This window comes from Peromyscus leucopus, chromosome 3, assembly GCF_004664715.2.
Source record: "Peromyscus leucopus breed LL Stock chromosome 3, UCI_PerLeu_2.1, whole genome shotgun sequence".
Taxonomy (NCBI): Eukaryota; Metazoa; Chordata; class Mammalia; order Rodentia; family Cricetidae; genus Peromyscus; species Peromyscus leucopus.
Window position 1 is genome coordinate 76,810,692 of NC_051065.1, and position 144,179 is coordinate 76,954,870.

At 40.7% G+C, this 144,179-nt stretch overlaps 2 protein-coding genes across 2 annotated transcripts in view; one reads left to right on the top strand and one right to left on the bottom strand.

The window, feature by feature from the left end:
* The window catches only part of LOC114710935 (glycosaminoglycan xylosylkinase), a 2,602-nt gene extending 489 nt beyond the window's left edge, over positions 1-2,113 (top strand). Inside the window, exon 1 of the mRNA XM_028895252.2 lies at positions 1-2,113. This exon is cut by the window's left edge and continues 489 nt beyond it. Coding sequence (XP_028751085.1) covers positions 149-1,378 — 1,230 coding nt within the window. The 5' untranslated portion in view covers positions 1-148 and the 3' untranslated portion in view covers positions 1,379-2,113.
* A 30,298-nt stretch (positions 2,114-32,411) lies between these two features.
* On the bottom strand, positions 32,412-116,772 carry Gprin3 (GPRIN family member 3). Its single transcript, XM_028895263.2, has 2 exons — positions 116,244-116,772; positions 32,412-42,727 (listed from the first exon to the last, which is right to left on the bottom strand). The coding sequence occupies exon 2, from the start codon at positions 42,615-42,617 to the stop codon at positions 40,320-40,322; it is 2,298 nt and encodes a 765-aa protein (XP_028751096.1). The 5' UTR covers positions 42,618-42,727; positions 116,244-116,772; the 3' UTR covers positions 32,412-40,319.
* Between the last annotated feature and the right edge of the window lie 27,407 nt (positions 116,773-144,179).

Consider the following 144,179-nt stretch of genomic DNA (forward strand, 5'->3'; position numbering starts at 1 on the left):
AGAGAACAATGCCAAGTCATTGGCAGGAATTGTGGAGGCACTGCAGTGAAGACCTCGGTAATCATGGAATCGCCTTGCTGATCCTCAGCACCTGTCCGCCCCGCTGAGCTGAGAGAAAGTGGGTCGAGGAGGAGGAGGAGAGGCCACCATGAAGCTAAAGCAGCGTGTCGTGCTGTTAGCAATACTCCTCGTCATCTTCATCTTCACCAAAGTTTTCCTGATCGACAACCTAGATACATCAGCGGCCAACCGAGAGGACCAGAGGGCCTTTCACCGAATGATGACTGGCTTGCGGGTGGAGCTGCTGCCCAAGTTGGACCACACCCTGCAGTCTCCTTGGGAGATTGCGGCCCAGTGGGTGGTGCCCCGGGAAGTGTACCCTGAAGAGACACCAGAGCTGGGAGCAGTCCTGCATGCCATGGCCACCAAGAAGGTCATTAAAGCTGATGTGGGCTATAAAGGGACACAGCTAAAAGCTTTACTGATCCTTGAAGGAGGACAGAAAGTTGTCTTCAAACCTAAGCGGTACAGCAGAGACTTTGTGGTAGAAGGGGAGCCGTATGCTGGTTATGACAGACACAACGCAGAGGTGGCAGCTTTTCACCTGGACAGGATTCTGGGTTTCCGCCGAGCTCCCTTGGTGGTTGGCAGATACATTAATCTGAGGACAGAGATCAAGCCTGTGGCCACAGAGCAGCTGCTGAGCACCTTCCTAACTGTAGGGAATAACACGTGTTTCTATGGGAAGTGCTATTACTGCCGAGAAACAGAGCCAGCCTGTGCTGATGGAGACATGATGGAGGGAGCCATCACGCTTTGGCTCCCAGATGTGTGGCCTCTGCAGAAACATCGACACCCCTGGGGCAGGACCTACCGAGAAGGCAAATTGGCCAGGTGGGAATATGATGAGAGCTACTGCGATGCTGTGAAGAAAACGTCCCCTTACGACTCAGGCCCACGCCTCTTGGACATCATTGACACTGCTGTCTTCGATTACTTGATTGGCAATGCCGACCGCCACCACTATGAAAGCTTTCAAGACGATGAAGGCGCTAGCATGCTTATCCTTCTTGATAATGCCAAAAGCTTTGGGAATCCCTCGCTGGATGAGAGAAGCATCCTTGCCCCTCTCTATCAGTGCTGCATCATTCGAGTTTCAACCTGGAACAGACTGAACTACCTGAAGAATGGAGTGCTAAAGTCTGCCTTAAAATCCGCCATGGCCCACGACCCCATCTCCCCAGTGCTCTCTGATCCACACTTGGACTCTGTGGACCAGCGGCTGCTGAACGTCCTTGTCACCATCAAGCAGTGCACTGACCAGTTTGGGGTGGACACGGTGCTGGTGGAAGACAGGATGCCACTCTCCCACTTGTAACTCTGAACAGGAAACAAGTGGGACTGATTTTTACAAAGATAAACAGCACAATCAATTCCAAGTGGCATGTGACGGCCGGAAGTGGCCAGCAGCAGGTTCTGGTGTAGAAGACAGGGTGGCCCCGGGCGTGCCCAGTGTTCTCTGCAGTGTCCGCGTGGGAGCTTGTCTCTGGATTCACCTGACGGCCTCCAAGTTGCCCGTTCAAGCGGCGGGGACCAGCTCCGGTCAGTCTTGTCCCCACACCAAGGGACAAAGAGGTGTGACACTGGCTGAGGAAGTGCGTGTCTGCCGTAAACCTTGCCATCGTCACCACACCCATGGATTCTGTAGACTCACTCTGTAGTCCTTGTGTCTGCAAAAACAAAAGCAAAAACAAGAAAAGGCCGAACTAGTCAGATTGCAAATGTTCAGACAAAAGAGCACAGTGCTGGAGGAGACCCATTTCTAAGATGGAGGAAGGGAAGGCAGGAGGGTGTTGGGGCTCTTAGCTGTTGAGTGCTATGGATTTGACATCTCAGGGAAGAGAAGAGGGAAGGACTCACGCTGTAGAACCAGGAAGATGACTGACGTCCTGAAAATGAGCTTCCCCTGTATTTAGGTTCTGTTCAAATTAACCAAAACGGTCTCTAGAGGAAATACGATTACAACCCAAGCACGATCCCCTACAGACACTAATTTACCCCCTTGCCTACCTTTTGCCCAAAGTAGCAAAACAAGCTGAAATAATGTAAGTTAGGTCCCTGTGATCTCTGCCATCTTGGTCTCCCCCCCCCCTTCTCTCATTGGCATTGTTTATTCTGAGGTAAACTGTAGACTCTTACTCTAGTCCATGCTGGCCAGGAACTTAGTGTGTAACCCAGGCTGGCTTTGAACTGGCAGCAATCCTCCTGCCTCAGCCGTCCACCTGCTAGGATTATAAGTATGAGCAACCATGCCTGGCTCTCTAAGGTGTGAGGCATTTGACAGTGATGCTGCTGTCCCTGGGAGGTTGATGGCCTTGTCTGTGCCTTTCTTAGGGGAAAGCGTCTTGCTGGTAGCTGGACCCAGCTTGTGATGCGGGTCCGCAGGTAGCAGTAAGATTTAAGCCTTCTGAGCCTTGACACTGAAAAGGAGCCTTAATGCTGCGGTTTGTATCAAATCCAGATTCCCTCTGGCTTGGCGTTCTGAACCCATGGTGTAGGAGAATTCTTTCATCTCCTTGCAGCACTGTCAAGTTTAGGCTCAATTCTGTATGTTGGCAGTCACTGGACATGTAAGCAGCTGTGGTAAGTTACCGGGCTAGGGACGGTGTCCTCACTCAGCACTGTGTGATTCCTCTGCCTCTTGTCCAGTTCTGGACTTCTGTCAAGAACAGCCTTTCAGTGCTGCGCTTGACATTTAGATGCAGCTACCTTCTGAGTTTAAGACCCTAGGTTTCTCATGTTGAAACCTAGAAGAACTTTTAAAAGGCATGAAATTAGCCAAGTTTGTACATTTTATGTACATTTTGAGTTACATTAAGGAATAGGCTGAGTTTTTTTTTTTTTTCAAATTTGGGTATTGAACTTAAAGAAAACAAATATTAGCACAAAACATTGAAATAGTGTTAGTAAAAGGAGGTATTGAGTCCAGTTTTCAGGCCATGTGGTGTGTAAGTCCCAGGAAATTCACAGTTGAACTTGAGGTTAGCATGGTTAGTGCTTAGCAAAGTGGCAGCCAGCAGATGGCGGCAGCCAGCCCTCCCTCACCTCAGAGTTGACTGAGTGTGGCTGGCACTTTGGCGGACACACCTCACTTGGGATGTTGAAGGCACAAGATTCTTGTGAGGAAGAGAACAGACTGAAAAGCTGCTTTGAAAAAACGTCTTATCTTTCCTCCAGAATAGTTACAGAAAAGTCATTTCACACTTTGTTTTCACACTCACGGCTTTAGCAGGTCCTCAGGTCCACAGTGGATGAGGTTGGAATTGAGCCAGTGGAGTCCATGACACAACAATTAGAATATAAATCTGTGTTCTTAGGGGATTGGAGTGAGCTAGGAAAGGTATATTTGGGCAAATCTCAGCGTGGCAGGCAGGGGTGGAGCAGCCATAAGCTTCTAGCCCCAAATTTATAGACACAAAGTTCTGGTGGGGGAAAAATATATACTTTTTTATTTAAAAAAAAAAAAAAAAAAAAAAAAAACATTAAACCATTTTCCTACTCCAAAGCTCAAGGTCTTCTCTATTTGCTGTGGGATAATGCTCTTGTACACTGGTTTAATAAAATGCTGATTGGCCAGTAGCCAGTAGGTGGGGTGAACAGACTAGGAGAACGCTGGGAAGAGGAAGGATGGAGTCAGGAGTCACCAACGAGATGCAGAGGAAGCGATGTGAGAATGCCGAACTGAGAAAAGAAATGCCATGTGGCTAAACATAAATAACAATTATGGGTTAATTTAAGTATAATAGCTAGTCAGGAATAAGCCTGAGCTAATGGCTGAGCAGTTATAATTAATATAAACTTCTGTGTGGTATTTTGGGAAGCAGCTGCTGGGTATTTGGGAATTGTTGGCAGAACACCATCAAATGGCGCTCATACATGGTGGCAAGAGTTTCCACCTAAAACCTGAGAGAACTTAAAAAGAGATTCTAAAATGGAGCTAATAACAACTTCCTAGTTCTTGTCTCTCATTACTGGCTGTGGTGCAGAGACATATTCCCTGGTCATGGCAGGCTTCAGTGGTAGCATGGTAGATTCCTGCCTCAGTACACAGAGGTGTCTCCAAGCCATGTAAGGCACTACTTGGCAGATTTAGCTTTTGCTAGTACAGAAAAAAAGAAGGTCTCTGGACTATATGCTGCTTGATGGAGGCATAGCCCCATTGCTTCCCAGAGTTGGCAGTGAGCATGGCTCCCAGAGCTGGTGGTAAATGTACCTCCACCATGTTGAAAAGTCAAAGGGGGCAGAGATAGAAGCCAGGGCTGCCACTTCAGTCCTAGCCATGATGCAGTTTGAAGCAATAATCAAAAAAGTATTATAGACACACAATAAGACAGATTCAGATGGAAAAAACCTCTAAATGGTTTACAATGTGTGAAAATATACATAGGCTTGGAAGAGAGAGGAAAAGGAGTATAGGCAGTTATATAAAGAAATAGTTTTAAAAAATATCGTCTTTAAAGAGATAGTAAAAGTAATATAAAGTTGAGCCACATAAAAATGAAAATTACACAAAGAATCTGGATACTGCATTGTATTATATTGTCTTTGGGATTTTTAACTGCAGATAGATATTTGATTGTAACAGCTACTAAGTTAAACCAACATGTATATTTTAAAGGTATCTTAACTTCAAAATTCATATCTAATGACATGCTGCCTTGGAAAAGAGGTTCTGCTTTTCTTTCCACAGAAGATGAGAAGCTGTGGATTCCTTCCAGGTTAATATGGTTCCATCAAGGAAGACCCCCTGAGAGATGGATCTATAATCACAAACTTATGGTCATGTTAGGTATGTTTTCAAGGCCATACAGAGAGATATTTTAGATAGATAGGCAATCTTCAAACACTTCAAAAATGTACAGAATATGGCATTTAAAATGTTTTGAGAAATTAAGACTTTTCTCAAAATTGAGACATGTCTGCTTCTGACATCACTGATTACTTCAAAGAAGATGGTGGGCATTGAAGAAACTCCATGTATGTTTTCTTTATGGCAAAAGCTAGCCTGGTGGCAAAGAAAATGCCCTTGCCTTGACTGCTGACAGTATGCTGTACAAATTGGAAAAGCAGGACACAAAAGAAAGTGACTGCAGAACTTTGTCAAGACAAGGTGAGACAGTTCTTCAAAAATCCTGCTTCACAGATAAGTCTGTCAGATATGCTAGGCCTGTATGCTGAAGAGGGATACCCCAGCATTGCAGAGGAACTTTGGGTAACTGTCCAGCAGCAGCCTGATATCCCTGTCATTAGGTAACATTACATCCTTTTGGAGTCTGTTATGGAGCTGAAACTAGATAGTTATGGTTTTCTTTAATTATAATAAAAAATAAATTAGATACAAAACTTTAGACTCACCAAGACACATAATTAAGTATTTTCTCTAATTTTGTGAAATGCAAATAGATTGGATATTGTTACTGTAAATTCTTACTTAATAACTATTTTTTGTTTTACTATATTAAGGTTAAACCTTCCTTTTTAATTAAACAAAAGAGGAAATGCTGTGGGGTAATGCTCTTGTACATTGGTTTAATAAAATGCTGATTGGTCAGTAGCCAGGCAGGAAGTATAGGAGGGGTGAGCAGACTAGGAGAACGCTGGGAAGAGGAAGAATGGAGTCAGGAGTCACCAGCCACATGCAGAGGAAGTGATATGAGAAGGCTGAACTGAGAAAAGGTACCAAGCCACATGGCTAAACATAGATAAGAATTATGGGTTAATTTAAGTGTAAGAGCTGGTCAGTAATAAGCCTGAGCTAATGTCTGAGCAGTTATGATTAATATAAGCTTCTGTGTGGTAATTTGGGAATTGGCTGCTGGGTATTTGGGAGTTGTTAGCAGAACAGAAACTTCCATCAACACCTATTTCTCCATAGAACAACATGGTCAGCATCTTTAAAATAATAGCCTTCTTCCCGGTACCAACTTCTGTGTTAGGTTTCTATTTCTGTGATAAAATATCATGAGCAAAACACCCTAGAAAATAAATTGTTTAATTGTACCTATGGTTTCATAAGGTTAGAGTCTACGATGTTGGAGCAAAGGTGTTGGGAAAGGTGACTGGAGAAGAAGCTGAAAGGAGGAGGCAGACAGGCCATACTAGGAATGAGGCTGTCATTTGACCTGTAGATCCTGTCCCCAGTGACACACCTCCTCCAAAAAAGGCTACACCTCCTAATCTTTCCATCAGTTCTACCAACTGGGCACCAAGTATTGAAACATATGAGCTTATGGGGGCCATTCAAACCACCTTATCACCTCAGTTCAACCCCTATCAACTCTATTGTGTTGGATAGTTTCATATCAACTTGAAACAAGCTAAGGTCATCTAAGAGGGGGAGAATCTAAATTTAAAAAAAAAAAAAATGCCTCAATAAGACTGGGATGCAGGCAAGCCTGTAGAGCATTTTTAAATTAAGGATTTTTTTCCCATCAAAAGAATGTCTTTATAGAGAATCCCCCTCCCCCCTCTCCCTTCCTTTACCTAGAAGAAACTCCTAGAGAGTACTCAAATTACTTGTAGGAAGGAATAGTTTTTCTTCTTTAAATTGCCTTTTTTGTTGTTTTTTCCAAGTTAAATTTCAAGTCAGTCTTTGAGGGCCTGTCCCCCAGAGCCATAAGACTCACTTCCCTCATTGTCCTGAGGTTGGCCAAGGGTCCAGGGAACATGACTGGGCCTGGTCCACAAGGACTCCCACCTGTTATGGTTGCTGTTTATACCTCAGAGCCCAAACCTGAGGGCCAAGACGAAGTCTGGAAGCTCCACTTCTCCACACATTGTCTGAGAGGTGGGCATGGCTCTGCCTCGTTCCCATGCCCTTCTGCCCCTGTAGTTTCTTGTCATGTCAGCCATCTCTGGAGAGTGTTCAGTGACTTAGCAGTCCTTTTTGGGCAGGGGCAAGAAGGGGCACATGACCCAAGCTAGTGAAAATTTCCCTGTCCTCTACTTCGGTCTCCCCTCTTGAAGCTGCTTAGTGCTACTTCGCTCCTCAAATCAGACCCAGCAGGGGTCCCACAGCGAGGTCTAGCCTTCACAAACAGAAACTTGGCACTGGTTTGTCTTATAGAAGCCTTGCTGTCTGCATCCACTATGCCGATGCCTACGGAAGGGAGTGAATGTGCCTGACTCCTGGTCGCCTACTGGTAAAGAGGACAACTTAATAGGAAAGAAAGTGTGGCAACCCAGGATCAAAAAGACAAGTAGCACATGCTCTCTCTTCTATGTGGATTCTAGCTTCTGTGAGTGTGTGCGTGTGCGTGTGCGTGTGCGTGTGCGTGTGCGTGTGCGTGTGCGTGTGTGTGTGTGTGTGTGTGTAGACTGGTAAGCTAGAAGAGGGGGAAAGAGGCCTTAGGGCACAGAGAGGTAGAAGGTAATAGAACACATAAGAAATGAAAGTAGAAAAGGGAGTAGAGGGGGACGGTTAGGGGTCCGCCAAGCTATCTATGTTGGTATAAAACTGCCATAAGAAAATTGTTATTTTCTATGACAATTAATCAAATATATATGGATAGCACTAGTTAGATTCAGTGAGTTATAAGAAAAAAAAAGGGAGTAGAGGATATAAAGTTGGGAGGGGGATATCGTGGGAGAGGTCCAGCAGGAGTTGGGGGAGAAGTTGGAGGTAGATAGGCTCAAAATACATTGAATACATATGTGAAATTCTCAAAAAATCAATATGCTTAAAAGTACTTTTAAATACAAATATTCCTAAAAATAAATTAAACTAAAGCGCACATCAGTGAACATGCCACTCATTTGCCACTGTAGATGCATCTGTCCCCTTTCTTTAACAGTCCCTCCCTCTCTCCCTCCCTCCCTCCCTTTCTTTCTTCCTTCTTCCTCCCTCCCTCCCCTTCCTCCTTTTTCTCCTCTTCTTCTTAAGACAGTCCATAGTCCATTAGTCTCGCTCTTTCTCTCATTCCCCATCTCAGCTCCTACCACCTTGGAGAGGATTGTTGCTTGTCTTGAGCAGCTTCAGCAGGTCTCTGTACACAGCAAGGATGCCTAGTGAAGCCTCTAACAAATATCCTCCACCCCCACATCTTCTCTGCACTTCTGCTCACACATTCTCGGTGTTAGCCTTTACTCCCATGTCTTGCATGCCCCTCTTATGTCCCAATTATCTGTGTTCTGGGCACAATTCACCGAAATGCATTTGCTGAAGTCACTGTGACTTGTGTTGACAGTGGCTGTGAGAACACTTAATTACAGCCCTGCTAGACTGCTTCCCTGCATTTATAATTGCTGGCTAGCCACACAATCTTTCTCTTAATCTAGCCAAGAGCAAGAGGGCCCTCTTTCACAGGGGACCCCTTCCATGTTGGTGTTTCCACTGTGAGAGTGACCAGAAATTACCCCCTGCCCTGAGTTATTGCATTCAGTCTAAGTATTTTAAGTAGGTAAGCAGCTCAAAATGTTTGTCTAGACATTTACTAAATTGAATTTTCTAATGTTAAATTCACTGCTTAGGCTTTCATTTTCATGTTTAATGGTCTACTATCATCTGCACTGTTTCAGGAGCAAATTAATTATGAGAATACTCTTAGCAGCTATACACAGCAAGTTCCTAGAACCTTGTTATGATATATTCATGTTACTATTATTTCATAAATAGTATAAAGCTACATGTGTACTGGACAGTCAAAGAAAAGAGCTGAACTTTTTCTCTGAAGAGGCTTTAACTTGCCTCTGGTAAAGCTTTTCATCAAACATATTTGTAAAGCAGTCAGCGTTCTGAGGGAACACACCGTGTGACTGTGCAGGCCTTTCTCACTAATTATGGAGAAAGATGCTTTCCATGGTCAATCCATACAGATTGCATTTACCACAGACAATTAAATGATCTGTAATGTGACTCTGGCCTTCCCTCATCAAGATATTGAAGTTGTTCCTTCCCCAACTCTGAGTCTGGAAGGCCCTCTTGGCTGTGTTGGAAACAGAAGTTGGCAGAGAACTCTGCCCATCCTGTGGATGTCCCTTAACTGCCCTGCTGATGTCTGCTTCCAGCTGCCAGGCTGTGTAGGGGACTATCCATGGGAGTGCTGGTGTCAGCAGCGCTGACAGATAAAGCCAGTTTGTAAGTGGCCATTGCATGTTCAGGTCAGCCTGTCTCTAAGAACCCCAATGGCCATGGTTTCTGAGAGTTCACAAGACAGAATAACCCAGCTTACATAGTGGTAGACTCCAAACTGTGACAGATAACAATAAAACTCACTTTGAAAATCCATTAACTCTTAGAGTGGTTGATTATGACAACAGAGAGCCAGACTACTACTCAATTTCTGCCTCTATGGCACAGTCTGGCCTAAGACTCACTTTGTTCACAACCTGCTACTGATGTCCTGGGAAGGCCTGGTTCTTACCTGCTGATAGCTAAATATTATCAGCCATTGGAATGAACAACAACAAGAACAACAACAACAAATTAAGGGCTATGCATAACCAAGCTAACATGGTCAGATAAGGTTCATTTCCCACTGCTAATGTATTTAGAATTTCAAAGCTCAGAACTCAGATGGTCAGCCTATGACATGTAGTTTGTGGAGTAGATGAGCTGTGGCTTTAAATGCTCCCATAAGCTACTGGTCAAGGTCAGAAATCAGCAAGCCCATAATTTTTCTTTCTTGACATACAATGGAGACAGTAAAGAGCACCATCAACCTATGCATCCTTATCTTGCATTGCTGATTTGCTATTTCAGCCACAAGCTAGAGCAAAACAACCTTAAATGCGTCCAGGTCACTATTTCTACCCAGACTCAAACTTGGAACAGATGGCCTAATGCCATATATCCACCTGAACACTCCACAGGCATCTCAAAAGCTTTGTGTGAACAGAGCATACCATATTTCCTCCTTTAGCTACAGTCACTGCAGCCTTCCTTCTCAGTAGGTATTAATCTCTGTCCACCTGTTACCAGATTTCTCTCTCCCCCTACTCACCAAATGCATGTAATATTTGAGAACCCCTAATATGACTTTATAAACTACTTTTAGGATTCATTTCCTGATGCTGTTTCAAGATCTATTGTTAATCTCTCTTTGTTTGGCTTTCCTAATGTATCTACTTGCCTTCATTCAGATAACAGAGTGGTGAAAATCTGGCCATGCTACTTCTCTTCTGTAGGCAGACCTAACCCCTACCCACTTCTGCACTCTGCACTCACAACCTGAACCATGTCCTCTGGTCACACAGCAGTGTCTGTCTTGCTCTTTGCTTCTGTCTTTTTTGCTCAGTATCTCTATTTTATATCCTTTAACACTTTGTTCTCAACCTGGCTAGTTTCTACTCATTCTTTAGAATATTGCAGCTTTCAAAGACTCATGCCTAGGCAACACCCCAAACCAGTTACAGCAGAGTATATGTGTGCTTGGCTCCCAGGGCCAGTAATTTCAATAACTTTTAGGGGAACTTCTATAGTAGCTACACCTTCAAAATCAGTTCGTCCTTCTCTCTCCAAGGATGCCTTGCCTGGATTATCATTCTTTGTCTTTGCAGAGTTAAATGCCCTTTTATGATACCATAATGTTCTAGAACATTTCAATTATCACACACTCCCCAGTGCATTACAATGAGGCCTTTACAACTCTGTCTTCCTAAAGGATGTGTGCTCCTTTGGAGTAGGACTATAGTTTTACTGTGGGTTATATTTTCAGCATGTAGCTTAGTAGTCACTAGGTACAAATAAATGTTCAATCGCCCTTTTTTTTTTGAGAGAACGAATGAATGACAGAGTACCTGAGCTTATACTAGTAAACATTTGCACGTTATCCACTAAAAAAAAATGAAACTGTTATCCTTTCTTATCCTAGCACTATCCATTTCTTGTAAGCCCCAAAGCACATACGCAAGATTAACAGAGGATTGCAGTGAACTGTCTGCTTTAGGATTTGGTAAGAATGATAATAGCATACTTTTGAAAGCACCAGAGAGGTCTAACAGCATCTTCTCAAAATGGTACCAAGACTCCCCAAATGTGGCAAGTTTTGACATGGCAAAAGGAGGCACAGTCTGTGTTACAGAGAGAGACAGAAAAGAAAAACAGTTCAGACTCACTCATTAACTTTGTGTGTGTGTCAGGAGTGGTGCTTTTTTTCACCTTCTACTGTAGGTTGACAAGAACCTTTGATTGATTGCACCAGATAGGGCATGATTATTTGCTTTTGGGAATCCAAACAATGCAAAGAGAAAACTAATAACCTGGAGTAAAATTCCAAGTAGAGCTAGAAGCTTGGCAGATTCACAAACTCAGAAACCCACTCCCCCACTGCTCTGGCTTATATACCTGCTGTGGTGGTTTGAATGATAAATGGTCCCCATTGTCTCTGGCATTTGAGTACTTGGTCCTCCGTTAATGACTGATTGGGTAGATTTACAGTTGTGGTCTTGCCCTGTGTGTGTGTGTGTGGGGGGTGGGGCAGGGGGCTGAGGGGCAGGTGTTTAGGGCTCAAAGATTTAGGGCTCTAGTTCACTCTTTCTGCTTTGTGCTTGTGGTTCAAGGTGTGAGCTTTCAGCCTCCTGTTCCTGCCACCATGCTTCCCACTGGCTGCCATGTCACCCTGTCACAGGACAAGACAGAGCAGAGATTCTTTCATCTTATATTCTTGCTGAGACCATTGTAGGATTCACTAGAAATACTTCTTCACCTTCATGGAGACTCCCATGAAAAGTTACCCAACTTTATTCTAGGAACCTGAGGTCAAGATGCCCAGCTAACTTATCTTAGCTTCTGTTAAAAACTACTTGTTTGTGCAACCCCCAACCCCCTGCAGCTGCAGAGCAAGATACCAGCCGGTGGTTTTGCCTTAAAAGTTCCTTACTCTAAACACTTGGCTGTACCTGGAAGATTTCCTGTGTCCTGGTGGGCCGGCAGTTGGGACAAATCTCTCCTACTCTTGTCCCCCAACACACAGAAGCTTTTATTAACCTAAATCGCTTGGCCATTAGTTCAGGCCTACCACTGACTTGCTCTTACTTTCATTTAAACTCAGCCCATTTCTGTTAATCTATATGTTGTCACATGTTCCATGGCTTTACCTGTGTGCCATTACATGCTGCTCCCTGGATGGCAGGCTGGCGTCTCCTGACTCAGCCTTCCTCTTCCCAGGATTCTTTTTATCTGATTATCCCGCCTATACTTCCTGCCTGGTTACTGGCCAACCAGCATTTTATTTATCAACCAATCAGAGCAGCACATTCACAGCATACAGAACATCCCACAGCACTTGGCAATATATCTAAGTATAGTCCCAGTCAGCTGGAAAAAAAGATTTTCAGTTGGCTATAAACTGTGTCTGAGCATTCTTCTCTGGTGGGCACCCTATAGCATCCCTACCCTGATGGACTCTTATCCCTTGGGAAGTATAATAACCTTGGTTGCCTTGGTCATGGTGTTTCATCTCAGCAATTGAAAAGCAACTACTACAGCCACACAAGGCAATGATTAATATCACTCATTCACTTCAGAGCATCTGTGTCTGGAGTTTCTGGAAACTTAAACCAAAAAGTCCCTGTGCCAAGAAACCAAATGTAGCAGTGATGGTTGGGGCACAATTATGGAAATATGCTTCATATTAATCGGATGCACACCAGGCATTGTGAAAATTCCTCATCTGTATATCATTTACTTGCACAAGGATTGGGTCAACTTATTGTCTTCATTTTAGTTTAGATCAGTGGTTCTCAACCTGCCCAATGCTGTGATCCGTTAATATAGTTCTTCCTGTTTTAGTGACCTCTACCCATAAAATTATTTTTGTTACTACTTTATAATTCAATTTTGCTACTGTTATGAATATTAATGTAAATATATGATATATGGGATACCTGATATGTGACTCTTGTGAACCAGTCAGTCGACACCCAAAGGGTCATGACCCACAGGTTGAGAACCAGTGTTTTAGATGAAGAAACATGGCTAAAGAACAGTAAAACCTCTGGCCAAGGTTGACAAGATAGAATTTAAACCCGTATTTCAGACGTTAACTCATTTGCCTTCCTTACAGGTGAGACTAAGCATATACATCAGAGATAAAAGTGAGAGTATGATACATGTTACATGAAAATGAAAGGCCATGAGAGTAAATAAACTATAAAACTATCCTCTCACCATGGTGAAAGAGCTGACACCATGGGAGGGATCATACCTGACCGTGGGTGGAATATGAGGAAAAGACTTCATACTGTTTTGAGTTTAGTATTTGCTCTATAGTTTAGTTCCACTTTTAATAGTTGTATTTGTGACATGTATTGACTTTCCGGAAGAATTGTGTAGGGGTCAGGATATACCAGTTTGAGATATATTGTTGAGTTCAAGGCAATTTTTAGCAGTAGCTCTCTACTTCCTGCCATTTCCCCCAAAGTGAGACATTGGTACACAAAGACACGGCCTCCTGCCTTCTACCAAGGAAGCAAAGATTGACCACTGAAAATAGCTGTAGCTCCTAACTGGCCTGCAGTTGGTACTAGGGGATTTATTTACATGAACAAGCCTCACTAATTGTGTTTTCTGTCACTTAGTTTCCTTCCCCAAAGTTGCCACTATCAGACTCAAAACTCCTTTTCCTTTGTCTCGTCATTTCTCTGAACATCTACTATTCCTTGTTGAGGATGCTGTAGAAGATGGACTCCAAAGCTACTTGTTTGAGGATCACTCAACCTTTGGATATCTTGTATATATACTTCATGATTCTAGCAAATTTATACCTGAGTTTTATTACTGCCTTGTCTTTTATAAGAGTTCCTTCCAATTCTAAGCCAATGGAGGTTGTTACTTTCTGCCAAGCTTGCAAAGACAAGTTCTGTATATCCTTCACCCAGCTTTCTTTCCTGTTGCCCTTCCTTTATAATATGCTTGGCACAGCAATGAAAACTCAGACATTAACTCTGATAATTATACTTTGCAGTAAACTACAGATTTTGCTCAGATTTCTCCCGTATCTCTTTTGTTTGCTTATTTTTCAATATCAAAGAACTTTAATTTTACCAGATATAGATGGAAGCAGAAGATATTCCAGGAAGGGGGGGGGGTCTGAATAATGACAATATGTATGGTCCAGATTCCCTTGAGAAGAACATTTACTAAAATTCTATTACTCTATTAGAAAATTAAGAGTTCTCCAGAACTGTTTTTTGTTCACTCAGTCAGCTATTTGGTTGAATAGCTATTGATAAACAAAGATGGAGACAGCTGGTCCAGCACCTTGCTGCTCTGCTCTTTTCCTGCTGTACTGCCTGGGACATGGTTCAGTGGTGAGCTTTCAGGGCTAATGTGCTCTCCAGGACTTTTTGTTTTTTACATTTGTCCCAACGTTCTGGCTTTGGTGTAATGCCCCACAAGTCAGAGAAAAGCTTGTTGGTCTATGTATGATGTGTTTCCACATACAACACTTCCATTTGCAGTGCAAAAAGAACCCGTGATAACCTGCTCTTTGGAAAATGATGAATATAGCATTCACTTCACCCTCCATCTGCATGGCATTCAAAACAGCCCACTAAAAGTACCAAATGCACATGGACAGCACAGAACAATAATGCAATGGACATAAATGTAAGGCATATGTTTCTCCTTAAAACAATTGTATCAGAAATACTATTCTGAGTCCCTGGGAGATATTTCAATGATAGAAAAGTTCAAACATGGTTAACTGTATGGTAAGAATCAAGTGAGAATATTGGCACAATAGAAAGTACATCTCCAAGATGATGTTTGTTTGTATGGGAATTCATGCTTCTCACTTTTGCTTTCTATCTTATCCTAAAGATGAATCATCTCCATATTTTAAAAAATTAATCAGGAAAAACTCTTGATAGATTTTTTAAATTTTTTTTCCTTCTTTGTGTATGGTAAGATCTATTCTTAATAAGTTTCAATTATAAAATACAATATTTGTTGAATATGATTACTGATTTAGAACCCTAGACCTTATTCATCCCTTGACTCATAATCTCCCCACTTACCTTAACTTATCTGCTCCTTACCTCTCACCACTGGCAACTACCATTCTACTCTCAGCACCTATGAGTGTAAGATCACACAGTACATAAATGGTTGAGTTTTATAAGCAGCTACTCTCAACTTGCTTTAATGTAAAAGATAAGGACATTGTGACATAACTTAATGTAGAGCCCGGGCTAGGACAAGATGCAACATGCATCACATAGAGAGAGTAAGGCAAAGTTCACTGTCACGATTTCCTGTTGTTGATGGGACTTTAAAGTTACACAGTTTTAGTGACATTACTCATATAAGCACCATGGTTGCTTAAAATTGGTGGGGATGATAATGAGAGTAATTTGTGGGCAATTAAGTTTCTGCTTTCCACCTGACAGTTATGCAAATGAGAAGTAGATGAGCTGCATGGTCATGTGATGCTTCAATTAAGAAACGTTTCTGGGAGGACTTTGAATAATGTGGGTAGGCGATTAAAATGCTAAATTAAATATACTCTATCTTAGTTACTTTTCTATTGCTATGAAAAGACACCATGACCAAGAAAACTTGCAGAAGAGTTTATTGTGGGTTTACAGTTCAAGAAGATTTCAATCTATGACCAGCATGGTGAAGAGCATGGCAGCAGGCAGGCATGCATGGCTCTGGAGGAGTGGCTGAGAACTTACATCCTTATCCACTAGTAAGAGGCAGAGAGAGAGAGAGAGCGAGAGAGAGAGCGAGAGAGAGAGCGAGAGAGAGAGAGAGAGAGAGAGAGAGAGAGAGAGAGAGAGAGAGAGAGAGAGAGAGAGGAAATGGTGTGAGCTTTTGAAACCTGAAAGACTCCAGTGACCCATTTCATCCAACAAGACCACATCTCCTAATCCTTCCCAAATAGTTACACCAACTAGGGACCTAGTATCCAAACATATGAGTGATTCTTATTCAAACCACCACACTCTGCTTAAAAATAGTTTTATTGAGATAGACTTTCCATGCCATAAGATTTACTGTTTAAGGTGTACACTTCATTGAAAATGCAGCATACCATATCTACAGAGTTGTACAGTCATGACCATAATTTAACTGTAGAATATTTCCATCACCTTAAAAAGAACTTTGTATTTGTCCTCAGACACGCCTCCCTGCTTCCAGCAATAGGCACTCAACTGCTCCTGTATTGTCTTTCTAAGACATTTCCCACAAACAGAATCATATCATAGGTACTTTATATCTATTTTCCTTCATGCAGCAAATTATTTTGATTCTTAGATTGTCACTTAAAGTTACACATTTATGGGGAAGTTTGGTGTTCTGATATACGTGACCATTCTGTAATGTGGACATTAAGGTAAAAGAATGTACCTCTGCAAGCATTGCTTGGGCTGCTTGTGGAAGCTCATTTATGGGCAGCATCCATCAGTACTTTATTCCTTGTGCTTACTGGAGGTATCCGTTTTGTAGTTATATCACACTTTAAAACCTATTCACTAGTTGATGAATATTTGAGTTAATTCCAGTTTTCTTTATTTTAACCATGGCAGATGTTGAAGAGTAGATGTGGTGGTTTGAATAAGAGTGGCCTCCATTGTGGTGATATATTGTGTGCCCTAATGAAATTTGCCTGAAGATCAGAGAGACAAAGAACAGGCCACTATGGTGATATTTTATTTGTACTGAAATGTGATTTTATTTGTATGTTAATAAATAAAGTTGCTTGGGGGTCAGAGCTAATAGCAAGCATAGCAGAGTTGGGCATTTGTGGCGCACACCTTTAATCCCAGCACTTGGTAGAAGAGCTAGGTAGATCTCTGTATGGTCAAGGATATAGCCAGCATTGGAGACACACGCCTTTAATCTCAATATCATAGAAGACCTGGAGGGCTGTACATACAGGCAGTGGCGAGGCAGTCATGTGTTTGGGTTTACAACCAATGAGAAGGCAGAACAGAAAGTCTATATAAAGACAGACAGGACATAGCCCCCTTTTCGGAGAGGTCTCTTGGCTTAAGAGGCTAGCTGCAGCAGGTGGTAAGGCTTTTAGCTCTGATCTCTTGGCTTTCTTCTTTGCATTGGTTCTGTGTTTCTTATTTAATAGGATGGTTGGTTACATCTACAGGCCACATCTTATCTCTAGGACTCCTCAGCCTGAAAAAGCCTCTAGTTGAAAGGGACACTTCTGCTGAAAAGTCTAGCCAAAATGACTCTGTCTGAAAGGGCTTCCTCAGTCAAAAAGGCTTCTAGTTTCTGTCTTTCTTATGTGCTGGAGATGTCTTTCTGTATGTTGTAAATGTGTTGCTCTGATTGATTGATAAATAAAATGCTGATTGTCCAGTAGCCAGGCAAGAAGTATAGTATAGGTGGGATAAGAAGAGAGGAGAATTCTGGAAAGGAAAAGCTGAGTCAGGAGACGCTGCCAGCCGCTGCCACCATGAGAAGCAAGATGTAAAAGCAGAACTGGGAAAAGGTACCAAGCTACATGGCTAAACACAAATAAGAATTATGGTTTAATTTAAGTGTAAGATATAGCTAGCAAGAAGCCTGAGCCATTAGGCCAAACAGTTTTAATTAATATAAGCATCTGTGTGTTTATTTGGGTCTGAGCGGCTGTGAGCCGGGTAGGATACAAAAAAAAAAAAAAAGCTTGTGGAATCTTTATCCATGGCAAAGGAAAGCTGCTGAGGCCAGGTGTGAGCTAAGGATGTCCTTGCATAGAGGCCTATTGTATGAAGCTGTGAGGGTGAAGCCTGGATTCCCTTGGAGACCCCAAAATATTAGAGATGCCAGAGTTGTGGGATACCTGCCAAGGAGAGCTCTAACAGGGAGTGGAAACAGCTTAAGAGAGAGAAATGTGTTGCAGTCAACAAAGTTGAAAGGAGTTGGAGATCTGAAGAGTGCTTTGACATCAGACATGGAGATGCAGTTTGCAGTTTTGCCCTGTTGGTTTTAGGTCCTGCATTTAGGTGCAGTATTTCCTCACTATGTTCCCTTTCCTCCCTTTTGGAATGGTAATCTATATTTGTACACTTATATGTCGGAATATAGGATCTGGTTTTATTTTACAAGGGATTACAGTTAAGAGACTGCCTTGAGTCTCAGAAGAAATTTTGAAATTTGGGCTTTTGAACAGTATTGGGATGGTGATAGACTATGTGGACTTTTGAAGTTGGACTGAAGGCATTTTTGTATTGTGATATGGCTACAAGCCTACAGCAGCCGGAGAGTGGAATGTGGTGGTTTAAAATAGGAATGCCCCCATAGGCTTATACATTTTGATGCTTCATTATTAGGGAGTATCACTGCTTGACAGGGATTAGGAGGCCATGTTGGAGTTGGTGTGGCCTTGTTAGAGGACATGTGTCTCTAGTGGTAGGCCTGGGATTTCAAATGCTCAAGCCAGACCCAGTGTCTCTCTTCTTCCTGCTGTCTGTGAATCCAGATGTAGAAACTCTCAGCTTCTCTACCACTAAGCTTGTCTGCATGCCACCATGCTTCCTGTCATACTAATAATGGACTAAACCTCTAAACCTGTAAGCTAGCCCCAATTAAATGTTTTCCTTTATAAGAATTTCTGTAATTTGTAGGGCAAGTTTGTCCATAAAGAGAATGACCATAATACATTCTCACCAGCAATGTATGTGGTTCTGGTATTTCAACATCTTGAGTAAAACTTGTTTTAATTTTTAGATTTAATTACCAGATTAAATCTTGTATTTGGTATTAATTGTGGGGGTCCCTTTTTCTTCATGGTTCATTAGCCAACAGTAGTCCATACTGACAAAGGGGCAGAAGCACTGACAGAAAGCTTTGTATGCAGCCTGCAAACATGGTGGAGACAGCTCTCAGGGAGACAGCTTCAGTGAGTCAGCTCAACTTTATTCCAGAGTTAGGGGAGGCATGTAGGATGAGGACAGTTGTGGTGGTATTATGTTCCCCAAAATATTGTGCACCCTAATAAACTTATCTAGGGTCAGAGAACAGAACAGCCATTAGATATAGAGGCCAGAAAATGGTGGCACACATGCCTTTAATCCTATCACTTGGGAGGCAGAGATCCATCCAGATCTCTGTGAGTTTAAAGCCACACTGGAAACAGCCAGGCAGGGTGACTCACGCCATTAATCCCAGGAAGTGAGCCTTTAAGCCCAGGAAGTGATGGCAGAAAGCAGAAAGGTATATAAGGCATGAAAACCAGGAACTAGAGCTGGATAAGCTTTTAGGCTTTTGAGCAGTAGTTCAGCTGAAATCCATTTGGAGGAGGACACAGGCATCCAGTCTGAGGAAACAGGACCAGCTGAGGAATTGGCCAAGTAAGGTGGCTGTGGCTTGTTCTGTTTCTCTGATCATTCAGCATTCACCCCAATACCTGGCCCTGGGTTTGTTTTTATTTATCAGAACTTTTAAGATTCCTGCTATGGACAGTGGCTGGGGTATCACCTAATTTACATTAAACAGCATGCATCTATCATAAGGTTCCTAGTGCAAGTCTTAGTTATCATATGTGTAAGCATGGTCCTATCTTAAAGCTCCTAGCACAACGTCTAATTACCATATGGGCAGCAGAGGGGAAAGCTTCTGCATGGAACTATATCAAGCATCATACTACAGATAAGTCAGGCATATTGGCGTAGAGACAGTCTCCAAATAAGGTCAGGTAGAGAACAGGGTGAGGGTGCCTCCCATCAGGGGTGGGGGAGTCCTCCATGTTATGGAGCTTTGAGAGAGCTGCTAGGCTATGGTAGACTGCAACCTCTGATCCGCAGGGCTTCCCAGCAATGAATTACCAAATTAATTCATATATATCTCCATGTGGTTTTGATCTGCACTTTTCTATTTAATATTGAACATGTCTGTATGTGCCCTGTAGGCATCTTAGTAGTTTATTGGCACATATTCCTTCATTCAATATCTATTCACATCCTTCACCCATTTTAGATTGGGTTATTTGCTTAATGCCTGCCCTGCCACTTCCTGGACTCATCCTCCAATTTTAAAGCCATTATTTATTCCCTGCATCTAAAAATTTGCTCAGTCATATTTTCCAAAATAAAACATTTTTATATTTTGCTCCTTATAAGCTTTAAAAAATGAATTCATATGTACTCTTCACCATTAGGACATCAAATGTTCTTCTAAATTCAACTTGGCATAATCATTCATTTTCCAAAGAAGAACCAGTTATTTTCTTCAAGATGAAAGTTAACTTCAAGAAATAAAAAGAATGACGAGATACACAGCTGCTGAATCTTCTTTGGAGGCCATAAGAGTCATAGAAAGATGTCCCTGATGCTTATTAACATTAATCATTAAATTAATCTAACATGAGAATACAGAGACGTGTGTTTATGTAGTCCTATTTGGCTAGGGATTGTTTTGTTTTGTTTTCATCTTATGAGACTAATTTTTGTGGCTTTTATGTATTTTACTTTGAATCTGTTAATCACATCTCTTATTCATCTCAGTGATTTTTAAAATGCTATTTCCCACCCAACAAAAATTTGAAAACTGGTGATCTAGAATTGTGATTTAGGATTAGACTGAATAGCCTCTAATTAAGTGCCTGAGGACTCTCTCGAGGATGTGTTAATGAGTTTGAGCCAAGGGAACTGGTGACTTTTATTTTTGGTTCTTAGCTTCATGAGTAGAGATTTGGAAATTGGACTTGAAAATATACTCTTTGAACCCTTACTCTGGTCTTTTGATGGTCTAAGAACAAATCACTCCATTTAAAAATTCTCTAAGTGGGGTTAGGAATTCATTTATCACAGTATAACATAAACTATCTCTAAACCACTCAATAAATTATAAGTATTATATAAAGAAGTTCCTGGAGATAATGAGGTCATGGTCTTAGAGGAGAACCTTTTCCTACTACTTTACTAACCAAGCATAATTACTAAACGCATTCTAAATATCTATTCTCATAAACACAGATAAGTATAGATACCACTTCTCATCAAAGAAATGTCTCTTTGTAACAAATGGAGATGGGATATATCATGAATTAGTATATGTAGAAGGAAGCCTGCAAAGGAAAATGATCTTTTCCTCACTCTCTGTCTAGAGAATTAAGATAGGGTAGGTGATTGGTGAAAGGGCCTATAAAATAAGGGTTGAGAGCCTACTGCTTGGCCATGTTCTATGGGTTTGTGTGAGGTAACATAGACAGGTTTTCCTCCTTTTGTGCTTAATGCGGCTCAGCTCACGTGGAACATACCTATGGGCTTAGTCACCTCTGGATCTTGCATAAGCACCAGATTTTCCAGACTGGGAGACATCCATAGAATAAAGAGTTCTACATCACCTTACTGTCTCAGATGGCTCTGCAGATAACAGATACCATCAATGAGACAGGAGAAAGAAATCATTTCACCGATCTGTGGACATTTTTATAGCTCCTTAGAGATTTATAGGTATAATTACTACAGACAAGATTAAGATAAAAGAGGGTGACCAATCAGACAAACCTTGGTTGCAGTGAAAATGTAAGTTACTTAAACTCACAAAGGAGAAAAAACATGTTTTTTTTTTTTTTTCAAAAAAACAATATAACTAATTTTCCTAAGTATACTATTGTAGGATAGAATTAATATTTATATTAAATAATGATGAAACTACCATAATTAAATTCTTTGGAAACATATTACTTTAGCTCTATATGCACTGTCATTTCTGTGTCAGGTACTTGTGAGTCACAGCTCATCAGATTCTACCATCTCTAGGAATCAGTTCATTTCTTTCATTCAGATGTAGGTAAATGATACAAAGTGATAAAACTAGCATTTGAGATTGAGTCTGTTTTCTTATGACTGCCTTTTCTTTCTAATTATGTGCATGAGTGTGTGTGTGTATGTGTGTGTGTGTGTGTGTGTGTGTGTGTGTGTGTGTGTGTGTAGGGGTTGCATGTGAGCACAGATGTACACAGAGGCCATAGATGTCAGATCCCTGGAGATGGAGTAACAGGCATGTTGAAGTTTATGACAGGGAATTCAGGTCCTCGTCAAGAGCAGTACACACTGTCTTTACCACACAGCTATCTCTCCAGAGCCTTGGGTCTGTCTTTCTGTCTTTTTGTTGGTTCTCATTCCTTCTAATCATTTTGGGTCTCCATAGCCTGTAGCTGTCTCTATTAATATACACAAAGCAATGGGTAGACTGTAGCAGCTGGCTGAGCTGGGACCACATGTGTCCATCTCAGTTCTAAAGATGAACATTTTGTGGGATATTTCTGGGGGTGAGGGGTCCTGGGAACGAGATAATCTCAAACTTATGTCAGGATGTTTCTGTGGAGAAACAAAGATCCAAGGCTTATTCCTTGTGTCTAAGGAGTCACAGCCAGCACAGACTTGAGAGGACAGGTGCAGCCTGAGCTGAGTGAGAGCTACAGTAATGACCTAGTGAGCATCACAGGCTAGCAGGCAGAAGGCAGAGCAGAGGGGAGCTGGCTTTCGGGTCCCACCAAGGTGCCTTGGGGGCAGGCCACCTGGGCCTTTGCAGCAGAAGGCAACTGTCACTCAGTCTTCCATTTTCAGGCTAGTTCAGGCTGATGCAGTTCTAGGATCCATGGTAAGGCAGTTCCTTCTGTTGAGCAAAGAAAACTCTTTCCCAAATCATGGAGAGGCAGAAGACACTTAGTGAAGCCTCCAGTCCCAGAGAGGACCTTGGGAGAAGTGTGAGATTTTTCTTCTTCACTCAGGGCACAGAAACAAGGGCCTATCTCATAGGTTCTTTTCCTTCCCTTGTTTTGATATGTGATGGGCTGTCTCTTTAGAAAACCTGTTAGAACTCAATATGAGTCAGATGAACATTTGATTGATGTTTTGGGTTGTCTAAATATCTTAGAAGAGACAAAAAAAGATGTCTGAAGGGAGAAAGCTAAAAACAGTTTTTAAGCTGATACATAAAAAGTAAGCTTGTGTGTATTAATTCAGCATGTGTTCTGTTTCCACATATTATGTTAAACATTATTTGAGTCAAGTTAAGCATGCTTGTCACATCTAGCATTTATCATGTCTATATACTGGAAGCTTTCAAATTCCTTTCATCTGGCCACCTGAAATGTGCAGCACATTATTGTTTTCTATGGTCACTGTAGGAGCAATGCTGAATTAGAGCTCCTGTTCCTACTTAGTGACAGCATGTTGCCTGTTCACACTTCTGGGCTGGAGAGATGGCTCAGCAGTTGCTCTTGCAGGAGACCACATGATGGCTCACAACTGTTAGGTTCAAAGAGAACTCCGCTTCCCCAAACACTAAAAGACACTTCGATGAGTTCAAGCTGGACCCTGGAGGATTTCTGATGGTTAGATAAAAGCCAGCATTCCTCAGAAACCTTTGAAACTGGTTCCTCACTACTAAAAGGTGTCATGTGAGGCAGATTGGGCCTAAAGCACTGGGCCATGCCTTAAGCTAACAAAGAGCTCTGACATGCACTGTAGTATCCTGAAAGAACCCTGAAACTGGACCCTCAAGATGACCACTGTTGACCTATGACCCAGAGCCAATCAGGAAACACCACAGCAGATGGAAACAGAGCCCGCCCAAAAATACACACATAAATACCTCAGTCCTTTGTTTAATAAACTAGATTGCTTACAACCTCCCAGAGCCTATGTCTTTTGGTTCTGCATCTATTCACCTCCTGCCCCTGGGATCAGAGACAGTGGGACCCCAGCTGCAGAGCAAGCAACAGTCATGTCCCTTGCCTTCTGGCAGAAGGGACATATGGATACCTGTAGTGTCTATCAGCATATCAAAGAACATGCTGACCTCCAGGCTCCCTCAGCATCAAAGAAAGTACCTGTTATACATTTCAAAGTCCATGCTAGCATGCTAGCCCTTCTGACCTCCTTATCTACCCTAAACTCTCTCCAGTTCACAGGCTTCCTTTCCCACAGCTACTCATTCTCCTTATAACCCTGCTATTCTTTCTGTGTTTCCTTCACTCTCTCTGACCTGCTTCTGCCCCTTTCACTATGATTTTTCTGTCCTCTGCCATCCTGCTGTCTCTCACAGAGAGCCCTGGCCATGTCCAAGCAGCTGGCCATGTTCAGTCTACTTTCTCTCTGTGTTCTGGACTATTACAGATGTCTCAAGCTGTTCTCTGTCTCATATCCACAATAAAAACCTTTCCCTTAATCATAGCATGGATCAGTCATGTCATCAATTTATACAGCGACCATCTGTAACTCCAGTTACACAGGAACTCACACCCAACTTTTGGCCTCTTCCAGCATTGCATGCATGTGGTACACTGACATACATGCAGGCAACACACACACACACACACACACACACACACACACACACACACAGACAGTCTTTAAAAAACAAAACAAAACAGCACTTCCCTATCCTGATCCCCTTCACTCTACTCAGCCTCTGGTAACCACAATTGTCCAGTTAACTTCTTCTTTTTTTGTTTTTTTGAGACAGGGTTTCTCTGTGTAAGAGCCCTGGTTGTTCTGGAACATGCTTTGTAGACCAGGCTGGTCTCGAACTCAGAGTTCTGCCTGCCTCTGCCTCCTGAGTGCTAGGATTAAAGATGTACACCACCGTGCCTGGCTCCTCTTGATGTCTATGAATTCAACTTTTTTTTTTTTCTGAAGGCTTAAATGAATTTTAATAAGCTGATGCTGTCTTACTGCTCTATTTCTCAGAAAAAAAATTCAGATCTGAGGTACCAGGAACAAGTCAAACATGGTATACCAATAAAAAAACCATACACCATAACAACCTAAGGTGGGCAAGGCTAAGAGCCTCTTTTCCTTTGAATAATCTTTTTATGACATTAGCATTCTTAAGTCTTTTTGAACACTATCCCAAATATTTGCTATTTTAACCTTGTACTAAAGTTTCTGTCAGTTTTCTTTACTCCATTGTTTTCCCCAGTTGCATATTGTCAAATGGGTTGTATTTCCATTGACTTACTCTCTTTTTAATATACTCTGTGATGTGTACCTTCTGGGATACTTTTAATTTCTCTGAGCATATTTTAAATTCAAGGATTTCTGTTAATAATTTTAAATCGCTTGCATTTCTATTAGGTTTCTCTCAGAGAGAAATGGATACTTCTCTGTGTTGTCTTCAAACTCATTGAATTTCTCCCAAACAGCTGTTTTTTTTTAATGTTTTTTTTTACTTAAAATTTTTTATGTAGTGTATTTGATTATATTTTTTCTTCCTCCAACTCCTCTCAGATACCCTCCACTGAAAATAGTGTTGTCTTTTTTCAAAAAACAAACAAAACCAAAACCAAAAACCCAAAACAAGCTGAAGAAAACAAACAAATAGCACAAAACAAATAAACAAACAAAAACAAAACCGTGGAGTCTGCTTTGTGTTAGTCCACTTCTTCTGAGCATGAGACCTGCCCTAGAGTGTGGTTCATGTCCCACACAGACCTGACCATTATGAAAGCTGATTTTCCCTTTGCCATCAGGCATCAATCACAAAAGGCTTCTTGGTTAGGGGTGGGACTGTGTCCATTCCCCATTTCCAAGCTGGGTCTTTGTCTGGTTTGAACTGGCACATGTCATCTGTGTGTCACTAGTCTCTGATTTCATATGTGTATCAGCCCTGTTGTATTTCGAAAACTCTTTCCTTGGAGTCGCCTATTACCTCTGGCCAATACAAACATTTTGCCCTTTTTTCACATAAATCCCTGAGCCTGGAAGGAGTGTGATAAAGGAAATCCTATTTAGGACAGAGTGCTTCAAAGTCTCTCGTGCTCAGCATACTTGTCCAGTTGTGAACCTCTGTTAATTGCTATCTACTGGAGTAATGCTCTAATCTGTGGGTATAGCAATATGTCACTAAAAGTCATTTTATTGCTATGTTCATTTAGTAGAATAATAGTTGTGGGTTTTCCGTTAGGCCCATGACCTGTCTTGTCTTAGGTTCTTGGCCTCATTAACAGTTGCTGGTATGGGTTCCAGGTCTTTAATTTATTTACTTTTACTTTTTGTGCATTGGTGTTTTGCTGGGGGTGTTGGGTCCCCTGGAACTGGAATTACAGACAGTTGTGAGCTGCCATGTAGGTACCAGGAATTGAACCCAGGTTCTCTGGAAGAACAATCAATGCTCTTAACCACTAAGCCATCTCTCCAACCTCAGGTTCCAGTTCTTAAATCCATTAAAAAAGCAGTTGGTTACTCCTGTACATTTGTGCCTTCTCAAAATTCCAGAAGACTATAGGTTTAGGAAGGGATTGAAGACTTTTAAGTGCTGTTTCAGGGATACAGAGTCTACTTTGTGAAAACATATCTCCTTTGAAAACAAGTGCACCTAGTTTTAAAAGTGGAATGCTTATATCATTCATAAATCCATAATTGGCTTAATATCTTGACCATACATTTGTCTGGTGTTACTAGGATCAGTATCTGCAGACAAGAATTTTATCTTAAGGGGAAGGAAAAGTCAGGACAACCTTCTCTTCTTCCATTAAAAAGGCTAGTGATCTTATTAAAAATGTATACTTTCCAATCATTTTACTTTACTAATTACTTTAAAAAATGTTCAACACTTACTAATACATTTTTTGAGCTATATTTGTGAAGTTCATTAAAATTTAACTTAATAATTAATTATTGAAATAGTAGTGAGGGTAGAAAGAAATCTTATTTGCTATAGTATCATTTGCAAGAAGAGCCAAAAAATAACTTAGCTAATTTGTACAATTATATTTCAACAGTCACACAAATAAATCTCATGTTCATATTGACAACAATTAATTCCAGAACCACAAAAATAAAGAAAAATATTTACAGAAACTAAAGTCACTTTTTGGGAAAAGAATAAAGACCTGGGTTTTTGGAGGTTTTGTACGCAAATCAAAAATTCTTAGTCCTTACTGCGCTTATTTTTTTTCCCTGCCCTTAGAGACAGTAGTTAGTGGAAATGGGCTTCATTTTCTTCTAGAAATAAGTCTCTTGACTTTATTAACGACAACAAATAATTCTCTGGCAGCCCGAGTTAGTAGAACTTTATAATGGCTATTAGGAGAAAACATTAGGTAGTAAGGAAGTAACCACCATTCAAATAGCATCTGGCTTCCTGATTAGCAGTGGTTTTGACTCTCAGCCTGTACTGTAAGGTGGCCACACTGGACTAGTTGGGTAGATAACAAAGATACCAGGAGAGTCTTGGTGCATCACTAACTCTTTGTTTTCTCTGTATTTTGACTCTTTTGTGGACTAAATAAGCATGGCAATAATCATAATGATGAAGTCATAGGGCTCTTATAGTGAGCAGTAGGATAAGGAACTTCAAATAATGACTAGCATATAGTAAATAGTGACTTGTCATTGCTAATTTAATTTAGCAGTCTGGAAAAAAGCCAAAGTATATCCATTTATGAATAAGTTACCTGTAAGCAAAGAACAAATAGTATAAGGTATATATTTTTCATGAACTATCTATACATTATGGTAACTTCGTGTTTATTCCACACCAGTATTATTCTCCTTTATTGAAAATCACTATCATATAATAAAGAAAACATACCATTAAATATTTCAGTAACATAGAAGCTTCAGAATGGAGGGTCTGTGTTTCTTGATGCTGGTAGCATAGAGACAAACAGGTCCTTGAATACAAAATTGAGTTTTGGCAATTTTGAATCTCCACTTAAATGAAATGGTGCTGTGTCAGTCTTCAATTGCCATGTAATGAATGACCACAAACTGAGTAACTTAATCCAGCTCAAGATAATAGTTCTAATTTCATTTCTGTTGCTGAGGTAAAAAAAAAAAATCTTGAAAAAAGTAAGTTAGGCAAAAAGGGAGTCTATTTCTGTTTATAATTCCAGTTTATGCCTGTCATTGTGGGGAAGCCAAGGCAGGGACTCCAAATAGCTCCTCATATCGTATCTGCAGTCATACACACTTACCTTTCTGCTTGTGTTTGGCTTGACTTCTTCACTATTATACAGTTCAAGACTCTTTCCTAGTTGGGAATGGTGCCACCCACATTGGTCTGGGTCTTCCCACATCAATTAGCTTACAACAATCCCTCCCCAAGATATATCATATCCATGGGCCAACTCAGTGTAGACAGTCCCACACTGAGACTCTCTTCCCAGGTGACTATACATTGTGACAGTTAAAGATAACAACCACACTTAGAGTCTCATACTTCCTGTAGGTCACAGTGTGGCTTACTTCTTTGCTCGGGTTTTGCTAGGCAACCATCCAGGGTATGGATGATGAAAGAAGTATCTCTTGCCTGAATGTACGTGTTCTCTTTTAAGCTGACTGGTTGTTGGCAAAATTGAGTTCTATACAACTCTAGGAAGGACTAGGTGCCTTTTCCTTCCTAGCTTATCAGCTAGGGTCCCCTTTCAGCAACTAGAGCAGGGCGGCACTTCCGCAGATGGGGGCTCTGGGGCACGTGGCTTTTCCTAGAGGTCAGTTAACTGGAAATTGTTTTTCTGACGTTCCCTTCTAGAATCAATTGGAGAAAACCATTTTTAATGGCCTATGATGATAGACTTAGATAACTGCATTTTAAGGCCAACTGATTTTGGACTTGAATCACATGTAACAGTGATTCAATAACCAGAAGGCACATGAAGTGGGGGAAAGAAATCTTAGAGGCTATCCTGAGATGTTGCATAATATAGTGACCAGGAATAAAGTTGAGAATGGAGCTCAAACTAGTGCTGTGCCCTTGAACCTCCAGACAACTGGGATAGATAAATCTCTCTATAAGTAGTCTGGGTCAGGTATTTCAATAGAGCAATATAGAGATGATAAATAGCACTGTGTAGATCAAATGATTTTGACTCTTTTCTCCTCCTTTCAGAGGTTCTATTTATGACAGTCTGGGTGAAGATAAGGGAGGGAGGAGAAGAGATAATCTGGAAGGTTCATACCTCTCTGGGTGCTGCAGTATCAGAAGTGGCAGGTGCTCCCCTCTATCTGATGACAATGGCTTCAGTAGATTCTTTGGAGAATTCTTCCTCTTTAGCATCATGCAGGGACTCACACATCACCAGGCAGCTCCATTTTGTAGCTCTTTTAATAAGGTAAAGTACTTTCTCTTGACCCTTTGATGTAGACCCCTAGGTCAACCTCTAGCAACACGGAAGTTCTCACCTGTCAGCATTAAACTGTGTGGACTCAAGATCCTCTGCTCTACTGGTCTTCTTTCAAAGTGATTTGTAGATGCTTTTCCTATATTTTAGATGATAATGTCAATCATGTGACTTTTCTAGTAATTTGTATGTAGAATCTTTAAAAAATCACATCTAAAGCTTAAGTTCTCATGTTGCTAAAATTTTCCAAGTTTGTTTCTCCTTTCTCTCCTTTTTTGAACTGGTAACATTTTATATTAATATTTCATTTTAACTTATAAATCATACTTGATGTGACAAAAGTAATCAAAATCTTTTCCCATTTTTCAAAGATCTGACAACTGTAAATGGTTGAAGTATTGCCTGTCCTCATGCTTCAAACAACAAAAGGAAATAATTTAAAAGTCAAAGTTGATGTATCATAGTCATGTTTAAAACTATTTTTAGTAGTTGTCTAGATTTACAAAAAGTGTAATAGGTAGAAGAAAATGGCAAAACCCTAGGCTTTTAGCAATAGAGTGATAAAGTTCTATCTAAAGAGAAAATGAAGTTCAAAGGAGATGGGAATGGAATTGTCTTGTCTATCCAATTAAATTCCTACAGTTTTGAGAATTATTGTTATCTTCAATTTGTAAATGAATGCTCCAAGACTGAGAAAATTAAATTACTCAGCCAAGAAAGTCCAGCCTATAAATGTGAACCAGTCTGTTGATACCAAGCCTGAGTATTTACACTGCCTCCCTTCGATCATCTAATTTGTTTGAAGAATCTGCCAATGGGAAAAATACATGTTACTGAGAACTAGTGCCCATTTTTACAGAGCATCATCTGAGGTTCAGGTGTATATGGAAGTACTCAGATGAATGCTTGGTATGTAACCATTATTTTAGCTTCATGATAGACTAAAAGAATATAGTTAACAAGCAAATACTTTCCAACCCTTTATGAAGTCTACCTTCTTGTAAACACAATTTAACTGAGGTGTGTAAAGTGGGAACAAAACAGGTTTAGGGAAAATACTATTCCAGAGAAGCAATGCAAGCATGTTTAGTGTTTACCCAGATAATATGAATTTAATGGTGTTAGTTTTCCACATTATATGCAGAAAAGCTAGCTTTTGTTAATGTAGTTATTATACCTACACATTTTGAAATGCTAAAAATTAGCTCACTGATACTTTATAACAGTGTGTGTGGGGAGGGGGAAATGAACTAATGTTGGCATTTACAACATTAGTTGTAGATTAGTAAATTTCCAAGTTTATTAAAATTGTGTCTGCTGTTGCTGGAGAGATGGCTCAGTGGTTAAGAGCACTCGCTGCTTGCTCTTCTAGAGGATCTGTGTTTGATTCCCGGATCCACGGGGCAGCTCAATAACCATCTGTAACTCCAGTTCTAGTCAGTCTGCTGACTGCTTCTGGTGTCTGTGGGCACAAGCACATATAGGCAAAATACTCATGCATAGAAAACTTTTAAAAAATGAAAAAAAAATGCCGCTGCTGTGGTCTGAATGTATTTATACACCAAAAATTCACGTGGAAATCATAACTCCTGATGTGGTGGTAGGAGGCGCCATCTTTGGCAGGTGAGTAGGACAGGAGAACAGATGGAACTACTGTCACATTTATAACCACTGAGCCATCTCTCTCCTCTCATGTCACATTTACAAGAGAAGCCTTATACTCCTCACTACTTCTACTATGTGATGATATAGTGAAGTAACATTATCTTTGATCCAAATGAGCTACCCACTAGACAGCAAATCAACTTTCTTCTGACAGACTTTTTAGCCTCTGGAGCTGTGAATAATACATTTATGAGCTACCAAGTTTATGATATGTATGACATAGCTCAAATAGACCCAGATAGCATGGTACTCAGAAAGCAATCCTGCAAGGAAGGTTTGTAAAGGGATGCTCTTTTCTCACAAACAATAGCTGTTGCTTTTATTTTTAACTTTTTATTGATACTTTGTGAATTTCACATCATGCACCCCAGTCCCACTCATGTCCCCATCCTGCCACATATCCTCCTTCAAAAAAAATAAAAAATAATAAAATAAAGATTAAAAAAAATCTCACCATGGGAGCTGTAGTGTCATACAGTATACCCTTTGCCCAAACAACTTTACTTGGACAAGAGATGATTTTATTTAGTATCACTCCAGTTAAGCCAAATTATGCCCAAAATGACCTCCTGTGTGTGTTTCTCAAACATGAAAATGTAGATGGTAAGAATGGTTAGCAGAAGAGCCACATAAGAAGACAAACAATTTAGTGCAGCACCCTGGGACCACTGCCAGACAATGTCTCCCAGAATGGAGACGTTTGAGGCTTAACTGGGTCAAGATGGAATATCTTAGTATACAAGAGTTGGGTAGTAGCTGCTCCAGGCATCATTTGACATTGAAACAGCATGTGTACATGTTAGTTGGAAAGACTGTATGGCTCTAGGAAAATTTAAAGCTATCACTATTGAAAAAAATATATTTGTTTAAAGCCATAGTTCTCAATCTTCCTAATGCTGTGACCCTTTAAAACAGTTTGTGATGTTGTGGTGACCCACAACCATAAAATATTTGCATTGCTACTTCATAAGTAATTTTGCCATTATATTGTAATGTAAATATCTGACTTACAACCCTGAAAGGGGTCGTGACCCACAGGTTGAGAACCTCTGGTCTAAAGTTTATTGAAAACTTTTTGGAAAGTTTGAGTTTATAAACCTTACACTCTCCTTGAAAGTTCTTTGACAAAATGAAGTCAGATTTAAGGAAGCAAAAGGTATCAAATTATAATATTCATTTAATTAATTATCAAGACCAAATCAAGGACAAGGCTGGACTTCCTTTTGCCTTCTGGGAATCAAGACGGCAGGCTCCAATAACCTACTGAGGAGCCAACAGAGGTTGGAAGTGCACACCGATAATCTTTGAGGAAAGGCAGCAGAGTGTGGATATGAGGCAATCTAGGTGCCCTTTTCCACCACCGTACATACACTTCCAGCAGCACTAAGCTGTTATATCTCTCCATACAGGCTTGTGCATGTGCGCACACATACATGCACACATGTAAGATAAATGTGCATAAACACACAGACATATTCTTTCTCCCCACTGCCTTACTCTATCAAGTGCAGGAGAACTTGTGCTTATGATAATCAGGAGGCATTGTTGACCTAATAAGAACTCTATTCTAATCTAAGGAAAACACATCTCTTTCAATAGCAAACACTCTCGGCTCTACTGCACATTCCTAGTAGAAAAGTGTCAGTCAGGAAAACAACTGACTTGATACATCCTGGACTAAAACAACAATTTCCACAGCAGTAGTGACAACAGAAACAGGGATAGAAACATAAGACATTTTATTCCATATTATATTTATTATGAGAAGTGAGATGCAAAAAAAATCATATTTCAAAACTTTTAAGGACAAAAGTAGCTAACCAGCTGAATCTCAGTATTTTAAACACCAATTAAAAACCATGTGCAAAATGAAGGTTGGAGTCTGTGAAATCATTGTCTTTGTATAAACATGACCTTCCATCTTTATCTGGGTAATGAAGGTCTACTGAACAATGTCCAAGAGATGAGAACTTTCTTAACCATGCTATTTTATGATCTTTGTAGAAAGACACGATGCCATAACTACTCTCATACTTTAAATTTTGAAGGTTACTGTTTCTTCAATGATTAAATATGGTCGTTCATTTTGGTCTTTCTCAGTGAGTGTCCACAAATGATTGTCACATTGACAGAATTTTTGGTGATATTTAAATTAATATACATTTTTCAAGATTACATAAATTTCTTTTACATAAGAGCAAATATTGGTGAACAACAAGATTTCAGGAATTGTGTTCTCATCACACCCAGCCAGCTGCAGTCATCCTGTAGTGTCTGTCCAACAGGTTAGCCTTACCCATCTCTAAGATGTGAAGACTGAACATCCAGTTCCTAATCCATGAATGTGTGTTCAAATGTTATTCATAACCTTTAGTACAAAGTGGTTGTATTTGTACTTTCCAAATACAATTCTCTATCAAAGGACAATACTGATATTTCTGTTCATATTGTCAGTCCAGCAACTAGCTAACACAGTTTTTAGTGTCACAGAGTCAGGGTCAAATTATACTAACTTTTAAGAATGTCAGTCTCTAATCTTTATTAAACAGAGAATTTTCTTTGAGAAGAAATGAGAGCATTTTGATCAATTCCTTGCTGAAAACTGATAAACAGGATATTTTTTTGTTCAGCATTGCCACTGACTGGCTAATGGCATTGGCCTTTGGATTAGTCTGCAGAGTACAAAAGTCTCTCTTAAGGAACTCCCAATTGTTCGGGTTGTCCAATCCTACCAACATCACCTGTAATTTATTTTCACTTTTATTTTTCTTCAGCGTGGGTACACATTGTTTTACTAATCTCAAGAGAAGGCCTGTGATTCTCTCTCCTTTGAATGATTATGTACACTGGAGAAATCCAGGGATACTTGAACAAAAATGTAAGCTTTCTGTCAGGCTGTGCATATAAATACTGGTAAAGTCCAAATTCAGCTCCCCAAATATAAGCAGTTTTCCCCGGTGTGTGTCATTTTCAGATATACTTCTGTATTTAGGAAACAGCATTAATACTCTGAAGCTGTTCAGATACCAGACTCAGTGAGATGCTAAATAGGCTGGACTTTCTTTTACATAAAATCTGCCATTTGGGGTGTAATATCATTTAAGAGGGAGCATTATATTCAACATTAATAGATTTAAAATAGTAAATTCATGGAAAGATGTAGCTGTTAATTAGTTGTTTTAATTTGTTAATGATTTATTCAAATGTAGTATTATGAATAAAATGCATTTGTGTGCATATCTATTTTGATATGCTATTTACATTTTGCTATATATACATTTTATGTGTAGAAAATGAAAATACATATTGATTAGCCCTTTTGAGGCTTCTGAATAATTATTTCTTCATTCTGCTTCCTGCAACAGCTTTAGAGAATTTAGATAATTCATACAAGGTATGTACACAATCACACCTATGGTATGTACATACTATCACACAGTTAACACAGAGGATGTGTGAGGAATGTAAATCAACTGAGCGGTCAAAGAACTGACCTTACTTGTGACTAATGGCATGTGAAATTAGCTCTGGCATATTTAGTAACATGCCAACATACAGACCACTCTATTGAGCCTTTGTGGTAATTATGCTGGCTACTCTTGTAGATGATAAAACAAATAAACAAACAAAACAAAACAAGTTGGTCCCTCCTGACCTTCAACTGAAAGGATTGATTCTGTCACTGAACATACATGCACACATTTGTTGACTTTATTTACTTTCCTGCATGTACCTACCTGGTAATAGGAAATAGCCTTTAAATGGGCTATAACATGCTATTTTTTTTCTACACAAAAAAAGTGACAATCACTCACAGACTGTGCACACTTATAGAATGTATGGACATATCACAACCAGCTACAGTATTATGCACAACATATTTTTTTCACACATTAGTACAGCAGTGGTAAATAAATATAGAGATTTAGGATTTGCTACTAGAAGAGTTTTTCTTGATTTCTCAGGCCAGGTTGACTTGTCATCTTTAATAGGAGGTATCTGTAGCCCCCTGATAGCAAGCATTAGTAGTCACTCCTCTCTTCTAATGACCAATGTGCAGGACTAGAATACTGCCATTTCACAATGTGTCATTTTAGGACATGGTAGAAAGTGACTTACTCCAAGACATGGCCCAAAATGAATGCCATTGAATATACAGTGAAATCAGTAAGAATGCCTCCAACACAGACAAGCTCTTTTTGCTCATCTGGTGGGGTTTACTCCACACACCACCTTCACATGAATCAGAGAGAAACTGTTTAATACTTAGAAGTTTTCCCAAAGGAGACAGTTAATTTTTAAAATAACAAAACTTGATACTAGCAGCAACGTTAAAAAAAAAACAAATTATATTTTTCTCCCTAGGGGGGAAAAAACTAATGACATTTCCAAATTGAAGAGATCCAGAGGTTAGATGTTCTCTCTCATTTTAATTCTCCCTAGCAAGCGCAAATCATGAGAACATCTCATTATAATTATCATTTTGTTGGTTGATCATCAGTGTCTTTTTCTGAAGTGCAAAATATGTGACTTAATTCCTAATACTTTGCAGCCAATTAATTTTGAACTTGAACTCAGATAGACACTTGATGAGTCATTAGTATTCAGAAATCATCTAGAACTTTCTTTGTAAGGCATTATTTGAGGCTCCTTTTGTTAGATGGGCTCATGTTTTAGCACTTTGGGGAGCCTGCTTTTCATTGTTAAGTCCTACAATCCACTAAGTGAGTTGCGTATGACATGCTAGTGTCCAGGAAGAGAAATGCCTGTAAATTCAATCCTTTTATTTGACAAAGGTTCTGGTTGCAGCTGATTTGAGCTTGAAGCCAACCAGACTTTTCTTGGCTCCTCTTCTGTCATGACTGACATGAGACAGAGATGCAATTGAATCTCTGCTCCTGGTCACTGGTGATGCTTCCATACATGAAGCATCCACCCAGGCTTTCCAGTAGAAAGCAGAAATTGTCCTTCTACATATCCTCTGAGTTACAGTCAATCTTCACAGAGCAAACTACAGTTACATAATGTGTGCCCACAGCTGATGCACTTGCTGGTATAACTGCCTCTTTTTGGCATTAGGTATTGCTTGGCTTTAGTTTCACAGTCAACAGTCTTATTCTCAAATTGGTTTCTGAGACATCTGGGTCTTTGGAAAAAATGTGAAAATAATATCTTGTTGCACCATTCTGGACCCCACCATTTCACCAAGTCTGTAGTTATTTTTGCAACATCCAAAGTGTTTTCAGGATTGTCGGCTGTTTGTATATTTACAGATGTACTAGATTTACTTTGAGAGAGGTTATTCAGTTGTGGCAAGTGAGTAGCTGAGCTGGTGAGTGTTCAGCATTAAACGTAGCAGTAAAGACCTCTGGCAGATTACACCATGAGACAGAAATGTCCCACCTTAGTTCTTCGTTTATTTTCTTGGTTATTGCAAATCACTCTTATATGATTTTCATAGCCAAGGAGAATACTTTCTGTTCCAAAAGTAAGATAAAGTTCATGGAAAACTGCTTCACTATTTACAAAGCTGTTTTTGCAAAACTGTTCAAAATTATATAGTTATTCATAAGCCTATGTGTCTGCACAGATGACTTTTATAATCATTCATCAGTTGCAGAATTTCGTTAGGGGAGGGTATTGTCCCAAGGATGGCAGGAGATTCACAGATTGCAGTTTCATTTGCCAGGGGCAGCAGCTGACCTGCATTGGGAAAGAACCAACCGAAGAGGCTGCACACACATCCAGGGACACTGCTAACAGAAAACAAAATGCTCGGGTATAAATGTGACAGACACAGTAGGTACTGACATGGACAGAAACAAGGCTTCTGATTCAATACGTATACAAAGCAGTGGTAGTGACAATGTCGTCAGCTCACTTAAGATACTTCAGAGTTCACTGTGTCACCACACTGGGGAGTTCACAAGCTTATGTCTCACACACCACTTGGAACAGAGCAGGAGAGAGTAGACAGCCTCATCTCTATGGCAGCATTGTAGATAATTAGTAAATCTGAGTCTACATAAGGCCATGAATGGCCAGTGTTCAATAAAAGCACATAAACCTATACAGAGATGTTATTTTAATATATTGTTTTCTTTATACTGATCTGAAAAAGTAGACAAGAAATATGGAGAATTATGTGGCACTAGAAGGAGACCTTTTAAAAACACTTTCACTGTAGAAGTGAAAGGAGACAGTGATTTCTCACATATTTGCAGTAAATGTAAAGGTGGATATAAAAATAGCTGGAAAAGTGACATTAAAAGTACACTCTCATACATCCCCCACAAAAAGTTGAAATCCCATTGTGTTCGATTTTTTGGTGTGGTATATACACCATGCCCAGAATGATGGAGGATCCCAAAATGAAGCAAAACAGCACAAACTGGGAACAGCAAAACCCCAAGATTCTCAGAGCCAATCAAATGACAGTTTCCTTATCTTTGTTTTTCTGCTTTGAGATAGCAAGCTCCCATTATGGACTTGGTTACAAAGTCCAACCTCTGGGTAGAAGCTTTACATAAACATTCAGTCCACCTTACTACAGCTTTATATTTAACCTATAATACAGGGAATACAGATATCCAAAATAATATACGTTGGATGATTTCTAGGAATAAAAAAAAAACTATCAAAAATCAAATTACATTCTAGATAGCTGAACTGGTCAAGGTAGGACAACATATGAATCCATTTTACAACTATTTCATTTTGGACATACATACATACACACGGGTTTCTGGTTAACTTTGACATAACAAAATAATTAACTATGTCATTGATTCAAAATGAAGGGTTAATGAGGATTTTACTGTATGTGGCCATGGCATCAGAACCCACTAATTAAAAAAGATGTTGTTATAAAATCACTCATAATAAACAAATTACAGTGGAAGCTGGGGTGTTTGTCTCTTGGTCACAGCCACCGAATAATCACAGTTTAAATAGATCTAGTATTTTCTTTGTGAGTGGTATAGCATCTTTACATTGTAAATGCTAAATGAACTTCCAGGCCCTTAGTTCTCACTTCCTTTATTACTGATGCAAGAAATCTTTTCTATTTCTTTCTTTAATACATTTGCTATCTATCTTTAAAAATCTAAGATGTAATAGGAAGTTCTAAATGACATGTGAAAAAATTAATGTCAGACACAAAATTACTCTCAAACCAGTGTATATCACACAGATAAAGCAAAACGGCAAGCAATGAAAGAGTGTGCCAGGAAAGCCACCGTGTGCCTCCCTGGACAAAGAAGGCAAGGGGTCCCAGTGATGTCCTGAAGGTCAAACGCTGTGTCACAGACTTATGGGAAGGATAAACTTCAAATAGGATTTTACTACAAGAGTGTCTATGGATAGGTTCCATGATATAAACACCTGAATAGGTTCCTAGCTTAATGTATCCATTTGGTGAGGTATTTCCACGACTATTTCTAATAGCTTTCAATTCTATAAGATTCAAAAGGATCAAAATCTCTTTGTAACATTTTGCGATGTTTTCTAGAGTCTTGTAGAAATTAAGAATTTAGTGCCAGTACCAAAGAAAACTAAACTTATTAGTCAAATCAAATATTTCTTCGTAAGGTTTGGATTTGAGAGGTTCAACTGTAACACCAACTGAGGCAGTTTTGATTTACTAAATCTGGGACAGATGCCTACAGCTCTCTCAGGCCTCTGCTTCATTGCCTCTAGGCATTTTATGCTTACTCTAAATCCACAAACATTATTACTGACCAGAATTCTTTCTTGTCCCCTATTTGAATGTAGGAACAGCCTGTTGTAGTACTTTCCTGCAAAGGCTTGCTAGGTTCACCATCTGGAGTGGGTCCTGTGGACAGCTGTTCCTGGGTATGCCAGGGGTACCCTGTGAATACCCAGCGTGGGTGCCGACATGTGACAGAAGGCCCCAGAATGTGCAAGATGGGAGACAGATTAAGTCTCAGCAAAGGCATCCGAGACAAATGAGTACTTACACTAAAAGAGAGTTTTATACTAAATCTCTAATCATTAATATAGCAATTTGATCAGTAATTTGACAGTAATTTCTACTTTATAAAGCATTCTTAACAGAGGCCAATTAGTAAGAAACTGAAAATGTGCCTTATTAAAAAAAATTTGTTATAAGTTCCAAGTATAACACTGTAATTATCATTCTCCAACTCAGAGGGTGCTGTCACCGTGGCCTACATTTGCAGTTACATACACAGTTAAATTGCTCTTCTAGAAATCAAATGCAACGTAGCTTCAGTTTTAGAGCTCAGGTATATTTTTTATGTTAATAATCTACAAAATAGAAATACATTGAAAAAAGCTAAAATAGGTATTTGGTTATTCCACTGATATTTGAGTCTCTAAAGGAAAAACAAAACAAAAACAAAACCAAGGCAGGTCCTTTTTACTGGCTCGTCGGGAGTAATTTCAGCAAAGGCAGCTAACTGTTGCTCTCTCTCTCATGTCTTCTTCCAGTGTGCTAACAGCAACCTTCAGATCAGCACTGGCTAGAAAAGATGAGTGATGGAAGGAAGGCCTTCCCCAAATGCTTGCTCCATCTCCACACAACCACGATGTGCAAGCTGCTGCTCTCAGCCTAGCTCAGGGCCCCAAGGATGTTCTCATGGTCCATGGATACCCTTCTGTAGAAACCAGTGAGAGAACAAGGCCGCCCAAAGCTCAAGATTTCACAAAGATCTCTGAAGTGTGTTTCTTAAAAGTGATAAATCTGAAGGAATCCAGGCTGTACATGTAAGGAGTCAGAAACTGTTACCAGAGGATGCATTTGCAATCCAAAATCTACTGTTCTCCTTAATTTCATGCCTCCAATCGCAGACACTTCCTCTGGTATAAGAAAACACCATTTTAATTTGGTCAGAAGCACAGAAAGATGCACTTGGCTTTCAGGGCAGGAAAATGTACAGATTGAAATTCATATTTGGTACAGGCAGTACTCATATTTGGAGGTGTAGCTAGCTTTTCTAACTAGAAACTTGTTCACATACAAAGGGCTAGCTTCAGATGCTTAAAGCCAATTCATATTTGTTATTGCATTCTTTTGACTACTTTCATTTCATCTTATTTGTCCCAGGAATAAATCAAATTTGTTTCAGTTTTTCATATTAAGGTTCGTATGAATGCCCTAAACTTCTGTGGTACCAGCATCCTTACTTCAGTAAGACTAGAAATCATCACAGTGTTGCTAATAGTAGTTTTTTTTGCTAGTTTTAATGTAAAGCAGACATTTTGGTGAAAATACCACCCTGTGTTAGACTGAGGTGATAATACTAAATGAATCGTGTGTAGTGAAAATGTGTTTGTATAAACAATTACGTATAAAAAAAAAAACCTCAGTGAAGATTTTTTTTTTTTCTGAATTAGGGGTGCAGACCAACTCCGAGCTTTGCCTCACTTCTTGCGTTCTTTCTATCAATGTGAAATGACATTTTATTTATGGAGGACCAGAGAGTTCGTAATAGCTACGTCTTAAACTTAATAGTTGCTTTTACTTCTACGTCTCTCAGAAAACAACAAGGACAACCAACCCCAAACAAAATAGAAACCCAAACTCCTAAGCTTTGACATGGACAGACAGAAGGAATACCACAACTCATACAGCGGCGCAGCTTCCTTTCAGTCCAACACGGAAGATGGCGCGGGGCGGACACAGCAGTTGGGGCGCCGGAAGTTTTGCAGCATGGACTGTAGGACGCCCTGCTGTCTCCCTTTGAGCTTCTTACTTGAAGAAGAATCTGAGGAAATAGACCTTCGAGTCTGGTCACTTTGTGTTTTAACTAGTTTCTCATGCTCCCTAATTTGTCTCTGTAAATGGTTCTGGATGGCAATTCCCAGGGACTCTGGGTCCAAGGAAGCACCATACACTTCCCAGGTCATGCCCTGGTCATCCCACACTACGTCCCTGACTCGCTTGGACTGTTTCAGCTGCAGCTTGGAGTCTGCGCCCATCTGTTTCTTCTTTTCTCCAGGTGTGAGCCCCACCTGGGCAGCAGCTGCCGTCACATTGAGCTCCTTCAGGAACTCGCTGACCCGGCTGGCCCGGCGTGGGCTGGCCTTGACTGAGCGAGAAGGGGTCCTCTTGCCAGAGCCTGGGCTCGAGTCCCCCGTGCCATCGGGTGGCAGGCTCAGGCTCGTGGCTGTTTTGGTCTGCCTGTGTTCTTCCAAGGTGTTCTGCTGGTTCTTCCTCCCTGGGGAGGGTGCAAGATTGCTCTCGGGCCCTGTACCTTCATTTCCTTGAGATTTAGGATTTAGTAGTAGGGTTTTGGCATCTAGGGCGCAGGTGGTCCCAGGTGTGTGCTCTTTCACAATATGAGGAGAAGCAGGCTTCCCGTCCTTTGCACCTTTTTTATCAGCAGGGTTCAAGCTCTCCAGCTGGTCATCTGTAACCGCACCTCCACGGGCATCAGGTAGTTTGCAGTCTGGCTCTGTTTTGTGGTCATTTGCAGTTTTCACTACAAATTCAGGTGGCTTGGGTTCAGAGTTCCCCAGCCCATGACTTATCTCAGCTTGACTCCCAGCCATGGGGGAAATCTGGCCAATGGGGCTAGCTTTCTGGGAGCCAGGATTAGTACCTGGAGGCTGCCTGGAGGTTGCCTCTTTGCTTGCTGAAGCCCGCCCGCCTTCCTCTGTATCCTGGTTTTGACTGGAGGCCATCAGTGAGGATTTAAAGGCTTCCCCTGATTGGTTTTTTGTTTTGCATTCCCCCTTGGAAGCAGTAGGAGTGGCAGCGGCTGGCAGGATGTGCACTTTGGGCACAATGCCGGCACACTGCCTTGACTCTTGGGGGTCTACTGTGCTGTTAGAGAGTTCCAGTAAGTGGCCTCCACTGCCCTTGCCATGGCAAACTACACGTAGCTGCTCTTGCTCATTCTCACCCTCGGGAGCAGGAATTTCCTTTAAGAATGCGGGGAGGATGCTGGGACTGGTAGAGACAGACCTGCTCTCCACACTTGCCACTGCCTGCACTTCGGCATCTTGCCAAGCCCTGCCAGGGACCTCCTTAGTCTCCCTTTCAGCTTGGCAGGTCATTGTACTGGCTTCTTTGAACCTTGACACCGGATGCTGCGCTCGAACCGGCACCTCCTTTGCATCTGGAGAACATGTGGAATCTCTGCTGGTGAGTGGGGATGGGGGAAGGTTTTCAGACCCTTCCCCCGTGGTATCCATGGCAGTGGCAAAGGGCTGTTTGTTCTCTGAGCATCCTCCTCTTGCTAGAGGTTCACTGGGTCCCACTGTGGTGTTACTGTTGACTTTCTGCCCTTCCCCATCAGGTCTGTCTGCAGAAGGGGACAAGTGAACCCCCATTGCTGGATCCGAAGCCTGTACAATTCCCTGGATATTTTCTGGAGAAGGAAAATCACAGAGCATTTGATTTTCGCTGCTGCAACAGGGGACCTGGGTAGGACAACTTGACGTCTCAGGTTTCTCACTGTTTGAGTTTGCCTTTGATTTCACCAAGGAATCTTCAGGTGCCAGGCAGCTGCTAGTATTTGGCGGGTCATCTTGGATGGCATGGTGAGTGTGCTGAATGGCTGGCATTAAAAATGGTGCAGATCTAAGTTCCTTCTCTGCAGTAGGATTCAGGCTCGGTGCTGCCAGCTCCTTGCTTCCTTGCAGCCGGGAGTCATCAGGAGGGCCGTGTGTGGGAGACACTGGCTCCACCTCATTGAGGACACCAGGAGATGCCATGTCTTGCTGGCTGGTTTCATGCACACAAGCTTGCATCAGGGCCTCAGCAGCTGCACTGAGCCTGAGGCTGAGTTCAGCAGGGGCATTGCCAATGCCGCCAGCATTCTTATCCAGCTGAGCTTGTTGTGGGGAGGTATTCTGCAGCTCTCCTCGACCCTCTTCCTTTCCAGAAGCTGCCACTATGGAAGCTTTAGTCACTCTCAGAGGGTCAGGCACAGTCCCCATGGGACTTCTCTCCAAGAGCACTCCCGTGTCTGTCCCAAGTACGTTTTTCCACTGGGAAGTAGTCAGAACTCAGAGGGAAGCTATCGGGATGAGTCCTCTAAAGAACTGGCCTGGGGAATTAAGCAAACAGTATCGTTAATATGGCATAATTTTTCAGGAGGAAAAAAAAGCTCATTTAAACTTTTCTGCTTGAAACTAGATTGGCGGTACAGGCCTGTCTTCCCAGACCTCGAGGACAAAGGCAAGAGAGTCACAAGTTCAAGGTCCACTCAGGCTAGAGTGCAAGTGGAATGGTAAGCCTGGGCATGGTAGTGAGAGCCTACTATAAAGGTGTGAAAAGGGTTAGGGTGTAGCTCAGCAGCAGAGTAGCTCCTGGCATGTGGTGCAGATGGCACAGGTTCCTTCGCTAGGACTGACAAACATGCAAATGCCAATACACACACGCACGCACGCACGCACGCACGCACACCAAAAAACTGCTCACATCTGTTGATGTTCAAATCTACCTGAGGTAGACTGAAAAAATATTCTAACTCTACTAATGCTATTCCAATATTATTTTGACTGACTGGTTTCTGCTCACATTCCAGTGCTGTCTATTGAATGAGTTTTTAGCATAGCTACCTTCCAAAACTACTTCAGAAATCATCACTGTAATCTGACTTGTCAGAAAAATAAAATCTGGCAGTGCTCCTGGTACTAACTCTGTGAAGCACTGAGCAGGCCTGAAGAGATCAAGAATCTTTACAACAGACTATCCAGAAATGGGTCCGGATGTAAGAGGGATTATAGTCTCTGATAAAAGGGGCATTTCAAGGCTGTTAAAGGATCTAATAAAGACTAGTAAATGATCTAGAACAGCTGTTCTTAACCTGTAAGTCGAGACCCTTTCAGTGTAATAGGGGCAGCAATAGTATGCTTTTGTGATCAGGCATAAATTAAGAAAAACAGAGGGGTAGCTAGAGGAAATTCAAAACTTTTGCATAACAAAAGGTTCCATACAACGTATTTTAGATCATAGATTTGAGGGAAAAGAGTTCACAAAAATTGGAAGGCACTTGAAAATATCTGTATTATACTACAAGCCCTTAAAATTTTAAAGGAGACCAAACAATCTGTTGGAAAAGTGGGTAAAAGAACTGGAAAGCACAATTAACAAGAAACCAATAACCAGTGAGCTTCAGAAATGAAGCGCGAGTTCATTTGTCACCAGATAAATGCACAGTGAGATTTTACTTTACACCAACTGTGCATGCAAAGGCAGATGGGCATCAGTGTGGCCTGCGGAGGCCGAGTGGAGGAAAGAAGAATAGTTGCAGGCAGAGAGGCATCTCACTCCAGCTTTTCCAGGGAAGTAGTGTAGCTGTTGAAGCACACCCCCGACCCGATGAAGCAGACTCGATCAATAGAAAGATAAATGGAGAAACGGTATGTTCATTCAAGTATTATTTGTAGGAGCAAAACCAGAAACAAAAATGGGGAGGCAGTAGGCAGTATCAGGACATATTCTACTGTAAGGAATATGCAACATAACTGTGAAAATAAAGGCATAATGAGGCTGCAGCTTTTCCCTTGGCAAGGATTTCCTCAGACATGGTTGAATGAGCAAATCAAGGAACAGAAAACAGTATTATATAAAATATTCATTCTTGTGCAAAAGATAACCGAGTGTTTCATATGTATGCACACAGGTTCTCTTAGGATCACACAGATTTTAAATACATTTAGGATGACACCTACTAAGTATTAAATGAAAAGAGATTGCTGTCTTGAAGACAGGGAGGGGAGATAGATGAGCTAGTTGGGAAAATGCTGATTTAAAACGAAATGTGTCTGATATGACCTAGGATATAAACCTATGCAAAGTTATATACAGGTTTCTGCATCGGTATTTTAGGAAGTAGAAATCAAGGCATGTGGATGATGCAATAGATCATAAATTACTGGTAACCATATTTAAATTTATTTTTCTTACAAGCAGGCAGTTACTTCAAGCTAATCACTTATTTTTTTCTGGACTCACAATTAATCCATTGGCACAACTGACGATATGATTTCTAAGGTCTCTCAAGCTGTACCATTCAAGGACCCTGTTTCTTTGCATAGGGTGCATAGTATATCAACAGACACTCTTAAATGAGGCTGCAAACTCCTGAGATAAAGTCAAATCTGGTTGGGCCAAGATTTTTTAAATAACAAAATTATCATATTTTTAAATGATAAAAGGATTTTGTTCTTGTTTTTGTTTCTCCCCTAAGTTTTAGTGGATGATGTGTGTGATCACGTAGACACAGGCAAGCTCACATTGGAAGGTTCACTATCAAATGCTCAGTCAAATCTCTGTTTACAGAGAACTTTATCTCTAGTGTTATTTACCCTAGGCCACTATCAAGAAATTTAAGGACAAATAAAACTTACTGCTCTAACTTACTGTTCATATTAGTGTGCTGAATACTTATCCATCATTAGTCTTTGCTGTCTGAACACTGATACCATGTCTACAAGTTCCCTTTCTATGGTTTTTCACTGGAGTGCCACCATGTGTAACACCATAGCTGCTCTCGCTTTCCTGCATTCGTGTTCTGCTGTAGAATAATGCTCTGGTACACTGTGAAGATTTGTCACTCGAATTGGTTTCATAAAATGTTGATTGGCCAGGAGCCAGGTGGGAAATACAGCTAAAGCCTCTGAGTCATGGTCTTTATTTTTTTTAGATCATCCAGAGGTTGGCCATCTTTGTTCTTTGAATTGTAATTTTCACATACCAGTTGGTATAGCCGCTGCTTGTATAGATTCCTCATGTCTCCACAGGTATTGAGAGTCCCAGGAAGGCAGGAGGGAGAGGATAGGTTATTTTCTCCCCACAGGATACAGGGCAGGGTCTTATACATAAAGAAAGGTCAGCTGATGCTGCTCCCCTCTAAAATGGACACTATTAAAGGTCTGCCAGACTCCAGAGTAATGGGATATTTTAACTTGTGAATTGAAATGACAATGAAAACATAAAAAGAGTGTTGTTGGGGAAGTATGAAACTTATGGTGTCTTAGTTATTAAACTGTTTACGTCCATAATCCACATTTAGACTATTAAGGCTTGGACACCTGCTATGAAAAGCTGGTAGATCTCATAAAGTTAGAAGAACAGCCTGTCTCCTGTGTTATGTGGCTGGATCCAAGAAATAAGTGTGCCAAGTAGAACTGTAAAACAGGAATGGCTTGAAGTTCAGCATCTGAAACTTAAAAGACTTCCACAGAAATGACTTCACAGCATTTCCAGAAGCTGTGCTGTTTCCATTTCCCACTTGCAGTCTTATTTTAGCGTTGGAATGTGATTCCTTTAATCAGTTTTGTTAATAGAGGTCAAATTATCCATCAATTTAAGACTAAAGAGGAAAAGAGGAGATCATCAGCTAACATATGCTAGCTCCATATCTCTTCTTAGTGGACAAGCAATCAATACTGGTCGCAAACAGAACTGGTAATGGGGCCGTCACAGCATCCAAGTGCTGCAATGCTCCCCGCTTTTTCTCCTCTCCCCACCAAATGGTAAAAGCTGCCATCTCTACCACGTCAGACAAGCAGATACTAAAGTACTAATGTGTACTTTTACCATCACCCTGATCCCAGCACTTGGGACAGTAAGGATTGTGAGTCCCAGATTAGCTTACAGGACAGGGCCTTGTCTCAACAGAGCCAAAGAAAACAGAAAACATCAATGCCCCCCAAAAAGACAGCCCCTGGACAGAATTAATTCCTTTTGCAGAGCCTCTCCTTCCCTTCCCCTCTCTTCTCTCCTCTTCCCATCATCTTTCTTCACCTTCACCTTCCCCTCTGCTTTTATTTTTCTTTCCAGAATTAAAAAGATCTGCTGTGTAGCTATTCCCTCTTAATAAGTAAGAGTTAATTGAAGCATCCTCTCCAGGAGGGCAGGAGAGGGAAGTTCCTAAGAGCAGGAAACTGATGAGATCTAGAACTCTCAGGACTTACAAGGTCCAGGAAGCCCCTCCCAGGGATCAGATAGATGGTAGCCACTGTGAGGGAGAGGAAATGTCCAGTGGAATGCTGGCAAGTTGGGCAGGGAGCTGCAGGGACACAGAGCCATCACAACACCTGGGTAGACTGTTCGGTGATGCAGAGGCTTCCAGTCATCCATGCTCCTGTAAGTTGTCCCAGAAGCCTCACTGGTTCATCACACTGGATGAACAGAATCTTTTATTTGGTCTGTTGCCTTTGCCCTATGCACAGATGTTCATCCCTGACTCCCCAGAAGTCACACAAAAGGCAGCTCATAAAAATCCAGATTTCTCCTTTGCTTTAAAAAAGTTGTTTTATTTTAATTGAAACATAAGTGAATCATGTTCTCCCTTCCCCCTTTCCCTCCAGCCCCTCCTGTATCCCTCTATAATTCCTCCCATATCACAGCTCTCCTTTCTCCCTCAGTTCAGATGCAGCTCAAGTCTTGTCCAAGCACGAGGGGTCTTCAGTGATAGGGACTTGATCAACTTATGGGAGGTAGCTAAGGGCACAGGTGCAGCCTATTTACTTTTGGGACTCTGATGGATTCCCTCTGACCAACAACTTGAATGGAGGGTTCTCAAGCTTGGTGCTAAGGAGTTCTCGTTAGATGGTCTATTGCTTGTTGGGGGAAGCATTATCTATCCAAGTTGCATAACTTCATTTAAGAGAGAGAGAGAGAGATAGAGAGATAGAAGGAGGAGGAGGAGGGAGGAGGAAGGAGGAGGAAAAGAAGAAAGAGAGAGAGAGAGAGAGAGAGAGAGAGAGAGAGAGAAGAATTTTAGTAAATATAAAACGTTTTTTCCTTAACGCTTTTCAAGCACTCGTAGTGATGTTTATATTTATCCCTCCTGCTCATTCTGTGCAGCCCCTTTTCCCAATTAAAGCCCCTTCTTCATTTTGCCCATTCCACCTTCACATCACTTGTATTCCCAAATGACAGTGACCGCAGAGCATTGAGAAGGCATTGTCATGGGCACAGACCTTCCAAATAACTGGGCCTTCTTGATTTAAGATTAGGAGAATCTTGTTATGTGGTTGGGTCTGAGGATCTTGTTCTAAGTGCTGACAGAGCAGAAATTCTTGCTTAATTTCTACTCTTCTGAGGGTGACCTGACCTCGTACCCACAAATGTGGACTTGGGACATCCTCTCTAGATTCAAAAATCAGTTCCACTCTGCAGCTCTATTTGTGTGCTCAGGTGAGCAATTGCTTCTTGAGGTCCTGGTTTCAGCTCTGATAACAAATGGTATCTTTTGACACAATAACAACCATATTGATGATCTTTAAAAAGATTAATGCTTCAATCTGTGTTAATGTAAAATTTATTATGTTAAATGTTAAAGAGAATGTGATGGGTGTAAAGACTATTGCAAAGAAAGTGAGAGAGACTCACACTCAAATAGCACAAGAATGTGTAACAATTTATTAATGTGGCCAAGCAGCAGGCTGAAGTGGGGTTAGAGGTCTGTGGATGGAAAATTAGTAACAAGAAACACCAAGGTAGAAGAACTTTTGTAAAGCTACCTATGGTTCTTGCTGAAGGTAGGTCCAGTTGAGCAGATACCAAGGACCAGGGACCCTCTCTAAACTACTTTAACTTTTTAAGTATGGCCTGAAGCTCAGAGTCAAGACTGAGTGAGCTGAGAAGGGACCCAGAGGTTCCTGATTAAAGTTTAGTGAACGAGAGTCTTTGTCGATTGCAGCAGCAAATAGATTTTCTTACAAGATCCTGTAGCTTTTGGGAATTCTGTCGTAACGGGGCATCAATCATGAATCTGAAGGTTATCTGAAAGTGAGTCTGTCTTCCAGTATAATGGGAACTGTCCCCATGGTACATACTCTTCCGGTCTCTCCATAGTCTAAACCATGAAACCCTGTTTTGCTAATGTAGTAGGACCATAGGGTAAACACGACCCACTCTTTACAGGAGGGGAAGGAGATTGAGGTTCAGAATTTAGGAATCACCTCACAGTGGAATACCTTTAATTCTTGTTTAACTGAATTCTAATGAATGCTCATGATTGATTCCTTTCTACTGTCTAACTACAGAAAGAGATAGAAAGCAACCCCCCACACACATGCATACACACACACACACACACACACACACACACACACACACACACACACCAACAATTCCACATGGGAGAGGAAGCCTTTCTTTGGCTCACAACACCTTGCAGCAGAGATGCAAGTAACTTCTAATTGGTGACTTTAGGAAAAGTGAGGCTTGCTGACCCTACACTTCCAATGTTCCTTCTGAAAATAATGAGTACACCAAGCCCCCTATTTTCACAACAGACACCCACTCTCAAAAAGACAGGCAGCAAAGTATCTCAGCCCTTTCGTGCTGGGTAGTGGAAAAAGCATGAGGAAGGAGGAACATTAAAAGCCTGTGTTGACGACCAACAGGATGTCATTGCATTGCAAGACAAAGCCAGCATGGCTCCGACAGCTATTACTTTTGAGCACAGCGGGCTGCTTCCCTAGATTTGGACTTAGTCTACTCCATGCCTCTTTAAAGTTGCCGCGTCAATATTCTGGAGACCCAGGGAAGCACCTCAATCTCCAGTTCTCTGACAGTTGATTTTAGACTTCAGGTGACTGAGACAGGAGGTGAGGGACTAGCAGCTGCCTAGCACCTACTCAGTAAGGTTTTCTCATCCTTTTCCCTGTTAGCCTTTGCCTCTGTCATTGGCACAATCAGCTGAGTTCATCCTGCTATGCATGGCTTTGTGTACAGGTGATTCCACTTGCAGAAACACCCACAGCAAAGAGCCAACTATAAAGACCACAGCTCAGCACTGATAGCTCCTTAGCTGAACATCTAACTCTTCCCTTTGGCATGTGTCTAAAGAACATGCCAGGCCAAGAGGATGGACAGTGGTGTATGCACATTCCAGTACAACTGCTGCTTCAGTAAGAAGCGCATGAAGAGCAAGATGTACCCTACAAGTTCTCCTTTTAGGTGTTTTCGAGAAGAATGAGACATTGGGTTCATGTGTCACTGAGTTCCACAGTAAGTGGGACTCAAAGCTAGGAGGTGACATAGTATAAAGACCCCAAGCACCTTCCCCTTTATAAGACATAGTTTGAACATTAATCCTAAATTCCCAATAGGGTAGAATCATTCTACAATGTGCAGTAAGTATTTATTACTTCCTATATTCCAAACAAGAACTGAAGTAACCTGAAAAACAACCACAAACTAAAAAACAAAAAACAAAACAAAACAAAACCCTATATCTGTGATGACTCTGTAATCAGACTCTACAAGGTTGATTACAACTTGTTAGAGAGTTGGAATGTTGCGGATCCATGATTAACTTATCTTGGGCTATTTGGGGTTCCCTGTATTGCCACTCCTTCCCATCTCTACAATGATTCAACATCTCTATGACTGTCAGGTAAAACCTGAGCTCCTACGGTCCTAAAAGCTAAGATTGTCTTCAGACAGCACATAAAACCTGTAGCTGCACTTTCCAACTTTGCTGTAACTTGCCTATCCAATGTATATGGTAAATGCCTTTATTTATGTTTTTTTTTTCCTTAAGAAGTTCATATAATCACTCATTTCACTCAAATAAACCATCTCTTACTCTTTTTGAAGGGAGAGCTATGTGTTCTGGTGACAATTTGGCACCCAATTTTGGGCCACAAAGGTGAGCCACTTCTTTGTAATGACTCAACCAACTGGTTCCAGGTCTTGGCACAAGTCCTTTATGCCCAGTCATTTTAATGTCTCCTCAAAAGGCAGTTGTGGGAGTTCTTTCTGGGGACAGCCTCCCCATTTCAGTTTGGTCAGGGGGTCTGTTGGGAGCTAGTCTTGGATGGCCTCTGATTTGCTTCAGTGCATTCTTAGCCCAGGCTTTAATTCAGAGTTTCTGTCAGAATCTGTTTCCTTGCATCTTACCCCTTTCTCTTCCAATATCCAACTGTTTTTTTTTTTTCCCATTGCCCCTCTCTTGCACAGCGCAGCCATGCCCTTTTAGTTTAGACATATCCTGAGTGCCTAATCATAAAGATATCAAAGAAAAGAGTCATCAAATCCAGAGTACAGGATGGAGGAGTTAGTGGTAACTCTTAGGACACCCATGCACCAGTTTCACAAGGAAGCCCAAGAAAACAAGGGTTTATGGGTGATTTCTCTCTGCTGACAACTGTTCTTCTGCCTAGTTAGCTCCATCTTTATAGATCCTAAGATCAAGTGTTATACTGGGGACGAGGTTTTGCTTTTGTTTCTACAGGAGAAGATAAGCTGTGGGTACCATCAAAATTGATAAAGGTTCGATTTGAACAAGAGAGACCTCTTAATTAGAGGAGGTGATAGTTCATCAACCAGCATGAACATCCAATTTAAACTAACTTGTATCAATAACACATGCCTTTTCATTTAATCAGATAATAACTTGTCAAAAAGGAACATCCCCAAAAAACCTTGGGGAAAGGTTTTTGTTTTTGTCTTTTAGGAGAATGAAGGTTAAGGAATTTGAAGAACACTGGACAAATGAGACAACTGAAGAAAAGGGACAAATCGTCTATCCCAACAGAGTGAAATGGCATATGGGTATATCATCTAAAAAATTTTATGTCTTCCTAAATGTTTGTTTATGCTTTTCTTTAAAGATTTAACACTATTGGTCTTCTAATAGTCCCAGTTCAATTAAAATTTAAAGCTGACTTTGGAGTTGGAGAATGGCTCTCTCCTTCTTTAAACTCAAGCATGTTGTTAAAAGGAAAATGCAAACTCCCTGTATCATGCCAGAAGAAAAGAGCCATCTTCTGCTATGGGACAGGAGAAAAACCAAATTAATTAAGGGACTATTCTATTACTAATCTCAACTCTTTGATTCTATTCTGATTCTTTAAACTTTTCTTAAAATATGAATTTTATATCAAAATTTATAAGATTAATATATATATACATTTTAAACTTTGTTAAGATATGAATGGTCATATAGAGTACTAACTAATTCTAAAAAGAAAAAAGGCTTCAATTAGGCTGCATATATATGTCTTTGTGTTCCAGTCTCTTATCAGTTTTCTGCAGGAATTCACGGCCAGGCCTAACATCAACTGAAGTCTCCAGGAAGAATATGGGGCCCCACAACAACAACAACGATTCCACGTGGATAATAATAACATCACTAAGCTGACAAACATCATCTACAGATCAACTTTGAACTACAAAGTGCTCAGAGCAATTTTGAGAGAGCTAGCTGAGATGATCCAGTCTCAAAGACTACTTGAATAAGGATTTGAGATAAACCCTGAACTTTGGCATTATAACAGACTGGATAACGAAGGATATAATTACCTTTCCTAGAATTTGACAATTAACCTAAAATTTTTCTTTTCAGGATAAAGATACCTTCGCCCATACCCAGTAGGAAGCAAATTCAAGAATATGATGCCTACATTCCCAAAGAGGTGGTGTGGGGTGGGTGGTTTTTTTGGTCTTTTAATGGGTTTTGGGTCTGGGATAATTTTCTTTGATTAGGGGGGTTGGTTACAAGTTGTTGTCAAGGGTTAGGAAAAGGGCTAAGCAAAGGAGATTAGATTTAAGGTTCTTGTTTAAAAAAAAGAAAGAAAAGAAAAGAAAAATGTAAGTACTTTACATTGGATTGGATTGTTTCATATTGTATACAAATTATATATATTGAAATTGATATTGTTAGAAAATGCTATATGTATATTTCTAATTGTACTTATACGTTCATTTAACAATGGAATGCAATTTTCTGATCCTTGAATGTTGTTATTACCAACTATTAGGATATAAAGAAATTAAAGTTAGTAGTTAGACATTATAATAGAACTTGTAGTCATATTAGGTATGTTTTCAAGATTGAGTAGATATATTTTAGATAGACAGGTCATCTTCAAACCCTTCAGAGATCTACAGAATATGGCATTTAAAATGTTTTAATAACTTAGAAAATTTTTCTTTTTGTCATGACTCTGAGACATATCGGCTCCTGGCAGTACCAATCTACTTCAGAGAAAATATGGGCATTGAAAAAACTGCAATTGGAGTTAACTTTCATTGTGGCAAAAGTTAGCCACTGGACAACAAAGTATCCTCGAATCATTTGGTGACAAACAGGACACGAAACAAAGGACTAATGATTCTTGCCAAAACAAGTGTGGTTATGGCTTTATCAAAAGGCATCTTCTGAGGCCAGGACAATATGGCACCATCCTTGAAGTGGCCTTCACAGTCCGGAAAAGGTACAGTGCCCTTTTCTTTGAAGGCAGCTTAACAGGCAGTGGGCCGATGGCTTCTGATATGCAATGGGACAGCAGCTGAAACAGTTATTTCTGAAGAGTAATTAAGCTCATGCCTCTCAACAGTAGAATGGCATTTAATAGAGGGATGTGGAGAAGAACGGGATGCTGAGATGAAGCCACATACACACATAGCCAAGAAGAATGGACAGCTGAATTCCAAAAACATCAACAATTTCCAGAATTTAAAATCCTGAATCATGACATGACATTAGTGGAATTCAGGTGTTTCTGGTATATAGACTGCTCTCACCCAATGAGAGGTTGAACTGTTGACCTTGTGTACATCCTATTTCACAAATGAGTCTGTCAGATACGCTAAGCCTATAGGCTGAAGATGATGCCCCAACACTGCGGAGAAACCTCAGATGACTGTCCAAGCAGCTGGCTGTTTCTGTCAACTCACAATTTTTTGGAAGTTGCTTGCATGTACTTCCTGTTTTTATTTTTGTTAGCTAATATTATTTCCTTCTTGGGTCTCTGAGGGAGTTGAAGATTAGTTAGTTATAGTTGAAGATTAATTAGGATAGAAAGTGAATTAGATACAATAGGATAGATAATGGAATTATTTTCTCTGAATTTGTCAAATACAAATGAACTAGACATTGTTTAGGTATTTATTACTTGTATATATTGTATATAGTTATTTTACTTTTGTATATAGTTTTTCTTATGTTAGTTATAAACTTTTTCTTTTTATTAAAATAGAAAAGGGGAAATATGGTGATATTTTATTTGTACTAAAATGTGATTTTTGATTGTATGTTAATAAATAAAGTTGCCCGGGGGTCAGAGCTATTAGCAAGCCATAGGAAAGCAGGGCAGTGGTGACGTATGCTTGTAATCCCAGCACTTGATAGGCAGAGCTAGATAAATCTCTGTGTGTTCAGGGATACAACCAGCATTGGATACACACCCCTTTAATCTCAATACCAACCATAGAAAACCTGGAGGTCTATGCAGACAGGCCGTGATAAGGCGGTCATGTGGTTGGGTTTACAACCAATGAGAAGGCAGAACAGAAACTCTATATAAAGACTTTAGCACAGGAAGTAGCACTGGTTCAGAGAGGTAGGACCACCACAGGAGGAAGGGTAAGGTTTTAGCTCTTAGCTCTGACCTCTTGGCTTTCTTCTTTGCATTGGTTCTGTGTTTCTTACTTAATAAGACAGTTGGTTACATCTACAAACAAGCCTTCCTGGTGTCACCAAAAACACTTGGTGTTCACGGGCACAAATGTGATGTTGTGTGGCCAGCCCAGGAAAATGGATGAAGTTCCTGAGATTAAAGCTGCACCCATGTTCAAGGTTCTAGACAGCTGATGACAATACAAGGATGCAGGGAGCTGCAGTGCAGGGATCTCAAGCCAAAATTCTCTTGGGCTAGCTTCTACCAACCCAGAAGCTGAGATCCTCAATGGACAGCATCTGAAGTCCACAGCAGAGATTTCTTTTTCACTTTGCTGTAATTCATCCACCCACTGTCTCTGCCAAAGCGTTTGGTAAATGCCTTGATTTATGATTTTCTTTTAGTGTACAACTACTAAAAATGCATGCAACTACTTTCACACTGGAACCTGTTATTTGGGTAAGTGTGAATCCATATCCCATGATGTGGTCACTCTCATTTGGCTCAGCATATAGTATAACCTGTTTATTCTGAGAATAGAGTTGTGTTTTTCATGCACACAGATATTTAAGTGTCAAACCTGTTTAGTCCTCAGAATAACTCCTGGAAACGGATTGTCTTGCTCTGAGCTCTGCTTTGCAGATGGGGATCTGAGGCAATGACATTTATAGTTAATCAGCACAGATCAGATTAAAACCCAGACCACATGGATGACTAAGTCCACATCACTAAGTACTTCTGCATGGAGCTAGCTTAGTGACCAGGGCAAGCAGTGTCATCAGACCAGAGCAGTGACAATGAATTTGGTTGAGAGTTGTGAAAAAATACAACCTTTAAATCACACTACTAACTCAAGTAATTGAAGTTAGCAGTATAGACATTACTGCCCTTCTCAGTCCAGTCTCGACATGTTGAAGGCCACAATCTCTTCCAAGAAGACGGAAACTCTAGACCCTCTATCCAGAAACACACACTTGTGTACACACTCACTTGCAGATATTTTTAGGGACTCATTCCTAGTATAGAGAAAGAAAAAAAAATTCTACTATATATAGTTTGGTTTTTTTTGAGACAGGGTTTCTTTGTGTAGTTATAGCCTTGGCTATCCTAGAACTAGCTCTGTAGACCAAGCTGGCCTCAAACTCACAGAGATCTGCTTGCCTCTGCCTCATACGTGCTGGGATTAAAGGTATACAACACCACTACCTGGCTTAAATATGTTTTATACTACCTATAAATCAGATTGATAGAAGGTAGAGTATTAAGATATACATGCACAGCTGGGCGATGGTGGTGCATGCCTTTAATCCCAGCACTCAGGAGGTAGAGGCAGGCAGATCTCTGTGAGTTCGAGGCCAGCCTTGTCTACAGAATGAGTCCAGGACAGGCTCCAAAGCTACACAGAGAAACCCTGTCTAAACAAAACAAACAAAACAAAACAAAAACAAAAACAAAAACAAAAAAAAAAAAAAAAGATAGAAAGATGCACTTGTACATGAACTTAATGTATACTTCCTATGACGGAGGAAACTTTGTAGAAAATAAATGAAAAGAGCTGGCAAGCTGTCTCAGTGGGTAATGGTGATCACCATGAAAGCTTGTCGATCTGAGTTCAATACATAGAACCCCTGTGAAAATAGAAGGAGAGAATTGACTCCACACAGTTGTCCTCTGATCTCCATACACATGTACCTGTGTCTACATATACCATATACATACATACACAATAATAATTAATAACTTAAAGAAGTGCTTCCCTTCTGGTCCAGAGGTGAGTACCCGGGTCCAACCCGGATCCCATCCCTGGGTACCAGCCACTCCGGGAAGACCTGCCCAACTTGGCACCAGGTTCAGGCCACCGGGCAGCTCCCCTTCTAGCCCCACCGGGAGAGATCCCCTTTTCCAAGCCCCCCGGCAGCCCCTGCAATCTCCACGCCCTGCCCCCACGCCCATCTGCCCGAGACTCCAGCCACTTCCTGAGACTTAGAGACCGGCACCCAGCTCCCAGCCTGCCCCCGACTTCCCTTCTGGTCCAGAGGTGAGTACCTGGGTCCAACCCGGACCTCATCCCTGGACACCAGCCACTCCGGGAAGACCTGCCCAACTTGGTACCAGGTTCTGGCCACCGGACAGCTCCCCTTCTAGCCCCACCGGGGAGGGATCCCCTTCTCCAAGCCCCCCAGCAGCCCCTGCAATCTCCGCGCCCTGCCCCACGCCCATCTGCCCGAGACTCCAGCCACTTCCTGAGACTTAAGAGACTGGCCCCCAGCTCCCAGCCTGCCCCCGATTGCCATTCTGGACCAGAGTCTGCCCCCGACTTCCCTTCTGGACCAGAGAGTTGGACAAGAGAACTCCCTTTTGGACAAGAGAGAGAGTCTTCCTGAATCTGTCAGCTCTTTCTGAAACAAGTACACTGATAAGACGAAGAAAGAACCACAAGGAGATGGGCAGACGTCAAGGCAGAAGTACATACAGCAAAATGAAGAGCAATACAGCATCACCAGAACCTAGCCGCCTCCAACACCTAGACCTGAACACCAAAAATTGGAAGAAGCAGAAGAAAGTAGCCTTATGAGTAACTTCATGAAGAAGGTAGAGGCTTGTGTAGAGGAAAAGACAAGAAAATTGGAAGAACGCTGTAAACAACTAGAGGAAAGGGCAAACAAATTAGAAGAAAACAATAAAGCCCTCCAAGAAAACAATAAAGTCCTGGAAGAAAACATTAAAGTCCTGGAAGAAAACAATAAAGCACTGAAAGAAAATCATGAAAAAGCAATGAAACAAACAAAGGAAACAGTCCAAGAACTGAAAAGGGAAATTGAAAAAATAAAGAAGACACAAACAGAGGGAATGCTGGAAATACAAAACCTGAGTAAAAGATCAGGAACTTCGGATGCAAGTATAACCAACAGAATGCAAGAGGTGGAAGAGAGGATTTCTGGCATTGAAGATACAGTAGAAGAAATAGTTTCATCAGTCGAAGGAAACACTAAAGCCAACAAAGTCATGAACCAAAATGTCCAAGAAATCTGGGACACCATGAAAAGACCAAACCTACAAATTATAGGGATAGAAGAAGGTGAAGAATACCAACTCAAAGGCACAGAAAATATATTCAACAAAATTATAGAAGAAAACTTTCCCAACTTAAAGAAGGAAATGCCTATGAAGATACAAGAAGCCTATAGAACACCAAACAGACTAGACCCCAAAAAAAGTCCCCTCGACACATAATAATTAAACAACTAAATGTACAGAATAAAGAAAGAATATTAAGAGCAGCCAAGGAAAAAGGCCAAGTGACCTATAAAGGTAAACCCATCAGAATAACACCCGATTTCTCAATGGAGACTTTGAAAGCCAGAAGGACCTGGACAGATGTAATGCAGACACTAAGAAACCATGGATGTCAGCCCAGACTAATATACCCAGCAAAACTTTCAATCATCACAGACGGAAGGAACAAGACATTCGAAGACAAAGCCAGATTTAAACAATACCTATCCACAAACCCAGCGCTACAGAAAGCACTAGAAGGAAAATTCCAACCGAAGGAAGTCAGATACACACTCGAAAACACAGGCAATAGATAAAGCCACAACAGTAAACCCCAAAGAAGGGAAGTACACACACACTACCACCAAAAATAACAGGGATGAACAATCACTGGTCGTTAATATCCCTTAATATCAACAGACTTAATTCACCTATAAAAAGACATAGACTTACAGAATGGATACGAAAGCAGAACCCAACTTTCTGCTGCATACAAGAAACACATCTCAAATTCAAAGACAGACACTACCTAAGAATAAAAGGCTGGGAAAAGACTTTCCAATCAAATGGTCTTAAGAAACAAGCAGGGGTAGCCATCCTGATATCCAACAAAATAGACTTCAAACTAAAATCAATCAAAAGAGATAAAGAAGGACATTACATATTCATCACAGGAAAGATCCACCAAGATGAAGTTTCAATTCTGAACATTTATGCCCCAAACACAAGGGCACCCACATATGTAAAAGAAACATTACTAAAGCTTAAACCACATATAAAACCCCACACATTAATAGTGGGAGATCTCAACACCCCACTTTCACCACTGGACAGATCTCCCAAATCGAAACTTAACAGAGAAATAAAGGACTTAACTGATGTCATGACCCAATTGGACCTAATAGATATCTACAGAACATTCCATCCTAACAAGAAAGAATATACATTCTTCTCAGCACCCCATGGAACTTTCTCTAAAATCGACCACATACTTGGCCACAAAGCAAATCTCAACAGATACAAAACAATTAGAATAACCTCCTGTGTTCTATCAGACCACCATGGGTTAAAGTTAGATCTCAACAACAACAAAAACTACAGAAAACCTACAATCTCATGGAAACTGAATAATGCTCAACTAAATCACCAATGGGTTAAGGAAGAAATAAAGAAATTAAAGACTTCCTAGAGATCGATGAAAATGAAGACACCACATACCCAAACTTATGGGACACTATGAAAGCAGTGCTAAGAGGGAAATTCATAGCACTAAATGCCCACATAAAGAAGTTGGAGAAATCTCACACTAGTGACTTAACAGCACACCTGAAAGCTCTAGAACAAGAAGAAGCAAAGTCTCCCAGGAAGAATAGACGCCAGGAAATTATCAAAGTGAGAGGTGAAATTAATAAATTAGAAACTAAGAGAATAATACAAAAAATTAATGAAACAAAGAGTTGGTTCTTTGAGAAAATCAACAAGATAGACAAGCCCTTATCCAAACTAACCAAAAGACACAGAGAGAGAATCCAAATCAACAAAATCAGAAATGAAAAGGGGGACATAACAACAGACATTGAGGAAATCCAGAGAATTATAAGGTCATATTTCAAAAACCTCTACTCCACAAAACTGGAAAACCTAAAAGAAATGGACATTTTTCTGGATAAGTACCACATACCTAAGTTAAATCAAGACCAGATAAACTATTTAAATAGCCCAATAACCCCTAAGGAAATAGAAACAGTCATTAAAAGTCTCCCAACCAAAAAAAGCCCAGGACCAGATGGTTTCAGCGCCGAATTCTACCAGATATTCAAAGAAGAGTTAATACCAATACTCTCTAAATTGTTCCACATAATAGAAACAGAAGGAACATTACCAAACTCCTTTTATGAGGCTACAATTACCCTGATTCCTAAACCAAACAAGGATACAACAAAGAAAGAGAACTACAGACCGATATCCCTCATGAACATTGATGCAAAAATACTCAATAAAATATTGGCAAACAGACTCCAAGAACACATCAGAACAATTATCCACCATGATCAAGTAGGCTTCATCCCAGGGATGCAAGGGTGGTTCAACATACGAAAGTCCATCAACGTAATACACCATATAAACAAACTCAAAGAAAAAAACCACATGATCATCTCACTAGATGCAGAAAAGGCATTTGACAAAATCCAGCACCCCTTCATGATAAAAGTCTTGGAGCGACCAGGAATACAGGGAACATACTTAAACATAATAAAGGCAATATATAGCAAACCAACAGCCACCATCAAATTAAATGGAGAGAAACTCAAACCAATTCCACTAAAATCAGGAACGAGGCAAGGCTGTCCACTCTCCCCATACTTATTCAATATAGTACTTGAAGTTCTAGCCAGAGCAATAAGACAACATAAGGAGATTAAGGGGATACAAATTGGAAAGGAAGAAGTCAAGCTTTCCCTATTTGCAGATGACATGATAGTATACTTGAGTGACCCCAAAGATTCCACCCAGGAAGTGATAAAGCTTATAAACACCTTCAGCAACATAGCAGGATACAAGATCAACTCAAAAAAAATCAGTAGCCTTCCTATATACAATGGACAAAGAAGATGAGAAGACAATTAGAGATACATCACCCTTCACAATAGCCAAAAATGACATAAAATACCTTGGGGTAACACTAACCAAGCAAGTGAAGGACCTATATGACAAGAACTTTAAGTCCCTGAAAAAAGAAATTGAAGAAGATGTCAGAAAATGGAAAGATCTCCCATGCTCATGGATAGGCAGGACCAACATAGTAAAAATGGCAATCTTACCAAAAGCAATCTACAGATTCAATGCAATCCCCATCAAAATACCAACACAATTCTTCACAGACCTGGAAAGAATAATACTCAACTTCATATGGAAAAACAAAAAACCCAGAATAGCTAAAAGAAACCTGTACAATAAATCAACTTCTGGAGGCATCACAATCCCTAACTTCAAGCTCTACTATAGAGCTACAGTAATAAAAGCAGCTTGGTATTGGCATAAAAACTGACATGTGGACCAATGGAATCGAATTGAAGACCCTGACATTAACCCACACACCTATGGACATATAATTTTTGACAAAGAAGCCAAAAGTGTACAATGGAAAAAAGAAAGCATCTTCAACAAATGGTGCTGGCATAACTGGATATCAACGTGTAGAAGGCTGCAAATAGATCCATATCTGTCACCGTGCACAAAACTTAAGTCCAAGTGGATCAAAGACCTCAACATAAATCCAGCTACTCTAAACCTGCTAGAAGAGAAAGTAGGAAGTAATCTTGAACGCATTGGAATAGGAGATCACTTCCTAAATATAACACCAGTAGCGCAGACACTGAGACAAACAATCAATCAATGGGACCTCCTGAAACTGAGAAGCTTTTGTAGAGCAAAGGATACGGTCAACAAGGCAAAGCGACAGCCTACAGAATGGGAAAAGATCTTCACCAACCCCACAGGTGACAGAGGACTGATATCCAGAATATATAAGGAACTCAAGAAATTAGACATCAAAACGACCAACAGTCCAATTGAGAAATGGGCTTTAGAATCAAACAGAGAATTCTCAACAGAGGAAACCCAAATGGCTGAAAGACATTTAAGGAATTGCTCAACATCCCTAATCATCAGGGAAATGCAAATCAAAACAACTCTGATATACCACCTTATGCCTGTCAGAATGGCTAAGATCAAAAACACTGAAGACACTTTATGCTGGAGAGGTTGTGGAGCTAGAGGAACTCTCCTCCACTGCTGGTGGGAATGCAAGCTTGTACAACCACTTTGGAAATCAATATGGCGCTATCTTAGAAAATTGGGAATCAATCTCCCCCAAGATCCAGCTATACCACTCCTGGGCATATACCCAAGAAATGCTCAATCATACCACAAGAGCACTTGCTCAGCTATGTTCATATCAGCATTGTTTGTAATAGCCAAATCCTGGAAACAACCTAGATGCCCTTCAACTGAAGAATGGATAAATAAATTGTGGCACATATACACAATGGAATACTACTCAGCAGAGAAAAACAATGACATCATACGGTTTGCAGACAAATGGATCGATCTAGAAAAAACCATCCTGAGTGAGGTGACCCAGACTCAGAAAGACAAATATGGTATGTACTCACTCATAGGAAGATGCTAGATGTGGAACAAGGATGACTGGACTGCTACTCACATCACCAGTGAGGCTACCTGGAAAACGGGACCCCCAAAAAAGACACGGAGAAATGGATGAGATCTACATGAACAGCCTGGTCATGGGTGGGAACAATGAAGAGCGATGATCGAGGGAAAGGGAATGGGAGATCCTAGCTGGATCAAGAAAAGAGAGGGAGAACAACGAATAGGAGACCATGGTAAATGAAGACCACATGAGAAGGGGAGGAAGCAGAGAGCTAGGGAGGCCCACGGAGATCCACAAAGATACCCCCACAAAAGACTCCTGGCAATGGTCGAGAGACGGCAGGAACTGACCTACTCCGGTGATGGGATGGCCAGACACCCTGTTAGTTGTGCCATAAACCCCATCCAAGGAAGGTCTGAGGAATCTGGATGCAGATCCACGGCTGGGCCCCTGGTGGAGCACTGGGAGTCTAATTAGTGAGAAAGAAGAGGGTTTATATGAGCGAGAATTGTTGAAGCCAGGGTTGGATAAAGCACAGGGACAAATAACCAAATGAATGGAAGCACAGGATCTATGAACCAAAGGCTGAGGGGCCCCCAACTGGATCAGGCCCCCTGAATGGGTGAGACAGTCATTTGGCTTGATCTGTTTGGGAGGCAGCTGTGTGTTGGTGCCGGGTCCTGGGCTTGCTGCATGAGTTGGCTGTTTGAATCCTGGGACCTATGCAGGGACACTTGGCTTGGTCTGGGAGGGGGGACTGGTCCTGGCTGGACTGAGTCTACCAGGTCGATCCCGGTCCTCGGGGAGACCTTGATCTGGAGGAGGTGGGAATGGGGAGTGGGGTGGGGGGAGGGGGACGGGGGGCGAGAGTGGGAGAACAGGGAATTCTGTGGCTATTATGTTGAACTAAATGATGTTGTAAAATAAATTTACTTAAAAAAAAAAAAAAAAGTAGCCAAGCCAGGCGGTGGTGGCACACGCCTTTAATCCCAGCACTCGGGAGGCAGAGGCGGTGGATCTCTGTGAGTTCGAGGCCAGCCTGGGCTACCAAGTGAGTTCCAGGAAAAAGGCACCAAGCTACACAGAGAAACCCTGTCTCTAAAAAACAAAAAAAAATAACAATAATAATAAAAATTAAAATAAAAAAAAAATAACTTAAAGAAGTGACTCAGCTTGAGTGCTTTTATGCTAGGTTGGAAAGTCATGGGAGATGGCAGAATAAAGAGGATCAGTTAACATCAGGGCACTGGGAGGATGTGGCAAGGCCTCTTTCTGAGATTGTGCCTAGTCCTTCTCTCTTAGGACCAGGATGCTCTAACCTGCTGGAGTAAGGGGTAGGGGCCTTGAATGGGGAGATATCATGACCTGGTTCATGGAAGGGTCCAGAGAGTGCTTCCAGCCCATGTCACTTTCCAACTCCAGCCCATGTCACTTTCCAACTCCTTCAACTTAGGAAAGAATGCTGGGGCACCATCCTGCAAGGTAGTGGAAATCTTCCCACCACTGCACAGCACATGGATCTTCTTTTCAGAGGCAACAGGAAAATGCCAATAAATAGAATTTATCTGCCTCAAAGAGTGTGATAGAGCTTAAGTGAAATAAGTCAAGTATCACTTGGCCTGGCACTTAGAAGTAATAGTGGATTATTATTATTACTTCAAAATTATTTAATTTATTTAAATTATATTATTTAATCATTTGGTCAAAACTCACCTATGAAGAAACTATGCAATGGGCTCAATATTTAACTACATTCACTACATGCTCTCATCTAAAGATGGTCCTGTGGAAGATGCATTCTGTGCATATGAAATCAACACACCAATAAGCCCTCCCTCTTCTTTTTAGATCAGTGCAACATGGAGATACTTGGGCCTTTTATCAGCAAAATCAAAAACTCTGATTTCAGTAACCTTGAGAAATATACCTGCAGATTAACTTGTGGCTAAATATAAAACCAGCATTTAAAAAATTCCTGAAGTTTTTTTTTTTTGTTTTTAATTTGAACTCTTGAGAATAAGTATTTGCAACGTTTATGTTTTCTACTTTCACCTTGGGTAATCAAGCTGACTCATAGCATTTTCTTGGTTTGTCTGATAGATACTCAGACACTGGTGTTTTTGTCTTCTTTTGCAACTCAGCTTTGAAGTACTTCAATTTTCAGCTTATTTTAATTGCAAAGATCATGCAAGGAGGGATCTCAGGGCTAAGCAGTGGTTAAATAACAAGCTAATGAAAGTCAACCTAGCATTCTGTATTTGCATTTTTTTGCATTCGCATTTTAAAATCCCATGTTAGATATGATCAAAGCTACTCCCCATCCTGATTTTCTGCAGGATATATTTAGCAGCAGTGAAGCACCACTCAGTCTTCTGTATGACCTTGTTGTCCTTGCTTTTTCTCCCTGACCCTGCTGGTCCTGTTGCCTTTCCCTCTGGCTCCTCCATCATTGATTGCCAACTATCCAAATCCTCATTACAATGACGCCTTCACCTCAGCCCATTTTCCTATTGGCAAAGGCATCTTCCAGGGACTGAGGCGAGCACCCCAGTGGGAAGACACTTAGGAATGAGTTCAGCCTTCAGTTCACATCAGGCAATAGTGAGGAGTCCCTCTTCCCGTTCTCATGCGGGGGCCTTTGATCACGGATGAAGGAGGACCTGTCTGAGGGCAACACTGATGGTGATGATGGAAAGAGATGTCCTGAAAAGGAAGCAGTGCAGCAAACTGAGCCCATGGGGTTCCTGCTCTCAAAGTCCCAGAAACCCCAGAAGAGACAAACTACCAGGGAATGGCCTGGGCCTTCCAGCTCCTTCTGCTGCTCTGTAGCTCATTTGCTCTGGGTGTCTGAAAGAGTCTGGGGTGCTCTGTTCTTGAGGAAGATTCTGAAGTGCTCTGTTCTTGAGAATGAGTAGCTTTTTTTTGCTAAACTCAGGATCCTGGGGGTTTGGCTTGTGAATTGAGATGAGAGTTAAGTAAATTTTAAAAAAAGAGGAGAAGGAGGGAGTGGGGAGAGGGAAGAGGCAAGATGGGGTGGGGGGAGAGAAGGGGAGGAGGAGAAGGAGCCAGCACACTAGCACAAGCAACCTTGCTTTTCTGCAGGTCAAAACACTGCTAGGCATGAGGAATGCAGACTTGCTGAGATTTTTGTCCCTTAAGGGATTTCACCCACTTAAAGAGACAAGACAACCTCCACCATAGCTGTAAGTGAGCACAACAGTCCCTGATGAAGGGACTGAATGCTGTGGCAATAAAGCACACTCTGTAGATGTTCAAGTCAGCGGAAGAATGCGATTCAATGGAGGGCTCCTTTCACCACCATTCTGAAAGTTCAGCAAAAACAGCTGCCCGTGGAAACTTAGAGGAAAAGAGGAGAGTCAGTGTAAACAGAACCGGATTTGAATAAAATGAAAACCTTTACGTCAAACTCAAAGGTAAGACCGTGAGTACTCACGTGTCCGTTTAATAAACTGAGTGCCTCTCTGTGCCACAGATTCAGGATAAAAATCATAAACAAGGTGCCTTTGCTCATGCTTGTGAGGGGTTCCCAATTGCCGCAAAGCATTGAGTAAAACTGGGATGTTGTAAGAAAAAAAAAAGGAGAAATAAAAAGCCCAAAATGTCCCACAGAAGTGGGCTCATACTTTTTGGCACACACTTCACCCTGAAGGATGCAGATCTTTGCAAACTGTATTAGTATGATGAAGGGAAGCAGATGTTGTATGAGACCCTAGCACTAGGGACATTCTGACCTTCTTTTTGGTGAAAGGTCATTGTCCTATGCACCACAGGAGGGCAAGCAGCCTACTCTCTTCCTCTCCTCTCCCCTCCTCTCCTGTTCCCTCCCCTCCCTTCCCATCCCCTCCTCTCTCTTCCTCCTCCCCTCCCTTCTCCTCACTAGCTTCTAATATCAGCCTAGCCTCTGGGTGTGACAATCTAGACCTGTAGTTTTCAACCTCCCGAATGCTGCAACACGTTAATACAGTTCCTCACATTGTGGTGACCCACAACCATAAAATTATTTTGTTGCTACTTCATAACTGTAATTTTGTTACTGTTATGAATCATAATGTAAATATCTGATATGCAGGATATCTGATATTTGATCCCTGTGAAAGGGTCATTTGATGCCCAAAGGGGTGGCCACCCACTGGTCTAGACTGTCTCAAGAAGTCGTCAAATAACTTTGGGGGCAAAGATGAGTGCAGTCTTCTTTAACGGCAAGAAACATATCTGCAAAGTCTAGTAATTTATTCCAGCTGGGCATGGAGGGATACTGGGGTTGCCTCTCAGGGTAAAGACAGTATCAACTCTGATTGCTGATACTCTACCGCTGCGACTCTAAGTTAGGTCAGCCTATGGAGGGAAATCTTTGTAAAAATGCAAGGCCATGTGAGCTTTGGCTCAGCAAGTCCACTTTAGGTACTGACTTTATAGAAAGGTACTAATGCATACATGGGCCAGGTTATTTAGTACATGAAATTAGAAGAAATCTAAATGAGCATGCATTGGTAATTCTTTACCTAAGTGGCAATATTGCACACAAGTGAGTGTGACATATTGGGCAGCACAGCTCCTGAGCACAGCATGACAGAATGGCGAGGAATAATCTCTCCAGTACAATGTTAAGTAAACTAACAATGAACAAAACAATTACCTAATAATACTTTTAGGAATGTCAGGATAAAGAATGTATTCAGAGTGCTACCATTCATACTAAAAGGTGGAAATAAGCATTTTTTTTCATATATACAGGAAATATTTCTGCAAGGATAAGTATAAAATTGAATACAGTAGTAAAGTAGATGCCAAGGCTCAGGGTAGAGAATATTTTATTCTAACCTATTTTATACATTTTGAATTTTAAAGTATATAGCTACATTACACATTCAGAGCAATAAAAATTTTCGAAGTTGATGTTCACACAGTGTAATGTTCACATAGTCCGTACCCTGCAGCATGTCTATTAGAGGAGAGGGTTTGTACTGCCCTTCCACTAACACACTTCCGACTTGCTTTTTGCTATGTAAGGAGGCCAGCCTGGCCGGGCAAGTAGTTAAAGAAGTCACAATGTCCTTATCTCTCTTGGTCATCTACACACTACAGGCAATGTAAGCAACTTTCATAGGCCACAACTAAAAAAACTCTGTTTACAGTGGTATGTATGAGGTTATAAGAGCAAATCTCGCTTAAGATACTTGTGCCAGACTATTCCTGTGCTGGCCATAGGTTTTACTCATAAACACAGTTTTAATATAAAGGGATACCTCATCTCGATGATAAATCTTATATCTATCAGGAGTCAGGGAATTTCTAACTCCATGTCTAGATGGGTGTAGCTTTTTGGGGGCTGGCAAGTAAGTGCTCACAATGCATTCTCATTTGTTGGTTTCAAATGCTTAGGAGAAAATGTAGTATGTAAATTGATTTACAGGAAAATGTAGAAGATTAGGTAGTCTCTTCTGATCTAGAGAGTAGCTGTATTTGCATATTCACAGGTTTGTGATGAATTTATGAAGTGCCTGTGAACACACATAGACGTTGTGGATTTTGTTGTGGGTTGTTATAATTTTGTCTAAGGCTGATGATAAATTAGGGTTATACTATGGTTGGGTGGTCTCTTTCCTCCCTTCCTCCTCCTTTTGTATCTACATTTCTGTTGATATAGCCAGTATAACTTATTTAAGAATATTCTATAATAGTATAAAGCAAAAGTGTAAATCATGATGTTGTTCTCATTATTTCTTTTGGAACAATGTAATATGCTTTGTAGCAAAAATTAATTATACAATGGTGTCTTAGTTACTGTTCTAGTGTTGTGAAGGGACACTATGACCATGGCAACTATCATAAAAGAAATCATTTAATTGGGGCTTGCTTATAGTTTCAGAGTATTAGTCCATTATTATCATAGAGTATAGCATCATGTAGGCAGAAGCTAGAGCAGCAGCTAATAACTACATCCCATTTCTTAGGCAGAGGGAGAAGAAGGGAGAGACTGGAGGGGAGGTTGCTGGCATGGGCTTTTGAAACTCTAAAGCTACTCTCAGTGACACATTTTCCTCCAACAAGACCACACCTCCTAATCCTTCTTAAATAGTGCCACTCCCTGATGACTAAGCATTCAAATTGATGAGCCTATGGGGGCCATTCTCATTCAAACCACCACAAAAGGTGGTATAGAAAATAAAAAATCTTAAAAAAGTTTCTTGGTAAACTCATATACACACAGTTAAGAACAACCACATTATCTGATACTACATAAAAATGAATTAGCACGAAACACCATGGCCACAGTAGTTACAGGGGCAGGGTAAAACTGGACATTTTCGTCCTGCTTATGGGAACATGAACTGACCGATGGAGAATATTACAGGTACCCACATTATCTGGGTAAACTTTGAACCAATAATTCTACCTATAGGAATTGACCACCTAACCATAGTATAACCCTAACTTATCATCAGCCTTAGACAAAATTGTAACAACTCATAACAAAACCCATAACATCTCTGTGTGTTCAAATAACTGGCAAAGGAATGATGAAGTTCACCAGAGGGTTTATAGTAGAAGCTCTCTAAATAACTACTGACTAGCTTTCTGTCCCTAGCATCAAATGTACTGACGAGGCCCATGACAAGTTGTCCCATCAGCAGGTAGTCTTGGGGTATATGCTCAGTAGGAGCCAGGAGCTCTTTCTCAACTTAGTAGCTAGTTTTTGTTCTAGTCACCTTATCAGTTGGCATGAAAGAATGGAATGTGAAGCTGGATCTCTTTTCCCATTTGTCCTTGGGTTCCAGGACTGAACACAGACACCAGGCTGGGGCAGCAAGAACCTTTACCTGCTGAGCCATCTCTGCCACAATACTGAACATTCACGTTCTTAGAATTGCTTTGTTTCATTGCAGCAAAATCTGAAGTTGGAACGTGTTAAGGGTTTCTGGCTAGTTTATATGAGAAAGACGTTTTGAGTCCATTAAAAATGTTAGCAAATAATGCTGGGTAAAAGCAATAACCCATAAATGCTGAAGCTGGGACTTGGTTCAGGGTGGAAGGATTCACAGGCATGTTAGAAGGAACACTGCCGAAGAGGTCAAGTCTACACTGCTCAGGGATGGGGCAGGCTGTGAAGCAGGAGTCTTTAGCAATACTGTAGATGCAATGTGTCAGTCTGTGGAAAGCCTGAGAGTACTCTCTGTCTCCTGTAGGTTGACAATAAATGAAGAGATGGAAACATAATGTTGAGCATGTGCTATGTTACAGGTGTCCTTATGTTCTGAAGATTGTATAGTTCTCATTTAAAAGGCACGATAATCCTAAGGGGCAGTACTCATTTAACTCATACTTTATAATTGATGAAACAAGCTCAAAATGTTTAGTCAGTTTTCCCAAAGTTGGACAGACAATGAGTAGTGTTGTTGTCTTCCATCCGCATTCTTTACCAGCCCACTGACATCATTCCGGGATAGGAATGGCAGAATCAAAGATTACTGCAGGGAGGCGTGGAGGTAGGCCAATGGCTAAATCAACAGTGTGAGCAATCAGGGGAAAGAGAAGACATGGAGGAAGCATATCTGTAATAGTTCCCCTCATGAAGATAAATCACCCAAGCTAATCAACTTGGAGCTGGAAAGGTTTGTCTTGGTTTTATGGGCTTCAGTTCCAGGTCACTTGGCTCCACTGGCCAGGTATATGGTGTATACAGAGACGGAGTGTCATGCTGAGAACATGTGGTAAAGCAAAGCATCTCACCTCATAGTAGACAGGACATAGACAGGGACAGACAGGAAGATAAAGTGTCCAGGGATAAATGACAGCCTTTAAAGTATTGTGGTCTATGTTCTCCACTTACCTATGAACTTGTTAATAGATTAATACACCAAGGAGGTTAAAAGTCTCATGATTTAGTTATCAGTTAATAGCACCACTAGCTGGGGTCCAATTTTTCAATATATGAGCCTTTGGGGAGAGACACTTCTTATCCAGACTGTAGTAATATTTTTCAAAAGAGAATTATGAAAACTTAGCTGAATGTGGTAGCATGTGCCTGTGATCCTAGAACTCAGAAGGCTGTGACAGGAGGATTTGGAGTTGGACACCAGCTTTGACTATATAGAGTGACCTTGTCTCAAAAACCTCAACTGCACATAAAACCCAAACCCAAACCAATAAAAAAAAAACAACAACAACAAAAAAACAAAACCAAGCACATTAAATCAATCAATCAATCAATCAATCATTATCATCATCATCATCAGCAGCAGCAGCAGCAACATCCCACAGAAACAATCAAACTAACCAAACAAGCTAAGACTAGGGTTCTACTCCAGACTTCAAAATTGTGTTCTCCAAAACTCAGATTTTGAAACCTAATCTCTAGGGCGATGGATGGATGAGTAGAACCTAAGGGTCCAGCGTTTATGAATGGGATTATTGATTCTGTAAAAAAAAGGACTGAAGCTTTCAATAGTTCTGCCTTGCTAGGGTGAGGCATGAAGGCTCACCAGACTCCCAGTCTGCCTGTGCCCTTTCTGTTTCCAGAACTATGAGGAACAAAGGTCTGGTGTTATGTGGTAGGACAGCAAGACAGCATGCACATGTGCAAGCTCAGGACTAAAGCTGCAGTGAATTTGTGCTACACCATGGAGAATACTTCCAGAAACACCTCAGATGCATTACATGTTTGAGTCTGAATTAATTTTATTGTTGCCATTTTTCCCAATTTCCATAAGTATATGTTCTATATAGGGTAGTGACCCAGTTTAAGAAATGACTCTATCTAGTACACATGTCTCTGACAGTCCCAAAGAAGCCTTCTTCATAGTCAGTCACATCAAGGTGTTAGTCAAGGTAACCTCAGTATTTCCGAAGTTAGGATTTGTAAGAAGAAAATTTCTTCTTTATATTCCCAGTTGCTTGAATGTACAATTCAAACCTCCATTTCCTCTAAATGTTTTATACTTTCTTCATAACACATTTCTAGTTCTTCTAAGTGGTTTAATAGGATTCCCAATTCAATGAAGTATTAAGATTTAACAAACTTCATCCATTATTCACATATGTCAATGAACTATAAACCTTTTGACACAACCTGATTTAAATATATATTACAACCAAATATACATATTTATATCTAACCACTTTTCTATTTCCCCCAAATCAAATATTGATATAAGCAATACTTGTCTTCTTTTTTTAAATTAAGTTTTATCTAAAAGACCCTAAAGACTCCAACAGAAAACTCTTATAACTGATAAATAGTTTTAGTAAAATGGCAATATACAAAATTAGCACATAGTATACAAAATTAAGCATGCAAAATCAGTAGCCTTCCTGTATACACCAGTGACAAAGATACTAAAAACAAAAGAAGGAATTGATCCCATTTACTATGGCCTCAAAAATAAAACGTAACATCTTGGAATAATAAACCTAACCAAAAAACTGAAAGACTTCTATAATGAAAACACTGAAGAGAGAAATTGAGGAAAACACTAGAAAGATGGAAAGACCTCCCATGCTCATGGGTCAGAGGAATCAATATGCAAAAATGCCCATCTAAACAATGCAATCTATAGGTTCATTACAATCCCAATCAAAATCCCAATGCCATTCTTCAGAGAATTTTTTTAATGTTAAAAAATTCATTTCATATGAAAGTGCAAAAGATCCTGAATAGTCAAGTAATTCTGAGCAAAAAGAATAACACTCTCCAGAACCTATCCCCATTCCTGATTTCAAGTTATACTTCAGAGATATAGTATGAAGAATAGTATGCTACTGCCACAAGAACAGACATACAGGCCAATGGAAAAGAATGAAAAATGCAGGTATAACTCCATGCAGCTACAGCCACCTAATTTTTGACAAAAAAAACAAAAACAAAAACAAACAAACAAACAAACAAAAAAAACAACTCTCATTGGAGAAAAGATAGCCTCTTTAGCAAATGGTGCTAGAAAAACTGGATAGCTACATGTTGAAGAGCAAAGTTAGACTCTTATCTTTCCCTCTGCCGAAACAATCAGCTCCATAATGTAAGTCCTGAAAGTCTGTAAGGGCTAGAGGAAAAAGGAAGAGGAACACTCTCCAAGCAGTTGCTCAGGAAATGAGGCAAATATTTGAAAAATGGGAGCTCACAAAATTTTAAAAATAAAGTGAAGAAATAGCCCATAGAATGGGAGAAATTCTCACCACCTACACTCCTTATAGAGAATTAATTATAATTTCTCCTCCTGGAAATTCCTGATCATCACTTATGGACAGTTTCTACTGAAATGTGCTCCAATTATACCTAGGTAGTACAGAATAGGGGAGAGCTATCAGGCCTGTCATAATTTTGGGTGCATGGGCCATAGGGCAAAGTGTGTCCTCTACTTGGACCTTTTTGGGGAATCCTTTATGCTTATGCATATTTGGATATGCATATGATTAAAATCAAAGGCATCATGAGAAAGGATGTGCACAGAGATCAAAAGCTTTCCTAACTCAAATCTGTCAATCAAAATATGGAATTATGCAAATTATACCCTGTATTAATTACTCTTCTGTTGCTGTGAAAAATACCATGATCAAAGGCAACCGAGAGAAGAAAGAAGTTTATCTCATTCTTCTCCACTGGCCTGCATGTCTAGGGAAGAAAGTTTATTTAATTCCAGAGGAACAGCAGATTGGCCATGGCTGGAGAAGCAAGAAGCAGGCTGACCACATTTCATTTGTATACAAGAAATAGCAGGGAGAACAGGAAGCCATCCAGTGTATACACTGTCAAAGCTCCCCTCTAGTGAGGCACTTCCTCCAGCAAGGCTGCCCCTCCTAAAGGATCTATAATTTCCCCCAAACAGCACCATCAACTGGGGACCTAGTGTTCAAATACATAAGTCTCTGGGGGACATTTCCCATTAAAATAATCCTATACCCCTAAGCAACTAGCTTCTCTTTCTTCAGACTCCACAAAAGAAGCCACAGACAGTAACTTGGGACCCTTGAGTGTCTCCCTCATGTGCCGCCTTTCACAAACATATCTTGAATGTATTACCATTTGCTCTTAACTAGTTTCTCCTGCGACTTTGAAATTTTTGTGTACTTATTTCAGGTCTTTGAATGAAAAGCTAAGAACCTGGAAACATCTGACCTACCCCTGACCACCGGTAACATTTTGATAAATGGACATGACGTGCCTGTCAAATTGCTTTCTAAATAACTATGTTTAAGTTCAGAGACTCATAGTGCCACTTTTGAATTTGGGCAGACAAGGTTCTTTTTTGCAGGGGGTGGAGGTTACTGGTCAATGTGCTGAGACTGAGTGAGGGTTGAACAGCCAGCTTTCAATAGGACATCTACATCACCTGCTCTAAGGCACAGGGACCATTTTGGAGGAGAGGGCACAAAGAATGTAAGAGCCAGAGGAAGGGGTGGGGAGCTGTGAAACACTGTCTTCCAGGAATAACATGGCCTTGCACTCTTACAGTCTCAACAGCTGTGAGCAAGGCCTTACACTCTTACAGTCTCAACAGCTGTGAGCAAACTGCACACGACCTGCCCAAGACAGGCACCCTCGATATCCTGTCATGGAAGGGGAAAGGGCTCATGATGCTCCCCACCCTTCCCTGAGGATTACTGGTAGTTAACGGTTGATGGAGGAAGAAGAGGCATTTTCTTCAGTGGTATAGCCACTGGCAAGATACCCATGTTCTTATAAATTACTTCTCATCCATGAGTTCATAAATCTAAAGAGATTTATTCATTGGGGGTACACGCACAAAGTACATGTGTGCAGGCATGTGCTGAGAGTGTGCTCTGGTGTCAACACAGAACCTGGCACACAGCACATGTGTGAGTGTGCAGATGTGTGCTGAGTGTATGCTCTGGTGCCCAGCACAGAACCTGGCATACAGCACATGTGTGAGTGTGCAGCCACATGCTGAGAATGTGCTCTGGTGCCTGATGCAGAACCCAGCACACGGAGCTTTAGAATCGTGAAGGAAACTTCCCAGAAAGCGCTGCACATTCAGACCAAATCCTCTGCTAGACTGGTTAACTCATCAGAACTTCAAGGAGGTGGAGGCTGGAATGCTACAGGTCCGTTTCCTAATTACAATTTACCTTGAGCTCCCTTTAGCTCCTTAAGTAGCTTTTCCTTGCCCACCCTTGTGTCAGACCGAACACCTGTGACTATCAGAAAGAAGCCTTTTATAATGTAATAACTTAACAAAACCTTAGTTTCTACCAACCAAAAGCCTGTCATCAGTCAGCATCTGAGGCCTATAGCTGCGATTTCTCTGCTGTGCTGTAATTACCTTCTCAATGTTCCCACCAATGTATTTGAAAAGTGTCTTGGTTCACTTCTTTGTTCTGTTACTCTAAATTGACTTCACGAAACTGCTTCCACCTTGAAACATGGAATTTGAGAAACTTAACTCTGTGTTCCTGGGCCATTGGCACTCATATTTGGCTCCAGAAGAAACTATCTCCCTTCCAGTGTAAGGTGAGACCTATGGTTTTTTTGTCCACAGAAGTGCTGGATACAAGATGAAAGGAGTGGATCCTATCTTCTTGGTAGATTGTGTAATCTTAATTTAAAACGTGACACATTTCTTGATGGCAGTCTCAGCAGCTGTGAGCAAACTGCACATGACCTTTAACATTTAGTTAATGTTAGATGAAAATTCAGTCAATATGTTCCCAAGATTAAAATTCAAGTTAACCAAAATGCTTAATTATATCACTAATCCAACCATCACTAACAAACAAGGTTTAACCCCCTGAAGGTCATAGCCATGTTACATCTGAACAGTACAGTGATTGGGAGCATTTTAACAGTAGAAAGGAGAAACAGAAGTAGGAATCTGGACTAGATTATCAGAGCAGAACCCCGTCACCCACCCCCACCCCCCGCCTCAGAAATTTCTAGAAACATACAAACTTTGAAAATGTAGTGATTATAGGAGCACTCTTTCACAGATTCATTTCAACAAGCAAGTCTATGTGTCACACTGTGACCTGATTTGTGTCCTCCACCTGTGCCTTTATATATAATGGTCTATGTCCTTTGCAAGGGCCACGTCTTCCTTCATGCTATTTCCAACTGCAGTTTAGTTCAGCTCAGCTAATTAAGCACCTAGAGTTTACAAACTACTGAAGTAGGCATGGAGGACACAAAGTAAGCACAGACTCTGACCTCAAGAAGAGTGGTTAAAATAAGCAAGGCAGGAGTCTAAGAAAACACCAATTACAGAGTGGCCAAGGCACGTATGGGAGGAGCAGTTGAAGTCTATGAGGGTAGAGAGCAAGAATCAAAAGGGTTAAGTTAAGCAGGGAGGGAATAATACTGCCCCAAGCATCTACAATACAGAAGCATGGTGAGAAAATGGTGAGCCAAGAGACGCTGACACAAAAGTGTGTCTGAGTATTTTATGTCTAGATGAATCCGGACAGCCTTTAATGTTGCTTGTGCTTGCACTAATGGTGCAAAAAAGTAATATTTGGTTTGCTAGTGCAACTATGAGTCACAAAAGACATTTCTATGCGTGGTGAGCCAGATACAGGATAGTGTTCCCATAAGATCATACAGGTGAAAATTCAGCCATCACAACACGATGCTACCACTCTAAACAACCCCAGTAAGCTGTCACTAGCCTTAAGCCTTGGGCAAATAGGGATGTGCAGATGTAACAATCTCCAATGACAGTAAGTGACCATATTCGTTTGCTTACTTACTGTACCATAATTCTTCTTCAGGAATTTTTTACTCATTTTACATACCAATCGCAGATCCCCCTCTCTTCCCTCCTCCCACCCATCCAGCCTCCCCATCACGACCCACCCTTAATTTTTATCATTATTTTAGAGTATACTTGTCCTAATAAAATGTCTACTGTGAAATAGCAGGTGATATTCCTGCAGCAGCTCCAACATTCCTATGCACCACATTTGATTGCTTCAAGAGGCCATGCTATGGACCATCCGCTTTCCATGATGACGCACAATGATGAGATGAACTAACGATGCATTTTTCATAACACATTCTCATCGTTGACTGGCCTATGCATGTAATTATGTTGATTCTTATGGTACCTGGGATGCTTTTCCAGAGAATAAGCTGTAAGGTAGCATGGAGCAGTAGGAAGATTAGAAAGTAGGAAACCTTAAGAGTTGAACTGGCAGCAGTATCTTTATCTGGGAATTAAGAGTAGACTTGGGTGAGTGGGCCCAAATATAGGAATGCTCTGGAAAGCTTTGAAAAATGTAGATTGCTGTGCATGTTCCCCCAGTTCTATAGAGTTAACTTCTGTGCTCACGGGAGCAGCTTCACAAAGAAATCAACATGGAAGTGATTACTTCCCCTGTGGAATCTCTTTGGTCTAATGGGCTCATGCCTGACTAACAGGCCATCCTTCCTGCCAAAAGACTTCTCATGCACAAGGGCCAACTTCCCTTCAAAGGCCAACTGGCTCTGCTCCACATCCTCCAGGTTATAATGCAGGGTGGCGACAGTTTAATTTTAGGTGGGGAAAATAAAGCAAGTATTACCAAACACTGAAGATTCACTCTCAAAGTACACATAGACTCTAAATTGAAGCCCCGTGATCATCTGGTGAACGAACAGCTCAGATAGTTTAGTGAGCTGGCTTCCTGTGCCAGCATCTGCTTGGGAACATATTTCCCTACTTCTCCTACCAGCCAAGCTGTGTCTTGAAGCTTTCTTAAGTCCCAAGTGCTTGCCCTAGCAGTGCCTTCTGCCTATCTCGAAACTGGGAATTGGCTGTGAGTGTGACACACACACACACACACACACACACACACACACACACACACACACAGAGAGAGAGAGAGAGAGAGAGAGAGAAGCCTAAGGAGTTGGTGGGCAGCAGCTTGTGTAGAATCAAGGTCAAGAACTCATGGGACCTTGTAGAGACTGGGGCCTCCTGGGTTGATGCTGTGCGGCGGTGTGTGTGTGTGTGTGTGTGTGTGTGTGTGTGTGTGTGTGTGAGTGTATGGCAATGTCAGCAACTACTCTTTTCCAAACCTAGCTCTTCCAGAGCATCTGCCTTCCCAGTGAGTTTTCTTAACTAACTACATCAATATGGAGACCTGCCAGTAAAGACCAAATGGCTGCCATCTTGCATCCTACCCTGAAAATGTTCAGTATTGACAGATGAATAGGTGTTGGTGGCAGTGTTGTGTTTGACACCCACACACCCAATATGATTATTAGGGCAGGAAAGGCACAGGGACTATTGATCTCCCTGCCTCTCATTTTCTTTTCTTCCTCTCCCCGCTCACTTTTTGCCTTCTTGTATATCATTCTGCACTCACATGGAAGGGGTGGTGGGCACGCATTACCCTGAGGGTAAACCAATTGAAGACACACTCGAGGGAGGATGTGGCTCTGGCAGACTGTGTGTGGCCCTCTTCTGATTTCTGCTCTCGCTAAAACCCTATTAGATTACATTCATAAAGCTAGTCACCAAGGTTTATTCCCTTATTTGGCCACTTCCTCCTTCTGAGGCTGGCTACTAAGGTCCAGCTATCAAAGTATTGAATCCAACTATCAAAAATCCCCTTTGGCTCACCTAATTAACATGCCCAATTAAAATTAGACATTCCTTCCAAATGTGAGGTTTTATAACTGTCATTTTCCTGTGTGCCACGTGTGTCTCCTCTCTATCCAGAGGCAGTCCTTTGTCCCTTTTTTCCTTGTTCCCCCTCCTCTCTCCCTTGTCCTCTATCTCCTGTGTTTGTCTCTTATTCCCTGCCCTCTGTCCCTCTGACTGAGAACTTGGTCTTGGGGGTCCTGAGCCAATACTTTCCACTTCAGCAACTGCATTGTGTAAGAAGAGCGCTCCATTCCAAGGTAATTCTGGCCCCCTGATTTGAATAACAAACACAAACTCTGGACATATAGTTGTAAACTTCTGATGATGTGTACATTCTTCTAGTCAAGTAAGTCTAACCAATACTCAAATAATCGTACCTGCCGAGAGCAGGCTGGCACTCAGTGCTGGATGAAGTTAGCATATTCTTTGACCTTGGACTATATGCACTATCTTGGAATAAGCAGGGGAAAGACAAAGAGGCAAAGGGCCAGCTTTCTTATTCCTTGAGAACAGTGAACAGTTGGATAAGATTCGCTCTGGCAGTTTTGTGCCCTAACAAACAAAACACTAATGGCATCAGCTCAGGGAGGAGATTCAGAATATTCTCCTTCCTTGCAGCCCTGCTTAGAGCTCCAGAAGAAATCCTGGTTATCCTGTTCTCTGTGGTCTTTTCCCTACCTTCATGAAGCAGACCTGTTTGCTTCCCTATCCCCATCTCTAGCAATGACAGACCATAATGTCATCACTTAAATGCAATCTGGGTTTCTGATGTAATAGTTAATACTTCCTCACATATTTTATAAAGGAATGTAAAAGATAAAGCACCGTCTGCCTCCCTGATCTTAAAGGGGTGGGGCAGGGGCTTTTATATGTAATGCTCAAATCTATTATAATAATGTCTGCAGTTTAAATGTAGGCTAGGGACACTTCATTTCAAAGGATGATTCTGTGAGCATTATCTACCTTAAAAGAATTAAATTCCAGGAAATTCTTGGCTGAACTCATACAACAGGGAAAGACAATAAGACCTTTTCTCGGAGCTATCTTGTCCCTCTTCTAGCAAACAGTATAGGTATCTTTTTATATGAACAATGGATTTTTAAATACATCAATCATTCTTTGAAAATTATATATTTGGCACCAGTATAACCATGCATACTTTTGCTTTATATAATGTTTACTTTTCCTTTTATTCTGTAGACTATGTTGATCTTTAAGTCTCTTAGACTATCTTGATATGAGTACTAAGACATTAGCTGATGATATTCTAATTCACTTTAACATATTTTTAATATAGTCATAGACCCCTTTCATTTACTATTTCACTAATTACTTCTATTACCCAAAATTTGATTTTACCTTTATTATTTATATATGAAAAATACTAGCAATTTCTTTTTAAAACCAATTCTCCCTCCTTCGTTCCTGTAGAGAAAATAGAGGTGACCTTTCTCATGGCTTCTTCTCACTGACCCAGAAGTCTTGGAAGATAGAGGGACTATATCCTGCCCACACATCCAAGGTGAACAGACTGAGATGAAAGTTAGGGAAGCAGCAGATTCATAAACGGGGAGCAGCCAGGGACTGTAGAGGGGGCATATCATTCTCGTCATTTCATCACCTGAAGCCTTTTACCAATTTAGTCTCCAGAGTCAACATTTCATACTTGAGGCCCAGTTAGCACTGAATGGAGGGGCTAGGACACCCTTGACTGACAGTTCTGCAAAGGCAGAACATAAAGAGGGAGAATTGATTTCTTTCCATGCCACAGGAGTGCTTCAGAAAAACAAAAACAAAAAACAAAAAACCCCACCACCACCACCAACAAAAACAAAAACCCAGATCTGAGAAGGGTGGGCAGTGAACAATATCCAGGACTTCGAACAAGAAGGAAATCATTTTACTCCTGATTAATAACAGTGGCAGTTGTGTGAGAAACCCTGAGCTACCTGAAAAAGTATGTCCCCATGTCCCCAGTGTGGAAGATGGCCCTACTTTTCCCAGGCCTTGCCCCACCTGTGAGGCTAGTCTATAGCACTCCATTCTCACACCCGAGTGGGACCACAGCATACTCTTTCCTAACCAGGGTGGCTACTGTTTTCTGTAGAGCTCTGACTCCCTCACAACTCAACTTCTTGAAGGGACTACAATCCCTTCACAACTCTCTCCTGAAGTCACTCCCAAACCTGGCGTCTTCTTTGGTCAATCCTTATTTCACTGAAATGGTCCTTGCTAAACTGGCTAGCCTTTGCCAGAATGGATGGGCTCCTTCCCTCCCTCATCTTTTGTGGACTTCCCTGGAACATATGCTGTTTTGACCACTGTGCCTGTGCTGGCTAGTTTCATGTCAACTTGAGACGAACTACAGTCATTTGGGAAGAGGGAAGCTAAATTGAGAAAATGCTGTGGGCAAGCCTGCCATGCATTCTCTTCATTGAGGATTGATGTATGTGAGCCCGCCCACAGTGGGCAGTGCCACCTCTGGGCTGGTGGTCCTTGGTATTGTAAGAAAGCAGCTGAACAATCAATCCATGAGGAGCAAACCAGTAAGGAAAGCCTCTGTATCAGCTCCTGCCTCCATGTCCCTGCCCTTTCTTCTCTTAGGTGATGCACTACAAGCTGTAAGGCAAAATAAACCCTTTCCTCCCTAGGTTGCTTATGGTTATAATGTTTTTATCAAAGGAGTAGAAATCTTAGGACACTCTCTTTATGGGAGGTCCTTTAGCTGTGGTTTGCTCTTACTTGGTTTATTTCTCTTCTCTATGGAGGGTTCTTTAATTTCATTGTTTAGCTCCCTTTTCCCTTGTTAATTGATTTTCTCAATGTTGCCATTCCCTAGAAGTCTGCTTTTTTCAGTCCATGCATTCCACCTAGAATTTTGATCACTTACATGGCCCCAAACCTCCAATCTGTCTCTATCCAGAGCTTCCACTAATCTCCAAAGCTAACAAGTTTCATTTACAAGTCTTAGTGGTACCTTGTTAAAACACATATGTTTTTACTGTGATCACATGCATCCACTTTAATGCAATTCTATTTTTTTATTCAAGCCAGAAATGTCAGAGGTATTCCTGTCTCACTTTCCTTACTCCATACTTCTAGCCACCAAGTCTTACACTTTCTTTGTAATATAGCCTACATCTGTCTTGTGTAGACTCTTATCATTCCTTGCCAGAATTATTTCAGTGACTTCTTAAACTCACCCCCTCCAATCTGTACCTTCAGTTCTTTACTCTGCTGCCAAAGAGCATTTCTACAATGCAAATTTGATCATGTAGCTCTTAGAACAATGGCACACATCCATTTCAGGATAGGATTCACATTCTTGAGTATGGCACACAAGTCTGTATAATGAGGCTCTCATTATTCTTTATGCCGCATCCTTCTTGTTGAGGTTTCCAGAGTCATTCAACTCAATCATGTGAGAAGAATCTATAGTTGCTCAAATACAGTAAGAGCGTTTCTGCTTTCACCCATGCTGTTGTCTGTTTCTCAAATGATGTCTGAGTGATGTTAATTCTCTAAATTTCAGGTGTAATTGTGAATGTGAACTTATTAGAAAATAAATTTTTATAGATATAATCAATTTAGGAAAAAATCATTCTGGATTAGGATTTGTTTTAATCCAGTATGACCAGTGTATTCATAAATATAGATACATGGGAGAAAATCTTACCAAGACTGATACAGAGATTGGTAGAGTATGTTGAGAAACCACTGCCAGCCAGCAAAGCCAAGGCAGCATGGCACAACCTCTCTAGATTATTAGGACAGAAAAAGTGTGTGTTGTTTGATTTCAATGTTCTGGCTCTAGAGAACTGCTGTGGAATAATCCTCTTGTACACTGTAAGGATTTGTCACTCTAACTGGTTTAATAAATTCCTGCCTGGCTACTGGAAGTATAGGCTGGGCAACCAAACTAAGAATGCTGGGAAGAGGAAGGGCAGAGTCAGTAGTCACCAGCCAGATTCAGAGGAAGCAAGATGAGAATGCTGCACTAAGAAAAGGTACCAAGCCATGTGGCTAAACATAGATAAGAATTATGGGTTAATTTAAGTGTAAGAGCTAGTTAGTAATAAGCCTAAGCTACTGACCAAACATTTATAATGAATATAGGCCTCTATGTGTTAATTTGGGAAGCAGTTGCTGGGTATTTGGGAGTTGCTGATGGGACAAACTTCTGCCTAAAGAAAACCATCAAGTTGTCCTGACTTCTACTCCAATGCTAACCTCAAGTCAATTCAGCATAACCTAATGTGGGAAAGTCCCTTGCCCTGGCTTATACCAACCCTTAACACAGCTGTCCTTGTCTTTTCAGTGAATTTGTGCATAGTTCTATGAAGATGCACTGCTACATTGTTATTTGCTTTGGTCTTTATAGTTCAATGATGAAATCCAGTAAAGAAATGAGGGTGTCTTGCCTGGCATCTTCAGTATCTTGTACAACATGGGCAAGAGAAAAAGAGCAAGGAGTCCACTTAAGGTTTGGTGATTTCAACTTGTCTCAGAAGAAGTGTGTTTTAACTTTCTTCATATGTACCCTTACACATCATTAAGTAGAGTGGACATAAGTTAGTGGGAAAAGTAAGAGATCATGGAAGGTTAGTAATACACAGTGCATTGCCAACAAAAATTAATTTAAAATAATAGCTATTTCCATTACTGTGTTAATTTTATTCACTATCAATGGTGAGAATTGTGTCCATAGTATCTCAAAGAATGAAATATTTGCTTTGAATCTGTCTTTCTGCTTTGAATAGTAATTTGTAACAAATTACAATGAGTATTTACAATAGACACATGTTTTTAAGCAATAAGCTAAGTGGAAATCAGGAACATTTACAACTCACCTTGTTAGCTGGACCACTGGAGAGTTGTGATTTCTCATTTGCTTCAGTGGTATGATCTTTTGTGGGGACCAACGCTTGGGTATTCAAGAGTTCATTTAGAAATGAGCAATCCAAATATGAAGAAAGGTAGCCAAGAAACTGCTTGTCAGAAGTGTAGGTACTGTACTCCCTAGAAGCCACCTAGCCTTGGACTGAGATGGGCTATCTCCACATTGTTGTCATGGGACTTAGGAATCATAACCACAATCTTACCAATTTGTGGAAGTTCTCTTAATAAAGACATACTGACCAGAAGCTGTTTACTTTTCAGAATTCATCATTTTGATTATTTCCTGTGTATGTATGATGTTGCTGTAGGTGGTAATGGGGGTCTTTTCCCCCTAAAAGTATTAATAATATTCTTCTTGTACAGGCCCAAGAAGATGATCTATTATTGAAATAAGCAGAGCTGGATGCGGGTAGGGAGGCTTTACTCTTTCACTTATAAAATCTCTTGTTTATCTGAGGGCTGTGAGGTAAGAGAAGGTGCAGTCTATTCTTTGCAGCCAGAATGCATGCACTAAGCATACTTATTAGGCCATTCCAAATTGTTTAACAGATACTCTGTGCCAGGCCAGTGGTAGGTTAAGTAGTCAGAAAGATAGCCAGTGCCCAGTCTTGGACTTGAGAGACTTGTGTCTATTAAAATACAGTTTCGGTGGCAGAGATTTTAGTATTATACAAGAACACAATGGACCATTCCTACATTTACAATCACTGAAAGCTTCCTGGACAGTTAGGGGGAATTTGCTGCAAATCCCTAGAAGCAGAATCATCAGGAGCAGCATAAGTGTCTAATTGGTTATAGTACACACAATGACTGTTGAGAGACAGCACCTAGTGGCTAAAAGGAAAGGAGACTGGAAGGCAATGCAGTCAGGCCTTGGATAGGGTCAGGCACAGAACATCAGGAGCACACACTGTTGTATGTCCAGGAGAGGGTCCAGCCAGGGCCTTGGAGTGCACGCAACCTTGCATTTGGGCTTGCCAGACAGAGCAGAGGGCATTTCAGGTGCATATGAACACATGACCAGGCATAGTGACAGCTGGCTGGCGGAGAGGGGTGGGGGGAGGAGTGGTTGAGGGTGCAGTGGGGCTGGAACAAATAGTAGCTGGTTGTTGCTGGAGCTTCACATGCACTGCAGCCATCTGTTGAGGGAGGAGGCCAAAGGGAACAAGAAAACCAGGCAACAGTAGGTCCAGGTGATGGACAGTCCAGGATATGCTAGGCAGGGAGGCATGTGAAGACAGGAGACAAAGGCCCATTCAGAGGGTGACTGGAGAAGCAATGGATTTAGAATGTATATGATGTTGGTTCAACTGAACTACAAGACTGTGAGAGAAGGAATGGAAATTCAAGTTTTCTAAGGCAAGCTGAAAGTAAATGAGATTGTGGATGCTGTCTGTTGACATATAGGCTGTTCACTCTAAGTCTGTGAGGCATGGGATCCAAGCCATCCTGAGAGACCTGGGAAGATGTTGTCACTGTTCGCACCTACCTGAGCTTTGACCTGAATGTGAGGAATTAGTCAAGTGAAGGATTATAAGGCCAAGGAAACAACAGGGCAGAGGATGAACAGTAATGACACATGGTAGATACAACCCGGACCTATTTACTACTTGTTCAGAATGACTGTGTGCCTGACAGTAAATACTGTCCTTGAGAGAACAGCTGTCAGGGGTATGTCTCCAGAGCAAGAGTGTTTGGGTTCACACCCAGCTTGCCACTTATTAGCTGTGTGGCCCTAGGTAAATTAATTCCTTGATGCCTAATGCTTATAAAGTTTTTCTCGTAGGGATGAAAGCACCTAGCTAGTGGTGCCAGTGTCTGTTCTTAGGAGAGGTTTGGAACATACCAAAGAGAGCAGTTTGGCAGTCTCACTAGGTCAGTCTCTTCATTCCACTGTGTATAACCACTCTCCCCTTTCCTATCATATCTACTCCATCCTTACAGAGTAACTGGATCGACATCCACGACTGGCATTTGAATTCTAAAAATGCACTGGGAATGTCAGGTGATGTTGATTAACCTCAGCTCCTTCTTCTGTCATCCAATGCACATCATTTTATTTTTTTCCAAAGTAGGACATATAATCCCTTCTACATAATCATTCCTAAGGGAAACTACTGAATACTCACTCATGCACAAGCAGAAGCAGACACTGATGGGAAAAAGAAATATGAAGAAAACCAGTGTGTCCCAAAGCACAGACTTGGGGGTAAGGGTGCAAGGAAGGAATTGTTATTGACAAGTGGTTTGTGACACAATCCATTCTTTTGCCTCAATTTCTACCTGATGTTTCGTTAGGGGTGGGATATGCATTTATGTTCTTCTATTCTTCTTGCCCCTATTAAGATAGTTCTTCCCTCTAGCTACCAACGGTTCCTCTTTAGCTTCTAGATTCTTCAGATATTCCATATTAAGCACACGAATCTGAAAAGTTTAACACTAGGATCCACATGTGAATGAGGATATGTCATGTTTGTGTTTCTGGGCTGGGATTACCTCACTTTGGTATATTGTTTCTGGTTCCATATATTTTCCTAAAAGTTCTGTGCTATGGGATGTCTTTACACTGTGAAAGTTCTGTACACTGTGAAAACGTGTTGCTCTGATTGGTTGATAAATAATCTGTTTGGCCAATAGTGAGGCAGAATAAGGTTAGGCAATACATTCCAAGTGGAGAGAGAGGAGAAAGGAGAGTGGGACAGACGCTGTGAACCACTGCCAGAAGAAGCAAGATGCGAAAGTACCGGTAAGCCATGAAGCCACGTTGCAATGCATAGATGAATAGAAATGAGCTGAGTTAAGTTGTAAGAGCTAGCTAACAAGAAGACTGAGCCTATAGGCCATAGAATTTGCAATTAATATTAAGCCTCTGAATGATTATTTTATAAGTGGCTGCAGGATGGCAGGGCCAGGTGGGATCAGAGAAGCACAGGACTACAGGGACAGGTGGGACCAGAAAAGCTTATGTCTACAGTTCTGTAATAGCTACACCAATATGAACTCCCACCAGCAGTGCATGAGGTTTCCCCATTCCCAACATCCTCGCCAAGATTTCTTATTTTTTGTTTTCTTAATCTTAGCCCTACTGACTATGATAAGATCTTAATGTAGTTTTCACTTGCGTTCCCCTGATGGCAAAGGTTGGTGAACATTTTTAAAAGTATGTTTTAGTTATTTATAGTTCTTGTTCTGAGAATTATCTGTTCAATTCCAGAGCCCAGTATTTAACTATTTCTTTTCTTTCTTTTTTGGTCTTTAGTATTTTTGTTCCATGTATATTCTAGACAAATGGATCTCTGTCAGATATACAGTTGGCAAAGACTTCTTTCCCTGTTATATAGGCTGCCTCTTTAGTCAATTAGCAGTTTTCTTTGAAATGCAAAAGCTTCTGAATTTCATTAAGTCCCACTTGTTGATTGTTGGTCTTGTTTCCTAGACAACCAAAGTCCTATTCAGGAAGTCCTTACCTGAACCTACATCCTCAAGTGTACTTCCTATTCTTTCTTTAAGAAGTTTCAGAGTTTCAGGTCTACCTTTGGAATCTTTGATCCATTTGGAATTGATCTGAGCCACGAGTGCAAGAGAAGAATCAGGTTTCACCCTTCCACACATGGATATCCAGTTTTTCCAGCATCATTTGTTAAAGGTACTGTCTTTCCTCCCATGTTTATTTCTGGTATCTTTGTAAAAATCAGGGGGCTGCAGGTTCATGGAGTTCTATTCGGGCCTTTGATTCTACTCCTCCAATCATTGTGTCTGTTCCTGTGCCAGTACCACACTCTGCTGTAACTACTATGGCTCTGTATTATAACATGAAATCAAGTATTGTGATACATTTTATAGTGACTTGCTGTTGGGGGGGTGGCAGAGGAGGGGATAGCAGAAAGGAAAACCATCTTAAGGATGTTTGGAAAAGTAACATGGGAAACTACCTATTTTATAAGATATGTGCATGTTTTAATTGGAGTTATCCTATGCAGGGTAGTATGTTCATTCAGAAAGTCATAGGGTGCCAAATTAAGAGGCCAATGCCAGGTCTTGGACACCACAAGTCAAGCTGTTGGATAGAAATGTCCCAGAAACCCTTGAAAAAATAAAAGCAATTGCCATTCTTTTTGGTTGCCCACCAGAACTTGATAAGACCCTACTTCTGGAGATGTCACACACATTGGTCACAGGACATGGAAAAACCAATATTGATATTAACCAGGATGTTTCTTTCCTATTAGTTAGCTCTCACAGTATCAGAAGATGTTATATACATTGCTGGATGGAAAAAAAAAGTCATCAACAGTCTGATCCAGCTGTGAACAATTTGAACTGAAATAATAAGTGGCATGGTGTCTTAGTCACTGTTCTACTGCTAGAAGAGACACATGGCCAAGCCTACTTATTAAAGAAGGCATTTAAGGGTGGCTTGCTTACAGTTTCAGAGAGTTAGTTCATTTCCATCATGAGGGAGAACATGGCAACAGGCAGACAGGCATGGTGCTGGAAGAGTAGATGAGAGCTTGCATCCTGATCCACATAACAGAGGGAGAGAGAGAGAGCAAGACTGGGCATGACATGGGTTGTACCTCCTCCAATAAGGCTATACCTCATACTCTTTCCTAAATAGCCTACCAACTGAATCTATGGGGGGGGGGTGTTCTCATTCAAACCACCACATACAGCAAGATATGCTTATGGGTGCAATAGTGTCATGAATGTTATAGGAATAACCAACCACTTGCCGTATAAAAGGAAACACATATCTGGTACTGTAAACTTGGCCAAGAACCCATGGTTGGGGAGCTCAATTCATGCGAGGGTGAACTGAATACTATTATTTTTCTAAGTGGATATAGAATCAAACTGTTCTATAAATTCATTTTCTCTACTCATAGATTAGTGCAACTCATCAGAGAAGCTCTTTCACACAGTAGATGGTAGTTAATGCAGAAATGCACAACTTTTCAAAATGAAAAGAATAAGTGTCTGTGGATTGCTCAGCCATGAGTGGGATCTCTATACCATACGCCACCATCATAGACAATGGGTCAAAAAGAAAGATCCAGAGATCAGAGAAGCCTGGAGTGAAACAGTGTCTCTGGACATGATAGGACCACTATATTTACAAACTCACAGCAGCTGTCATTGCCTGCACAAGACTTACATAGCTAAAATAATCCTAAATAAAGAATGACTTGAAGCAATACCACCAAAATCAAGACTAAGACAGGGCTTTCCATGAGTCCTATTCCTTGTCAATATAATGCTTGAAGTCCTAGCTAGAGCAATAAGACAGAAGAATGAAATTAAAGGGATACTTTTCCTATTTGCAGATGATATGTTTTATACATAAAAGATGCCAAAATTCTACTGGAAAACTCATATAAATGATAAAACTTTCAGCAAAGTGACAGGGACAATGTTAGAAGGATTACCATACTACATTGCAAGATATATTACAGACATATATTATAAGACAGACAGACAGACAGACAGACAGACACACACACACACACACACACACACACACAGAGAGAGAGAGAGAGAGAGAGAGAGAGAGAGAGAGAGAGACAGAGAGAGAGAGAGACAGAGACAGAGAGAGACAGAGAGAGAGACAGAGATTATAAAAACACCATGGTAGTGGCACAAAATAGGCATGAACAAACAAAACAGAGGACCGAAACATGAGTGCATGTAACTATTGCCATCTGGTATTTTGTGATGATATAAAAAATACACACCAGAGAATAGATAGCAGCTTGAAAATTGGTGCTGAGAAAATGAAATGTCCACATTTAGAAGAATGAAATTAGATATATATCTACCACCCAGCACAAAATCAACTCTAAATGGATCAAAGACTATAATGCAAAACTTGAAATTCTGAAACTGCTAGAAAAAAAACATAGGCAGTACCCTACACAATATATGTATAAGAAAGGACTTTCTGAATAGAACTCTATTTACTCAAGAATTAATCCTAATAATTGTCAAATGGTACCTCATAAAATTAAAAAAGCTTCTATATAGTCAAGAAACAGTAAATTGAGTGAAAAGGTAGTCTATAGGGTATGCGGGTGAACTTTAGCAGCTATACAACTGATAGAGTATAAATATTCAGAATATACAAGGAGCTCAAAAAAAAAATCAAGAAAACAAATGATCCAAATTAAAGGTGGGCTATAGATTCTTTTATTACACCTGCCAACCCCCATACACACTCTCATCATAGACTGCCAGCACCCACACTAAGTTGGTATTCATGGGGCCTCACAGCCACCACGTAATAATAATAATAAAAAAAAACCCAAAAGATATTCAATGCTGCAAGAAGAAAAAGACCAAATTCCAAATAAAGGGAGTCCCAGTAGAATAACACCTGAGTTTTCGATGGAAACTCAGAAAACCAGACATCATAGATGCTAATCATGCTACCATACCCAACAAAACTATAACAATCAACAAAAATTAAAACATTATACACTTTTAAAAAATATAAGCAATTTCTGTCCACCAATCCAGCTCTACAGAGGGCACTAGAATGAAATTTTCAGTGTTAAGAGACTATTAACTACATCAAAGAAGAAACAAGGAATAAATAATCCCAGGACAGTAAATCAAAAGGTAGTGTTGTTGTTGGTAGGGCTTGGAGGGTATGACAGGACAACCACACTAGTATAACAAAATAAGGAGAATAAATCAATACTGTACATTAATAACTCTCAACATTAATAGTCTTGATTTTCCAATAAAAAGACATATATTAACAGACTGGATAAGAAAAGAATAGTCACTTTTTGATATATCCAAACACATTTCTCCATCAAAGACAGACCATCATCTTAGGGTAAAAAGATGGAAAAGGGTATTCTAAACAAATGGACCCAAGAATCAAGTATGCATAGCTACTTTAATATTTGACAAAACAGACTTAAATGAAAATAAACCAGAAGAGACGGGGAAAGACACTACATCCACATTAAAAGGAAACCCAACAAGAGAATGTTATAATTTTAATCATTTATACACCAAACAAAATGTAACCCATGTTTATAAAGGAAACACTAGAAAAGCTAAAAAAAAAAATCACATATTGACTTTTATGCAGAGATAGTGGGAAACTTGAATACCATACCCTCACTAATAAGTAATTCAGATATATATAAAAACTAAACAAGGAAATGATGGAGTCAAATGATATCATAAATCAAATGGACCTACCTAACAGACATTTGCAGAGCTTTCCATCCAAACACTAAAGAATATACTTTCATTTGCTCATGGAAATTTCTCAAAAATTGACCACATATTAGAACACAAAGCAAGTCTCAATAGATATAGGAGAGTTGAAATAACACCAGGTCCTTCCTGACCACCAAGGATTAAAGTGGAATCAACCACCACACAAATAGCCGAAATTATGCAAACTAATGGAAACTGAACAACTCCTGAATGAAAATTGGGTCAGGACAAAAATTAAGAAGGGAATAAAAACTTTTTTTTAGAATTGAATAAATACAAAATACCCAAACCTATGTAACACAATGGAAGTGGTTCTGAGAGGCAAGTTCATAGCACTGAGCACCTATATTAAAAACAAAAAACCCAAACAAAACTAGAGAGAGATCTCATATTAGTAACTTAATGACACACATGAAAACAATTGAAAAGCAAGAAGAAATGAAATCCAAAAATAGTAGATGGGAAGAAATAATCACACTCAGTACTGAAATTAATGAGATATAAACAAACAAAAAGAAAAAAATACAAAGAATCAATGTAATGGAGAGATGCCTCTTAGAGAAAATCAACAAGACTGGCAAACCCTTAGCAAAATTAACCAAAATATAGAGAATGAGGATCCAAGTTAATAAAGTTAGAAGTGAAAAGGGAGATATTCCAATAGACACAGAGGAACTCAGAGAATCATGAGAATATGCTTTAACTTTAAAGATCTATACTACATCAAACTGGAAGACTTATAAGAAATGGATGAATTTCTTGATATATATGACCTAACAAAGTTAAACCAAGATTAAATAAACAACTTAAAGACACATAACCCTTAGGGAAATAGAAGCATTAATGAAAAATCTCCTAACAAAAAACTCCCTAGGATCAGAAAGACAGTGCAGAATTCTACCAGACGTTAAAGAAAAACTTACACGAATTCTTCTGAAATTATTCCATAAAATAGAACCTGAAGGAACATCTCTTAATTCTTTATATGAGGCTACTATTACCCAGATAACAAAACCACACAAACACACAAGCAAAAAAAAATTACAGACCAGTATCCCTGATGAACAGAGATGTAAAAGTTCTTAGTAAAATACTTTGAATCTGAATACAAGAACACATAAAATGGTTATCCACCATGATCATTTCAAAAATGTAGGGATCATTATATATATATAAAGGTAAGCTGCATAAACAGACTGAAAGAAAAAAAAACATCATCTCCTTAGCTACAGAAAAGGCTTTTGACAAAACCCAACATCTTTTCGCAACAAAAGTGACAAGGATGTTCACTCCTATCCACAGGTATTCAGTACGGTACTTGAAATCGTAACTAGAGCAATAAGACAACCAAAGTTGACCAAGAGGATACAAATATGAAAGGAAGAAATCAAAGTATCTTTTTTTGCAGGTGACATGACTTTTTTTTTTTCATAAAATTTCCCAAAGACTGCACAGGGCTAACTTCTACAGTTGATAAACTCTCAGCAAAGTAGTAGGGTATCAGATTAGCACACAAAAATCAGCCCTGTTATATACAAATAGCAAACATGATGAAAAAGAAATTAAAAAAAAATTACCTTTCACAATAGCCCACAAAACCAAAATACCATGGGATAAATCTACCCAAGCAAGAAAAAAAATCTTGTATAATAAAATCTTTAACACATTGAAGAAAGAAATTGAAGAAGACACTACAAGATGGAAAGATCTCCCAGACTCATGAATTTGTAGGATTAATATTGTGAAAATGTATATCCTAAGAAAAGCAATCCACAGTTTCAATTTAATTCCCATTAAAATTCCAACACAATTCTTCACAGAAATTAAAAAAAAAAAATTAAACTGCCCATGGGAGCCCCAGAAAATCAAGATTTTTAAAACAATCATGAACAATAAAAGAACTGCTAGCAGTATCCATTCCAGATTTCAAGTTGTACTAAAGAGCTATAGCAATCAAAACAGCATGGCATTAGTATAAAAATAGACACAGTGGTCAATTGAATCAAACTGAAGACTCAGATATAATACCACACAACAAAGAACACTTGAGTTTTGAAAGAAAAAAAAAGCCAAAAATATACACTGGAGAAAAGACAGCATCTTCAACAAATGGTGTTTGTCAAACTGTTTGGCTACATGTAGAGAATGTAAAGAGATCCATATCTATCGCTCTACACAAAACTCAACTCCAAATAGATGAAGAACCTCAATATATGACCAGATACACTAAAATATGATAGAAGAGAAAGTGGGGAATTGTCTTGAACTCAGTGGCACAGGATACGACTTTCTGAACAGGACACCGATAGCACAGGTACTATGACCAACAATTAATAAATGGGACCTCATGAAGCTGAAAAGCATCTTTATCACAAAGAATAGCGCTCAGGCAAAGTGTTAGCCACAGAATGTGAAAAGAGTTTTATCAATTATAATTCTGAAAAAGGGTTCCTATCTGGAATATACAAAGAACTCAAATAACATCAATTAAACAAATAACCCAATTGAAATATGGGGCATAGAACTGAACAGAGAGTTCTCAAAAGAGGAAACACAAATGTCTGAGAAACACTTAAAAACTGTCCAACATCCTTAGCCTTAAAACTGCTTTGAAATTTCATCTTATTCTTTGTTAGAACATCTAAGATCAATAAAAGAAATGATAGCTCATGTTGGCAAGGATGTGGAGAATGGGGAACATTCATTGTTGGAGAGAGTGCAAACTGGTATTGCCATCATGGAAACCAGTGTGAAGATTCATCTATAAGGTGAAAGTCAATCTACCTCAAGATCTAGCTATCCCATTCTTAGACATACATGCAAAGGACTCTATACGTTACTACAGAGATACTTGCCAATCCATGTTTATGGCTGCTCTATTCATAAAAACCAGAAACTGGAAACAGCCTAGATGTCCATAAACTGATGAATGGACAATGAAAATGTAATACATTTACACAGTGGGAAATTATTCAGCTGTTAAGAAAAACAAAATTTGGTAGTCAACAGGTGGAGCTAGAAAAAAAAAATCATCCTGAGTGTGGGAACCCAGACCCTAAAATAGAAATGTTAAATAATTTTTCTTATATGTAGATGTTAACTTTTAAGCTTCAATTTGAATAATCACATAAGTTAAGTACTTAGTAAATGGAGCAGCAGGAGGAGGGGATCTTCCAAGGAAGGGAAAATAGAACACAGTGTGATAAAGAGATAAATGGGAAAGTAAAATAGGATTAAATGGGGAGGGGGAGGGGACAGTAGGGTAAAGGAGGAAATAAGGGGAGGGACAACTAACACTAAAACCCTTTTAAAAAACCATAATGAAACCTACTGCTGTAGAAGCACCCTACAATATATACACATATTAAAAGAAATTTAAATAGAGTCACCATATAATGGGGGACACAATACCTTTATGCGACATCCTATTGCACCAAGTTAAACGTCTTATGCCAGGAGTTGGCTACATCTTGTTGAATTGTTGGCTAAAGCAGTCCCATAGACCAACCCCCTCCCCCCAACCACCACCTCAAAAATCACAGGCCATTGCCAAGGCTATTGGTTACTCTCTACAACCTGATAATAAAGCCATATTGGTGAAGACATTGTTTACTCATATCATTGAATGCAGAGATATCAAGCTGGTATTCAACTAGAAGCTTACCCTACTCACCCTACTGATTAGTACTCATAGTACTGCAAGGTACTCTGCATGCTCCTTAAAAAAATCATCATCACCATCATCATCAGTATCACCCACCTATAAACCCTGTGACCTGCAACAGTGACCTGAGTGCAACAGTGACACAAATATAGGAGCAACCAACCACCTTTTAATTTAATTTAAGGTTCGCTCCATGAGATGGAACCCATACCTTGTCACTGCTAAGCTCACCGTAAACCTGAAACTATACAGACTGGACCTGGGGGAAGACCTATTACTACTACTATGCTAAAGAAATACAGCAATAAAATGACTCCCACTGACATACCACCATACCCTTAGAGCTAGCATCACTCAACCCTCATTTGAGAAGCCTCTTCTTGCAGCAAATGGCAACTAACACAGACACCCACAACAGGACAATGTGTGGAGGGCAAGACACTTTGGAGCAGTCTTAAATGGAAGGTCTTTATCAAACCCATCCACTCAAGGATCAGGGATCTGTGCAGAAGAGGAGGCAGAGAGACTGAGAGAGACAAAGTCGGTGAATGACTCCAAGGGAACAGTCTTCCAGGCACAAGACTGATACACATGTGAAGTCACAAAGATTGTTACAGCTTGTACAGGTTCAAATCAGAAAAACTCCCAACACTGAGCATGGGAAATAGACGCACAGTTCCACCTCTAACCAAGAAGCTATTTTTAATAGATACCGATTAGAAAGAGAAAATCAGTTTTCTTCAATGAACTACCCTTCCACCTCTAACCAAGAAGCTATTTTTAATAGATACCGATTAGAAAGAGAAAATCAGTTTTCTTCAATGAACTACCCCTAGGTGTATCAACCACACTCTAGGTGAGGCCTCACAAATGGACTCCGTGGTTTGGTTTTTTTGCTGGGCTTTTGTTTCAATTTGTTTTGATCTGGCTTTTTTTCTTATTGTTTTTTTTTTTAATGTTGTTGTTTGTTTGTTTTGATTTAATGAGAGAGGGAAAGGGAGAAGAAGAGAGAACATGATTTGTGGTAGGTAGGATGGTGTTGGGGGAGCTGGGAGGGGCTGAGGATAGGTAAAACAATCAAATATATTGTATGAGGTTTTCCTAATAAAACAAAAAAGGGTGCTACAGACTTGAAAAGAGACTCTTCAAAAGAAAAAATAAAAATGGCTAAGAGATATCTCAAAAATGTTCAACATCCTCAGTAATTAGGGAAATAAAAATTCAAATTATGTTGAGATTGATCTTATCCCAGTCAGAATGGATAATATCAACAAAACAAGTGAGGACAAATGCTTCTGGTGATGTGGGGAAAGGGAGCCCTCGTTCCTTCTTGGTGGGATTGAAAAGTGGTGTAGCAGCTCTGGAAATGAGTATGGAGACTTATCAAAAAGCTAAATGTAGAACTACATATAACACGGCTATATTGCTCCATGGCATATGCACAGAAGAACTAGGCATCCTACTCCACAGACACTTGCTTAGCCATGTTTATTGCTCCTTTACTCACAATAGCTAAGAAATGGAAGCAGCCTATATGTCCTTTAATAGATGAATGGATAATGAAAATGTGGTACATATACATTGACTATTACTCAGCTGTAACAAAAAAGGAAACCATGCAATTTGCAAGCAAAATGGACGAAACCAGAAATTATTGTACTGAGTAAGGTAACACAAGACCCTAGAAGAAAATGCTCCGTATTTTCTATTATTTTGGAGTTCTATCTCTAAACCATTAGCTATGAGTATATAACCTCATGTAGTTATATGAAATAACTACAGAAGCTGGGAAAATAAAAGAGGGACCATGGGGGAGGGGAGACGGAGCTCTAGAAATGGAGGGACACAGATGGTGTGAAGGAGGAAATGAGAAAAATGGGAGGGGTTTAAACAGGAATGGAGAGGAAGGGCAATACAGTAGAGGGGGAGGAAGAGGGATAAGGATGTTTGAAAATCCATAGAAAATATATTATTTTACATCTACTTAAAAGTACATATAGAAAATATATGTGCACACACATAGTTTAAATGAAGTTATACAGCTTACTGTGCTCTTATTCCCTACAGGAGTTGAAACTATCTAACAAAGCTCTAGGGCCAGGACTGGGGAACCTCCCTTTGAGTTGCTGGTCATGGGAGTCCAAGAAGACACAAAACAATATGGGCTATTTTCATTGCCCCTGGTTGCCTCCCAGAACTTGAAGGTAAGACCTTATTGTTGAAGACACCACATACTTCAGACACAGGACTTGGAGGGATCAAGCTGGAACTGGCCTGGAAGCCTCCTCCCTGAAGACTAGCTCTCAGAATATCTGAAGATGCAATGCAAGTTGCCAGGAGAGAAAAGCAATAAACACTTCTACCTAGCTGTAAGGCTTAGGAACCACAACAATGGCCATCACAGCAAGATAGCACCAAAGGTGCAATAGTGGCTACTATGGGAGGTGACCATCAGTCATTTAGTTTTACTTAAGACTCACTTAGCAGGAAGAAATTAATGCCTCACACTGTAAACATGACCACCTGGTGAGGTCATCACCCCAGAGAACCTACTGTCATCACTTTCTTCAACCAGTTTAATTCCTAAGTGCATGCAAAATACCCATTCTTTTGCCCACAGGTAAACATAACTCTCACCCATCATCAAAGAAGCTTCTTTTTGCAGCAGATGAGACCATTACAGAAATCCATAACTAGACAAAATGCAGAAGACAAATGGCCATGGGGTCCCCAACTCTAATTTATGCAATACAAACCTTACACTTAAGGCTCATGCAACATTTTGGAAGAGGGCAAAGAGAGATTAAGAGCCAGAGGACCAGGACGTCTGGTGGGATGTAGTGTCTTATAGATATGCCAGGGAGCTGCACCCTTGACATGTTAACAATATTGCTGCCTAAACAAGACCTGCACACTGGTAACACATGTAACTGTGGATGGAAGAAATCTCAGAAGGCCCCACACCTAGATTAATAGCTACAGGCAAGTAAGGGCTGCTAAGAGAGGGAAAAACAGTCTTGTTCAGGGATAAGACTTCTAATAGGTTATGTAATTTAAGTTGTCAGGCCTAAACACATATACATACTAGCAACACTACATGGATATATTGGAGTGGGGAGAAAGAGGGAAAAATGATTTAAATACAGTACCTCTATCAAATTCTAAAGGAAAAAAAGTATAAAAAATAAAAAATAATTAATTAACAAAGTAACTCAAGAATAGGTTGGCACATGCATGTGATCCCAGCATGTGGGAAGTGGGGGTGGAGATCAGTTTATGCTTATTCTTAGCAACTATATAATAAGCTTGAGTTGACCTGGGTAACATCTCAAAAAATAAAAGTCAAAAAAGAAAAGAAAAGAAAATCAACCAAGTACTGATGGGAAACACACGGTTTTCTTATTGAAATTAACATACGAATACATTTAAAAACAACAACCCACTGTCAAGTGATATTAAAACTTAGAAACAACTCCACAAAAATATTGACAAAGCAAACTATTTCTTTAAATTTACTGATCTAGTCTCAGAATCTTGAGGAATTCAGTACTAAACTCAATGGAAAATGGAAATGAATTCAGTAAATACATATGGAAGCTTCCACTTACACAGGGCATTGTGCTAAGTTCTGTAAGTGCTACACAGATAAATTAAGGCATACGAACTCTGGATGCTCTCCTCCCAATTGAACGCTGTAGGGAAGATCTACCAATAAAGGTGACTCTTGTATTAGACATAAAGGAAGTGCTGGGGGAAGCACAAGCGAGTGTTCTAATCACCGATGAGCTGAGCAAAGACGCTCATGTATTGGCTTGAGTGTGAGCAACAGGGCCAGATGTTTGCACCAGTTTTCTTGAGAGTGTCCATTTTTAAAAAAAAAAAAATTTTATTGGAAACCCTACAGCATTGTATTTCCTGTGTTTGTGGACATTATCTATCTATCTATCTATCTATCTATCTATCTATCTATCTATCTATCTATATCTATCTGTATATCTATATCTATATCTATCTATCTATCTATCTATCTATCTATCTATCTATCTATCTATCTATGCATTCGTGTGGGCATGCATGAGTATGTGTGATGGTTTTTTTTGTGGCACTCTTGCCCCAAAGGAAAAGTCATGACACATGACTGATTCCACTAACAAAAGTTTTATCAAGACAAAGAGAAAGGGATAGATGTGATCAGGCCTGTGGAAGGACACATTCAAGAAAAAGAGACTGGAGGAACATGGTGCCGCCTTATAAAGGCCTGTATGCACCTGTGTACACAGGCCCAAGCGCAGAGGTCACACGGTCACGTCTGTGACTATGTGACTGCGTAACCATGGGGCCTGGGTCACACAGGATGTATGACCCAGAAATGAGTAGGCAGAGATGACTAAGTGTCCCACCAGACATGCACGACCATGGGGCATGGTTGGAATTCCTATCAATGTGTATGTATATATATATGCATGTGTGTATACCTGTGGTAGGTGTATATGTGTGCAAATGCATGTATGTGTGTATGTATATATGTATGTATATTTGAGTGTATGTATATATAGATGTGTATGTGAGTGTGCATTTATGTGTAAGTATGCACATGAGTGTTTATGTGCATATGTGTATGGTATTTGTGTATGTATATGTATGCATACAAGTATGTACACATGTGTATACATACATATATGTAATTATGTGTATGTGTGTGCACATATACATGTGTTGTTTACTTGCATGTATGTGTGTCTGTATACATACATGTATGTACATGCATGTGTGTGCCTGCGTGTGCACATAAGAGTATATGTGTATGTATGTACATGTGTGTGCATATGTATGTGTATGTAAAACTATACTATATGCATGTATAGGGATGGTTGTCTGTAACCTTGAGCACTGCCCCTAGTAGGCAGCAGGTAACTGCTAGGTACCACACCTTGCCATGGCCGAGACCTGGGATGAGTACATGCTCACTCTCTCTTCGCTACCTTGTGGTCTTGGATGCTGGTGCTGCAAATCAAGGCAGAGTTCTCCAGAGAACCGCAACAGACCACGCCCCATCCCTCCTGGATTCCACAACCAACTTCTTTATGTTTTTTGTGAGTTAACCCAGAATAAATTCCTTTGATTATCAGGTAGACTCCATGGAATTTCCTCATTATCCATGTGTGTATATATACATATTAATGTATTTGCATTTGTGTGTACATGTGTGTACATATGGATATGTATATGTTTGTGTATGTGTATATGTGTGTGTGTGTGTGTGTGTGTCCATGTATGTGATAAAATTAACATTATATCTTACTCTTGCTCTCCAACTTCTATGTTTGGAGGCAGGGTCTCTCACTGAACCTAGAGTTGACTAGCTGGCCAGCAAGCCCCATTTCTCCACCTCCCAGTGCTGGTATTTTAAGTGTGCATTGTTGTGATGGCTTCAGACAAAGTGCTTGGGATATGAATTCATGTTCTCCTGCTTGTAATTCAAGTATTTTTCCAACCGAGCCATCTTCGTGGCCCCGAGAGTGCCCAGCTTTTTTGATGAGTCACTTCATGCATGCCATAATGTAGTATGGGGGGTGGGAATCACTAGAGATCACAGAACACTGTTCCTTGCAGTGGTTTCTCCTGGGGAATTGCAGATGTCTGAAGTCTTTTCTTTGTTCCCACTGTGATTTCTTAGTTGTGTACATTTTTTAAAAAGGCTGATTTGAGAGAGAAAAAAAATTGATGGTCCTGGAAAAGAAATGCTTTCCAAATCATTTCTCAGCAAAGCCAGTGACTTTTGTTTGCATCACAGTAGAGAGGCTTAGCCTCTTGGGGCAGAGCAATGCAAACAGACTGGATGGTGCTCCTGGGCCTCACTCATGCATAGGAAATTGCAGTATGTTCATGCCATCCAACATTCTGTTTAGTTTTTCTCTTAACTAATGATTTTGAGCCAATTGCATTTTCATAAACACATATGCCTGTCACCGTCAGGACTGCAACAGAGCCTTTCACACACACTACACAAGAGAAGAGGGAAGACGACATGCAAGTCGCTTTGCCTCATGTAACTTGATGGGATTCAGCTTCAGCCTGGTTGAGGAAAATTTGTTTTTGCAAACAGGGCATTCATTCTCAGGAGAGTTCCCGAAAAACAATACGCTCTGTCAGGACTACACAGCTCTTCTAAACTGGAGCGAGCTACATCATTTTACCCTTTAAAGGTCAGGAGATGTTATTATGCAACAAATTTAGCCTGTGAATTTTTTTTTTTTTTTTAAGAAAAAAAGTGGCATCACACACAACCCTCATAAGGTCTGGGTTACAGTTTTCAAAAGCCCTGAAGTCTGGGGTAGATGAGTGTGCCTCTTCAATGACAGCATGACAGCCTAGTAACTGCTCCTACTTTTATGCCTACTACCTGTGAGACTGCTTAGCGTCGGGTCTGATTTCCTTTCCACAGCAAGCCCAATCGTATTCCTAATTGCAATGATGTCTGGGATCATTTGGCCACTGTCACTTCTGCCTGATGCGTCCTCTCCCTGGCACATGGCCTCTTCGTGGCTTTGACTTCAACCTGCCTTTCTCTGACTCCGAATTCCCCTTGTTAAGACTCCCGCTCCCTGTCCCTGGGAAGGAATCACAGTGTCTAATGGTACTGGCTACCGTTTGAGGCTTCCCACTCTCCGCAAAACTCTCCACAGCTGAGCGGAGTGTTTTGCCTGTACGCCACAAGCAGCATCTGCTGCTGGACTTGGTGCTGGTCCACCTACAAGGGCTCTCTATCCTGGCATCTCTATTTGTGTTAACATCACCAATGTTTTCTCCATAATTTGGTGGTTTGGGCACCCTTCCTGCCTCTAGTCGTGAAGTCACCAATTCCTGCCTCATCTCTGCCAGAACTACCCATAACCTTTTCTGACAGCAACCGTTGAGACTCAACCCTCCTTGCACAGCTCAGACACACAGCACTCTCCGGTCCTCCTCAGACATGCATAGTGATGGCGTCATTGATACCCACAGCTTCAGACGCTGTGGTATGTGTACTGCAGTGCAGCAGTCAAATTAAGAGCACTGTCCCAGCTCTTCTCTCCTGCCCTCCAGATAGAATAGTACAGTGGCTACTGATGCCCAGTCAAGTTTGAGGTTCGGGTATCTCACAGTCTCGCTGTGTCAAATGACATCCTGTTGAAACCGGTCTGATCCTCTTATTCCGAGCTCAAAAACCCTTCAGTGGCTGGTCATGGTGAAAAAGCCCCACTTGTTCATGGTGCTTCCAACACAGCTCTCAAACATTGCTTCCAGTAATCTGCCTGGACGGCAGCCAGTGAGAATCGTTCCAGTTTTCAAATGTGGCAGAGGTTTGGCCTGTACTCCTCAGCTTGGGCTCTGTCACAAGTGTTGCTTACCTTGACCATGCTGTCCCTCCCTGCCTCCCTTCCTCCTTCCCCGCCTCCCTCTCATTCATCCCAAAGCACTGAAATGTCATCTGAATACAGAGGTTGGCAATGTGCGCAAAAAAACTTGTGAGAATGGCAAGAAAAAAAAAAAAACTCATTTCTCAAAGAGGTTAGAATTGCTGAAATTTAAGTTTCTGGAAAGACGCCAGTCTTGTCGAAATAATCCTTTCCTCATAACCCTCTCTCCATAGCCTCAATGCAGGGAAGCAACGTTGATGACAGGATTTGCTGCAATCTGAAGGGATGAGAGTTAATGAGGCGTGCGTCTTTCTTTCGTGCTAGGTTAGAAATCCCACATCTTATGGGGACTCTGAGTAGCTCAAGAGTCAGAAAAATGGGCAGGCATCATTCCCTAGTCTGAGAGTGAGTGTGGAGACATAGCATGCTGGAATCACATGGACAACAGAAGATACACTGCACATGGTGTTCATACACGTGCTCACCAGAGCACTAACATGGCATTATCGCAGGCAATGGAAATGTTTGCTCAAATCTAAGGTCCATTTTAACAGGATCAGGATGAGCATCTTCTCCAAATGACTCACATTTCCATAGATGTATATAATATTCAGAGGCTACTATACTCTGGGCCACAATTCTAAGTTGGATTTTAGTGCTTTTAATAATGAAAACAAGTCACATACAGTTATGTCTGCTCTTTTTAGGGGATGCAGGTCTATGAATTCTGACAAATGCTTGAAGTAGAACCATCACCACAACCAAGAGAGTAGACAGTCCTTGATGGACTGACTGCCTTTTTGGTTTTTTTACTTCACTGATGTTCAATACACATGGACTAGAAACCATGTTTCAAATGTAGGATTTGGTCTTTTGTCCAGGCTAATGACATGTAATATTAAACGGTTTCAAAACCCTGAGCAGCAACAAGGAGCCACAGGTCAGTCTGGCTGCTAAGTTAATGGACTAAATACATTTCACCCTAATGCTGATTTAGCTTGGATGCATCTTCATCACTATAGAAATCTAGAAGACCCTGCAGTCCCAGGACCTCAGATACCCACTAGCAAAATAAGAGAGGCCCCAGTGATTCATGTTCTTGCTTATATTGGTCAGGGTTTTTACAGTACCCCCACCACCACCTCCTTTTTTTCCAAACCTTTGTCATCATAAGCATAAAATTTGAAAACTTTGTTTTTTTAGATCCATAATATTTCTATTTCCATAGTAAGGCCACACTCAGTGCTCCTCCTCCCTCTACTTGGCTACGACTGTTCTCTCCTCCAGTTTTTTTTTGGGGGGTGGTGGTGGTGGTAAGAAGCAAACCTTAGTTCTTCTGCACATACAATGCACAGCCTCTCTAGCCAAAGCAAACAGGCAAGCGACTGGTGTGACTGGAGTGTTTCTATAGGATCAGAATAGACAAATACATTCACCAACACAACCGAGGTATGTACTGTTGCCTAACTTTACCCCTTCGGGATGGCAAAAGAATTTCAATTAAACGACTGTACCTTCTTCCTTTTTTCATGAATTTTTAAATTTTCAATGGTTTTCATGGATAATTCATTTTTATTTGCCTGCTTTAGAAAGGAGAGAACTGTATGATATAAATAGAATGTTGAAATATTTCATGTGTGGATTTCCTGGGTCGACAGAAAAGACAAAAGATGCATTAAGTGGCTGCAAAAGCAACCCAGGGCTCCCACCATGGATAGGATGTAAGACTTAGAATGAGTTTACCACTATGTATCGTGATAGCTGTTTAGTTTCCATAACAAGTTTCCATTAAGTCTTTCCTGTCCAGGGTATGTGGTGGGTTATAAATATTTTTCTATGCATACCCATTTAAAAATGATCATAGGAGGTTATTCCAATTGTTTTGTATCTGTTGAGATTTGCTTTGTGGCCAAGTATGTGGTCAATTTTAGAGAAAGTTCCATGGGGTGCTGAGAAGAAGGTATATTGTTTCTTGTTAGGATGGAATGTTCTGTAGATATCTATTAGGTCCATTTGGGTCATCAATTTACCATAAGCACCCAAACTACCAGAGTTCACTAGTTCTTCCTTTAAAAGGTGTCTTAATATCATGCTACTTGGAGAGTTATGTTTACTCACAATAAAATATAACTTTAAAAATTTGCAAACAATCCCAGTTAATCAAGTTTATCACAACGTGTTTCCGGTAAATGTGGATAAATTCTCCTGTGACTGCTTCATTTCTCTTTGTCTAGGTTCTTGATATTTTACTTTCTTTGTTAGGATTTTACCCCTTAAAGGCAGGGATCTTCTTTTTATTTTATACACTCCATACTGGCACAGAAATTAGTCCTTACTGAAAATAAGTTGAAATCAGTAAAGTACGAATTTTGGCTTCCTGTTATTCACAAAAGAGAAAAGAGCAGCACTGTGTGAGCAGGCAACCACAAGGACCTATGTCCTCTCCTGCTCTTCTCACTATTGCACAGAAACTCCGGCAGGAAACCACAGCTATTTCCTCTTCACCAATTCAAATCACAGGAATTGCCAGCCAGCCAGTGTAAAGCAGATGTGACACTACACAGATGCTCTTGAAATGTATGTTCTCCTCGTTCAGGAGCATTTGAAGGTCCAGCAATGTTTCCCAAGGGCAAATTCCCAAGGAAAAAATAGCCCTAATAATAGTTACACATGAACCATTTATCAGGGGGGTAATTTATATGAAGAAAAAAAAAAGCAATGAAATACTACTGAAATCTAGTTCCCATCTCAATGTAGCTGATTTTTTTAAATTCCAAGAAACTGATGTGCTAAATTTCTACTACATGTGTCTTAGCCTTGTAAAATCTCCATGTGAACAAAATCAAATTACTTTACACCCCTAAATCAGTACCAGTTTCTCCTACTGTATCTGAAGTGGCTTCAGAGTCTCTGTGTCTAGCTGTGAAAATAAGAGCTCCTTTGTCCGTGCTCATAATACCTTGAGGTTTGTGATAGGAGTCTCTTACAGTGCATGTTATCAATGAAGGAACTTCCTACTAAAGATCTCTAAGCATCCAGGAAGGACAAAGAAAAGATTATGGCCGAGGTCCAGGGCTCTCAAGAGCTTTGTCTTCAGTGTGAATGGCAGACATTCACGATCACAGAACGCTGCAGAGAGCAGCACCCAGTTCTGCAGCTTTCCTCTGTAGCTACACTACCCGGAGCAGTGGTTCTCAGCCTTCCTAAAGGCTGTGACCCTTTTATACAGTTCCTCATGTTGTGGGGACCCCCCAACCACAACATTATTTCCATTGCTACTTTATAACTGTAATTTTGCTACTGCTATGAACTGTAATGTAAATCTCTGTGTTTGCTCTGATGGTCTTAGATGACCCCGGTGAAAGGTCATGATGACCCCCATCTCCCCACGCCCACACTAAAGGGGTTCAAAACCCACAGGATGAGAACTGCTGGCCTAGAGCATGAGTGCTCCATGGGGAAGATCCTTAAAAACCCACCTATGAGTGAATGAAAGCAAACTTGCTGGTGAGCAGAAAGGTACGGATAAGAAAGGTGTGTGCTGGAAAAAGTGTCAAGGGCATCTTAACTCCATGAACAAGGAGCACGGCTAAAGAAAAAAAAACCGTGAAGGACTGGGGGAAAGCAGTACGCACTGGAGCTGACATCCACAGCAGAAACTAGATGAACATCAGGCTCAGAGGCCCACAGCCCGGTGTCCTGGGCCACTTGCATATTGCTATCCAATTTACATTGATCTTCTCTTATATGCTACTTATCTAAATTAATTTTGAGTGAATGTTTTTATTAAATCGACTTTAGCTACTGACCTATTTAAAAAAGATTGGCCTCTGCATAAGGGACATTACCCATGAAATCACAGGTTTGGCATGCCTGTCACATGTTTCTAAAAGATACACTCATACTTTCATAACGGTTAAACTTAGAAGTAAACCTGTGACTATCTAAGCTCATTTCATAGGTCAGTCTGGAAGTCTCCGGACACACAGACCTCAGGCCTGGGCCACCACCTCCAGCAACAGAGAGGATTTTGACATGATAATGGAGGTGAAAGACTTCCAGAGGGTGAGGGGCAAGACAAGCCCAGCCCTGAGGAGAACTCCTTCAATTTCCAATTTACTAGGAAAAGATCAATGACTTTTAAGAAAAGTTAATTTTCATCTTCAAAGATGACAGAGATAGATATATTTCGACTCCACTACTGCATCAGAAGCATAGCTTGGGGGTGGTGAAGTAGTTCACTGCATGTATGAGTCCCTGGTTCCATAGTGAGCGCCACAAAGAACAATACAGAAGACCTTTAGTATTTGCCTGGCATTAGAGTTTAAAGACTCTCTCTAGCCTCCTGTGCATAAATTTTTCTTTTTTCCGCCTTCAGTTTTCACGTAGAACACTAGCTCTAAGCTATCATAGGGCATTGCTTAACATTTCTGAGTAATGAACGCCTAAGATTAAAAGATCAATCTCAGAAACACCAGTTCTATAAATAGTTCCTAAGTCCAAAGTCCACAGCAAGTTCAACAAAACACAGGCCTGGCTTTTTCTTTCTGTGCACGTGAATGTTCATGTGCTTGCGCACATGTGTGTCTGGCCTGTGCACGTGACTTTAGAGAATGCACTTAATTTTGCTTTTGAGAAACAAAGAAATGTTGTTTGCTGAACATATGTGTTACCTGGATATTCTGATAAAGTCATGTTTGCTGGTTTTATTGCCTATACAATGATTTACAGACTAAAAAGGCTTGTCCTGGAACTTATCCATTTATTAAAAAATATGTCTTACAACTATTTCAGAAGTTTTCATATTTACTGTTCATGTATCATGAAATGAAATCCAAGTGGGAAGAAATCTGTCCATAACACCCTGGTTAGTCCTTCCTATTGATGATTTCTGAGGGACAGCTCTGCATGCCATGGGGAAGGAAGCTAGCTTTCTGGCTGGGTGACTCTGAACGTACAGCGCTCTCTCCAGGATAGTTTATGGAACCTGTTTCCTCATTTTTAAAATGGGGGAATAACAATACAACCTTCTACCTTTCATGAGAAAGGGGTTCAGTAGAATGACATGAACAGGGAGTCAGGGAGAACATTTTGAGAGTTGTGTGAGTTGTAATCCATGTTGTCCATTTTTTACAAAGTAGACGGACAAAATATAACTCACCAGAGTTCTCCTACTGCCTGGAGCCAACATTGCTGGGTGCCTGCAAGGTCCCTTTCAGCTCCTGCTCATTCTTCACTCTATCCCTCATCTCCCCCACAGGTCCGGCTGCTCTTTCACTGCAGAAGTGGCACCCTGCCCTTTAGCCTTCTTTCTCTCTTGCCTTTTGGGTGATAAAGCAAGGACACCTCCCCCTCAGTTAGACATGGGAACAATCACCCTAGGAAAATTGCAGGGGCCAGAGGTGTGTGTTCGTCCTTCAGTTACCAGGTTTGTGGCCTGGAGACAAGACTCACAGAGGAATGACAGGTAGCACCAGATGGGGGCGGGGGTGAGGTGCAATACAAGAGGGTGCCGGGCATTTTAAAGAGCAGCTCTGGAAACAGCTGGACATTTCCAGCATTCTGGAAGGGCAGCCCCACTAGTGAGGCCCTAGGACAGAGATTGTCCCCAAGTCTAAGCAGCTATCCAAACCAATGGTCACTAAACACTCTGAACATTTACTGGGGCATCACCAGCCATTCTAGCAAATACGGTTTATCAGAATAATGAACCATTTCTAACATCTGTTATGTTATGTTGATGATAAAATGATTTCTGTAATAATATCACCCTTGTTTATCTTATTTCTAGTTAATTTCTTGAAGTTTTACCGAAGTTGTGACAAATTCACATGGAAGAGTTTTCCTGTGCTAACGCTAGCCACCAGTAGAAACTGGAAGGTTTTTCTTCTGTCTGCCTCATGGCTCTCACTTTGCCATGTTTCTTGCTTTTAACGGTCATAGAATCACTTTGACATACAGTTAAGACATGTGTGTCTGAGGTTTTATTTCCTGAAGCATTAGGATTAGATTGAGAATTACTTCTAGTTTTCAGGTTGACCTACCAGGGAAGAAAGGAACGTGGCATGCGATGAAACTACGAGGATGCGCAGAAGCTGAACTTAACTGCCAGTGCCCACAGGAAGGAAGAGATACAGGGTGCAGAGGAGCATGCTTGTTGTCAGGCTACCAGGGGAATTCCTGAGATGTTGGCCAGGAAAACAGCCCGTTGTAACTTTGATGAATCAGTTACAGTATTCCCGGAGTCTGGGGATTATTTAAAAGCTTAGACAATTTCCTTCAACTCTGGATCCCTAGCACATAGCACAGGCTCAATCTGCTTTGACTAATGACCAATGAATTGCATTTCCTCCATTCAGGACCTCCCCCAGCCACATTTCAAAAGTTCGCTCCCGAATAAACCAAGCAATGCTTTTCTTTAATCTATAAAGCACAAGGAACTGACATATCCCTCACCCATCCTGTCTTACATTATTACAGGGGCAGTCTTTTGATCAGCCACCACTGCAGTTTCAAATATCAAAATAATCAGTAGATCTACAGATCAGTTTCTTAACAAAAATATTGAACTTATATTACCTTTACTAAGAAAAAAATCTCTGAAGAATTTTATTGATTATGAGCCTACATGCTATCAATACATCTCAGAGGGCATGGCACCTACAGTTACACACTTCTTATGCTACAAGGAAATGCTACTTCTCCAGAGAGCCCAGAGTGGATGTGGTACCGCGTCCTCTATTCCCTTCAAAGGATACTATTCTCAGCACTGTCTTCTTGGCATGAAGTTGCCAAAGCACCGACACTTTTAGGATTAATAATTAGATGAGGGGATGTTTTTAGAAGTAAGGTAGGAGGTCTGATGTGGGGGTGGCTTGTGAAGTGCTCACAAGGAAGGAAAGTGGAGAAAGGGTGAGAGACTTCAGAGCTATTGAGGCAGCTTCTGCTACTAAAAGACTGGTCTGAAGTTAGCATCCTGTTGTCTCAAAGAGGTGCATTTTAGTCAGCAGAGTGCCTAAGGAGAACAAAGTCCTGGATTTGATTCCCATCACCACAGAAAATCTGGTCAGGGAAGTATATGCAACCCAACATTCTGGATGTAGGGGCAGAAGGATCAGAAGTTCAAGGTCATCTCCAACTAACTATACACCCAGTTAGAGACCAGCCTGGGATACTGGAGACCTTGTTGTAAAAACAAAAACAAACAAAATAAGCAAAGGGGCATCTGTCTTTATTTGTAACACAAATTCATCAATCCTGACAAAGTCATCTCAATCCTATCCATATCCACAGCACGGTTCTGCTGTCCAGTGGCAACTGCACTAGTGGTTAGTTTCAGACAAGGGCTATATGCACAGCCAACTGTCATCTTAGAGAACATAGCTCAGCTCACAAGACCCAGCCAGGAACTGGGATATGCATGCACCAATGCTACTCTTGGAAGATTAACTCAAGTACCCCTACTCCAAAGGCTAGGATTTGCTCTGTGCTTTCAGAAGGCTATGCAAATATGGCATATAAACATATGATGCTGTATGTAAACATATGATGCATTTAAAATTATGTAAAGCAATTCAGGATAAAATCCTAGTCATGGCTCTTTCAGAGGAAGAACAAATAAATTATTGTAAAAACTGATAATGATTTCAATTTCAAAAGCCTTAAAAACAAGCAGTCGACCAATCAAATGAAAAATAAATCTCTTCTACTCCTACTAACAGACAAGGTCAACTCAATTTTCATTTATTAAGCTTTTATATAATCTACATATTTTTGAAGATGGAAACTTTTTAAGCTCACCAGTTTATGAAAGTTAGCTGAGACATGGAATTTTAGAGTTCTATGGTACCTTTGGAACACCTAGTGCAGAGTTCCAAGATCCATACCTAGGAGTCCTAAGTGTATTTCAGAATAAAGTGGAAAGGTTGAGTACATGTGACTTACAGGAAACCTCAAGGTTGGAGGGACAACGGGGGGGGGGGGGGGGACGGACGGAGACTACATGTAAGAAAGTTACTGCAGGTAGCACATGCAGCTGCTTTGTGCCAACCCAGAGAGCATGGGCCAGTGTTTCATGTTTTTATAATAGAGCTCATCTTTGAATGTTGACTTAATGAAAAGCAAATACCTGCAGGCTAAGATGCTTTTGCTGGCCTGCAGATTGATGGGTTTCAGTTTCTAAGCTGGTACCTATGTCAGCAAACCTGAGGCCCATGCAGTGAAGATCTCTGGGATGCCTTCATCTGTTCTAAGAATCAATGTAAAGACAAGAAATCATGCCGAGGTGGTGGAAATTGCAAAGCCATTTCACACCCCTACTCAGACCTCAGCCTCTAGCCCCTACCTGACAGGTTTCTGTTCTCTGACTGCTTTCAGAAAATGTTCCACATGAAAACAAAACCAACCTCCACTTAAAACTCTATTTACTTCATTTTGATTTTCATTTTTAAGGAGAAATAATTTATAGAAGTGTTTTTTAAAAGGGCATTCTTAACTAATGATGTACTAAGCACATGTCAAACATTCATGCTATATATTCAACAATTTCATACACAGTGCTCAAGAATCAAGGAGGGTTTTTGGAAATAGCAGAGTTTCAACCTATGATTGAGTACACTGAGAAACTGACTTAGAAGAAATGAGCATTTATTTCTAAACGCCATACAGCAAAGACACAGACCAAATCTGAACAAAGTGGAACTCACAATGAACAGGGCTTGCATTTTTTAACAATTTACAAAAGCTTATCATGAGAAAGCACACCCTTATCACAGGCTAACATAAAATGGGGATAACAAGACGTTTCTATTTTATTCAGTATCTCTCTCCTACAGAGCCACTACTCAGAATGAAATTCTGGAAGCAATGCCAAATTCTGTCTCGTGAAGAATTTGTATAGTGTACTCACTAAGGGGAGTGTATGGGCAGAGCAGATTACACTTCAGAATGGTCCACACATTCTGAAAGGGAGAGGCTCCAATTACTTAGAAAATAAAGTTAACACAAGCACTCTACTCCCTGAAGGATTACTCCCTTAAGCAAATTTGCATACATTATAAAGAACGTCCCATTGACACGATATGTTTACTTAACATTTATATGTTTTATAATCAATAGCCTTGAGAAATAATCAAGAATCTATCAACATCTTATATCTTCAAAAACTAGATATCCCACTTCAATGGTCTGTTTGCAATCCATGCTTAAGTATCGTCCCCAAATCTTTCTTTTTCCTCAGAAAACTGCTAAATGCAAATGTGAATTTTGAAGGTGGCTTGGACCTGTGACAGCTGCCCCTCACTGAGCAATATGATGGAGGTCCTAGAGATGCCTGTGACTTGGCTGCCACTTTCTTTTGAATGGATTTCTTGGTTCAGAAAGTGTCACAGCTGTGAATCCTGACTACAGCAAACTTCCTTGTCAGTAGCAAGAGTGGTATGCATCCCCTTTAGGATCCAGGAATTAAACATTCCGAATGGAAGCTGGTGTGCTAAACAACATCCAGTTGATCCCCACGGTTTTACTAACACCTTGGACTTGGAGACAGAGGTGGTCTGAAGTATAACCGCCTCTGCCCATACACTGCCCTTAGTGAGTACACCATACAACTTCATGCAGCAAAATTGGGCATGGCTTCCAGATTTTCATTCTGAATTGTGGCTCTGTAGGAGAGAGATACTGAATAAAATACAGGGAATTTTTTTTTTTGTTCATATTCCATTTTAGCTTCTGATGTAGAAAGGCATATTTTACTCACCCTCAATATGGAAGGAAAGACTACATTATTAGGCTCTTCTGCCTCCAAGGAGGGGATCTGACAGCACACACCACCACCGCCACCACCACCACCACCACCACCACCACCACCACCACCACCACCAGGCCCTGCACCTAGCTCTAACCTAATGTGACTGAAGATATGCTACAGACTTCACAGGGACTCCTCTGTAACTATATAATGCTCTAAAACATGGCTACCAGAATCTTTTGGGAACCTTTAAATAGATTACAGGTTTCTAAGCTTCACCTCTGGATTTGGGATTAGGAAGCAAGAGGTCATTTCATTTAGCCCTCTGACCATGGGTCAGTTATTACTGCCTACCATTAATGATCTGGTCCTAAGCTATGGCTGGCTTCAAAATAAGACAACCTAATTACAAATTTGAGCAGTGGAATGCTATCACTATGTTGTTAACTCCAACACATGCCCAGAAGTTGCGAGTGATTATCTCATTGGCATTCAACACACTAAGTCATTTCAACTGCAAGATTATATAGACATTTCCCCCATGGAATTCAAGAATGTCTCCTCAATTCAAATGCAGCTCCGAATATTAATGTCCCAAACCTGAATGAAATGCTAAACTCTGAGATTACTACTAATCTAAACATTCCACTATAGGAAAGGAGGATGAGCATGGAGTCCAGGATGGAGTAGGAAAACACTGAAATTCTCATATTTGACTCCAAATCAACAAATTCATGCTGGTGAATCTGTCTGACCTAGTGCTGTTGTTCTGAGTAAAGGCGTAGCTTCATTCAGAAGGGGTCAATATCACGATGTGGTTTTATTCCAGAGCAGAGACAGCAAGAGATGGGGGAAAGCCAATGAGCTTTCAGGGGCACAAATCCTTTCTTCTGTGACTTTTTCTCCTCACAATAACCATTAGGCCACCCACAGCAGAACATGCAGGTACTAACTGCCCTTTTTAAAATTTAATTTTTATCACCCTTTCCTTCCTTCCTCCCTTCCTTCCTTCTTTCCTCCCTCCCTTCTTCCCTTCTTTTCTTCCTTTTTTTCTTCAGTATATACCTGGGGTAGGGGATGCACTCCCTGGAGGTTCTCTCCTTCCAAAATGTGGGAATAGAACAGGTCATCAGGCTCAGCTGAATGTGTCTTTATCCACTGGGCCATCTTGCCAACCCAAGAATTTCACACAAACATATTAAAACATTAAACTAAGATGATAGTCATAACACAAAAAAACCAAAGGAAAGAAAATATGGCCGATGGTGTGCTTCCTTTTGGAATTGTGGCTGCTTAGTGATGGTTCCTGGCCGGGGATTCTGCTTGCTTTTTGAACTTGACAATCACCTGACCACCCCCTGCCCTCTCTGTTCCAGTGATTGTAGCTGTGTTCTGAGAAATGAGTCATGCTACACTTTGGTACATCTTGTCAATAGTTAGCAGTTCAATTATCATATTCAACTGAATCTAGGTCCAACCAGGAAATGATTGCAACAGGGGAAAAAATGGCAGGAAAGAAAAGATTCATGCTGTAATGACCATTCTAGCTAGATTTTCCCTAAAGTTGAAGTATTAAGATGATAAATTTAGGCTACAAAATAACCAACAACATAAAATGCTCTATATTCAGAAATAGAGAATAAGACAGCAGTTGTAGGGAGGTGGGGAGGAATGGAATGGTGTAGGGCACATGACATATAGCAGAAGACCCGTAGGGAGAACAAGTTCAAGGTTCTTGGGAATAACATGAAGGCTGTCATTAACAGCAGTGTGTAGTATTCCAGAGTTTTGCTACATTAGTGAGTGTTGCTGTTGCCAGGCAGAGTGGCATGGGGATGGAGAGCAGGGTGTGAGAAATGGGCAACTGGGAGATGATTCACATGTTGATGGTTTCTCTATAGTAAATATCTATCTTCCACATGCCTACATACCACCCTTTTCTCACTACCCACTTGAATCCAACTATCATCCGCAAACTAACTTAAGCTCCAACTCCTTGCTGAAGCTTTTCAGATGAATTCTGCACTTGAGGGAATTTCTGTGGACACATTTGGTCAGTTCCTTGGTGTTTGCTGCCTTTTCAGTGATGCAGCTCTGCTGTGCATAAAAGCCTGGATGGGGATCTTAGTGCAATGGCTGCATCTTGCAACCAGAAGCCTCTCTGTCACCTAACACAGCAGCACCCAGACGACTCAGGACACGGGGAGTAGGAGGTATGCACTTACATTGTGGTTCATTACATACCTACATACAAACATACTATTTAAAAGTCCTCTGGGCTACATCTGCCTTAATATATTATCCTACTCCCAGGTATATTCAACAACAAAAATGCTGACCACATTCACTTAACTGATTCCATGGTCATTTTGTGCCTGAGGTTTGAAAAGTCCAGGTCTAGAAGGTCACTTACTGATATAACTATTTATCTCACTTACAATTAACAAAAACTTCTATGTGTCTTTTGGGATTTCTTCGATCCATTTTCCAGAGTTAATTGTTATCTGTTTATTGCATTTGCTTTACTGAGTGATTTGAGATATTTAAATGCTTTCTGGAGTCACTAGTATCCATCCTTTATCCCTTTAGAACTCTGTTATCATAAAAATAAGATTTCCAAGCTTGGTGTGATAGTGCATATCTACTTTCATCGAACTTGAGAGGCTGAGGCAGGGGGATTGTGAGTTTAAGGGCAGCCTGTGCTACAGAGCAAGACTGTATCTCGACACAGATGAGTAAAGAGGCAAATAAACACAAATTAAAACGAAAACAGGAAAGATTTCCTGCATCTCTAAAATCATTTCTATACACTCAATCTCTCCTCCTTCATTTACTTTTACAACATGCAAAGTGGTGATAGACCCTGGGGATGAAGCAGCCGGGACACAGAAAGCCATAGCTTACTTAAGGACCTTTCTCTCCTCTGAGCAAACCATTGCAGATGAAGCTAACTATGATTTGTAGCTCTCTGGAGGATATAGGTGTGGGTAAGCACAGTCTAGAACAGTCTCACTATGAATGGATTCGTTGTCTCCAAACGGAAGGGCTTCCTGAAGGCTGAGGTAGAAGCCCTTCTGGGCTCAGCTTGCAATAGACTGCTGCTGCCTTCTCTCTCCTCATCTTTTACCTCTATGGACTCACATGATTGCCTTCCCTCTCCCCTAAACCAGGGCAGCAGCTCTCATTGTTCTGGTTCCTGGGAAACTTGCCTTAGGCTGCTCACCTCCTCAACCTGGCCACTGAAGCCCCTTCCCACAGCCCCCTGGCCATCGTCATCCATCACTTCATTAAGTGCTGTAAGCTCAGACTGTGTCTTATTTATTCTTGTATGTCACACTCAAGGGTCACGCCTTGTTCAAGAAAAAACATGTTGACAGCATGGATGAGCAAGTGACTGGCTGGCTGAATGAAGGAGTGAGTGCGTAGAGGGCGGAAGCAGCCATCATGGAAAGCCCCAGTGCAAGCTGTGATGAAAATTGTGCCCTCTCTGTCTGAAGCCAGTATTCTATCATTTTGTGATTCTATGACTGATATTTAACAGCTTCCCTAGAAGTGGCAGATTTTGTGACAGAACTCCAACAGTGAAGGATAGTTGTCTCTAAATACATCTATTTTTTATTAATTTTTTTATTCATTCCATATACCAATCACAGATTTCCCCCTTCATCCCTCCTCCTGCTCCTCCTCATCTTCCCCCATCCCAGGCCACCCCCAGCCCTTCCGAAAAGGTAAGGCCTCCCAAGGGAAGTCAGCAAAGCCCAGCATATTCAGCTGAGGCAGGTCCAAGCTCCTCCCCCTGCATCAAGGATGTGCAAGGTGTAACTGTCATCATAGAGCCTTCATCCACTAACAGATACAGAGAGCCACGGCCAAGCACCAGGCTGAGCTCCAGAAGTCCAGTCGAAGAGAGGAAGGGGCATCAAGACCATGATGGGGAAACTTACAGATACAAGCGAACCAACCTAGTGGAAACTCATGAACTTTGGACCGACAGCTGTGGAGCCTGCATGGGACTGGACTGGGCCCTCTGCATGGGCGAGACAGTTGTGTAGCTTGGTCTATTTGAGGGTCCCCTTACAGCAGGAATAGGATCTATCCCTGGTGCATGAACTGGCTTTTTGGAGCCCATTGTCTAAATACATCTTTTATCTTTATTTTTATATATATATATTTTTTTTTATTTTCTTGATATCTCGAGACAGGGTTTCCCATGTAGTTTTGGTGCATGTCCTGGAACTCACTCTGTAGCCCAGGCTGGCCTCGAACTCACAGAGATCCTCCTGCCTCTGCCTCCCGAGTGCTGGGATTAAAGGCGTGCGCCACCACTGTTAAATACATCTTTTAAGTACATTTCAGGCATAATCAAGAAAAAAAAATTGCAGGAACTAATAATTGTGCTGGGAAAGTCTTTGAGGCAACCAAAACACTCAAATTTTAGGGCATCTTACTGGAAGTACACTTCCTCACCAACTGTGGTTGACCTGATTTAGGTTGTACTTTATCCCTCCACCCTGTGAGTGCACCATGCTGTGCTGTGCCACGTTCCCAACAGTGCTTGGTGTTTGGGTGACCCTCACCTCACCACACCGCAGCAGGCTACCTGTGTCTCCTTGAGTTCCTGGCTCTGTTTCAGTGACAGAATGTCTAGACTGGTGATAGCAGTGGTGGTTACGATCCTGTTTACGATCAGTATAGTCCCTCCACTAAACACACACACACACACACACACACACACACACACACACACCCCACAAACTTGGGGAAAAAAACAAAAAATTCTTCCTTACTCTTCATCCATGAACATTATCTGTGTAAACTCTGGCCATTTGAGCAAGCAATAGAGAAGACTGTCTTCTTTGCACTGTGACTCGTGGATTTTTATTCCCGCAACTGTTCCTCAGGGCAGGCCAATGGTGAACACAATGGGAGGGGAAGACCAGTCTATAACTGGGAAAATAGACTATTTCCGGAGAAGTATGCCCAAAGCATTATCAAGGTAAAATATGCAAAAGTACCAACAAGAGCAAACAAAAGCCCACGCAAGAGCTGTGTAAATATTTCATGAAGCTAAGCCTTAATCACCCTCTCTCCAAATCTTTCTGGTGGTGTACACACTTCAGTTTCTTATGGTTCTGCCATGACCCAGATTCCATGAAAAAATAAAATGAAAGCATGGACCTACGGATCTTGAACAAATGTGCTGTGAAAACGGAAGAAAGACACCTTCAGAAAAGGTGGCTGCTAGCTGGGCGTCTACCTAACACTCCCTTCCTCCCCACCTACTCCAGGCTTTTGCCTCCCCCCCCCCACCTCCTCAGCTGCTCTCAAATCATCCTAACCTTGAATTGTCTACATGCAACCAGTGATCTCTCTTAACATCCCTTCCAAAGCCCCTGAAGTCTGACCTGCCTTCCCTCCACCCTAATTTACTTACCAAAACGAAGTCTCCTCTCTCTCCTCCCCTTTTGTCCACTGTTTAAAATCTTGCCTACGACTGCCTTTTCCATCTGTCTGGGAAGCAAGAAGATTTGCTGTGTACTGGATGAACATCTCAGACTTTTGCTCTAATCTACCCAGAGAAGGGTTTATCACCTCTAGTCGCTGCCTTGATTTACTGTGGTTCCAAAGTTCACCTCTAGACACTGAACATGCTCGACAATGACTTCCCTTTTTATCAGCCTCAGCCCAACCTTCCTCTTCTCTCCCTTCCTATCTCAGGAATAAACATGTATGCAAATGTATTAATAAATACATACACATACACGCATGTAAACCTGTGAAGAGTGCATATGACTGGATTTTTTTTAACATTACCGGAAATAATCATAGGAAAATAATAAAAATGCCAAACACATACACACGCACACACACGCCCCTCTTCGCATATTTGCTGTGTGCATATCCTACTCATTAAGATTCCCAGGTCTGAAGCAGCAAGCGGTTTCTCTCTTTTACCTTTGGGTCAGAGCTCAAGAGAGCAATAACCTTGCAGAGAAATGCATCACCTGCGGGGAACAGGGCCCTGCCTGGGAAGCAGGATGGGCTGGGGACATGAGCAACAGGCAAAGAATCCACGAACAAAATGTGGGACCGAATTCCTCCTTCACCAGCCCAGGGCACGTTGCCAGCTCCTGTCCCAAGGCTGGCCACTGGGCCAGGTGGCCGCGGGGGCGGCTCCTTTCCGGCCGCGGGTTGCTTACCTGCTCCGGCGGGCTGTCCCTGGCTGGGCCGTTGCCTGCCTGCGCGGTGCTAGGCTTCCAGTCGCACGTGTATTCCCAGCCCTGGCTCGGCCACACCGATGCTGGGGGACATGCTGCGGTCCCCTGCAGCCGGGAGGCAGTTCTCTGCGCGATCAGGAACTGAGATTACTATGCCAAGAGCTGAGGCGGCGCTGGAGCGGGGCGGAGACCAGCAGCCCGGCCGCTGGCGCCAAACCAGCGTGGAGGTGGAGTTCACGTGCAGGCAGATCCGCGCCAGCCCTGCGCGCCCCCGTGGCCAGGCCCCAGCCGCCGAGTCCGGGCTGCAGCTCCTTGCGAGCCGAGCTCCGCCCTAGCCGGCCCTCCGGGGCCCTAGCGCTGGAAGCTTACTTCCCCGGGGAAGCTCAGAGGACTAGATGGCTGAGCTTCTGTTGTAGGTGGACAAGTGACAGATGGAAAGTTAAGAAGGAGATTAAGGAAGAGGACTGAGGACCCAGAGCCACTCAGCAGGAAGTCTGGCCCTTCCTTACTCCCTCCTACAATTAACTATACCCACTGTCTGGGTGTAGTGTAGTAGGTGGCTCCTTATAAAGCCACATGCAGTGATTTGAAAGCAAGCAGACCACAGGCGTCTAATATGTGTGGTAAAATGGACAACATCTTAAGTATTTGGAATTGCCACTGCAAAACGTTTGGGTCCCTCCCCCTCATACCTCCCCCCGAGTGTCTGGATGGCTTTGGACACAGCCCGCTCTGATCTGGTGTGGCAACACTGAATGGGTAGTGTGCAGTCTAGTGGGCTGCTGTAGATGGTGCTAAATAACACCGCAAGAACTATTATAACTGAGTATTTGTTTGCACAACGTGCAGCTATAATTCTCACAACTACTTATTAAGGGGGTGTTACTCCTTTTAGTGCATCATGTTTTGAAACTTTGCTTGAGATTAGGGTAGTAAACAGCGGCTGGGGTTCCAGTCCCTCAAAGAAATGGCCTTTCAGCTACTCAGGGCTTCCCCGGGGATCCTGTGGAGATGGTGACTATATAGCCTGGTCCAAGGATCTGAGTTTTAAACAAAATCCTGGCTCAGGCCGAACAGTCTCTGTCATCAGGCCAGGGAATTGAAATACGTTTCTTTAATGCTGGTTTTAGATACTTCCTGGAGGTGGATTAAGAAGGATTTTCAGAAGTTATATCTTGGCTCTTGAGAAAAGCGGAAGGCAGTTCTCAAGTCTCCCTTTGGTTGAAGGAGGAAGGGAATGAAAATGTTGCAGTGACCCCAGGCCGCTCCTGAAATAGCTTTCTCACAAGAACGGCTGGAGTGTGGTCTGGTCTTTCCAGGTTCTTCGCCTCATACTGATTTGTAAACAGAGCAAGATAACTTTGTTCAGAGGGAAGCGGCAGTGCAGAGTCCTAGAGGACTACTCTGTCAAGATGGATAGTACAGCAGACCACACGAGGGAGATTCTCAAAGCCTAATTATTGTTTGGACTTACTCTTGTACGTTCAACAGAAGGAAGATGTGGTTACTAAAGGGCATACTAAGGGTGGTTCCCTATTTTGATTGACAAATAGGTTGCATATTCCCTTTTTCTACACCCATCGCTTCCCATAGTTATTTAATCCCATAATTATTTCAACCATATACACACCCAGTTAATGCATAAGCAAAATCTCTTCTGAAATATACGAAAGATACCTTCACAGGTCCCTAAGGTCTATTCTGCTTTCCCATTGCACAGAGCGAGTCCCACAGCATCTGTTAAATTTCACTTAGACCTTCCTTGTGCTGATGTTTTAAACTATTGGGAAGTTCCTTCAACTTAAGCACTCCTGTGAAAATCATTCAAGAAATGGTATTAACAAATGAGTACTGGCAAGAAATACTTCCAAAGTCATGCAGAGGACATATAGGGGTTATGGTCAGGACAGGACGCAAAAGATTTAGACTGTTCTGGATAAGCTGGACATTGAGGTAATTCTTAAGTATCACCCTGATACAGCTGGAATCCCTTCTTTAGCAACACAGAAGTTCTCGCATTTCTGTCCTCAACAGCACACAGATGTAAGAGAAATGAAGCCATTACAAACTCAAACAAAAACCAAGTGTAGTGGTTTGAGTGTCATTGGCCCCTATAATCTCACAGGGACTGGTACTATTAGGAGGTATAGCTTTGTTGGAGTGGGTATGGCCTTATTGAAGCAAGTATGTCACTGTAGGGGAGGGCTTTGAGGTTTTCTATGCTCAAGATACCACCCAATGTCTCAGTTGACTTCCTGTTACCTGAAAGATGTAGGACTCTCCCCTACTTCTTCAGCACCATGCCTGCCTACCTTCATACTGCCATGCTCTCTGCCATGATGATAATGGACTGAACCTCTGAAACCATAAGCAAGCCACCCCAATTAAATGTTTGCATTTATAAATGTTGCCAAGGTCATGGTGTCTCTTCACAGCAATGAAAACCCTAAGACACCAAATATGATGCCTATCCTATAAGAGGAAGTTTTCATAATAATGATAAACCAAAACACCAGACAAAATAATAAGCATGATTGAATGCTCTTACACTCAAGACATTTATAGATAGGAGCTCATTTTTTTGTTTGTTTGTTTGTTTTTGGGTTTTGGTTTTTCAAGACAGGGTTTCTCTGTGTAGTTTTGGTGCCTGTCCTGGATCTCACTCTGTAGACCAGGCTAGCCTCACAGAGATCAACTTGGCTCTGCCTCCAAAGGCCTGGGGTTAAAGGCATGCACCACAACTGTCCGGCTGGGTTTTTCTGAGGATGCAGAATTTATGAAAAATGGATCCTAAAAGATTTGGAGAGAAGAAACAAGAGTGACAGATGATGACTTGGCTTCCAGCTGGTGGCACTGCTTGGAGGGTTTGTTGATCCTTTGGAACACAGGCCCTTATGGGAAGGCCTTGAAGGTGACAGCTGGTCCCTGTTTTCAGTTGATCTCTGCTTCCTTCCTAACCCACCAAGCTTTGTTCAGGTTGCACTCCAAGCTGCTGTCACCCAAGGCTGAAATGTCCCACCTCCCATGCCTTCCTAGCCATGGGAGACTGCATCCTTTAAACTGTAAGCTAAATCAACCTCTCTTGAATTAAGCTACTGTGATCATGTGTACAAAGAAAGTCACTAATGCATGTTGCACAGCTGTGTGTTGCATGTCTGCCTTGTATGATGTAATGGCTTGTGTATGTTCTTACTGCTGTGTCTCTATCACATAAACACTGCCCAACACTAAAGGGCTCTGAAATTATTAGTTCAGTGAATCATTATCCTCAATTACTAATTAGGAATCCATATTCTGAAATATTCAAATGACCTTTGCAGTGTCCCACAGCTATTTATTGGCTTTATCATGACTGAAATTCAATGTCCATCCCAATAACCTTTTTGATACCATATGTTTTTGAAGTGAAAATCACTAGTGATGTGCAGCGGTCACAATACATTTAAAATACGTAAGAATTTGGAAGTTCTTTTTTTCTTTCTAAATGTTATGTCTTTCGTTAGTTATATTCATTTTAGCTGTACTGACAGGAAGTACTGGCCATATATAAAAACATACAAACCACACCATGTAAACACACATTCATTACACATAAACATATATGCTTACAACATGTAAACACACACATGCATAACATGCACATCCACAAATACAGAAGCAAATAAGCAATTCATCACCGAGCAATGGCATCAGTGTTGTTTGCCAGACGATTCAGGGGTATGTCTCTACTCTCTGGATCTCTGTGGCTCTGTGGGCACAGCTTCTCTACCTTTTATATTCCTATGCTCCTCTTGTTACTGAGCTCTGGACAGAATTGTTTCCACGTGTATAAAATGGCTCAGTCTCTCCCAAAACCATAATTTACAAGTCATGCTCAAGACAAGAAGGGAGTCCTAGTAGAGAAGACAACTTCTGCTTTTTGTTCATAAAAGAAAATATTATTTTCTAGAATTAACTGTCCTACCTCCAAGTGATTTCCTAGAATTTGGTCATTAGATCTTTCATGAAGTCTGTGAAGGTAAATGGAGGAATGGGTTTGTTTTGATCTCTTATTGTTTTAAAAGAAATGTTCCTTCCATTAATACTGGATAATGAAGGGGTGCTCACAGGAATCAGCAGGTACACTGAAGACTTAAAGACAGTCTTGATATTGCTTGACTCTTTACTGGCTGGCTTGTTTTCTCTTTCTTTCTTTCTTTCTTTCTTTCTTTCTTTCTTTCTTTCTTTCTTCCTTCCTTCCTTCCTTCCTTTCTTTCCTTCCTTCCTTCCTTCCTTCCTTCCTTCCTTCTTTCTTTCTTTCTTTCTTTCTTTCTTTCTTTCTTTCTTTTTTTCTTTCTTTTTTCTTTCACTCTCTCTCTCTCATCCTTCCTTCCTCCCTATTTTCCTCCCTCCTTCCCTCCCTCTCTCCTTCCCTACCTCCCTCTCTCCCTTCCTTCCTTCCTTCCTTCTTTCCTTCCTTCCTTCCTTCCTTCTTTCCTTCCTTCCTTCCTTCCTTCCTTCCTTCCTTCCTTCCTTCCTTCCTTCCTTCTTTTGACAACCTGACATAAAGTAGGGTCATCTGGGAAGAGGGAAGCTCAATTGAGGAACTGTCTCAATGACAACTATCCTGTGGGCAAGGACATGGGGCATTTTTTTGATTAATGATTGGTATGGGAGGTCCCAGCCCAGTGGGAGAACTTACACCCCTGGGCACGTGATCCTGGGTTGTATAAAAAACCAAGCTGAGGAAACCATGGAAAGCAAACCAGGTAGCAGTGTGTATATATGGTCTCTGCATCAGTTTCTGCTTCCAAGCTTCTCCTTGAGTCCATGCATTAGCTTCCCCCAGTAATGGACTGTGACATGGAAGAATAAGCCAAATAGCCTATTGTCCTCAGAGTTGATATGGGTCAGTGTTTCATTACAGCAAAGAAAGTCAACTGAGACAGAAATTGGGATCAAGAGTAAGGTGTGATTGTAATGGATCTGACCATGATTTTTGTGTTAGTTGAGGGTGTGTGTGTGTGTGTGTGTGTGTGTGTGTGTGAATTTTAAAGTTTTTGGCTGGAAATGTCCATTGAGTGCTCAGAGCTTAATGAGTTATTATTGTGAGAGTTTGGATGATAAGAATGTAGAGAGAGTTTTAGACAATGAAGTCCAAAGGTGAAAAGTTTCAGAAGATGGGGCTGCATTCCTGCTGAGCTACTCTTGGCCTGGCTCTAGAAAGTAGCACCTAGCCTTAATCTTTCTTTTGTTTTACCGGCTCCTTTTATTTCTCTTATATCTTTTGTTTCTCTTATCACCTGGAATCTTGATTGAGAGTCTCCTAAGGATCAAAGGCCTATGCAAAACTTGGTTCAGGAACCCTGGAAAACCGTGGTGCCTGAGAAATCAAGGAATTTTCACTTGGCATTTTATCTTTGGGAGCTCCTTTCAGGTTGCTTTGAAGGTATGGAAATTAACTGACTGTTAATAGAAAGAAAATAAAAATGCCCTAGGTGAAGGGAAAGTGTTTCAGTCCTTTGAGGTTGGACCGCCCCTGTAACCATGAAAGGCCAGATGCATTTTTAAGATGCCTCTGAGCCTTCTTTCCATGGATCTGGTGAACCCACACACCTGTGCCACAACACACAGTGACAAGAAAAAAATTTGAGAGTCTCTCAAAAATAGTATTGTGCTGTGGGATGGTCTGTATGTTAAATTGCTCTGATTGGTCAATAAATAAAACACTGATTGGCCCGTGGCCAGGCAAGAAGTATAGGCGGGACTAACAGAGAGGAGAATTGGAGGAACAGGAAGGCAGAGAGAGACACTGCCAGCCGCTGCCATGACAAGCAGCATGTGAAGACGCTGGTAAGCTATGAGCCATGTGGCAAGGTATAGATTTATGGAAATGGATTATTTTAAGCTATAAGAACAGTTAGCAAGAAGCCTGCCATGGCCATACAGTTTGTAAGCAATATAAGTCTCTGTGTTTACTTGGTTGGGTCTGAGCGGCTGTGGGGCTGGCAGGTGACAGAGATTTGTCCTGACTGTGGGCAAGGCAGGAAAACTCTAGCTATAATATTGGTCTACTAATGTGATATATTTGAATTAGTAATCTTTGGAAGTGAAACCTGTGCTTCATTGGGATAATAGATGTTGGTTAGCTGAGGCTAATGAATTAGCTGTGATTTATAAGAGACCTATATCATTGAGGTGAAGTCTTCTGGAAAGTATTTCCTCAGGGTCAGCATACAGAAGTTAGGCTCCAGTGGAGGACTAAGTCTCACACCAAGCTGGCAGAAGAACTTGGCAAGTAACACATAAGAGTCTTCCACATTGTGCTGGTTTTGAAGGCATGGAAGATTCATAAAGCAGAGCCAAAGCTTGACACTGTGAGAGGCCAGGAGAGACTATTGGTAAAGGTATAACTTCATTTAAGGTGGACACCCCAGCATATTTGATATGCCAGGCACATGGAATGACCACCAAGGACACAGTGGGAGTGGAGAGAAATGTACTGAGCTTATCAGATAAGCTCTGTGTTTGGGGGTGGGGTGGAGGGGATATAAAGAGGTGGGACGTGTAATCAGATGTTTCCTGTCCTGACCACTTGGTCCCAAGTAACCACTTAGAGGCTTAATATTACTTATAAATTCTCAGATGGTAGCTCAGGTTTGGTACTAGCTAATTCTTACATTTAAATTAACCCATATTTTTTTATCTACATTTAGCCACATGGCTTGGTACCTTTTCCCAGTGCAGTATTCTCATTTTTCTTCTCTGCATTTGCCTGCAACTCCTGACTCTGCCTTTCTCCTTCCCATCATCCTTGGTTTGGTTGCCCTGCCTATACTCCCTGACTGGCTACTGGCCAATCAGTATTTTATTAAACTAATTTTAGTGACAAATGTTTACAGTGTACAAGAGGATTACTTGAGAGGGACTACTCAAGCCCTTTGGAGTCCAGAAGATCATGAGTGAATGCGTTCCAGATGCTGGACACTGAACTACAGTATATGATTTTACACTTCTAGATTTTGGATTTTGCTTTTATCTGATTGTAAATGTACCCTGGTTCTTTCCTTTTGGAACAACAAAGTATAAAACTTGTTTCTTATATTTTATAGGAGTCAACAGTTTAGAGATTAGATGTTTAAAAAGACCTCAGACTTTTAAAATGCTGAACTTTTAAAAGATTATGGGACATTTAAAAGTTGGATTGTATTTGTATTGTCATAGTAATATGAGATCTTGGGGATAAGGAAAAAGTTGTAGTTTAATAGTGATGTGTTTTTGAGTCAAGTTTACAAGGGGTCAATTTGTCTTTGGGGCATTTTCTTGATTAATAATTGATGTGAAAGGACCCAGCCTACTGTGGGTGGTGCCATCCCTTGGCAGTTATTCTTGGGTTCCCTTTTGAGTTTCTGTCTTAACTTTCTTCAGTGATGGACTGTGACATAGAAGTATAAGACGAATATTCTATCCTCCCTCACATTGGTTTTGGTCAGTGTGTTATCACAGCAGCAGAACACAAACAAAGACAAGTAAATTTGGGATTTCCAGAAGTCCATGACAAATATATAAATCAGGCTTTCTGCTTATTTCTCCTTCCATCCTTCTCTTGACTTTTCCATTTTCTCCCTCCTTCCCTCCCACATTTCCATTTCCTCTCTCCTTCCCTCCCACATTCTCTGCTCTCCTTCTTTTCCTATTTTCTAGCTTTGTACTACTGTAACAATTAACTTATCCAGACAGAGTGTTTATTTAACCAACAACTGAAGGTTCAACTCAAATAACTTTGGTGAAGGGGGCAGGTAGTAATGGCAGGAGCAGATGGTGGAGCAAGTGACCTTATCCCTAGTGAAGAAGCAGAGAAAGAGAGGACGAGGCATCCTTGAGGAACAACCCTTTATTCCTCTCACATGACCCCACATCCCCAATAGTCTATTATCTTCTAAAAATTGAACCCTGGCAACCATGGCTTTTACACATATAGTTTTGAGTGATACTGTCCAATTTCTTTGCTGCCTCAGTCTCCCACTTTCTTTGATGCTAAATAACCTCTCCCAGAACACATTTTTCTGGGGCTTAGCCTTCTGTTATTTATTTTGTCAAGGCCCTATTGTCATTGGAATAGTCTTGAGGTGGACTCCTTCAAATGACTGGCTGGCATTAAAATGACTGCTTGTTCTTCTTTCTTCTAGCTTACTGTTCCTACCTCACATTTATTATCCTTGCAACACTGATATCTATAACACATTAGTATATTGTTTTATGATACCGCATATTACTTTTAGTTGTGTCCAGTCTTCTCACAGAAATGTCCTTTTGCATGGTGATTTGCATTAGGAATTTCTGGAAAAGTTCTCAAGATGATCTATTGGAATATAAAAAAAGAGATTTACTATGAGAAACTGACTTTGTGATCCTGGAAGTGAAGAAACCCCATAATCTGCCACCTGCAAGGAAAAGCCTCAGGAAATGTACTGACAGAATTGCAGTCTAGCCTCAAGAAGACTGGGAGCCAGACTGCTAATGTTCAAGGGAGTGAGTGTCCCAGATTAACAACCAACTCTGCCCTTTACCATTTTCTTGTTCTATTTGGGATATCAACTGAAAAAAAAAATGGGTACGGAAGTAAGCTATAGCACACAATGTTAATTTATGTAACATTAATTGCTAACACAAAGAATGAAATGCTGATACATACTCTAAGTGAAAATTAGACAGAAACGCAAATAAACATTTCTCTATAGAAAATATGTAAATTATCAATATGTCTGTAAAAAAGATGTTTGACATAATAATCAACTAAGGAAATAAAAATCCAAACCATAGTGAAGCATTATCTCCACTCACTAGAATGCCTGTGTGGTAGTTTGAATAATAATAGCCCCTATACATGTGTATATTTGTATATATGGAATGCTTGGTCATCAGGGAGTGGAACCTTGATAGGATTAAAAGGATTAGGAGGTGTGACCTTGTTGGAGGAGGTATGTCACTGAGGTTTCAAAAGTCTGTGCTAGATCCAGTTCTCTCTCTCTCTCTCTCTCTCTCTCTCTCTCTCTCTCTCTCTCTCTCTCTCTCTCTCTCTCTCTCTCTCTCTCTCTCTCTCTCTACCTGAGAATAGGGGTGGACTTTCAACTACTTTTCCAGCATCATGCCTTCTATTACTGCCATGCCTGCTACCATGCTCCCTGTCATGACGATAAGGAGCTAAGCCTCTGAAACTGTAAGCAGCCCCTAATTAGTGCTTTCTCTTACATGAGCTGCCTTGGCCACGGTGTCTCTTCACAGCAATAGAGCAATGACTAAGGCAGTCTATGATCATAAAATAGAAAGAAACAATTGCTGGTGTGGGTATGGAAAGCTGGGACACCCATACTGAACCATGGACATGGAAAACACTGGCTGGTTTCCAAGAAGTTAAACCTTAAGTTATCAAATGACCTACTAGACATAGAGTATGGATATTAACAGAAGCATTATTCATAGTAGCCAAACAGTACAAGTGACCCCAACAGATAAATGTAATATGATAGATTCATAAAGTAAAATTATATCTGTAAATTAAAAAGAACAAAATGTTGACAGGTGATACAGAATGGATTACTTTGGAATTAATATAACAAATGGAAAGAGTCAACCACAAAATATCACATATTACAGAATTCTATCAATATAAAAAATTCAAGGTTAAGCAGAGCTATATAGACAGAATGTAAATGAGTGGTTGCTTAGGGCTCTGGGAGCAAGAAGGGAATGAGAAGAGACATCTAACGTGCATAGTATTTCTCTTTGAAGTAATGAAAATATTCTAAAACCAGTTAATAGTGATGATTATATGACCCAGTGTATGAACTAAAATTACTGAGATGTATACTTCAAAGGGGTGAATTGTATGATTTATGAATTATATCACAATAAATCTCTTTGCAAATACTATTTGGAAAAGTAGTTTAGCTTTATGCAATAGTTTTATAAACCGTTAACTCCCATTGTCCTAAGGGTGAGTTTGCAGACCAGTATTTGACACTTGACTCTATTTGCTTGATGCATTATCTCACCAATGTATGTCTCATCCTGCCAAGTGTGTCAGTCTTTGGTGATATTGTAGTTTCGTGGTCTATATCTTATAGATGTTTCCATTCTAAATAGCTTCCACAGACTTTGATTGTATTCGAGTGAATCAGTAGGACTGACAGCAAACTGCAAAGCTAAACCCAGGCCTATGGTAAGCTCATCCAAGTATTACATCCCCAAGGGGCTCTGCTTAAAATAGCCAACCAGCCAAGCAGCTAGCCCCTTGCCCTTTGTTTTGACAGGCCTAACTTACAGTATGCCAAATAGTACTTGTAGCAATGTAGAACTATGGAAGTCTCTGACAGAATTATGTGGCATCATATGATAAAACGAAAATTAGCCAGAAATAAATTGCTAGTAAGATATAGTTCTAGATTTTGTTTTCTGTAATGGTTGTGAACAAATTGCAATAAAAATGATGTAGGCATTCAGTGTCTACACCCATGCTAGTAAATACTGAATTATGAGTGAATTTGCTCCACAAGCACAAGGTTTATGGATTGATGGAAATGCTGTTTGTCCCAGGTTAGTTAAGTTCAGCTGGTTTCTACTGAAACTGTTTAACTCAATGGAACAACTTAAAATGCTCTAGGTAGATGGTGCCTCCTATGCTGAATAAAATGGAGAGTCTGATGTATCCAGTGGCTATTTTAAATTGTTTGGGAATTCTGGTGTGTCAAGGACAAGGCTCTTCATATCCTGTCCTTCAAATTGCTGACTACACAGAACATATGCATTCATACAGGGAATTGTAATGTCTAAATAAAGAGTAGTGTTTTGGTTTTAGAGATTGAAATTATTCTCATAAAACTGAGTTTATCAAAATATGACCAGACATTATGAAAATAGCATATATGTATATATATGTATATATATATATGAAAAATCAGTGAAAAAAGGTCTTGTCCTTGGGCTGAGTTTGGTTCTCAGCACTCACATCAGGTGACTCACAATCATCCATAACTCCCCATTTAGAGGACCTGAAACCTTTTTGTACTCTTTGTGCATGAGCTCATGCACACACACACACACACACACACACACACACACACACACACACACACTAAAAGTAATATAAAAAAATCCTTTCTCTTTAACAAAAAACATTTAATTTTCCCAGTCACCTCTTAGGTCATCATTTCAAATTGTTTATTTCTATGAGCAACTTGTCTAATTATCCACTTTCCATGAAAAATCACCAGATCCTTTGGTAAGAAAAGCATACTATTTTTTTCCCTATAGAAATAATGTTAGAAATAGATCTGACTTCTCTGATTATGAATTCAATAATGAAAGTGCTTAATTTAAAAATTAACAACATACCATAAAAACAAGTAATAAAATATCTACAGTCATTTAAAATAGGATTATGTTTAAAATGTATAAAATGATATGAAAAGATGTGTACATAAATTATTTAAGGATTTCTCATGTACTACATAAACAAATACAACTGAGCAATTTGAACTGTACTAAATTACATGACTTATTTAAATCAAATACTATAGTCCAATAGCCATTGAATTAATTAGACATAATTCAGTGAACAATTTTGTTTGCTTTCTTATGATTTAGAAGAAATTGTGTCCTACTAGATTGTTACTAAAACTGCCTAGGAAAGTTTAACTGGATAAGACATGTCTTACATTGTATGGAAAAACACACAAGGCACTGGGCAATGACACTATTGAGCTGAATGCTGTCATACCTAATCCTGTCCTGATATGAGAAGGTAGCCAGCTCAAGTTAACCTCTAAACCCTACTTGCCCAAGGAAAGATAAGTTCCTGAAATGTTGGGGGCTGTTGTTCATGTAAGATTATAAGTCATGTGTTTTCATTTCAGTAAATAAGGTTGGTTGTCCTAACTGCATAGGATGAGCTTGATCACAGCTAGGTGGGCAATATGTGGGTAGAAAGCATGTTAGGATGCATGCTTGCCCCTGATTGATTGAAGGCAGGAAGTATGTAACCTCATGGGTTTGCTTTTATAAGTATCAGGCCAATGTAGCACATGGCCATTTTGTCTGAGAATCCCTGGTATGTTCCTGGCCAAAGTCCATCTTCCTGACCAGTATTTAATAAAGCTTGCTTTAATTGGACAGTCTTAGATTTGTTCTTTTTCCTCATAATTCTCAGGTTTAATACTAGGCACATGAACAGTTGGTTTTCAAAGAGACATGAACCAGCATCAGCAGGGCCTAAGTACCTGAAGTTTGGGGGAAAGAGAGACTCTTCACAATGAGTATTTACAACAACAGGAAACAGCAGGAGATGTTTTAGAGGGAGTATAATCAGGCTGGTCTCAGGATTGGGACCCCAGGTAGTACTTGCATATTTGAAGTGCTTATTAAGAAACTCAATCAACTTGATAGAAAGCTTGCAGGGTAGCATTCTAGGTAGGGTCCACATACCGATTAAAAGAAATGACAAGAGCCTGGAACTTGAGGATCTTACATTTTAGTGCAGCAAGCACAACAATTGGATGCACAAAGAACATGTGCTTTTATGTTAGAGATGGATTTGATGAAGGAAAAGGTCAGGGGAGGAGATGGAGAGTGACAGAGTGCTGATATGAATGGTGTGGGAGTCAGAGTGTGCCTCTCTGAATGATGGAGCAAGTTTTAGGGGTTCTCAGTGAAGAACAACATTGCAGATACTAGCAGGGGCCTAAACAGACTCTTTGGGAGTCTTAATATATTTTGTGTTATAACAGAACACCCAAGAATGTATATTTTATTTGACATAAAGAAATTTTGGAGGAAGAGTTCAAGATCAAGTGGCTGTACCTAGTCTGTCTCCTGTGACATCTCTATGTCACTTATGACAGGAATATGGAAATGAGAGAAGTTCACATCCCATGTCAAGACAGAACATGGAGGAGTGGAGATTTCCTTTTTTATAACAGTCCACAACTTGTCTGAACTAAACAGATCCTGTGAGAACTGCACCAATCCTTTCTGAAGAGATGCCCCTGAGATGTGTTCACTTTCCACTGGGCTTCAACCTGTAGAGATCTAAAACCTCTCTATATTTGTAACACAAATTGCTAAATGGTCTTTTTATTAAAAAAAAAAAAAAAACCAGAGCCTGATATTGGGGTGAAAGCTGGAAATATCAGAGAGTCAAAGGAACAAGCCACCTCTTACCTCTAGGACTCCTCAGCCTGAAAAGCTTTCCTCAGCCTAAAGACTTTAGTTCATGTCTCCTGATGCTTTATAGACCTTTCTCTGCCCACCCATATCATTTACTGTCTCAATTTTCCTGGTTCTGGGACTAAAGGCATGTGACTCCCAAGTATTGGGATTAAAGATGTGTGACACCACTGCCTGGCTCTGTCTGTCTCCTAGACTGAGTCAATCTCATGTAGTCTAGGATGGCTTTGAACTCAAAGAGATCCATGTTTAATCTAGTAGCTGATCTCTGAACTTCAGGCAAATTTATTAGGGTACACAATATATCACCACATAAATTTGAGACCAAACCTCCAATTCACATCCTATAATGGCTAATCTTGATTGTCAATTTGATAAATTTGAGGAGCATTCAGGAGGTTAGTGGAGCACACCCATGAGTGTATACCTGTGGCCATTCATAAAAAGGATTAAGCAAAATAAGAGGACTCCTAGGATACTAGTATCAATGATTGCATAGGCTGGTGTATAGGTGGGAAAAAAGGATAACAGGAAAAGGCCAGAGAATACTGGTGTCTACTTCCTATACACTATGTTATGTTGTGAGTTGCTGTCATCTCCTCATAGAATCTCTGTCTCCCAAGTCTTTCAGTAAAATATACCCCCCTCTCACTTTGTTTTGACAGGCATTTTGTCAATAATGGGAAGCTAGCTACTACATCAGCCTTTGGGGTCAAAGTCCTAGGTATGATTCAAACCCAGCAAAGAGCCAAAAATGGTCGGACTAAAATAAATTAGAGCAGTAATAAAAGGAAATAAGCTAGTAGATAAAGGTAAGTAGATAAAGATAGGGAGTACTAGAAGAAACAATAGAAGAATATGCATAAGACCTTTATATACTTCTATCTTGTTTTTCTATCTTTTAATTCCACAGCCAAATGGGATTTCCAAGCATTCTTACGAGTGAGATGTGTAGTTATATGAATGCATTCTGTCTAATGCCATGCAGTGAAGCTATGTAAAACTCCTCAGACTTACCCCTGCCGATTGTCTGCCTGGCCCTCTCTGTGTTAGTCAGATGCAAGGCCCTGGGGGATCATGGATCTCTGGCTGGCCTCATGGAAGACCGACCGATTACTTAGTCTAAGTATTTACAATAAACTTTTTATAAGCATAAATGTGGTGAATTATGCTAACCTACCAAATTTTGGGAATTTATTATGATAGCCAGAATCTTTAACAATAAATATTAGTAGTGGCTAGGGTTTAGAAGAGTTAGTTAGTAAAGTTGATATTTAATCCTTTTCTATTCAATTTTTGCTAAACTTTGAAGAATTAATATTGCCCTAGGAGAACAAGCAAGAATTTTGTTTGAAATAGAAAAGAGAGAATCACCCACTTTGTTTTAATGATACTAAATATGATAGACATGAACTCAAGGCTCTCCAGAACCATGGAAATTCTAACATATATCCCAAACTGACATCCAATGTATTTTCTTCCCTCATCTCAGAAATGAGCAGAACTGTGTAAGAAGAAAATAGAGCTATTTATTGAGAAGCATGAGCTACTCCTTCATAAATAATATTACCCTGGTATGGCTTTCTTTTCCTTTCCTTTCCTTTCCTTTCCTTTCCTTTCCTTTCCTTTCCTTTCCTTTCCTTTCCTTTCCTTTCCTTTCCTTTCCTTTCCTTTCCTTTCCTTTCCTTTCCTTTCCCTTCTTTTATTTACTTCCTCCCTTTTATTTTCTTCCTTCCTTCCTTCCCTTTTTTTTCTGTGTGTGTCTACTTGACACAAACGAGGGTCATCTGGGAAGAGGCATCTTAATTCAGAAAATAGCTCTATCAGATTGGCCCATAGGCAAGCTAATTTGTAGTAATTTCATCTGAAAATTTGACTAATACTTTCCCTACATTCTCACCTTGGCTGTAACTGTGACTTAGTAGAGTTACTTTTATAGTTGCCAATAACAGTTTAAACATTTTCCCCATGAATATGATACCCCAGCTTCTTTCAGTTCTGTCTTTGGGAGGTGTCATGTTACTATAGTGAACGCTGGTGCTTTGCTTTGTCTTCCCATCCATCCATCCATCCATCTATCCATCCATCTATCTATCCATCATCTCTCCATCGCCCTATCTCTTTCTATCATCTATCTATCTATCTATCTATCTATCTATCTATCTATCTATCTATCTATCTATCTATCTCTCTCTCTATATATATATATCTATCTCTCTATCTCTCTATCTATCTGTACAGTGAAATATATAAACATATAAGTTCTGAGAACTCAAAACTTCCTGTTATTATTAGGTTTAGAAATAGAAATTTTGATTTTCCTTTTATTTAACTTGGTTGTATTCTTTAAACTAGGTTCTGTTTGCCACAGTAAGAAACTGTGACACATTATTGGTTTGGAACAACACAGTGTGTTCCCTTACAGCTGTGGGGTCAGATCTGAAACGACACCAATGGCAGTGAATCAAGTCTGCTTCCCTCTTCTCCCTTTAGTGGATCTTTCCTAACTTCTCACACTCAGATTTCCAGAAAACCCAGATGCAGGCTTCGATAGACTTTTGATCTTCTGGTTTTGTTTGCAGTTTTGCTTGTATACATGAGAATATTTGGGGGGTGAATATGATTTCCATTTTACCATACATTTTTAAGGGTTAATATATTTGTCAAATACTTAAAGTCATTTTAATAAACAACTCTGGTGATTGATACCATATTTTCTCACTCAGTGTCTTTAGGAATGAGGTGAGTTCTCTTCTTTTATCCAAACCACAACACTCACATGTAGGCAACATCTTTGGATTGCTAAATATGTGACAATAATGATAATAAGTTCTTCTTTCTCTGCTGGAAATTCTCAAAACACAGAATTTCTCTGTGTTTAAAGTAGACAGCCTACTTATCTGAAATATAAATAGCCTTGTGATATTTTCGAACTTAAAGTTTCTTGCCCCATTCTTATTTTACTGTTCCTCTAACAGGAACAAGGGTTACTTCAACTGCTGGTAAGAATTTAACCTTGAGCAGTCTAAATTCTTTATAACATTTCCAATGACATGATGTGAAACTCCTCAAGCTTTCCTCCCTTCACTTTGCCAACACTCACTAGTAATGTTTTCAGTCCACCCTTCTCATCTCAACTCACAAGTCATCAGGATATGATGACAGGACAGTTTAGCAAGCTGCTGTTTATGTTTTCTTATTCCAGGATAACATACTTTTCCTGGGCCTGCTGCTCCATGATAAGTAATAAGTTCCTTGAATGAACATGAAACTCGTTTGATTATCCATTTCCTCGTCCCAGATACTGAACATTACACTTAAAAGTGTTTAGGGCATGTTTTATGTCCAATTAAATATTTAATACCAAATTCATTATTTGTAATTCATTAAACTATTTAAATCTCTGCTCTGTCAGTTGCACAGTTCTCTTAACACACATTTATGTTGAAAGTTGATGATTAATGTCAATAGTGAGCAATGACCCTCAGACCAGCCACCTACTTTTTTACATGAAGATTAATATGCTGTAACAGAATGCAGAATAGCTGTGATAGATAGATGCTGCAAAGGCAATGTGGTGGTATGAAAGAAAATTACCCCTAAAGGGTGTGGGCATATTAGGAGGTGTCACCTTGTTGCAGTAGGTGTGGTCTTATTGGAGGAATTATATCACTGTGGGGGTGGACTTTGAGGTCTCCTATGCTCAGGCTATGCCCAGTGTTGACACAGTTTACTTTCTGTTACCTGAAGATCAAGATGTAGAACTCTCAGCTCCTTCTCTAGCACCATGTCTTCTGCACGCTGCCATGTTCCACCATGGTGATAATGGACTAAACCTCTGAAATTGTAAGCCACCCTAATTAAAATTTTCCTTTAGAAGAGTTGCTGTAGTCATGGTGTTTCTTCACAGCAATAGAAACCCTAGCTAAGATAGGCAGTATGACTCTTAGTTCTCTGCCTTGTGCAGAAAATGCTCGCTAACTGCACCAAAGGTAAAGCCCAGCAAAGGTACTGCCTGGGATGGAAAAGATCTCTCTTTTTTTGCTTCACTAAATATGGAATTTTCCACTATTAACCCTCAATTTCTGCTTACAACAAATGCTTCTTCATTATTCAATTCTTCATAAATAAAAAGCAAAAACTGTGACTTCCAGAGGGCAGGAACTGGGTCCTATTTGCATTACATCCTCAAAAGAACTGAAGCTGTTGCTTGTGTGAACTGTGATGTTCTAATGCCTGATGACTATCATATTGCTTGTTGTGGTGGTATTCTAATTGTACTGAAATGTGATTTTGATTGTATGTTAATAAATAAAGTTGCCCGGGGGTCAGGGCTATTAGAGCCATAGACAGAGTGTGGCGGTGGTGGAACACGCCTTTAATCCCATAGATCTCTGTGTGTTCAGGGATACAGCCAGCATTGGAGACATATGCCTTTAAGACCTAGGGGGCTGTACATTCAGACAGTGACGAGGCAGTCACGTGTTTGGGTTTACAACCAATGAGAAGGCAGAATGACTAGAAAAACGACTTACACACAGGAAATAGCTCTCTTTCGGGAAGCTGGGACAGCAGGAGGAAGGGTGAGATTTTAGCTCTGAGCTCTGACTTCTCGGCTTTCTCTTTTACATTGTTTCTGTGTTTCTTATTTAATAAGACTGTTGGATACATCTACAGTTTGTGGTCATTTCTAGCCTTTCTTGAAGGTAATCCATATAGCAAAAAAATTCTTTAATTTTGTTTACAGTTATTCATTTTAGTGTGTGTGTAGGTGTGTGTGTGTGTGTGTGTGTGTGTGTGTGTTCATTCCACAGCATGTATGTGGAGGTCATATGGTAAAGTACGGGAATTGGTTCTTTCCTGCCCTTATCTGGTTCTCAAGGTCATCAGGATTGATGGCACTGTTACACACTGAGCCATCTCCCTAGCCCCCAAATGTGGTGGTAATTTAATTATACTGAAATGTGATTTTGATTGTATGTTAATAAATAAAGTTCCCCGGGGGTCAGAGCTATTAGAGCCATAGCAAGAGTGTGGCGGTGGTGGCACACGCCTTTAATCCTAGCATTCCAGAGATAGAAATCCCTCTGGATCTCTGTGAGTTCAAGGCCACATTGGAAATAGCCAAGCATGGTGGTGACACACTCCTTTAATCCCAGAAAGCCAGCCTTTAATCCCAGGGAGTGGTGATATAAAGCAAAAAGATATATAAGGCGTGAGGACCAGAAACTAGAAGCATTTGGCTGGTTAAGCTTTCAGGCTTTGGAGCAACACAGTTCAGCTGAGAGCTATTGGGATGAGGACACAGAAGCTTCCAGTCTGAGGAAACAGGACCAGCTGAGGAACTGGTGAGGTGAGATAGCTGTGGCTTGTTCTGTCTCTTTAAATAGACGAACAGACGGGAAATAGAGGCTCTCATTCGGGAGGCTGAGACACCGCAGGCGGAAGGGTGAGATTTTGGCTCTGAGCTCTGACCTCTCGGCTTTCTCTTTCGCATTGTTTCTGTGTTTCTTATTTAATAAGAAGGTTGGTTACATCAATATCTGGCGCCCAACGTGGACCCCCTGAAAGGTCTCCGATGACACCATGGCCCAGATGATTCAACATCCAGAATTGTTTCAAGGCAACTGGCTCAGACAATACAGCCTCACGGACTACTCCATGATCCTTAAATATTCTTTGCATCCCCATAAGATACAGCGCCCCCCTCCAGCAGGAAGTAGCTAAGAGAAGCTACGCCCAAATTCCCAAATATACCAAGCTGGCTTTGGAGATGTGTAAAAGTTAAAACCTTCCTTTAAAAAAAAAAAAAAAAGAAAAGGGGAAGTGCTGTGGGATGTTCTGTATGTCCTGTGGGAGCCCTTCTTGGGTTCCTTGTGGCGTTACCCAGCAGGTCCGTATAGAAGATGATTAGGACCATGGGCCTAAGTGCAGGTGTTTGAGATGGTCTGCACTTGGCTGTGCTGGGGGATGGTCTGTATGTCAAGTTGTTCTGATTGGTTAATAAATAAAACTTGATCGGCCGTGGCTAGGCAGGAAAGATAGGCGGGACTAGCAGAGAGGAGAAATAGAAGGCTGAGGCAGAGAGAGGATGCAGCCGCCGCAATGACCAGAGACGCTGCAGCCGCCGCCATGACCAGCAGCCTGTGAAGACGCCGATAAGCCACCAGCCACGTGGCAAGGTATAGATTTGTAGAAATGGATTAATTTAAGATAAAGGAACAGTTAGCAAGAAGCCTGCCACGGCCATACAGTTTGAAAGCAAAATCAGTCTCTGTGTTTACTTGTTTGGGTCTGAGCGGCTGTGGGACTGGCGGGTGGCAGAGATTTGTCCTGATAGTGGGCAAGGCAGGAAAACTCTAAAGCTACACCCATATAAACTTCTTTTTTGTTATTGAAAGTATTTTTTATTAAGAAAAATTTTTCATTCATTTTACACACCAATCAAAGATCCTCCTCTTCCCTCCTCCCACCCCCAGCCTCTGTCTCATAAACCACCCTCTACTCCTTCACACAAGAAGGCAAGGCCTCCCATGGGGAGGCACAACCACATAAACTTCTTTATAAAATAATTGCCTGAGTTTTACTATAGCCTCAGCACATGTAGAATCACCAGTGCTAACAAAAAAGACTTGATGTGAGCAAAATGTGCAACATTGGTGCTGTGGGAAGCACAGAGAATATGCGAAGGGAGAAGATCGTATTATGTACTGATAATCTTTTGTGTTTTATTACCTAAACACTATCTTGATCGGCAACAATCAAGAGACTCTCAATAAGGGGAGGAAAATCTATGTGGCAGGAAGTGGTCCTACATTTCAACTTGTATTAGAACATAAAAGATATACATGATGTTAACATAAAAATTGGTTCAGAAAAAGCTTACTTAATAATATAAGAAAGATGTGTTTTATTCAGGACTAGTTTAATAAAATTATTAGCTCATAGAATTTAAGACAAGATCAAAAGTTTTTACATATTTTCTTGTCAGAACACTCTCCAGTTTCTAAACATGGGAAGGGATGATTTTATCCTCTACTTGGTTATCCTTGGACAAAGATTTAACTGGTGAGCCTCTTTCACTGTAAATTCTGTTTTGAGATGTCTTATATAATATTAGAGGGACCAGCCTCAATATTATACATCCCAGGGGCTCAGGAGAGAGAACTACTGACAGCGAGGACTATTATCAGGAAATATAATCGCAGCACACCGAGTTCTATAGTCCACTTGCTTTAATTCCTCTGGCATAACATCCTTTATACACAGCTTCAGTTCTGTTCTCATGTCTAGCTCCTTTCTTGCCTGATTTCTCTCTATATTTATCTACTGTCCCCTCTAGGTTCTATCTTAATTCCTTCATCTAGTTCTGTCCCTTCTAGGTTCTCATCTATCTAGTTCTTTCTCCCATCAGCTTCTCTCCCATCTCCTTCTCTCTCATCTGGCTCTTCCTCATCTTGTTCTTCCCCATCTGGCTCTTCCTCATCTTCCATCTCGTTCCTCTAGTCCTCTCTTTTAGCTCTTCAATCTAGTTCTTCCCCATCTCAGCTCGTTCCTCTCAAGTTCTTACCCATCTCGTTCTTCCATTCTCTTCTCTCCTCCCTGTCTGTCCTCTGCTTTACAGTTATATATCTCCCCAAACTCACAATCCTCCCCTCCACCCAGGACACTCAGCCTGAACTTCCTCAGGCAGTGATTGTCCACTATCAGGATCAAATGAAGGGTTGATAAGAATTACAAAGAAGGGCACTAGTTGTTAATTACCATTTGTGACCCAAAGGGGAAGTGACTAATGAATCAACTAAAGGCTAAATATGGGTAATATCTAAGAAGAGGGGTCTTACATGCACAACTATAACCTTAAATGTGTTTGGTAAAAGATGTTAAAGATCTATAAGTTGCTAGGTCAATGGGAGAAAATAAAACTGTCTTCTTTTTTCCTGTGACTCCTATCTGTCCAAGCTGTCTGCCGTTTTTCTGCAGGGTGGGGGAAAGTGTGCTCAGTCTCTAGGCAACCTGTGTACAGCTAGATGCCTCTGGTGATAGCTAAAGGGAGATCTGGAACTGGAGGTAAGGTTTGGGAAAGGAGGAAGTTAAGCTTAATTAGCACATCCACCAGGCCTTTTCAAACAGGTGGCCTGGATGCTTAAGTCTGTTCTTAGAGAGTACAGAGGTATCTCTGATAAGGTACTTTCCTCCATCCGGTGATGGACCTGGCCCGATGCTATCAATAATGATAATTACAGGGAGGCTTGAACTGGGAGTTCTGGCTGAGCATAGCTGTTAGCACAGAAGGTTATCTAAATATTCCTAGAAGTGGTTAGGTAAGTAATTAGAGATCTATAAAGTTAGTAAGGCTGTAAGAAAGGAGGGGTCTGAGCTAAATTGTGTAAAGCTATTACTTAATGTCTACCTAACTTGGGCGGTGTCTCCTTGTGGAATTTACCTTAAGTCAGGAGATTCGCCTGTGGGCTGTTATCACTGTTAATCCTCGGAAATTGGGTGACCACCTGGGTGATGTCTCCTTTAGTCCTTGAAAGTGGCTAGGGGAGATATCTGATTCCGGAGAAAGCCTTTCCTGAGGCTGTTCTCCAAATGCCTGGAATGTGTATGTCCAGAGAGTGCTCAGTCTACACTGTTAGCCCTTCTTAGGGAAAAGTCAATTGGGAAAACTATGAAGGCACACATGATTTTCATAACAGAATACAGCTGATATATAACAAGCCAAGTAACACCAAAAACTCCTTGGGATTTGGCTTCCTCTGGAGGAATTCCCTGATTCCTCCAGGTAGTGACTTTGCCATAACCAGCTGAGTTCTTATGATATATTCCTGCGGCCTGCAGCAGAGATGGAGGTGTGTGGGCTTTCCCTGGCTTTCTGAGATGGTAGGGAACTCTGTGACATTAAATCTCATTTGTACATACATGTAAAACTACAGAATGTAATGTTTTAGTGATGTTTTCTATTGCTGTCATGAAAGACTATAATCAAAAGTAACTTGGGGAAGAAAGGGTCTATTTCATTTATGTTTTCATATTACACTTTATTATCAAAGGCAGTCAGGAATTCAAACAGAGCAGGAACCTGGAGGCAGGAGCTGATACAGAAGCTATGGAGGGTGCTGCTTATTGGCTTGGTACTCATGGCTTGCTCACCCTGCTTTCTGATAGAACCCAGGACCACCAGCCCAGGGTGGCACCACCCACAATGGGTGGGGCCCTCCACCATTCATCACTAATTAAGAAAAAGCTCTACAGGCTTGCCTACAGCCATATCAACTGAGGCTCCCTCCTCTCAGATGACCCTAGCTTGTGTCAAGTTGACATAAAGCTAGCCAGCACATATGCGATGTATTCCTCCATTCAATGCCACAGAAAAATGGAGTTTATCAGGTGTGATAATAAAAAATGGATGCACCCCAAAGCATAACTACAATGCAAAGAGAGAAAAGACACCAAGGGTGGCTCAAGGTGTGTATGTTTGGTGGAAATTGAGGGACCTAGAGGGGAATTGATCTACAGGGACAGAATAGCAAGAATATACTCTCTCTCTCTCTCTCTCTCTCTCTCTCTCTCTCTCTCTCTCTCACTCACACACACACACACACACACACACACACACACACACACCACATACTCTCTCCTCTCTGTTGGGTTCCATATTTTATTCTTTTGATTATGGTAGTGTGATTTAATTTTGTGATATATTGGAGTGATTAATAAGTAAAAATACCCAATCGTTACCAGTTTCTGGATGTAAGCCTGATTGCATATTGAAAATCGCAAGTGTTCAATTTTTTCGCCTAAATAACATTTGATCAAAACAATAAAAGTATGCACTCAACACACAGAGACACTTATCCAGACATGTACATGTGTCTGCCCATGTCTGCTTCTCTCCTATGCACTGCTCTTAACAAGCAGTAATTTTTCAGAATAGTTATGAAAGTTGCATAATTATAAACTATAGTTACAAAAATAATAAGGCTTCAAATGTTAGGATAACAGTGACATTGTTTCTCCTTCCCATCTCCCTCCCTCCCTCCCTCCCTCCCTCCCTCCCTCCCTCCCTCCCTCCCTTCATTCCTATCTCTCTCCACCTCTCTTTCTGTCTGTGCTGGGGATTGAACTAAAGGGCTCATAAATACACTGGACCAACCTCTACCACTGAGCTGTATGCCGAGTTCTATATGCTGAAGCCTAGAAAACAAGAGATACCATGTTTTCATTCATAGATGAATTTTACATTCTATTTACTCTATTCTGGTCCATTTTGACCTTTTATAATAAAAAGGTCACTCCTATGAGAATAGAGAAAAGAGTTTAGTTCATTACTAGAGTCTGAGAAAAATCACTGGATACAAAAATACCATTTTAACACAAGTTAATATTGTGTACTAAATCAACCATTAATTTCATGGCCAAAATAAAGCTTAAATATTGTTGAGCCATATCTCAGTGTTACAAGATTGTTGAGTAAAGCTAAATGAGATTAAGTTTCATGTTATATTGCAGGGCAGGTCAATATTTATTGCTGGAAGAGTCAACATAATTTTGTAATATTTTACAGACTTAAGAGATAATAAGAAATCACCGATCCTTTGAATCTCTGCATACACCTTATTCTAACAGGGGAACTGGCTCTCTAACATTTAAATCCCATTTAAATCTTGTTACCTCTATCCTTCAAATTACACTAAAGCTCCACCCTGCCAACCACACTATCCCCTTACTCCCTCTCACATTCCTTCTAGCTTATTCAGTATTTCTAAAACCTCTTTAATCTTATTGTTTCCTCCACCCACTCTAGTCCAAAGTTAGTACTTACTTTGCTTCACTTTTTTTTTGGATTTGAATATTATTCTGACTCAAAGGTGTCAAGTTTCAACCTCTAGTTTTCCTTAGCTCCAACATCTTCAACCCACTCAAACGCTTACTTCACCAAGGTCCCCATATGACCCTCCAACTTTTGAGGTCTAGTAATGTTGTTTCTATTCAAAATGTACAATATATGAAAATAGATAAGAGCAATGGAAAAATAACAGTCTTATATTGGCTTTGTCCTATAGTTTTTGTTGATTTAACCTGTGAGCTAGAAAATGTTTAAAGAAGAGGGGAAAGCAGATGGAATTTAGCCCTCACCATGATTGACATGTGTGCCTCTTGGGGAATTGTAGCATTAATTTTAATTGATCTTATTAATAAAAACCCAGAGTCAGATATCAGGGTGAAAGCTGAAAGATCAGAGAAGCAGAGCAGCCAGCCACTAATTCTTACCTCTACAAAATCCTCAGCTGAAAAGGGGCTTGTGTTCCTGTCTCTTCTTGCCTTACATTCCTTTCTCTGCCTGTCCTTATTACCTCCTGTCTCAACCTCCTTAGTGCTGGGATGTGTGTGCCACTACTGCCTGGCTCTGTTTCTCTTTTAGACTGGATTAATCTTGTTTAGCCCAGTGTGGTCTTGAACTCACGGAGTCCATCTGCCTTTGTCCCCTGAATGCTGGGATTAAGGGTGTGTGTCATCACTGTCTGGCTTCTATAGCTAACTAGTGGCTGACTTTTGCCCTCTGTTCTTCAGGCAAGCTTTATTTGTTAAAGCATATGCAAAGTATCATCACAGGGAATCTTGAGCTTCTCATGTGTATCAGGAGAAAAGACCTACCATGTGTGCTGTGACATGTCCATGATGTGTCCACAGAACAGACTGTCAAATATTTGTGGAACCCATTTGATGACATTTGATGACAGTTCTTGTTCTTATTCACATCAGAGGAATAAGTGTGCACAAATGAACTGAGAAAGAGTTCAACTTTGCAGAGGCATTCTGGCCAAGGCATACTGTTCCTAGAGTACTAGATAAGTAGGATAAGGAGTCTAGAGAAGGTGGCTGTACAGTGGTCTTGACACTCAACCAGAAAGCATCCCTAGTGAATCTGCCCTGAGTTCTGCTCATCTCCAAAGGACCTTCCAAATTTGAGAGTCCAGCAATGTAGATACCATTGTTCTTCCATTTGAAAAGTATACTACAAGTTACATGAAAAAAATCACAAAAGGAGAAACTGTTTCCCAACAGACTCCCTGGTATTCTGGCTTTTACAATCTTTATACTCCTCTTCTATTATGTTTCCTGAGCAATAGATGCAGAAACTGATGTGGATGTGTCTGTTGGAGCTGAGCTTCCAACAAACCATCAACATCTGCATTATGTCCAGTGGTGGTTCACTGTGATGTTCTCAATTTGTAGGCATCCTGTTGTTTCTATCCTTGTTGATATCCAGCTTTAATGCACAGCGATCTGATAGGATGTGGATGGTTATTTCAGTTTTCTTTTATCTGTTGAGACTTGCTTTGTGGCTGAGTATATGGTCAATTTTAGGGAAAGTTTTGTGAGGTTCTGAGAAGCAGCTATATTCTTTTGTGGGTGAAATCTTCTGTAAATGTCTGTCAGGTCCATTTGGTTTATAACATCTATTAGCTCCATTATTTCTTTGTTTAGTTTTTTGGTTGGATGACCTGTCCATTGCTTAGAATGGGGTATTAGAATCTTCCACAATTAATGTGTAAGGTTCAATGTGTGGTTTAAGCTTTAGTAATGCTACTTTTACATGTTAGTACCCTTGTGTTTGGGGCACAAATGTTAAGAAATAAAATATCATCTTGATGGATTTTTTCTTGGATGAGTATGAAGTATCCTTCCCTATCCCTCTTGATTAATTTTTGTTTGACATCTATTTTGTTAGATATTAGAATGCCCACACAACTTACTTCTTTGCCCATTTGCTTGAAAATTCTTTTTCCAGTTCTTTACTCTAAGGTCTGTTGTTGAGGTGTGTTTTTTGTATGCTGCAGAAGGATGGATCCTGTTTTTAACATCCATTCTGTAAATCTGTTTTTTTTTTTTCTTATTCGGAAATCGAGTCCATTGATATTGAGAGATATCAATGACCAAAAAGTGTTAATTCCTGTTTATTGTTGTTGTTATTGTTGATGATGATTGTTTATGTGTGTGTGTGTGTGTGTGAGAGAGAGAGAGAGAGAGAGAGAGAGAGAGAGAGAGAGAGAGAGAGAGAGAGAGAAGTCTGGGCTGGCATCTATGGTCCCAAGAGTCTGCAGTACATCTGTTGTCCAGGCCCTTCTGGGTTTTAGAGTCTCCATTAAGAAGTCAGGCATAATTCTAATAGGTCTGTCTTTATATGTTACTTGATCTTTTTCCCTTGCAGTTTTTAATATTCTTTCTTTGGTCTGTATGCTTAGTGTTTTGATTACTATGTGGAAAGGGAACTTTATTTTCTGGTCCAATCTATTTGGTGTTCTGTAAGCTTCTTGTACCTTTATTGGCATCTCCTTTTTTAGGGTAGGAAATTTTCCTTCTATGATTCTGTCGAAAATATTTTCTGTGCCTTTGAGCTGGGATTCTTCTTCTTCTAATCTTATTATTCTTAGGTTTGGTCTTTTCACGGTGTCCCAGATTTCCTAATTGTTTTGTATCAGAAATTTTTTAGATTTAACATTTTCTTTGCCTGATGTATCTATTTATTCTATTGTATCTTCAGTGCCTGAAATTGTCCCTTTCATCTCTTGTATACTGTTGCTGATACTTGGGTCTGTAGTTCTTGTTTGTTTACCTAGATTTTTCATTTCCAGAATTCCCTCTATGTTTTCTTTATTGTTTCTATTTCCATTTTCAGGTCTTAAATAGCTTTATTCATTTCCTCTAATTGTTTGTTTGTTTGTATCTTGGCTTTTTAAAAGGGATTTATTCATTTCCACCAAGTTTTATTTGTCTGTTTCTTGATTTATTTAAGAGATTTATTCATTTTTTCTCTTTAAGGACCTCAATCATCTTCATAAAATTGTTATTTATTTATTTATGTATTTATTTATTTGGTTGTTTGAGACAGGGTTTCTCTGTGTAGCTTTGGAGCCTGTTCTGGAACTCACTCTATAAGCTAGGCTGGCCTTGAACTCACAGATCTGCCTGCTATGCCTCCCAAGTGCTGGGATTAAAGGTGTGCACCACCAACACCCACCTCATAAAGTTGTTTTTAAGGTCATTTTCTTGTGATTCTGCTGTCTTAGAATATTTGGGGCTTGTAGTAAGATAGCTGGGTTCTGGTAGTGACATGTTGCCCTGGTTGTTGTTGATTATGTTCTTATGCTATTGTCAAGGCATCTGGGTTTGGGGTGATAATAGGTCTAGGTGCAGATTTATGAGTTTGTCTTTGTTGGGTTTGAGTTCTGTTTCTTGGTTTCTATTCCTTTCAGATCTCCTGGTCAGTGTGGCCTGTGGTTGAGCAAGGGATAAGGCAACTGGGAAGGTATGGGACTGGGGATAGGGTATGCAGGCACCAAAAAAATGAGAGAGGTTCCTGCCTCATTTCTTTATTGTGTCATTTGTTTTCCCAACGTTGGTTTGTTTGTTTGTTTTGAGTTCTTTGTGTATTCTAGGTTAATCCTTTGTCAGGTGTATAGCTAGCAAAAATTCTCTCCCATTCTGTGAATTTCTTCTTCACTCAATTGATTGTTTTCTTTAAGATAGCTAAGTCTTGCTTACAACTTATAAACCCAGGATGGCTGGGTGAATTCAATTGTTCATCATGTCTGAGCATTATCTCTGCCTTTGAATAGAATGTGGGGTATTTCATCAGCCATGATTGGCACTGTACTATGAAGTAGTCCTTCTGCTTCTGTAACATCTCATTTTCTAAATTTGCCC

Excerpts from the sequence above, each read along its gene's own strand:
- Gprin3 (XM_028895263.2), bottom strand. The coding sequence starts at position 42,617 with ATGGGGACTGTGCCTGACCCTCTGAGAGTGACTAAAGCTTCCATAGTG.